Source organism: Talpa europaea (assembly GCF_964194135.1).
Source record: "Talpa europaea genome assembly, chromosome: 3".
In the NCBI taxonomy this organism is placed as follows: Eukaryota; Metazoa; Chordata; class Mammalia; order Eulipotyphla; family Talpidae; genus Talpa; species Talpa europaea.
In genome coordinates, this window is record NC_140069.1 from 112657465 (window position 1) to 112801643 (window position 144179).

General features: G+C 33.6%; 1 protein-coding gene across 1 annotated transcript; it reads left to right on the plus strand.

Annotated features, from left to right (window-relative positions):
- Positions 1–12252: 12252 nt before the first annotated feature.
- On the plus strand, positions 12253–89125 carry LOC311168907 (cadherin-related family member 4-like; the record flags this gene model as incomplete). Its single annotated transcript, XM_084230611.1, has 18 exons — positions 12253–12409; positions 17764–17934; positions 24259–24339; positions 25981–26018; positions 28712–28815; positions 30569–30714; positions 32217–32399; positions 34720–34811; positions 43464–43576; positions 45414–45559; positions 51214–51394; positions 53707–53863; positions 57118–57223; positions 58076–58297; positions 58769–58914; positions 75562–75703; positions 75891–76144; positions 88991–89125. The coding sequence occupies 18 exons, from the start codon at positions 12253–12255 to the stop codon at positions 89123–89125; spliced, it is 2574 nt and encodes an 857-aa protein (XP_084086737.1).
- Positions 89126–144179: the final 55054 nt, after the last annotated feature.

A 144179-nucleotide genomic window follows, 5' to 3' on the forward strand; every position in this document is an offset into this window, starting at 1 on the left:
TTCATTCACTCTTTCAGTTATACATTCATTCATTCTTTCTTTCAGTTAATTAATAATTCACTCCTTATTTCAATATTTAATTAATGACACACTATGTGTGTGTGTGTGTGTGTGTGTGTATATATATATATATATATATATATATATATATATCTCCAAGGATGTTATTTAATGACGAATGGGAGCTTGTAATAGAGGAAAAAATAAAACATGGAAAGCATAACAAATAGAAAATCTAGGTGGTTTATAGTTAAGAAAACCTAAAATTTCCAAATGCCTTGAGCAGAAGATGCTGTTGAGAGTAGTAGAAACTAAAAGGTAATAGGTTTGTGTGAATAAACAACACCAGATAGGTCACTTAATACTGCTTAATATGAACACTTTATATTATCATATCTATAGATAGCATAACCATCCTGTACACTGACAACTGTCACAGTGCCACCTGTATATACACATTTTATTCACTATTTATTGAATGAATGAGTCAGTGAATGAATTGCATGACTGCTTCTCTGAAAATGTTGGCACTAAAATAAATATGATTTTTTACTCATTTTTTGGAATAAAATACACAGGGAGCAGAAATAAAAATAAATGTATGTTTGAAAGACAAGGGAGACAATTAGCTGTGAAATTATATATGTGCTTATCTAGAGGATGGGTTGCTAAAAACATCATGTTTGTACAGTTTTTGATAGCATATTAATATGCTATAAAAACTTTAAGTAGATCATTATTTCTACTAAGATGGATGGTAATTTATCCTCAAAAATGGTAATGTTTTGAGAGTGAAAGGACATTTAGTAAAATTATACCAGGATAGCAGGTATGAACCTGGACTATACTGCGCCAACAGGTGGATGATTGTCCCATCAATAAGTAGTAACTAGGAGGCATGGTTTAGACTTCTATTTGGTTCCATAAATAAATATTTAAAAGTGAAAAATAAACAACAACAACATTACCATTGGTTGCACTGAGCTTACATCTAGGATATTTTAAAAGTGTTTTTCTTGAAAGAAACAAAGGTGAAGGATTTTTATTAATAAAGTTATGGTATGCATGTTTATATAAAGCTATAGGTGGTGGGGATAACTTCTGGTAAAGACTTAAGAAGAAGGGCCTCCCTGGTGGCACAAGGAGTTAAGCACAGGACTATGAAGTTATCTGCAGCCTCTGCAGTACGAGTTCGATCCCCGGCCGTCCAGAGAGCTACCCACATGGTGTAGCAGACCTCTCCTGCCTCACCCACTGCTCCCCTCAGCAGTGCATTTCAGTCAGTCTGCCTGTTCTGTTCCCCACTCTGTCTCTGGTGAATCCTCTCATCCCCCACACCTCCGGCCTATACTCCAGTTCTTGTATGCATAAATAAATAAATCTTAAAAGACTTAAGAAGGACTAAAGGAGTATATTATAGGCTCCCTGGCATTAAATTAATGTGTTGATCATTTCAAACATAGAGTAAGAACAATTGAAGAGTGAGAGAACAACTAAATGTATAATGGTTATTAAATGTCACATCACAATGTGACTAAGATCACAAAGTTCATGTATCACAAGAACTGTTTGTGATACATGAACCCAATAATCCAGAAAGCAAATGTAATTTTTACTTTTTGAGCTGAACACTCATATTTTATTCTGTTTAAGGGACTATTTCTTCTCTCAAGTATGTAAAGAAAGTGACTAGTAGAGGTGTTATTTTTGATTTAAGTCTGAAAGAACAAGGAGAAAGTATCATTAATGCTATTTGGGGAAACAGGTCCATGCCACTTTAATACACAGCAGTGGCCAAAGCTAAATAAATAAATAAATAAATAAATAATCAGAGTGATCAATGATAATCTCTTATACATTAGAAGTAATTAGAAATATGGGCCGCCCCAACTTCAGAAAAAGACTTCACATCTGAAAATTCTCATGGCTAAGGAGGGAATATTTTGAAACGGTAATTGCAAGCTTTGTTCCTTTCAAGTAGGAAAGGGCAAATTTGCATAAAGATGTAGTTATTTAGAATGCCCTCACATTTTGATGAAAATGAAAGTATGACATAATTTCCTATTCCTATCATTATTAAGTAATGTTGTTCCATGTGCCAAATGCCACACTCAACATGACCTATATTATGGGTACGATTATACTTATTTTACTAAAGAGACTATTGAGGCTTATACAAAGTCAGGGTATCCCAAAACAATATAATAGACATAATGGGAACTATTGTAGGCTTTGTGGCTATGCAGTTAGTATTCATACCTAAGTTTCTCAGAATGTAATTAGTAACAGCTATTTTGTTCTCAAAAATAGCAGAAAATAAACAGGAGTTAGTAAAGAATAAAATGTCATTAAAATGTTACCAAGTACAATGTACACTGCAAGATAATTGTACTCTGTTTGGAACCAAGCATCCTTCTCTTGCACATGTTGATTCAGGACATCACAGCTCAGAAATCTGAAGGTGTGCTTTTGAAAAGAAGCAACTATATTTTGGAGGACTCTTGATATTATGTCACCTAGAGAATAGGATGATGGAATGCTTAAGAAAAACTATAATGTTTCTTTCAAATTCATGAAAATAAAAATTGCAATGAAATTTGTTTAATGTAGCTTCCAAGAACAAATTTGGGATGATGAAGAGGAAGATAAAGATAAAATTTTCATCACTGGGTATACAAAGAAAAGTGGTTGAGTTAAGCATATCTAGTATCCTTATGAGCCAAGAAATGTTATATATGTCATGAATATGTCATTATGTACTGATTAATTTTAAAACTTTAAGGAAATTTTTATTTTAATTTTAAAGAGAAGAAAAATGAGGAGATTTAAGAAACTGAAAATGACAAGAGCTATTAAGATATTAGGTGGCCTTCAGGTCTCTCTCCCATCAAACCAGGTATATAAGTACAATCTCCAAAAATGAAATGGAATGTCCAATATATCCATTCATGATCTTGGATTTCTTATGTGCAAAAGAGAATCCTAGAAGTAATTAATATGTTATCTCAAGCTTCAAAGAACACCTCATCATGTTCTTGCATCATGTTCTTCTGTAGATTCATCACCTGTTTATATGAAAACAAATTAACTAAAGTTGCACACATTTGTTCATTCCATATACTTAAATATATGAATAAATTCTTTTGTCATCACAATCTCAGGAAGTTGAAGGGTTAGTGCAGTAAGCTTTGACTCTTTAAGACTTCCTATTTAAATCTCAGCAAAATCTTTTTCAATATGTCTTTTGTGACAGACTGATTCTACATTGACCCAAATACTGCTTGCTAATTTTAAGAATTCAAGACTTCTACTTGTATAAACAATGAAAATTTCCAAAGAATATTTTAGAAGAGCAATAAGTACAAAAAAGTCCTTGCCCTTGATCTTTTACTTCATTGCTTGTCAATATAAACACTCTATTCAGAAGAAACAAAGCCAAAATTAGAGTGCTTTTTAACTGTAATGTTTTTTTATCAGAGGTAAATTAGCAGAAAAAAATTCTTTAACTTAGTCTCTTTAAAGCGTTTTATAAGAATAAAATGTAAGTGAAAACCTATCAACTAACCAAATAAGAAACAAATACTCAAATGAATTTTCAATTCTGATAAATTAAAATTGTGTAGTACTGAATAAACATATAAACTAAGGAAAACAGATTGATACCTTGTAAGTTTATAACTCTATCTGTTAATTTAATATGTTGCATGAGGAATTTCATGTATCGATGGGTTTTTCCCAGTTATAAAATATAGTAATAATTCAGAAACCAATTACAAACTCCCATTTCCTCTACGGGTTACTTAAACCTTTGGTTCAAAAGAGCTTGAATTACTCACAAAAGATCTGTATTTTTCAGACATGCAACCAGTGACTCACAGGATGAGTAACAAACAGAGCCAGCCTTCTTTCCTTCCCCCCACTCCCCTCTGTTCTTTTTGCTTAGCCAGAACACAAATTAATTAACTGTTTTCAGCATACCCTTCTGTTGCTTTTCTTAGTTCTTGACTTTCAAAGAGGTTTTAAAAAACTATAGTTATTTCATACATTAAGTTTACTCTAGAGGGATATGACTAACAGATAATCATTGAGAGAAAAAAGAAATTACCTAAGTATAGCTTAATCTCTTCCATTTTGCAACAAAAACTCCCCTGGACTAAAAATTAGGAATAAACAGAATTAAACTCGCTCCATCCTTTGTTCTCTCTTTCCTTTACCCCTACTTGTGATTAACTATTAACTTGTTCCTGGAGATTTGGAGAATTGGTTGTGTTACATCTCTAATAAAAATTCTCTGCGTCCTCTGAGGTTGATACTGACATCAGAAACAAACATCTACTGGTTGCTGAGAACACACTGTGCTGGGAAAGTTAAATACCTTGGTTTATGTCACCTAGACTGCCAAGCACCTCCTTGTACTTGGAATTGCGAAATCTCACACTGCAGAGTTACCTCCTTTTATATAATTTTATCTTCCACTTTTATATCATAAACCAAATCCTTACATTTTTCTCAGAATCAGTTTTCATAGACTGCTGAAATTAGAAATAATTCATTGTGAAAATATTTTCTATAGAAATGTTTCAATAATCATTGAACCTGATATTCCTCCAGTTACTGGAGATTTCTCCTTGGGAAAAAAGATAAATACCTTAATGTCCTCATGTGGTATATATCAAAGTAAGTGGGGATCATCAATAGCTATTATAAACAATTTTGTAGTATTTTAAAGAGTGATAAATGCCATGAAAAAAAATAAAACAGGGAAAGGGGAAAATAAGAAATTTCTATTTAAATCATATTGCAGAAGTAAACCTCAATGAGAATGCCATAATTGAGCAAAAACTTCAAGGAGATGATGGATCAAGATATGTAAACATGTCTGAAGAATGTTCCGGGCTAACTAACGAGAGGATGGTTACTTCAAAAGGACTGTGGCACCAGTTTGTTTGATAGGATAAGCCTGCAGATAGGACTTTAATATAAGATTCTATGAAACTATAGAGCTTATAAATAAATAAAAATGAGTAATAAATCATCCAAAGAACTAAATTCTCATAGATTTTAATTTTAATCCATAATGTCATGGTAGGTGCAGAGACTTGTTTATTCATTCAAAAACAAGACAGGGAATGAGTCTTTAATTGTCCTAAGCAGTGGTAACACAAACACAAGTTAAATAATAGGGAAATACTCATGTAAACAAATCTTTATATGCCACATCTTAACTGCCATAATACAGTGTGTAAAGACATCTTTTGGTGATAGTAGTATAGATGGCTGATTATCCTGGGGAAGGGGGAAGTGATGAATGGTTTCACTGAGGAATGATACTTGATCTGGTTCCTGAAAAATAAATAAGATTTCAGAAGGAACAAATAGAGAGAGACATTTCTGGGCATGGAACCATATCTGTAAAAACGGAGGTATTGAAGAGAATATTAAATAAACCTTGATTTACAGGACATGTGGTGCATGGGAGGGGAAAAGGTAAAATGAGCAAAATGTGAAATACTGCATACTAGGTTGTTTGGACTCTCTTCTGTGAGGAGAATGTTTTAGTAAAAAAGTGAATAATCGGGTTTATAAACTAGGACTATTTGATGGTGGGTGTGGAGGATGGATTGTACCACTCAGGCAACCTTCTACAGTTACCAGCTGTTCATAAGAAATCCCTGTAGATACATGAATAAAGATGCTTTAATTCCTTAGGGAAAGCTTTGTAACATTACATAGGAATCTTACTCTAGTGTTGATGTAGAACAGAACTCAAAGTAGGATAGGTTACTTCCGGAAATATTCATATCACAATCCCATGGGGTATACTATATGAGGGTCTACAAGATTCTGTCCTAGACTTTGAGTTATGTAATGAGGTATGCTAAGTAACTCTAACACAATATAAAATATTTGTTGAGTGCTTTTTATATATCCTGTACTGTGTTCATTCCTTTTATGCATTACTTCATATAGTCTTCATAATAGCTCTGAAGCAGTTACTATAACTATATTATAAATGAGGGAAATGATGTATAGGGAGGTTTAATAACATCTAGAGATGAACCAACTTTTGTTAGAACAAGGTACCTTTGATTGCAAGTGCTTTGCTACACTAATTCCCTGAAAATTTGACAAGTATTTGTGAATCTAGTATTTTTCCATTAAGGCACAGAATACATAAGGGATATTTTCTCTCCTATGGATTTTGGATTTGTTTTGGATTATGCACTTTGGATTTGTTTTGGATCTGTTTGAATGAATACAAAGAAATAATGGCATTTCTCATGGTGAGAACTTCTGAAAGGTCTGAAATTTTGTATTGCTACACGCAAGAAAATAGGTTTGCTTCCCATAGGTAGTTTCATGGTTTTTGGTAGAAGACTATGAACCTTTTTAATCAAAGACAGGAAATTACTACTCAAGAGAACTGCAGAAGGCAAGTGTCAGCATCCACACTGGTTTCTTATGTAGGAAATACCAAAAAGTGATGTAAACTGAGACCTTTAGAGCCTGCATATGCAGTGGGTTAACTTAGGGAAGAGAATCTTTGAATTTAGTAAATTCTAATTAAGAATATCTGGTCTTTGCCTTAAAGGGAAACTTTATATTGGATAGTCTAGATCTTGGTCTAGAAAGAGACATCTCTAACTTTTGAGACTGTTTCCTTGAAAACAGGCTAGGCTTATTGCAAATAGACTTAATTTATAAACAAATTTTACTATAAATATTTGGTACAATTGGAGTGAAGTTAGAGAGGAACACATGGGTGAGAGACACGTAGGAAGGCAGAAAATGGTAACCATCCTTTTAATGTGCTATCTCCTTTTCTCCCAGATCTTTCAGACCTGCCTAACTCCTTTCTTTGCTGAGCCCCACCAGAAGATGACTTAGGCTTGTGTGCAAGCTTTTTGATCCTCAGTGGCCCTGCTCTGGGTATTTGCCCGCTAAGGAATAGTGAGTGATATTCATGCAGAGTGGCATAAACATTTACAGCCTGTGAAAATAAGATTGCAGAATTCCATTCAAACATAAATGGAGTTAACAAAAGAAATAGCTGATTGTGGCAATTTTGACAGTGACACCATTTGAGGAACTCTAGACCTGCTGTCAGTGAAACATAGTGAAGGTGACTTATCAACATAAATGAAGAAAGTGGTTGTGACAAAAAAAGAGTAGAAAGATCTACCAGTAAATTTAATATCATCAAAAAACATAACATTAAAGGAAATCTTCAAAAAAATTCACAACACCAAAGGCGCAAAAGATAAAACATGGGAAGCTGATTCAAACCCAGAGAAGAATAGGACAATTTGCCAACATACAGAATAGTCCTTATTCCACACTTCAATTTATGTGAAAAGAAGTAGGCAAGCAATGTTCAATCATCTCTTGAGAAGTGATTTTTATAAAGAAATAAAACACCTTTATTCTCACTTAAATTGCAGCAAATAGATATTAGCTTACAATTTTTTAATTCCCTCTTCATTTATAACCTATAGTAAATTTTAACTATTTTTAAGGTATTTTTAAGATTTATTTTATTTGTACAAGAACTGGGGTACAGTCAGAGGTGTGGGAGGGTGAGAGGATTCAGCAGAGACAGAGTGGGGAGCAGAACAGGCAGACGGACCGAAGACACTGCTGAGGTGAGCAGCGGGTGAGCCAGGAGAGGTCTGCAGCGCCATGTGGGTATCTTCCTGGCTGGCCAGGAATCAAACCTGCACTGCAGAGGCTGCGAACAGCTTCACAATGCTGTGCTCAACCTGGTGTGCCACCAGGGAGGCCCAATTTTTACTATTTTGATGAACATTTTTATAGTGCTAGAATAATCATATTTTTTCTTACCGATTAATATTTTTAAAGATTTATATATTTATGCATACAAGAACTGGGGTACAGGTCAGAGGTATGGAGGGTTAGAGGATTCACCAGAGACAGAGTGAGGAACAGAACAGGCAGGTTGACTGAAATATACTGCTGAGGGGAGCAGTGGGCAAGTCAGGAGAGGTCTGCTGCGCCATGTGGGTTAGCTCCCTGGCTGGGGATCAAGCTCATGATGAAGTGGCTGTGGACAGCTTCATAGGTTGTCTCTTAACCCCTTGTACAACCAGGGAGGCCCCTTACTGATTTTGATTTGCATGATTTCAATTTTCAGGGAGCATATTTACAATCTTACAATACCATGTAAAGCAAGGGACAACTTATTTTTGATATATATATATGTATATATATACACACATACACACACATATATGCATACATATGCATGATTGTTTGCAATATGAACATATATTCCTGACAGACATTGTTTCATAAAATTACTTACAAGTGTCTCTCTATGTTCCTCATAACATCATATTTGGGGTATTCATTATTGCTCTTATAGATCATTATAAAGGATCTTGGCTTTGCTTTGCTTTATCATTCTATCCTTTACTTTCTAATCTTGTTAGTCAAGCATTAGTGTCCCTTCAAGAGAAACTTTCTGAGAAGCATTTGTGGACATGCCATAGTCTTATTCAAAACTGAATAATGGGAAACTGCTTTATTTCATTAAACAAAAATATATTTTCTCTGTCCAACTTGCTCTCTCCACCAATGTCACATGCTCCCATTTTCTTCTACCCTTTATTACATGAATGTATAAATTAATGGATAAAGGAATAAATATTAGTGGAATATTTCATATAAATTAAAGTAACATTCTCTAAAGTGTGAATCTCATGCACAAGCTAATATGGAAAATAATCTACCATTGGACAAGAAAGAAATGTTAGTATTTCTACTTATACTTACTTTTTAAATTTAAAATCCAGAAGAGAAATTAAGCTTTTAACATCCTTGTAGAAGGAAACACAGTGGTCTATGTTGGGGGGGATATGGGGGAAATGGTGGTGGGTGCACTGAAGTGGTAATACCAAAAACACCTCACATTAAAATTAATTAATTAATTAAAAAAGAATAAAAAGTAAAAAAAAAAAGAAAGAATTGCCAACTTTAAGGATGTTCTTTCTTTCTTTTCTTTTTTTTGGGACCCTCGCCAGTGGCCGGGGATCGAACGGGCATTGCAGAGGCTGCAGGCAGCCTCACAACCCAGTGCTCAACCACTGCACCACCAGGGAAGGCCCAAGGATGTTATTTCTTTTTCCCTTGCAAAAAACAAGTCTTCCAAAGTTGTTTACTATTTCTGTACTATGTAAATCTTCAAGGAAGATAATATTAATAATGTTATCCTATCAGTCCCTTAAAGATTAATATAGCATTTAACAATGAGAGAGAAAGCAAGTGCTTTCTGAAAAACTACCATTATGGAAAGAGAAATTTAGAAATGTTGGCATAATTTTATGATCCAAACCATTACAAATGTGTTACCTACAAATCCCCAAGTCAGCCCTCCTGTACTGAGAAACAGAATTTCCTATTCAGTACTTAAATCTTCCACATGAAAATTCTCAGAAACTTCAAAAATAGCTGACAAAGATGGGAAATGTAACACCTTTCAATTATTTTGAAATAAATATATATTGAAAAAAATATGCCTGAAATGAAAGATTTGGGCCTCCCTGGTGGCGCAAGGGATTAAGCACGGCACTATGAAGAAATACATAGTCTCTGCAGCACCAGTTCAATCCCTGGCCGGCCAAGGAGAAATCCACATGGTGAAGCAGACCTCTCCTATCTTGCCCACTGCTTCCCTCAGCAGCGTACTTCAGTTAGTCTGCCTGTTCTGTTCCCATTCTGTCTCTGGTGGATCCCCTCACCCCCAGCATCTCTGGCCTGTGCCCCAGCTCTTGTGTGCTTGGATAAATAAATCTTAAAAAAAAAAGAAAGATTAAATATGTCTTATAGCTGTCAGTACTAATTATTTAGCATATTGGGAAATAAAACTGAAAGATCAACTCATGGCTTATTTAGTTGAAATTGATGTACTTCTTCCATTTAGTTATACAGTTACTTCAGAGGGATGTTTGTGGTCTTTATCATCTCTAACAATCACCAAGTATGTACATAAGAAAAAACCTTACACTATGGCTATGAACTTAGTCACACAATATAAAATTCAGATTATTTTAAATGAGCATATTCATTTGTTTTGCTCTATGTATTATTAAGTAATATGAAAATATTGATATACCACATTATATAAAATATAATATGTAAAAAAATGCTTCTTGTATGTAAAATGGGTAAAATGGGTTCTTAAATACTGCTTGATTGATCTTCAGCTGATATTCATCTCATTATGAATTATTAAGTAATAAATAATAAACCATATTACTTATAATATTTTAAAGACATAAAACATTTAATGTGGTATGTTCATATAATATAGCAATATAATAATATTTATAATTATAATACATAATATGCATAACATGACATATTTTCCAAACTTATATCATTTTTTTAAATTCATTCTAATTTTGTTTACATATAAGCATAATATATTATACTGTTACATATGGATATTTTATAGATTAAAAAAATGAACATATATTTGGAGACACTCACTAAAAATCATTTTCCTAATATGGATTCTGTTATCAAAATATTTTGGTGTTTTAAAATCTTTTTTTATAAAAGCTGCATATTCTTTGAAAGTTTCTATTCCTCTTCTTACGAGTATTACTTATTCTGAACTTATATGTTGTTTTATTGCAAGATATGACCCACTTTTTTGATATAGCTAGTTTTACCATCCAATATCTTTGCAAGTTTGCAAACTCCCTTATGGTTCTAGCTCCCCTTTGGAGTCCTTAGTCATCAAAAGAGTCGGGAAGTGTAATTAGTAGCATTCAGTTATGTGTGTTGATTGAACTGTATTAGAGTGTGATATATATATGGAGTCATATTAAAAATAACTCTCCTATTACAGAACACATTCTATTATGTCAATAAGGATTAAAGTGCAAATTACCTACACTGCTTGCCAAAAAATCGCCATAGGATACCACCTACTAAATACTTATACTTTAAATTGACGTTATATAAAGATACCAGCTTTGCTGATAATCTTCTCACCAATATGTATGGAAAACAGACACAGAAGCCGAAATATGATATGTGCACAATCATTCATTAAACAGAATAAAATGATTGGCTTCAAGGTTGAGTAATAATTTATTGACCTGTTGGCTTAATTTTAATAAAGACTGAATTCGTATAAATAGCTAAAGCCACACATCTGTTGGTAGGCAATGCTTTGGAATTAGAGAAGCTGGTCTAGAGATGAACATCTTTAAGATTTTATTAACATGCACAGGTTTGTTTAACCTCTGATGTTTCCTTTACTATTAAGAAACTTTACTTTAAATGTTAGTTAAGGAACTTGAATCCCTGATGGCATCCTTTTCATTTAATGAATATTATTCTCTGTTACTCGTTCTTACACTCACTAGGTGTGTATGTTTCTCTGTGTGTGTGCATATGTGTGCATGCATGTGTATATGTTTAAAATTCAACACTTAATCTTGAATTATTTCAAACAGCACTCTACTTTTCTTCTTTTAGGGCCTTAGAGCAACTTTCTATATAAAATATGTCTCTCTTGTATAACAAAATTCCATATGAAATATTATTTATTGATCTGACTATTTAAAAATATAGGGCAAGTTTTATATTATTTCTATTGTCTCTTAGTAATACTGCCTACTCTGGTACTGAATTGTAGCGTATGTCTATTTCTACCTTTCACTCTAGAGGTGTAGTATAATATAATATACAATGACTCACAACTTAACCAAAAATAGTCCCGATTCTTTATAACAAAAAGAAAAGCAATGAAATAATTAATTTAATTATGCAGAAAGGATATCTCATTTAGCTTATGTGTACATGTGAAATGATTTGTCTGAAAAGAACAGTAACATAGAAAATTAATGAAACTGGCCTTTGACTAACTATTCTATATAGTAGTTGTTAAAGGGGTAAAATAAAGATTTAGTAAAGCTGGGGCTTTAACTTGTTCTTTCTTTCATCGGTTCTGCACAAACAAAGCAAAAACAATATTGAAGTGTGAGTCAAATTTTAAAGTTATTTTTAAAATAATAATAATTTTGACATCTCATAAAAAACAATGAAAGTATTTTACTCAATTTTAGATGAAACTCTTTTTATCAATTTTACTTACAGATGTAATTTAGAGGGACAAATGCATGGAATATATGAAGTAATTATTGATAAAGATTTTCATTTTTATATTTTAACTTGGGTTTACTAAAAACGGTCTCCGTTCTCTCTTCAGTGTTTTCACTCATGGCAGCAGAACTTCAGATATTAATTGAACCAGTGAATTTGCTTGAAAATTCTGTGCCTGGGACACAATTAAGTCGAGCTTATGATAAGGACGTAGCTGGAAAAGCGAATGTCTACCACTTTCTGAATAAAACAAAGGATTTCATCATCGATGCAAGTAAATATTTCTAGCATTTACATTTTATTTACTTTATATCTATCAATTTTAAGATTCATACTATGAAAAAAATTATTTAACTAAACCCAAGTCTGATGCTGGATTTCTTGAACAAAACCTGTTGTAGGTATTGATATAAACATTTAATTTTTAAAGAAGTAGCCTATTCCTTCCTGGTCCATATCTGTAATACTCCAATACTGCCATAAATGTTTTCTAACAAACAAAAACACGTTTGTTCATTGATTAGTATGTGATTGAATCCAGTCATTTTAGAGAAAAATGATCTTTGAATGATAAGGCTGGTGATTCAGAACATATCTGTCTGTACTACTAAAGAAAAATTAAAATAAATTCTGATTAAATTTTCCAAAAAAAAGTAAGAATTAAAAAATTAGTTAAAGCAGGAAAAATGTACTATGCTTAGCACTCCCCACAGCACCCACTCTGCTTTGCATGGTGAATTCTCAGTAGTTTTAAAGAAAAAGTAGAATAGTTTTTTCACCTAAAACCCAAACTGAAAAAACTTGTTTTCAGTAATCCAATCAAGGCTAGTTAAAAATACAAATGATATTTTTGAATTCCTCTGAAATAAAGTTTACCAATTTTCTCACTAGGATGCATTGTACTTGGGTTATAATTTCTATAGTTATGCACAATTAACGAGGCATTGATTCTAAACTGAGACCTCAAAGAGGAGAGCCGTTACCTACATTTCCAATACCTGTCATAATGTATATGTATTTGGTTATGTATTTTGATCACAAAATATCAAAATATTGCCTGACCTGATTTTTATACTTTTAAGAAAATGGTTTTGAAAATAGGAATAGACAAGTTTATGTCTCATGCATCCCAGTGCTACTTTTCTTGAAACATAGTACAGTGTTACTTTTTACTTTTCTTGAAAGCTTGGCTTGTGGCTCAGCACAGTTCCACACTGAGAGCAAGTCCAACCCTTTTTTCTTCAGAAGTAGATTCTAAGCTTTGTTGACTTACTAGCTTCCCTCCCTCCTAGTCATTAGGACTGTGCTCTAAACCTACAGATTCCCAGTAATATTTGAACAATAAAGAGCCTCTGTTTCCTCTGTTAATGTAAACATTAAAAAAAAAGAAATGAGAGGTGATCAAGTACCTTGGGATTAAATAATTGTAATTAAGAGTACACAGTTACAGGGGCCTCCCTGATGGTGCAAGGGGTTAAGACACAACCTATGAAGCTGTTCACAGCCACAAGTTCAATTCCTTGGCTGGCCAGGGAGCAACTCACATGGCACAGCAGACCTCTCCTGACTCGCCCGCTGCTCTCCTCAGCAGTGTACTTCAGTCAGTCTGCCTGTTCTGTTCCCCACTCTGTCTCCAGTGAATCCTCTCACTTTCCACACCTCTGGCCTGTACCCCAGCTCTTTTTGTATAAATTAATAAATCTTTTTTTTTAAAAAAAAGAGTACACAGGTAAAGGCAGAAACCTAAAATATTTGCTGAGAAGGTTTGTAAGTTAGAGACATATAACGAAAGCAAAGAAGATGAGTACCTGGTTAAAGAAAAGTGTTAACAAGGTTAAACTATTCTTGACTCTGTTTTCTGACAAACGTTCATAGTCACCAATCTTTGTGATCAGGAAGTCTGTTCAGCTAGGTTCTCACACAGAGGTTCATGAAACAATTGCTACTTGACCAGTCTAGAGGTTTTTTGACCCAGTACAAACAATAAGCAGTTTTTCCACCATGACAACTCTGACCCTTTTTCAGAGTGGTTCCACTTTTGTCTGCCTTTCATTCCTCTCAGTGAAGATCAAGATACTAGAAGCCTTTCATTGATGAGAGTTTCTAATTCTCTGTTATAATGTATGCTTAATGTCTACTTCCTCAGGCTCCCTGATTGTCAACCATTTGGACCTAAGCATTATTTTTTTCTTTTTGTCCTCTGTAGGTAGTGATAACACAGACATTGGCCAAAAGCCCAGAAGATTGTCCCATTCTCTTGTACAATGCCTCCTTAATAATATGGAAATGACTGATTCAAATTATATAGTGGATGTATGCCCACATAAACTCCCTGTGTCTCATACTCTTGGTAATCCTTGGTAATTGCCTACAATGAAAACTCCTGCAAATATGTGGGAGTTCTTATCTTGGGACTTCTCCAAACTTCCTGTCCCCAACCTAACTTCACACTCATCTTGCATTAACATATACTTTGAATAGGGCTGTGAAATCTCCATTATGTGGCAGATAAACAAATAAACTAATTGATTCTCACTTTTTTACCACCTATTGTATCATTTCTATACTTCTTGCTTTAACTGAAACTTGCTGTTCTATGGCACAACCACAACATGCCTCCAGCTGATGTTATTCATTCACCCACACATCTCTTTATCTTTGGGTCAGGAAGTGGGAAGTCAGCATACTTCTTACTTCCGAGGCAGACTTCTGACCATTACTCTGATCTTCTTTGGAATTCCCCATGCCTATTTGGAACTCGGGATATTTGGCTCCTTACCAAAAACAATAATCACTCCCCCTCAAGCCCTGGAGACTTGAACACCACACTCACAGTGTTTCTGTCTATCTCGAGTGCTGCCAACATCTGTTAGGTTTCTTCAATATACATATTATGGCCAATCCAGCATCTCACATTTTCACTATCTTTACCTTGTCTGTTGTAAATCTGTTCCTAAATCCCTGTCACTTAAAATTATCTTCCATCCACACACTCCCATGGCCATAGCCAAAACTTTTCCACTTCTGTACTCTTATTCTCCAACATCTTACGCCTCTGATCTTTAAGCTCTTCAGTTATCCCTACTACATTGTTTTGTCACTATCAAGAATGCCGCATATCCATTGATTTATTTTTTTCTAGATCCATATTTTAAACCCTCCTTGACAATATCCTCAGATAACCTATTCATTGTTCTATAAATTTTTACCCAGGAACACTTTAATACCACATAAATCCAACTGTTTTCTTTCTTTTATGCCCGGGCTGATGAGTATTTTTAGAGAAAATCAACTGAGTCAAAATATTAACTCTAAATTTTACTTGACCTAATATACTCTCTGGTAATTCTTCAACATAACTCTAGTCAAAACTTTTCCATTTGCTAACTTTGCCATTTTAATTTTTCCAACCATGAATTCTCCTACTCGCCTAAGTCTCTTCTCTTATCAGATGTACTCAACTAAAAGTATAAACAATCAGGAGATAATTTACTTCTGTTGCTATCTGTAGACATTCTGCTCTTTTTAACCTATTATCTTCCTTGTTCTCTTGACAAAAAAGTTTTACTCTCTCTTTCATTTACTTTCATCCTTTCATCTTTGTTTGGAATTCCAATTTTCCCTTCTTCAGAGATCTTCCTGACTGATTATAATCCTGTTCTTATTTTCCTGTTTTTTTTTTTCTTTTCTGCTGGTTCCCTTATAGTATTACGTTTTAAGTTGTCTTGTAAGCCTCTTCTACCTTAAAATGCACTCTAGACCATTATCTCTCTCCTTTTTCTGTCTTTCTTTTGACCTTTTATAAAATATTTTACTTCTCTAACTGACCAATCATTTTAAAGAAGTCTGTACACCATTTTTTCCCATCCTGCACCTTCCATTTATTCTTGAATAAAGTACAGTATGAATACTGATAACACTACCACTAAGATGTCACCGTACATAGCCATCTTCTTTTTTTTTAATATATATATTTTTTAAGATTTATTTATTTATCCATACAAGGACTGGGTACAGTCAGAAGCGCAGGAGGGTGAGAGAATTCACCAGAACCAGAGCAGGGAGCAGAGCAGGCAGAAGGACCGAGGTACACTGCTGAGGGGAGCAGCGGGCGGCAGGAGAGGTCTGCGCGCCATATGGGACCCTCCTCTGGTGGCCGGGGAGCAGCCGGGGATCGAACCGGCTCAGCAGAGGCTGCGGGAAGCTTCGCAACCTGACGCTCAACCGCTGCGCCACTGGGGAGGCCCCCATAGCCATCTTCTTTATTATTGAATGCAGTATCATATTCTGGCACTCATGCAATATCTCTTTAGGATTTAGAACATTTATTGGGGGCCTCCCTAGTGGCGCAAGTGATTAAGAAGCAACCTATGAAGTGGCCCTCAGCCTCTGCAGCACAGAGTTCAAACCCCCACCTGGCCAGGGAGCAACATACATGGCACAGCGGACCTCTCCTGTATTGTCCATTGCTTCCTTCAGCAATGTATTTCAGTAGACCTGCCTTTTCTGTTCCCTACTCTGTCTCTGGTGGATACTCTAAACTCCCCCCCACACACACACCTCTGGCCTGTACCCCAGCTCTTTGTATGCATAAATAAATCTTAAAAAAATTAGAACATTTAGTAACACCCACTTCATGCTTTCTGAAATACTCTCATCCTTTGATTTGTGTGACACTATATTCTGCTGATTTCCCCATCTTTTGTCTTTATATAGGTCCTCCTGTGTTCTTTTTTTCATGTACATTCTTCCTTTGCTTATTGTGTATATGTTTGTGTTATCTGGACTATTTAGAGCTTCTTCTTTTCACAATATATATGAATTATCTGAGCAATTTCATCTCTCCCTTGATTACAGTTACAACCTATGTTCTAATATATATGTATAATCTCAAACATTGAGGCTAACTTCAAAACCAATGTATGTACCTTAAAGAAACATTCACATTTATCTTAAATTTAATTATTCAAATCTGGGCTGATTAACCTCTGCCAAGATCTAATTTCATTTTAAACCTTGTATGATTTTTATAAAGGAGGTATCTTAGGGGCACAGGCAAGCAAACACTGATGTATATAATCAATTTTCAAGTATGGCAGACATGCACTACTGACTCCTTTTATTGCAACTTTTACTTCTGATCAATCACAAAATCCTATGGATTCTAACTTCTCAAGTTATTTATTGCATCTCCTTTATCACCATATCAGGTTTTTTTTCCTATTATCTTTATCAGATTTTGCTCCTACCACTTTTTTCACTTGTCTCCTGTAAATTATTTTCCAATCTGAAGTTGTACATAAGAAATATGAATGCAAAACATTTTAAAGGAATTAGCAAAATATTTTGCTAATAAACCAACTATTAGCATTTGCTATTTATTTTCATGTTTTTCCTTATGAGTTAGCTAAAAATATAATTGAAACTACTTTCATTCCTCATTTTATTCCTTTCAGTTAAAGATTCATATGATGTTTTTGTATAACTTTGAGCAGATCATGTCTTGTCTTGCTTAGGTTCTTTATAAAATAAAATAGCAAAATTATGAAATTCTAAAATTTCAAGGCTTAACACTTATGCATTTATATATTTATTATAATTATAATTTATGGGTTATTTTCCAACTAGGTTCTGGTATAATCACATCTACCAAAGTTTTTAATTATGAAACTGATCCAAGAAAGTTTCTGCTGATCATTGATTCTGGAGGAATCTACAGACGTGTTTTGACCATTAATATCATTGATGTCCCGGAACCCCCAAACTGTACTGCTGATGCCCAGTTTACTAAGGGCACAGGTATCTTTTGTCATTTTCCTATGGTTAATTTTCAACAGCTATCTAAACTGAATGAGGCAGGTATATTTCTCTACTTGGAGATCTTCAGTTATTTTTTTAAAATATATGTGTTTATATAAGTATACAAAAAATATGTACAGAGATTCATCTATATGAAAAGCATATAACCTCTATATAGAATAGTTTGGAAAAAATATTTACCGTGTAGAAATTATCATTCTACAATTAAAAAATTAGAAAATCATGTAATTACAAAAACCCAACAGAGATTCTTCAAGCAACATATTATAAGAAATAGAGGAAAAAGAGAAAATATTAAATAGGCTTTTACAACTTAATACATAAATTTAAACTTCTACTTGTTAAATACTCACAAAAAGCAATTTATTTTTAATAACCCAGGTTTCACAAAATATTTTCATATTATGACAACTAACAATGTGTGTTTGTGTGTGGAGTTTAACCAAGTCAGAAAAGTTTTCTATAAAGAATTGAGAATTTACTTAAAAAAATTATTGAAGTAACATTAGTTAGATCCAAAATCTGATATGAGTAAATAGCAATAGAGAAAGCAATGTTTCATGTACAAGGAATTGCATGTACAAAGCTTGGGGACAGGAGAGAGATGATGAGTAAGAGGAATTGAAAGGCTACTGTGATTAATAGAGAACATTAAATAATATATAAAAAGATTATTAAAAGACAATATGTGAATTTTACAATGCCATTCATTGAATTAGAGATATTGGAAATATTTTAAGTAGATAAATGTTTTAAATAGAACCATTCAATTGAATGTGGAGAAAGATTGTAAGTAAACCTAAGTTAAAGAGATGTCCACAGATACAGTAGTTTTGAGTTTTGAAGAACAGACATGAAAATCAAGGATAGTGTTAATGTAGTACCTACATAACAGTGAATAAAACAACTTTTTATTAAGAAATTTAAATATAATAATAATAATAGAAGCAACTGGTTAAATTTTGTAATATAGGTCTATTAATGGGAAGGTGAATGGTTTTCCTTCATTGACTAATAAATGAATCACTCAGAATCTTATTTTGGTTGCAGCTTCATTTTGATTTATTTTTGTGAATGGAATCTATCATGATGGGATATGTTTAAATTTTCCATTTCTTCTGATCATTGTTTTATCATCAAGTTGGAATCTGATAAGTGTTTTTTATGTACTTAATGTACATAGTAGCACAGCTATAGTGATGTGTATAGTAAACACAATATTTTACCTCATAATTCAGTAACAAAATATTCACACTTCATCATGCCTTAAAAGCACATCATTCAAGTCTATTCTTCATTTATTTTTTAGCCACGATGCATAGGTCTGATAATGAAAATTAACATAGAACTTAGGAAGTTGTTATAACATAGTTATCGCATTGATTTTATATAAAGTAATGAGGATACCATATACGATCTCTTATTCAACTCTGCCAGTGTAACACAAGGTTGCAACAATAGCAAATATATAAATAAGTATATATTTTGTGACATATATTTTGTGAAGAATTGGTTTTGCTTTACATGCGCCAAACTTCAAATTGGAAATTTTAATTTAATTTAATTTAATAAATTCCATGTGTCACAAAATACACAAAATACTATTCTTTTGTTTGATTGTTTTAGCTATTTTTTTTTTAAGATTTATTTATTTATTTATTTATACAAGCACTGGGTACAGTCAGAAGCGCAGGAGGGTGGGAGAATTCACCAGAGCCAGAGCGGGGAGCAGAGCAGGCAGAGGGACCGAAGTACACTGCTGAGGGGAGCAGCGGGCGGCAGGAGAGGTCTGCGCGCCCTGTGGGACCCTCCTCGGGTGGCCGGGGAGCAGCCAGGGATCGAACCGGCGCTGCAGAGGCTGCGGGCAGCTTCGCAACCCAGCACTCAACCGCTGCGCCACCGGGGAGGCCCTGTTTTAGCTATTAAAAAATATAAAGCCACTCAGTTCACAAGTCATACAAAAAACAGGCAGCAGTCTAGATTTGGTTCATTTACAGTAACTTGAAGATCACAGATAGAGGAAGACCAATTATCAGGTTACTTCAGTCATCCAGGCATGGAATGGTATAGTTTGGCCTAGAAAGGTGATGAAGATAAAGATAAAAAAAAAATTGTCTTGAGATATATAAGCAGTAAATTAATCTGGTACTTAAATATAAAAGAGGAGTGGAAGACAACACCAGGATTTTTGATTTACTTAACAGGTTTGGAGATCCTTAGCTAAGATAGGAAAATGTAGAAATAGACTAAATTTGGAGAGAAAAATTATGAGTTCACTTTTGAACATGTCGTGTTTGATATGCCTTTGTTATATCAAAGGAGAGATTTAAGTAAGCAGTTGAGCTCGGAGGTCTTGCCCAGAGCTATAAATGTTTTTTAATTGAAACCATGGACTTGGATGAGATTACTCAGGCAGAGAGTAGAGCATTAGAAGAAAGGAGGGCATAGGTCCAAAGCTTGAAGAACTCCTACTCTTAACGACCTGGAGAAGTTCAGCTGCCAAGGAGACTATGGAACAACTAAAGTGGTAGTAGAAAAGGGAGGTATTTATGCCCTGAGTAACAAAGGAAGAGAATATTATTGAGAACAGTGTAGCACACATGTATTCCCAAATCAAATAATATTAGTATCAAAATGTCCATTAATTTAATTAGTTGCCAATGAGTACATGTACTCATTGGCAACTAATGAGCCTACTGAAAACTCTTTTACTGGTGATATAGGGATGGAAGCCAGAACAGAGAAGTCTGAGGAATGAATTGTGAAAAGATAAAGGAGAGCAGTTCTGTACTGGATTCCGTGTTGTCTGTTGCATTTGTTTTTAAAGAGATATTCTTGGAAAACTTACAAACAAATGGCAGATCCATTTGACTAGATGCCTGAAAATTCATGAAAGAGAAAGTAAGGGATGGGATCAAAGCTCAGGTGCAATCAACCAAGCAATCAATTATTTATTAATGCACTCACATACCATAAATATTGATATGTCCATATTTAAACTTTCTATTTGTTTTTAGATTTATGAAACTCAAAATGCCTTAAAACTTCAAGGTTTCCCCTTTTGGACTGTACCTGTAACTAAAAAAGTAGCAGTATATCAAGGGTTCCAGTTTATTTCAGGAGTGACTGAAAGAAATTTTCTCTATGCTTATAATTAAAACATGGTGTTCTGAAAACATGGGTTATTATTCCTTGTTTCAAAAATCATAACTATAAACTATATATATCTTTTGAAAACATAAAATTTAAAATTTCCAGTTTGAAGTTTGGCACATGTAAAGCAAAACCAATTCTTCAAATACCATAGTCAATGCCTTTTAATTTTATTATTAAAAAATAGGATTTTTCTATGCATATCGATACTATTTGAGGCTCAAATATCACAGACATTCTCTTAAAAACTGTATAAGGAACATAGTTACATTCAGGAATGGCATGTTTATTATTTTGATACAAAAATATTGTTTTTCCTGTCTCACTATTAAATGTAATGCTTTCTCTTAGCCATGTACAGTAACTTTTCATTGCCAACAGGCACACACGTACACATTCAATAATGATATTAGCTATGGATATAATTAGAAACTTTCATTGTTTTTATTTATATTTTTCCTCTCTCAATCAAGACTTCAGATCATCTCTCCCAAGCTCTCGTAGGCTCTCAGAACCCCTTCCTATTTTTCCATTCCCAGTGCTGGCTCTGTTAAGGATGTGAAGTGGTAAAAGGTATGTGCTCAAGCCCAACAGAATAAGGTAGTAACTAATGGAGACCACAAATAATTAAGAAGTTGTAGGTTAAGATTTGAAAAGCTGTAAGAAAGATTTTTTGTGATCTGAGAAATAAATGGCTATTTAAGAAACTTACCAAGTTTGATCCATGGCAATTTTTCTAGCAATAGTCAAAAGTTTTAGAGTAAATCCTATAAAGTGCCATTATCATTTTATGCCAAGAGAAAGAATAAAAGTCAACTGTGTAAATGTTGAAGAGAAGACAAATAAGATGGACACTGAGTGTCAGTTGGGTCTGGCACCATAGAGGCTCTTAATTACCCTTGGGAGAAGTTTCAACATTTGTAGGGAGGCAGAACTAGCAGAGTTGACAAAAAAACTGAACAAGAGGTAAAATACACAAAAGTCTGGTCTTGAAGGGTAGGAGAGAAATATGGCTATAGATTAAGTGTGTTTGGGGTCAAGGTATGTGTGTATGTGTGTTTTAATGGAAAGAATTGGTCATGTTTAAATGCTAATGGAAAGTAGATGGTAGTAAGGGAGTGTCTGGCAATCAGAGATAAAGCTAAAGACAAGTTCCTGAGAAAATAAGAGAAAGAGGCACCTCTCAGTAGAGATTATCTTTAATGACAAGCAGTTCCTTCTTTTTAAGAGAGAAGATGTAAGTAGGGTGTAGATCTAATGGGAAAAGGTGAGCTATCACTAGTTTAATGTTTTCTATTTATTTTGTAGTTAAGAGGAAAGAGCCTGTAAGAGAAGTGAGAAAGAAGTTTGAGTAAGAAGTTCAGAGAGAAGGGCAAAGTTTGAAATAAGGTAGAAAGGTGAAGAATAAATAGAATAATGACTTACTGGGACCACTGAGGGTCCATTACAGTTATTCCTCTATTGATTTTCTTTGTAATTAATATTTTATGCTTACACTTAGTGTCATAAAATCTAACATTTTATCTGATGTTGAAAAGTTTAAAACATGTTTTAATCTCAATTTTCTGATTGAGTAAAAAAAATTCTAGATGCCAGTATATCTTTAACACATATTTTCTTTCATTCATTGTTCTGTTTAAAAATATTATATTAAAATCAGTTTTCTTTTTACATGTATTTGCTTTTAAGAAAAATTGGGAGGTGTGAAACTTGCTTTATATCACTTATGATTCTCCCTATAGTACTATGGTAATTATAATACATTTTTTTCTTTCTCTATAAGACAAGGAAAAATATTATTGACAGTTTTTCTGCATCACTCTTTGATTGATACAAAGTCTCATGGTGGAATGGAACCCTGGGCCATTATTTGTCAGGATTTGGTGAACTTGTTTCTTTAAAAAAATACTTAGTTATTACTAAGTTTGGTCATGTTCTAGCTTCAAGTTATGCTGAGGGAAGCCTTTTTTGTAACGTTTCTTTTCCTATGTTGTTTTAAGAGAAACTACTGGAAGCCTGAGGTAGCTATCGTTATCATTTATCTTCACCTACTCAAAAATCTCCTGGTCCCTCACTTTAAATATAACCAATTAGAAACAATTAAATTAAACTTAGCTGGGCAATATGTTAAATTTAAATTTATTATAGCACAGGGCCTCCCCAGTTTGCGCAGCTGTTGAGCGCTGGGTTGTGAAGCTGCTCGCAGCCTCTGCAGTTCCAATTCGATCCCCGGCCACCAGGTGAGGGTCCCACATAGTGTGCAGACCTCTCCTGCCGCACCTGCTGCTCCCCTCAGCAGTGTACTTTGTCAGTCTGCCTGCTCTGCTCCCTGTTCTCGCTCTGGTGAATTCTCTCACCCTCCCACGTTTCTGACTGTACCCAGTGCTTGTATAAATAAATAAATCTTAAAATAAATAAAAAACACATTTATTTATTTATTTATTTATTTATTTATTTATTTATTTATTTATTTATTTATTTATTTATTATAGCACATACAAATCTTTTCCAGAAATGTATGTGTGTGAACTGGAAAAATTTAAAATTTTAAATGTCATATTATATGAACTTGAGCTACTCTATTTCACACTCATACTCCTTAGTGTGTACTGTAATCACACACACACACACACACCAAACACCAGGGAGAAAAAAGTTAACCTGAGATTTTTCTGAGGTCACTTCATACATGATGTGTTGTAGCTTGGGTTTTTTACTCAAGGTACAAGGTTTCTGGGAGATGTTAGAAGGTATGAGTTGGTGGTCAATCACTAATGTATTTCTCCATGCATGACCTCATCATGTCTAGAAATTGGAGTACAGGAATCTTTTGTGAGGCTACCTTTTGTGAGACTCTGAAGCAGTCTGTCAGCAAACTCTTTTTCTATAAGTTGTAGTTGCCACAAACAGTGTCAGGATGTAAGGAAAGATACTCCTTAGAGGCAAGACAGAGGAGAGGAAGCCAAAGATAAAAATTAGATAGCTGTCTTAAAATATTCTTCCAATTCCTCAATTCAATCTCAAATTACCATTGATCTAACTTTGAGAATTGTGCATGTAAATATGTATTTGGAGAGAGAAAGAAAGGATGTGAATGTATTCAACATATACTTTAATTTTTGATACGATGTGTTATTTTTTGTTTCACAGCTTCCTTAGAAATTGATGAGGACTATCCATTATTTAAGTCCATTTATAGAGTGATGGCCACAGATGAGGACTTTTCAAATGGTGATAGACTGATGGTAGGTGATGATTATTGTGTGAGATGCATATAGATTTCTTGGGCATACAAGCACTAAGCTTTGGAGATTAAGTATTTAATATATTTAGTTTGTAAATTAGAGTATAATGAAGTTGACAATCATTCTAATGCAATATTGGTGTTAGTTTTGGAAAATAGCATTTTTAGACAAAGATTATTTTTCTTGATGTATACAAGAAAATTATATGATGTTTAATAGAGATGGGCAGCTGGGAGAAATATGTCAATGCTGAGCCAAAACTGAGGCTTTGTCTTTTGGATTCTATTCAGACATGTTCAACTTTTCTAGCATTTCAATGACACATGTGAATATGATTATGTATTTTTTGATGTTTCAGTGTCCTAATTACTAGATCTAATTGTGAAAGACTTGCTTTTCTCATAATTGATTCATGATTGTAAAGTATCTTAGTGATTTGGCAAAATAAAAAGAACTTATAAAGCTCTATCTGGAGAATTTAGTGGTACATTGGACTACAAAAGTCAGCATACTTGCTCTGCAGCTGTTCTTTTTAAACATGTATTGGAATAGTTTACTATATCTAATTTAGTAACTCACCATATGAAGTAATAGAGCACTGAGTGGGTATGAAGTAATGGAGGTGTCAGATGGATTGGTTTAAGCCATGGCTTTACCTCCACTCGTAGTGTAATCCTGGGGAAGTCATTTAATCTCTCTCTTGTCCTTGATTTCTATTTAACCTTCAATGATATATGTGGTGTTGCAAGTGAAAGTACTCAAAATTCCTGCTCAAAATATTTTGTTATGTTAGCCAATATGAAATTATTGAGGAATATGCAACCATTCTTACTTGATTATAAGTCTTTTTAGATTTTAAAAATATCTACTATCCAGTTGAAAATAGTCCTTTTATTCATTCTGTCACTTGCAGGAATGATAGGGATATAACAGGTGAGTTTTAAAATTTAATATTTTGGGAACTTGTTACATATCAGATTTTAAATAATCTGCAGGTGTAATTGAAGTCTTTAAATCAAATCTATTTCAAATTTAATCAAATTAAATTTTCTTCATTACTTTTGAGAATAAATTTATTTACTCAGCTCTTCTTGAAGGTAGTGACCAAGTGATTAAGCATAATAAAAATTTAAGATAAATTACAAATTGCACATTCAACTTAATATATGAAATTGACCTGTATCATTGTAATTCTTGTTTTGCATCTTAAAATTCAAAGTTAATGACTGAGTTTATTATGCACAATCTTTAAGAATTATATTAATTTGTAGAATCAGATTCAGGTATTTTTTTAAATCTTAGAAAAATATATAGTGTTTTACACTAAAAAGAATAGCCTATCTGTTAATTGAGTTAATAGGGTAAACAACTCTTATTTTTCCTGTATTCTATATCAGGGTATGCCAGTGATTTTAACATAAACTAGTTCTTAAAGAAAGAATGAAATTAACAGTGGAGAGTTGTCTACATATTTGCTCCATTATTGTATCATAATGATTTTTCTCTTAATTTTGTGTACCTAATGTATCTTTTCTTTTTCTAGTATTCCATTGAGACACAGTTATCTGGACCAAAAACAGGAGCAAATTCTTTTGAAGTAGATTCTGTAAGTGGCATTGCTGCTTAGGAGGCGGAGATCCCTTGGATTTTGATGCTGGATATCATGTAATTAATACTTTATTTAATATTTTCACTAAGTGACAGTGAATTTTATAATTTTCAACTATGTAAGAAATTAAATACAATACTGTTTTTCACATTATATTTATTGAGGTAAAGTTATTTTTCTATCATTGTATTTGCTTTAGGGGTTATAAGTTTATACCTCTACAAATGTATGTCTTCAAGCCATACCCACCACCAGTGCCCCAATTATCCTCCACCATATTCCACAGAGCCCTTTCCCTCTCCCACTACCCACCAGCCACTCTACCCTTCTGGTTGTCTTTGTTTTGCGGTCAGATCAAGAGATTTTCAATGGTTCATTTTTGAGTGACTCTATTTTTGCAACCTATGGTATTTGTCTTTCTCCTTCTGATTTCATTCATCCAGTATTACCCTCTCGAGTAATACTGGCAAAAGTATTGTTACCAATGGCAAAAGTTCATCTTTTTTTAATAGCTGAGTAGTATTCCATTGTTTGGGTACACACACACACACACACACACACACACACCCCTTTTCACTAATCCACTCACTGTCCTAGGGCATTTAGGCTGCTTCTATAACTTAGCTATTAAATAGAGCTAATGTGAACATAGGGGTGCATATATTGTTTTGAATTAGTGTTTTTATATTCTTTGGGTAGATAGCTAGGAGAAAAATCGCTGGTTTATATGGTATATCTATTTTTAGTATTTGTAAAATCTTCACACTCTTTTCTGTTTCAATGATCATGATTTTTATCTTTCCTTCTAATGATCTGGTGAATTACATTGATTATCAGATTTGAAACTTCCCTATGTCTCTGGAATAAATCCCACTTGCTCATGATGTATGATTCTTTCATGTATTGTTAAATTTGTTTCACTGAGGATTTTCTCTTCTATGTTCAACAGAGAAATTGTGCTATAACTATCTTTATTTGTGGAGTCTCTGTCAGGTTTTGGTATTAGAGTGAAATGAAACACATTACAATGAAAAATATTATATTTTAAAGGTGGAATGATATTTTGTGTGATTTTTGTGAAAGACTGGAATGGCTTAGATCCATTTTTGTGTGGTTACTTAAAACCTAGAAATCACATCTGAATTTTTTAGATCTATCTAAAGAGGTTTGGGGGAGGGAGGACTTCAAATGTCTCCCCATCAGTTAACAAGTAAATCATTAAAATTAAAATTTTTCTGAACATCAAAGAAATGGAAGAAACTTAAAGTTCAATTTTACATTGATACTCATTGAACATTCGTGCCTCACTGCACTTAAGATGGCAAAAAAAAAATCATTTGTCAAAGTAAGATCAATAAACTTTACAGATGATTTTGAAACTAATGTGGTAGGAAAGAAGAACAAATTGCGATATTTCTATGAGAAAGGTAAGTTAAGGAAAGCATTTCAGGGGAGTATCATTTCTGATTGGAAAATGAAGAATACTTAAGAACAACTGACTGGTAAGAAAGCAGCTATAGGGCTACTGAGATAGTCTGTCTGCAGAGAAATGGGGGTACAATTTGAGAAATAAAATAATTATGATTATTTTATTATTGTAATATTTCCATTTTTAGAAATATTTTATATGTATAATTACAACAAAATGTTTTAGAAAATAGAAAAAAGGAGGAAAATGCATGAGTTTATAGAAAAACATAGAGAATTTCCTGCTGAATAGATATTTAGGAGAAAGAACTTCAGTAACTGAAAGTGGTCTTAACTTTCTAGCCTAAGAGAACATAAATTATTGAAGAACTATAGTGAATTCTATTTCAATTTCAATAGGATGATGGAAAAACCAATGGCATAGCTCTTTTAAGCAATTGATTGTGAGGACTACAATACAAGGTTAAAATTAGGTGGAATAAAAGGAGATTATGCACATGAGTTACATATTAAGCGGTTACACATCATATTTCTGACCCTTGATTTATACATTCAACCAACTTCTGCTAAGACCTACTTGCTTTTCAACTACATGACTAATCAATTCATTATGATGTTTGATATGTTGAGACCCACTCAAGAGTTTCAAATTTGATATCATCATTTTCAACTCTTCACTCAGCTTGGATGCTTTTACATTATAAACGCAGAATATTTACTTAAGAAAAATTTAGAGTAGGTATCTTACTGCCTCGAGAGTATTTTCTTTTTTTTTTTATTAGTGTTTTCTTTTCCACAAAGACACTTGCTGATATGTATGAATAAAGGGTGAGATATGTGACAGACTGTTGAGGAAGATATTTGAGATCTGATGACATTCTTAATTATTCAGCAGTTACTTCCTCTCTTTTATCCCAAAGAGTAATCCAACACCGTGTTTTGTAGGGTTGCCTCAAAACCCTACAAATTCACAGCCTTCTTTGTGAATTGTTTCAGTGCAATGCTTTTTGGTTTATGATCAAATCTGAAATTTACTTTTTTTATTTTTTGCTCACATCATCTATAAGTAAGCATACAGTCAAACAACAAAGTCATTTTAGTAAAATGTAATGGCTTATAAAATGAAGCTATTTTGAAAATTATAACTAATCCTGTTAATTAATAAAGCACTAATATTTATGTTTTATGTATAGAAGGAAAATAAAAAGTTATGGCTAATTGGAGGAAACAAGCAAAAATAAACTGAACCGGAGACATATTTTAGAAATACCTATGTATTACCAAAATTACAACTTGTAAAGTTCTTAAAACTCTTTTCCAGGTTTTTCAACTTGCACTGAGAGCAACAGATACAAAAGGCCTGTTCTGTCAAGGGACACTCATTATCACAATTAGAAACATAAATGATGAGAAGCCTCAATTTGAGTAAGCATATGTATTTAAGTTATAACCATGGGAAAATGACAAACTGAACTGTTTTCATATATATAATAATTTACCAGTAAAGATTATTTTGCTACATAGGAAATATTGTATGGTATTATATTAAAAATGTGATCTATATCTATAATTAATACATATAATGATAAAAAGTAAAATATTTATTACAAAATACTGGGAAGCAAAAATAGACAGGACCAACTTGTTAGGTGCATTTTGATGTGTCATTTTTCCTTTTGTTTTATTTCTCAAAAGTTTTGGTAAAGTTATTGTTATAGTAAATACAAAATAGTTATATAAGTGTACATTTTAAAACACAGTTTGAAGTATTTTAACTTTCATCTCTGAGGTATAATTGTAACTTTCAAAAACCATTTGCACATTATGAATGTCTGTTAAATGTTTTCCCATACTTCAAAATATAGTAATCAAATATATTACCATCAATAAAGAAAAGCAAATACATCTTAGATTGGTGAAGAGAAAAATAGGAAAATAGTAGTTTTCATATTACTTTCCTATTATTGCTATCATAGTTATCACCTGCAAATGACTAAAGAGAGTAAATCATTGTTTGAGTTCCCAGATTCTCTCTAATTTAAGTTATCCGAACAACAAACCAAATTTGGAGATCAGTTAATCTCTTTTTTGTGGGGGAGGGGGTAATTACTCTAACGGTCCACCTTCATTTGAAATAGAAGTATCACCAACTCTTTGGAACAATTTCCTGTTGCATTCAATATATATTAACTCATTGGTTTTATTTGGTAGAATATTAAATACTGTAGACAATATCAAATAACTTTTTTTTCATCTCTTGAGAAATAGTATGTTAAATTACAATTAGTGAAACAGACATTAGCGTATAAAGGAAAAAATCACACTGTAAAAGAGAAACTACTTTGGATGGTTGTGGTCAAGAGGTTGCTCACAGGAATGGTATCACTTTCTCACCTCCCTTTCCTTTGATTGTATTCCTTTGAGACATCCTTGACACTCTCTGCCAGTTTTAGGTTTAGCCTTTCCTTCTCTTTAAACCTGTAGTAAAGTTATAGTATTTATCACATAACTTTATAGTTATTTATATCTGTGTTCTACACAGCAGTGAGTTCCTAAAGAACAGGAGCAGGCTTATTCATGTGTGCATAAAGTGGAATGACACACTACAGGTTATCAATAAATGTCTCATGTTTGAATGGAAAGCTGAATAAGAAATACATAAGAAATAGAAAATTAGTTGGACATTATTATGATTTAAATAGGTAAGCAATAAATTTACATAAAAAAATCCTGACAGCTTTCTTGAATACATTATGACTCTGGACAGCATTTCATCATACCAGATAACAAGACAACAGATAACAGGATGAAAATGAACATATTTAGCTTTTTATATTCGACTGCCAACTATTCTATGCATTTAATATTTGGAATAACAGAAGTATGCTATTTCATTTTGTTTTTCAGTTTTTACTTCTTTGATGTCATGATTTCTTTGATGTCTGGCATGATGCCAGAGGCTAAATGATTAAAAATTTATGTTTGTACAAAAAATTAAGGAACTTTATGCCAAAAAATTATTTTCTCAACATTGAATTCTTTGGAACTCAAATTCTTGACAAGAGGGGTGATAGCAAAAATCTAAAAGTTTCTTTGCAGGTTTTCATAACTTAGCAGATATGTGCACACAAATTTGCATTTGCAACATACTTTCACCACCATTTTTTTTTAAATCTAGGCCATTTCCCCTGAATTCTATTAATGTGACTGATAAAAAGCCTGTTGGAGAAATTATAACAAGAGTAAAGGCAACAGACCAAGATGAAAATGACAGCATCACTTATTCCTTTAAGACTCAGCAGGAAATGTTTGGCTTAGATTCTTGTAAGTTTTAAATAAGCAGTTGTAGTCTACTCTGGTTAAATATTCACTACTTTATTCACTGTATTTCCTTTAGAACTTGGGCTAGTCAAACTACCATCCACTATGGTGGAGGACTATGGTTGTGTTGTGGTAATACACATATGGAGAGGCATGAATTCCTAAATCACAATAGTGCTGTAAACCAATGTTACTTCAATTAAAGTAAAATACTTAAAAATTAAATTAAACATGGAGAACAAAACATAGCTAAATTATGTGGCATTTTGCTATTGCTATTTTTCTTTTTTGTTAAAATCACATTTTTATGAATAATAGGTATTACAGTACCTTATTTCTATAAATATTATCTTTCACAGGAATCAATACAAATTCTTTTGTAAAATTTTTGGAGACTATAGGCCCATTAAGTTATATTTATTCCTTAATTTCACTTGTGGCAACTGAAAATTACCCTGATTGATTAGACTTTGAATATTTTATTATGGATAGATTTCTGCCTTCTGCCCATGTGGACAGGATTACTCCTCTGAAATACTGTTTGGTCTTTCATGGTATTTCATTTAATTGGTCATTGTTCAAACAGAGAAACATAATGATTAAAAACATAACTGTGAGAGCAAGATACACAGTTTTTGTAAGGGTATTTTCTCTGAATTTGAGGCTGGACCTTGGCATCCTTAAGGCAGGAACCCAGAAAGGCAGATAGATATAAAGAAGAAGCACTTAAGAATGGATCACAACAAGCAGGTGCTGAACTGATGAAGACAGACTTAAAACTCATGTTAGTTCTTGATGTTACTGAAAATCCATGAAAGTCTCTGACTTTGAAAGTGTAGGTGTCTTGTAGAATCTGAGGCTTTTCATAACAAGACTGAACACACACACCTATTCTAGGAGTCAGAGAAGTTGAAAGAGGATCTAGAGATGGGGAGAGCAGTTTCAGGTCCAGTTGCTACTAAGAAATAAAATGGTTGCACCCTCCCAGTTGACTAAGAATCTCCCTTGACATCAGGGATGAACAGTAATCTCCATCTTCTTAATTTTTGCTGTTGGACTCTTGAGCTCATAGCCCATCTTTCTACACAAGTAGATTAATTTAAGCTGGTTGTCAGAAGCAATACATAATTAGGATTTCAATAAGATTTGGCTAGTGTTTTCAGGCTCAAATGCATTAATAATTTTACCATTGCAATGAAAATCAAATAGAATGGTATGTGTCTGGTAATTTTTAAAATAAGTATGCTCATATGCTTGGTAAATTATAAATGGATTACAGACTTGGAAGAATTTATGATGAAATCATTTTTGATATTTAATAATATTTTAAATGTAGGCATAAAGCAAGTAGAAATTTTTAAAGAAATATTTCAGAGAATCTAGAATTTGCAAATATCACTTTCATTCACTAAAAACAAGTGATTTAAAACATCATTAATATGAATTATGATATGTTTAATTATTTGAGTTTGGTAATTTTACTTCATTTTATTTATTTTCATTAGTCACAGGCATAATCACGCTTCTTCAACCCTTGAATCTCAACGACCCAAACAATCTTAAAACATACTCTTTGGAAGTTGAGGCCAGAGATAATGGAAATAACACAAGCACATACATGTTTACAGTTTTTGTGGAGAATGTAGATGATCCTATTGTCTGTGACTCGAGTTTTTCAACAGGAGCAGGTATATTAAATGTCAATTTTTATTGGTAACATTCATGAAACAATGTTAGAGTAAAATACTTTTAATATAAAACTTGGAATTATAGATCACAGGTTTTTTTTTTTAGTATCATAAAAGAGATGCAGATAAAAAAACTGGATAAAGTGAGGGATATATTCCTCAAAAGAAAAAAATAGTAGAGTTGGTATAATTTAAATTTCAAATGATCATTTCTTTGTATGGCAAATTAGGGACAGGGATAACTACAAAATTATTTTATCATAACATACAAGTTAAGAGAGATATATGAAATAAGAGAGTCCTGTAAAACTGTCAAATATATGAAAATTTAAGCAACAAAATATAAATTCACCTACTAAATTGACCAAGTCTTAAAATTTATGGGGAAAAAAAAAAGTGTTGTTTAATATATAAATAAATTGACATTTATAAAATCAAATTTTGAATAACCAACCAATTTTTTTATTGGTCTTATAATATTTGTTCTTATAACTGGACTGCTTAAGCTGATTATTTCATTCTGATTCAGTCTTGGAGAGTTATATATATATGTATCTATAATTTGTCCATTTCTTCTAGGGTGTTCAATGTGTTTGCATGGAGACATTCACAGCTGGTTCTCATATTCCTCTGTGTTTCTGTAACCGCTGTTGCAATTTTATCTCTCATTTCTGATTACTTTTGTTTGGGTTTTCTCTCAGTGAATCTAACCATAGGTTTGTCAATTTTGTTCATTTTTTTTTCAAAGAATCAACTTTTGGTTTCGCTAATCTTTTGGATTGTGTTTTTATTTTTTTGAACATTTCATTTTTACTTTTATATTCTATTTCATTTATTTCTACTTTAATTTTTATTATTTCCTTCCTTCTATTTAGTTTTGGGTTATTTGTTCTTTTTCTAGTTCCTTCAGATTGCAGTATTAAATTTTCTTGAGATTTTTCCACTTTTTGAGGTGCGCTTGAATGTACTTCTCTCCTACTATCACTTTTATAGCACTCCAAAGAATTTGGTCACCTTAATTCTATTAAGACTAATTGTCCAGTAACTTAGAGATAATGAAGAGGAAAATAAAGTGAGGACAAATTGAATAAGGAAAATGTCGTTAAATTATTTTTTTCTTAATTCTTTTCCATTATTGTTCTCTATTTGCTTCTACCAGTACTATCTCCTCTCTATTTTTAAGTAACATCATTCTTTTGGAAACACAAAAATTCCAAAACACACACACACACACACACACTTCTTAATTCGAACCAAAGCATACCTTCTGGTATAAGTAACATAAATTTATGTGAATTAACAATTTACATTAAAGGGATCTGTTCAATTATGTTAAAGGGATCATGTTCAAACTAAGAAAGAAAAGTCTCATTGCAAATGTAGGCATTTGCAAGGGATTAGCTTAAAGAATTGATGTTGGGCCTCCCTGGTGGCGCAGCGGTTGAGTGCTGGGTTGAAGCTGCCCGCAGCCTCTGCAGGGCCCGTTCGATCACCGGCTGCTCCCCCGCCACCAGAGGAGGGTCCCACATGGCGTGAAGACCTCGCCTGCCGCCCGCTGCTCCCCTCAGCAGTGTACTTTGGTCCTTCTGCCTGCTCTGCTCCCTGCTCTGGCTCTGGTGAATTCTCTCACCCTCCTGCGCTTCTGACTGTACCCAGTGCTTGTATGTATGTATAAGTCAATCAATCAATCAATAAATAAATCTTTAAAAAAAAAAGAATTGATGTTCATGACATTATCTCTTGCATCATTTTGTGACAATTTAACTGATGTTCTTTGTAATATCCTTTTGGCCTCCCTCAGTTATAGAACGGTTTATAAAGAAAAACATGGATCACAAAGAGGTCATTCTGACCTGATTTCTCTTGCAGACTTGACTGAACCAGCATAAACTGCAAGGGCAGCATCAAGATCAAGATGCCCTCTTTTCCATCACGTGGATTTATAGTCCTTGAGACAGGGTTGGCAGAAAGAAACTATCATTTTCTAATAAAAATAGAAAAATAATTTTGTCGGTGTCTGTTAGGTTCCTCAAAACTGAGTACTGACATAAATTTCAGGTGACAATGACACATATATATTCAATTCACTTATTGCATTAACTATCTAGTTGTGTTAATTAACTAAGGCAAAACACTAAAGTTGGGAATTTGCTTACCCACGTTCATTTTGAAAGAAAACGTTCAAAATAAACAAGGTCCTTTCACACAAAAATTGGACCATATATTTCTAAGACTAGTCAAATCAAAGCTTTTGAAGGACTACATTGTCTACATTATGATACAATATTTCCTGTTTTTCATGGTTTATAAAATTGTTTAGGCATTTCAATATCTGTTCCTGAAAATGTTCCTGCATCTGCTTTTATATATATGATTCTTGCAAGAGATCCAGATCCAGCTCAAGAAGTTGAAGTAAGTGTTTTATCAACTATTTTTTCCCAAAATGATAGTGCTCAAATTTTTGATGAACAAAAATTATTTCATCAGGCTTTGAATTAAAGTACTCTTCATATCTGATGGTAGTTATCGAAGTGAGAGAAATAACTCAAATCTTTGAAAACGGTAACAAATTAAAAATGATTGTAACTTGAAAATAAAAGGAATGGACCTTCTGAAATGTTCTGAAACCACTTTAAAAAACCAGAGCTTATACTTACTTACATTTAGCTGATGAAATATATAGGGAACAGAATACCCTTTCATGTTTCATTAGTTGTTATTCACCCCAGTTCAGCCATGTTTTATTTTTTATGCACATAATTTAAAAAAGACATATCTTTTCCAAATATTGACCAATAATAATTAATAAAGAATAGAGAATTAATAACTGACAAAAATGGCTACAGATTAAGAGGCAAAAGAAATACAAGATAATTCATCAGTTTGCATTTTCTCAGAAATTATAAATGGTTCATATTGTAAATGGTTCATATGGCCTACATACTGAGTATATTTGTAAGAAAAATTTGATTTCTTTATTATATAATAATACATTGTAAAGCATAATAATACATTGGGAAGTTCTGCCTTAGATATTATGGCTTCATTCTAAATCTCCAGAGAAAAATTAAGTTGGTTTTTTCCCCCCATTTGTTAATCTGTATTCTAACAGGCTCATAAACATAATTTGAGACATGAGTGAAACTAAAGTTTAGAGGATCAGCTCACTGGAGAATTTAGTCTGTCTATAATTTTTCCTGTTGATCTGATTATAGTGAGGCATTGATTGGCACTCTAAACTTCATTTTTCCTTGCACATGTGAATTTTAAACTGAAAATGGAAGAAAACACAAAAAATGTATTTTCTGATTTATCAGAAATTCTGTGTGTGGAAAGGTAGGATTAAATGATAGTGTGGTGAGTGTTACATGTGTGTAGGGTGTGTATTAGGACAAGATATGTGCAATATGTGGAAGAATGGCATCTATGTAATAATAATGAGAGAAACAAAGAAAAGTATGTTTTTCCATTAGAATATTTACTGGATTTTAGTTTAACATAAGCCAAATAGGCAAGAAACAAAATCAGTTATTATGCCCATGAAAATGGTTGTGAACTCTTTTTGGAAATAGCATTTGATATCATGTCTCCCTTGTTTTTACTGTTTCTTATGACCAGAAACTGAATGTAAAGTTTTAAAAATACAATATTATCATTAAATCTGTTTAAAAAATCTTTAATAATCACCTTGAAACTGAGCCTAATTATAAGTATGTGGGGAAAACAATGGACAATAACACACTAATGCTCATAAAAATATTTTTGTCTAAAGCAGTGTTCTGTTGTGCCATACAGAAAATAAATATAAAGATGAAATAAAATGGCTCCTCAAATAATTCTCTTCATGTGCCTGCTTTAGATACACTTCCTGAATATATGAGAGGGAAGCGAATCACTTTTTTTTATATAGAAGAATCTGTAAATGCAACACTAAAAGTTAATTATGAATCCAATAATAGCTATTTATCAAAAGTGTTAGAATATTTAATTATTAAAACATTTGGAAAAATTACATTTGAAAATGTGAAAAAATGAAATTTCAGATTTTTTTGTAGTCTGAAACTGAAAGAATTTATAACTTTTGTTTTCTGGGACCTGTCTTCACAAAATTAATTTTAGCTTAGATTTTGATTAACAATTATTTTAAAAATCACATTTTCAATAATATATTAACCTTGTGTTTTTTTTTTAAGTTTTTGATTTTAAATTCTTCAGCTAATGCCACTACCTACTTTGCTTTGGATTCACATAAAGGTGTCATTTCTAAAACCAATGAACCACTTTTGGACTATGAAATGAATCCTAAGGTGAGAATAACATTAAAACCACAACACTAAAACAATAAATGTCCTTAAATAAGAAAGAAGTCAGTATTTTTAATAAGAATATTTGAAACTTTGCCTAAACCGAAATGACAATGAGTTTGTCCAGGAATTTTCTCACTCAGTAAGACTGAGTGAAAAAATAAAAAGCAACAACTGTTGCTCCAGATAACTGATTTCTGACTTACAATATTAATTTTCATTCTGATATTATTTAGCACCATCTCTTATATACCCAACTTTTTTGTTTACCATTAATTTTGAAACAAAGTAGCTCTATTTTTTGTTTTTGTATTACTTTACTCTTTCACATAACACTCAGAATTAATTTCATGTAAAAAGTGTCATTAACATTTTGATTTTAATTGCATTGAATTTATAATTTGTTCTAAAGAGTATTAGCATCTTTATTATCCACAGATCTGGATAATAATAATAAATCTGGAGGATTAATTTAGAAAATTTTAAGTACTTCAGTAACAATTTTTTCTCTGTACATTTTGTATTTTCACATCATATGTATTTTATATATCATATGTATGATACTCCTAGATTTACTTAACTTTGTTGCTAAATACTTATTTCCTTTTTTTCATCACCATTTATTGATAAGATTGCTCTTACCCCATTGTATATTCTTGGCCCTTTTGCCATAAATTTGTTGACTATCTATAAGTGGGTTTATTTCTAGGTATTTGATTGGTGTTTATGTCTGATTGTTTTTGTCACTACCATAACATTTTGATTACTATAACTTTATAATTTAATTTGAAATCAGGAAATGCAAAGTAGTCTAAATTTTTCTTCTTTCTCCAAATTGCTTTGGCTATTTGGGATCTTTTGTGGTTCTTTATAAATTTTAGCTTTATATTTTCTACTTGTGTAAAAAAAGTCCATTGAAAGTTGATAGGGATTACATTCAATCTCTAGATGACTTTATGTGGTACAAACATTTTAACAATATTAATTTTTCCAATCCATTTGCATGGCCTATTGTTCCTTATATTCAGGTTTCATTGAATTTCTTTTATCAGTGTTTTATAGCTTTCCGTATACAGACATTTCACTTTCTTGATTAAATAGATTTGTAGGTATTTTCTTCTTTTTGATTAAATTATAAATGGGACTTTTAAAAAAATTTCTCTTTTGGATAACTTTTTATTAGTGTATAGAAACATATTGGGCCTCCCTGGTGGCACAAGAGGTTAAGACACAATCTATGAAGCTATCCACAGCCACTGCAGCACAAGTTCAATCCCTGGCCAGGGAGCTACCCACATGGTGCAGCAGACCTCTCCTGACTCACCACTGCTCCCATCAGAAGTGTATTTCAGTCAGTCTTCCTGTTCTGTTCCCCACTCTGTCTCTGGTGAATGCTCTCACCCCCTGCACCTCTGGCCTATACCCCAGTTCTTTTGTGCATGAATAAATAAATCTTTTAAAAAAGAAACACAATTGATTTTTTGTATAATGAATAGTTCAAGTTTTGGAGTCTTTATAGTTGTTTATATATAATATGCCACCTGCTAATAATAATCTTTTTGCCCCCTCTTTTCCAATTTGGATATCTTTTATTTCTTTTTTTAATTCTACGTTTTTTTTATTTTATATATTTCTTACATCATTTTTCATTTTTGCACAATATATCCATTTTCATCTTGGTTATAGTCTCCGTACAATTTCCACCACCCTTGTTTTGATCCTACTCCCTTCTATCTCCCCTGTAGTGTATCCCTGGTTTATAGTTTCTTGTTGTTTTTGATTTTTACTTTATTATGATTAGTCTTTTTCCTGGTCCCTTATTTAGGTTTTCTAAATTCCTGCTATGAGTGAGATCATCCAGTATTTTTCTTTTTCTTTCTGGCATTTGCTGAGCATGATCCCTTCTAGCTCTATCTATGTGGCTGCAAATTGCATGAGTTTATCTATTTTGATTGCTGAGTAATATTCCGTTGTGTATATGTACCACATCTTCTTGATCCAGTCATCTATTTTTGGAATTTTGGTTGTTTTCATAGTTTACCTATTGTAAATAGTGCTGCAATAAACACAGGGGTGCAAGTGCCCTTTTGAATTAATGTTTCTGAGTCCTTTGGGTAAATACCTAGGAGTGGAATTGCTGGATCATATGGAAGCTCCATCTTTAGTAGATTAAGGAACCTCCACACAGCTCTCCATAGTGATTGGACCAGTTTGCACTCCCTCCAGCAATGCAGGAGAGTTCCTTTTCCTCCACATCCTCGCCAACATTTGTTGTTGCTAGTTTTTTTAATATGTGCCATTCTCACTGGTGTAAGATGGTATCCCATTGTAGTTTTGATTTGCATTTCCCTGATTCCAAGTGATGTTGAACATTTTTTTCATATGCCTGTTGGCTATTTGCATTTCCCCTTTCTGAATGTTTGGTAGAATTCATTTGTAAATCCCTCTGGTCTTTTGGGGAGGGTTTTGATTACCATTTCAATTTTACTCCTTGTAATTTGGCTGTTTAGGTGTTCTATTTCTTCTTTATCTAGTTTGAGTGATTGTGAAGTTGTAGGAATTTGTCCACATCTTCTGGATTGTTGAACTTGTTTGCATATAACTGTTCATAGTTTCTGATTATTCTTTTGATTTCTGCTGTGTCTGTTGTGATTTCTCCTTTTTCATTTGTGATCCTATTTACTTGTGTTTTCTCCCATTTTTTCCTTTGTGAGTCTGGCTAGGGGTTTGTCTATTTTATTTATTTTTTCAAAGAACCAACTTTTGGTTTCATTGATCTTTTGGATTTTTTTTTTTTTTTTAGTTTCTATTTCATTTATTTCTGCTTTTTGTTTTTTTTTATTATTTCCTGTATTTTACTGGTTTTAGGGTTTTTTTTGTTATTTTTCTAGTTCTTTGAGATGTGAGATTGGGTTTCTTTGAGTTCTTTCTTGTTTCTTGATGTGAGCCTGTACTGATATATATTTTTCCCTTATTACTTATTTTGCTGCATCCCATACATTTAGGAAATTGGTGTTTTCCTTCTTGTTCAGCTCAAAGTATTTTTTAAATTCTTCTTTGATCTCCTTGTTAGTCCAGTGGTCTTCCAGTAGTATGGATTTCAATCTCCATGAGGTCGGAGGGTTCCTTGCCTTCTTTTTATGGTTTATTTCTAGTTTGATGCCTTCATGGTCAGAGAAGATGGTTGCTATGATTTCAGTCTTAGTGTATCTGTTGATGTTTGTCTTGTGTCCCAGTATGTGATCAATCCTGGATAATGATCTGTGTGAACTTGAGAAAAATGTGAACTCAGATTTTTTGGGATGTAGTGTTCTATAGATGTCTGTTAAGCCCAAGACGTCTAGATCTTTATTTAGAGCTTTAGTGTCCTTACTTATTTTTTGTCTCATTGATTTATCCATTGTTGATAGTGGTATGTTGATGTCTCCTACTACACATATGCATTTTCTATGATGTCTGTTTTCAGAGATGATAATAGTTGTCTGATATATTTTGGTGCTCCCTCATTTGGTGAGTATATGTTAATGAGTGTTATGTCTTCTTGATGTATTGTCCCCTTGATCATAATGTAGTGACCATCTGGGTCTTTTTGAGATTGAAATCTGTTTTATCTGATATAAGTATAGCTGTTCTTGCTTTCTTTTTAGGTTCATTTGCTTGTAAGATTGTTTTCCATCCTTTTACTTTCAGTCTATTTTTATCTTTTGTGGTTAAATGTGTTTCTTGGAGACAGCAAAAGTTTGGGTTTTGTTTCTTGATCCAGCTTGTGACTCTGTGTCTTTTTATTGCGGAGTTTAGACCATTTACATGTAGAGTTAATATTGATACGTTGGCTTCTGTATTTTCCATTTTGTTTGTCTTTTCTGTGGTTTTATTTTTTGTTTTATTTTGTTCTTATTCATCTTTCTGTTGGTTCTGGTTTTAGGACTCCTTGTAGTATTTTTTGGAGTGGGGGTTTATTTGTAATGAAATTCTGGAGTTTCTGTTTGTTTGGGAAGGTCCTCATTCTTTCTTCATAGAGGAAGGAAAGCTTTGTGGGGTAAAGTATTCTTGGTTGGCATTTGTTGTCTTGGAGTTTGTAGACTACATCCCTCCACTCTCTCCTTGCCCATAGTGTTTCTTCGGAGAAGTCTGATGTCAGCCTGATTGTTTTTCCTTTGTACGTTATCTGTCAGTTTCATTATTTTTCCTCATCGTGGATTCTTGGAAGCTTTACTATTATGTGTTTTGCTGTATTTTTCCTTTTATCGTGGAAGTTTGGTGTTTTCCTTGCTTCTGGTATGTCTATTTTCAGCTCCTTCTTCATGTTTGGGGAGTTCTCTTCAATTATCTCCTTGAATATTTTCTCTGTTCCTATGTCTCTCTCCTTTCCTTCTGGGATTCCTATGACTTTTATATTTCCTTTCCTCATGGAATCAGATAGTTCCCGAAGTCTTTCTTTTTTTTTTTTTTTCCTTTGTACTTCTGTTTTGGTTCTTTTTATTTCTGTGTCTTTGAGAGTACTTACGTGTTCTTCTATTTCATCTATTCTGCTTTCATGCTTTTCCCAGAGTTCTTCAGCTCCTCCATTAATCCTTTGATCTCCTGTATTTCTTTCACTTCCCTCTTTAGGGACTCAATTTCATTCTTCTGATCATTGATTATTTTTCCCATATCATTTTTGACTTCTTCCAGTTTTTTAATCATGGAAATTTTAAATTGTCTTGTGGGAAAGCTCAGAATTTCTCCCAAGTCACTGTTATTGCAGTCTGGTGGTTGATTTTCTTTTGGTGGTGTGTCCTTTCCCTGAGGACTTGCTTGGTTGCTTGTAGTTTTTCTTCTCCCTGCTGCTTGTTTTCTGATTTGTCCTATGCATTGGGAAACTGTGTCACTGGTACTGGACAGCATCTCTTTGGTGAGCTCCTTCTGGGATGTTGGAAGCTCTGACTGTGGGGACAGCCCTTCCTCAGTTCCACATAGTTTTGGCGAGGTCTGGACTCAAAACTCCCTGTCTTAAAGGTGGTGCATCTGGGAGACACTCCCCTGCACCCTATGTCTGCCCCAGTGGTGGCTGGATCACCTTCTGGGTTCCAACTCCTGGGGAGTTGAGGGGCCTTGCTTATGAGGGGTTTCCGCTCACCTCTGACTGTGGGGACAGCCTTTTCTCAGTTCCACACAGTTTTGGTGAGGTCTGAATGCGAAGTTCCCTATTTTGAATGTGGCATGTCTGGGACCATGCTCCCCTGCACCCTCAGTCTGTGCTGGCGGTGGCTGGATCTCCCTCTGGGCTCCAACTCCTGGCGAGTGAGCTTTTATTTCTTGTACTTACTTAACTGAACTTGGATCACCAATGAAGTGTGATGTGGGCATCCTTACCTTCTTTCTCATCATACATGAAAAATTTTCAATTTTATACTGTCCATTATGTTACCTATGGGCTTGTCATAACATAGCCTTTATTATACTGAGGAATGTTCCCTCTAAACCTACTTTAATGATTTTTTTTTTCATCATCAATATATGTTGGATTTTGTCAAATGCTTTTTCTGCATCTGCTGAGAGATCATGATTTTTATCTTCCATTTTGTTAATGTGGTGTATCACATTTATTGAGGTTAAACTATGCTTGCATCCCTAGAATAAGTCTCACTTGATCATGGTGTATTATTCTTTCAATATATAGTTGAACTGAGTTTGCTAAAATTTTGTTGAGGATTTTATATTATGGATATTAGGCTAGCTATGGTCATAGGGGGCTGTTTTTAATGAGAATTTTATGGAGTTATGATAAATGGTTTTTATTACATAATAACTTTAGTATGACTTCCTCACTTCTATACTGCTACCATCAATGACTTGTCTCTTCTGAAAAACTATTGCTATTATCCCTGGTGCTTACTATATACTCTGCTATAAGCAATGGATAGGCAAAAACCATGCTGCTCATTTAAATATTAGTATTTGGTACCAAAGGTATGTATTGAGAATGAATAAATAAATGAATTGCTTGTTTGTTCAGAATAGCTAAATAGTCATGGGGTATCAATTTTTTAAAAAAAGCTGTCAAAAGGGAAATTTGACAACTTTGAAGATAATTTTTTCATTTTAAATAACTCCCCCTTGCCTTTTTTTTTTCTGAGTAATAATATACTGAGTAATAATTCACTGATAACCTGTCATTGGCTAAGCCACATTTTAATTCCTTGTGATCTTCAGTATATATGGTCTACTTATCAATTAAAAAGGAAATAAAGCAAAAATGAAATTATTTTTTCCTTCACCAAACTTTATTATTTAACTGACCAGATTTTTTAACTGGTTGAGACATTGGAATATCATCTTTGCATGTCAATTTTAATAACTCTTTTTGAGATTTCTATAATACTCATGATTTTTCAAATTTTTCCAAAAGTAAGATAATTTTTAGTGGCATTTTTTTCCTTAAATGGCGAAATTTAAGTTACTCTTTTAATTTGGTATTTCAATACATTTAATATGCTTTGTTGTCTTAAACATAGCATTCAAAACCAATGTTTAAAAATATGCTCAAAGTTTCATAACAATTGCTAGGTAGCATTAACTGCAGAAATCTGTATTAGAATACAAAAAATATTCCTCTCAACAAATGACTTCAAGGTATTTTGGGAATGGTTCTATATTCTTATGCTTGCAAACTATGAAAGTTCTTTTCAATTTTATTTTTAAAACTTTTTTTATGTAAAGGGAAATTGTATTAAACTTTCAAAGAAACCCATAATCTGTCTTTTCTTATTTATTTTAGCATTTCCAGATAGTGGTTGCTGTAAGAAACAGACAGAACCTGTCTCTGGAGTCATGTGTTGGCACCATCACTATAAACATCCAAAATGTTAATGATGAGAGTCCTGCTTTTACGTAAGTAGTGGATAATCTAAATATTTAAATGTTAAGATTTTATCTTTGAAATCTTTTTTGTGTATAACTGGGTAAATATCAGTGTTTTGCTATTATATCCATTGTCAATTTTCTAACAATTATTCCAAGTGACTTTGAAGGCAACCTTCTATGATTTCTATATTACTGCTATTTTCAGAGTGTGGATGTTGACCTTACTGTGTTTTATGCTTGAAACCATAGCAAAGACTTTTTTGATAGAATAAGAATTCAGAGCTTCCTATTCTCTTGTTTTTTGTTTTTAATAAGTATATACTTATTAAAATGTCAATTGAGGATTAAAGAACTAGACATAAGACCTGAAACCATAAAATACATAGAAGAAAATATAGGCGAAACACTACGTGATATTCACATCAAAGACATCTTTACAGACACATCACCCAAAGCAGTGATAGTGAAGGCAAAGATAAACAGCTAGGACTACATCAAATTAAAGAGCTTCTGCACAGCAAAAGAGACAATAACAAAAACAAAGAGAAACCCCACCAACTGGAAGAACATTTTTGCACACAACACTAATGACAAAGGACTGATCACAAAAATCTGCAAAGAGCTGATGAGACTCAACAACAGCAAAGAAAATAATCCAGTCAAAAAATGGGCAGAAGAGCTAAAAAGAAACTTCTCTGAAGAGGAAATGCAAATGACCAACAGGCATATGAAAAAATGTTCAACATCACTTGGAATCAGGGAAATGCAAATCAAAACTACCATGAGATACCATCTTACACCAGTGAGAATGGCACATATTAAAAAAACTAGCAACAACAAATGTTGGCGAGGGTGTGGAGAAAAAGGAACTCTTCTGCACTGTTGGTGGGAGTGCAAACTGGTCCAACCACTATGGAGAGCTGTGTGGAGATTTCTGGACCTACTAAACATAGAGCTTCCATATGATCCAGCAATTCCACTCCTAGGTATTTACCCAAAGGACACAGAAACATCAATTCCAAAGAGCACCTGCACCCCTATGTTTATAGCAGCACTATTTACAATAGTTAAGCTTTGGAAACAACCCAAATGCCAAAAATAGATGACTGGATCAAGAAGATGTGGTACATATATACCATTGAATATTACTCAGCATTCAAAAAAGATAAACACATGCAATTTGCAGCAACATGGATGGCGCTGGAAGGGATCATGCTCAGCGAAATAAGCCAGAAACAAAAAGAAAAATACCGGATGGTCTCACTCATAGCAGGAATCTAGAAAACTTAAATAAAGGACCAGGAAAATGAATAACTATAAGAAAGTGAAAATCAAAATCAACAAAAAACTATGAACCAGAGACACTCTATGGGAGGGTACGGGGCGGGAGGGGAGGGATTGGGGTCAAAATAAGGGGGTTGCAATTGTATGGGGAATATAAAAATAAAATTTATTATAAAAAAATAAAATGTCAATTGATACATTCAATTGAAAAGTCAATATGAATATGACTTTGAGTAATAAGTACTTGATGATTTCAAATATTTCCAAATATATATGAAATGATAAAGTGACAACAGCAGTGTAATATTTTGTTGTTTGGAATAAAGTATAATTTATCAGTCTGTTAAAGGACTGGAGAAAAACTACAGGCAGGAATAAACTTTTAACTACATTTTATAATAGATAAATATACTTATATATATGTATACATAATATGTAAAGAAAAAAATTAAGTCAGGGGCTGGCTTGAAAATGTTACAAAATGTGTATCACATGATTTTTAAAATATTTACTATGTGACATAGATGAAATGAGACATTTGTTTACACTAAGTGATAAAAGAATCTCTTTTGTCCCACAGATATATACCAGATGCACCTATAAATATTTATGAAAATCTGCCTGTTGGAACAAAGCTAGTCGAGTTGAAAGCAAGTGATAGAGACATAGGAGACTCAGTACATTATGAATTTATCAGTATACAAAAAGAATTTTCAATAAATAAAGGTAAATAATTTTTATTGCTAATCATTTTATAAAGTATAATTCAATGTGTTTTTTAAACTGGTTAAAAATAAACTTGATTAGCACTATTTTATTAAGGTAAAATGATCTTTATGCTATTCAATAGCATACTAAGCATATTTTATGAGATAAAAAAGTGACCATTCCTTTTGTTTCAAAAGTATGTATATTCTGTCCAATCTGTCTGCTCAAGGGACTCCTGAGAAATTCAGACCCACAGCAATGTTCCCTGGGATTTTATTCTATGATTTTTCCATGAACAGTGGATTTTCCCATGAAAACCAAAATACTGGTCACAGAAATTGAATCCTTTTTCTATCCATACATTCTCACAAGACAATCACATATATAGTATCTTCTTTGGGTTTTTGCTGTGCTAATCCACATCTAATATATGATATCAAAAAAGAAATCTTAATTTACTCAAATTCACACAACTAATTTGTGTGCCAGAAACTGCACTTGAATTCAGTCAGCTTAATTATAGTACTTGTAATTGTAAGTACCTCATACATGACCAAAAGAAAAGGAGTTTATGACTAATAACCTTGCCATAAAACCAGAGGCAAGAAACAAATGTCTGTCCTCTTATTAAGAGATGGTGTGCAATTTCATGGCAGAATTAAACACACACTACATATCCTATTAGTATAAAGAGCCTATGTAGGGAGTAAAATTTGATAAAAAAGAGGAGAGGAACTCGTGGAGAGGAACTTACAGCAAGTCAGAGCTTAAGCAGAGAGAGAAGGTAGCCCAAGTACATTGTGAGAAGAGAGATACAGCAAAAACAAGAGATGAGTTATATACAGGAGAATTTATAAAATAAATATATTAAAGATAATTGAAGGCTGATTTCTTCAGTTTCACATGTGAATTACAGATATAGAAAATAGGAAAACTAGAATGAAACTAATGAAGATGAAATGAAATCAAAGGTGTCAGAATAAATTTAGGTTTTTCAATATATGTATTTATATGTATATACATGTATATAAATATGTGTATGTAGTTATATAAATAAATACAGATGTAATTGCAAGCAAACACACACCTATACATAAATACATTTCTGTAGCTAGGTCTACAGAAATCCTGAAGAAGGATGATACCAGAATATCAATGTATACACCTACCATCCACATATGGACTTCTAAATGCAATTTGCAGCAACATGGATGGAGCTGGAAGGGATCATGCTCAGTGAAATAAGCCATGAAGAAAAAGAAAAATACTGGATGGTCTCATTCATAGCAGGAATTTAGAAAACCTAAATAAGGGACCAGGAAAAAGACTAATTATAATACAGTAAAAATCAAAATCAACAAACAACTATAAACCAGAGACACACTGCTGCAAGGGAGGAGAGGAATTAGGGTCAAAATAAGAGGGGAGAGGGATTAGGGTCAAAATAAGGGGTTTGGAATTGTATGGGGAATATAACCAAGATGAAAATGCATACATTGTGCTAAAATGAAAAAATGATGTAAAATATATAAAATAAAATTTAAAAAATAAAGAATTCTTAAGAGAAATGGTTCCCTTTGAAGCTGTAACAGCTAAAATATAATATGAGCCTGCAATATTTTATAGTGACAGAGGCAAGAACATGCTTAAATATTGACAAAGATACGTAAGAAAGTCACAGAGAACAACTAGAATCTGTTCTTCTAGTCAATTGCAAGAGCAATTTAGTCAATTACAAGAGAAATTTAGACATTAAACTGAATAAAAATAGTTTTAGATTATAACCCATTATACAGTATGGGATACCACTAGTCCATAGAGATGGAAATTCATAAATATACAGTTTGATGGGGAACAGAATGTTCACATAGTTTAAAAAAAAATCTCACCACAAAATATTTATTATATGCAAAGTAAAACAGCAACTTTGGAGTGGAGAAAATTGGCAGGCACTATTGTAGTCAAATAATTAATTAAAATGGGAATCATTAGCAATATTACAAACTTATAGTATGGAATAAGAATGCAACATAACTTCTGTGATACTTAATCCATAGCTACATAACCCAAATCTAATCATGAGAAGATATCAGAAAAATCCTCTCCAAAGTTATGAGTATTTGATTTTCAAAATGTACTGGACCGTGAAAACTCAAGGGGAGATTGAAGGACTTCTCAGATTGAAGACTAAAAAGAATAATGATGTGTGATTCTTTACTGGCTCTTTTTTTACCCAAGAGGATAACATTGAGATAATTGGTGAAACTTGAATGGGGGTTCTTGGTATAAGATGTATTGATGATTGCCTCAGGTTTCTATTGATTATACTGGGTTATGTTGGAGAATGCTTTTAGGAAATATACATTAAATGATTTAGGGATGATGATATGTCAGGTCAGCAACTTACATTCAAATGGTTCATGTTAAAACTCCTTTCTAATTATAGGCTATGAATAATATTACAGACTATAAATAAAAATGAAGAAAGAAAAAAATATGACAGTGAGAGTAGGGGTAATACATTAAATCATCATTCAGAAAATATTCCTTAATAAAAAGGATTTGAGGCTATATGTTGCATATTTTAAAAGGCAAGCTAGGTTGCTAGAAAACTAATCAGAGTGACTGAATCTGAGATATTTTCTATTAATTATTAGATATTAACAAAAAGAGGTGACAATTAAACTGTAAAGACTTTTCTAAAATACTTTTTCCACAGTTAATGGTATAATATATTTAGGCAACTAAAGAACACAAAATATGACTTTGGAAATTTATACACAGGAAAATGACTTAATAAATAAAGAAAGATAAAATTTTAGGACCATGGAAGAACTCAGAAAATGTTCCTGTATGTCTTTCCTGTGGAATTCACTAGAGAATACACTCCAGACAACCCAAATAACTGGGGATATATCGGATGAGAAATTATGGCAAGAAATCACATACACATTTACCTATAGAACTAAAAATAATGTACATAAAGACAAAAGTGTATTACACATAAGGATTACATGCTCTGCAAATAAAGATACAATGAAAGTATTTGAAAAGGAAGTCAATTAAAATATAACCAGATTATTGTTGTTTTTCTCTGTATACAGAACCCCATCCCAATACCACTATACCTGGAACTAGAAAAAAAAAAAGCAAGTATAGCAGAAAAGAAATTAACAGCAGAGCAAAGAGGGGCACTAACCTTAACAGATGTTGAAAAATATTACAGTGCCTCTGAATTGCAAACTGTGTGATACTGACAAGGATTATGCAGATGGAAAAACAGAACAAATATCACATCTTGATTAAAGGTCCAAGTAATTACATAAATAATTTTAATAAGGTGATAAGTAGATGGCATTAGGAAAAATATTTTATACTGTCTACCAGAAATACAAGATAAATTAGATGGAATTAAAATTGAAATTATAAACTATAAGCATTTATAGAAAATATGAATTTTTTATAATCTGGGAACAGGAAAAAATTTTTAACTATGATTTAAAAGCCAGAAACCATGGAGAAATAAATTGATGAAAGTAACTTCAGTATATCAACATAATTATCACCACCGCACCACAAAAAAAAAAAATATGGCAAATAAAATCACTATAAGCAAAGTAAAAATACAACTATACATCATATTAGAAGAAATAAGTTATAATCAAATATGAAAATGGACTAATGAATTAATTAAATGAACAGTTTAGAGGAATTGTAAATGACTGTGAACCATCTGAAAAGATGCTTAATCTTGTTCATAATGAAGTGAAAATTCAAATGATATATGTTAATATATTTAATTTATAAGATTAGCAAAAAATCATGTTTGACAATATCCTTTATTGGTAAGCCTTGTGGTAAAATAGATTTCAAATATTGCTGGTGATGGTGATAATGAAAAATACTACGACCCTTGATAGAATCTAGGGAAATTTCATATGCATTTGTATTTTTTGATTTTGCAATCCTGACTCTAGAAACTTTCTTAAAATATACTGACAAAAATATAAAAAGATCTATACACATACTATTTACTGCAGTATTATTATTATTATTATCATTATTTTTATTTATACAAGAACAGGGGTACAGGCCAGATGTGCGGGAGGGTGAGAGGATTCACCAGACACAGAGCGGAGAACAGAACAGGCAGACTGAGGAAACACATTACTGAGGGAGCAGCAGGTGAGACAGGAGAGGTCTGCTCGCTATGTGGGTTGCTCCGAGGCCGGCGGGGATCGAACCAGTGCTGCAGAGGCTGCGGGTAGCTTCACAGCACTGCGCTCAACTGCCTGTGCCACCAGGGAGGCCCTATCGCAGTATTATTTTAATAAGATTGAAAAGATTCATATTATAAACTGTGACAACCCAGACAATGAAATATGCTCCTAGAAAAAGAAATGAACTTCTCTCTATATTACTATCTCCAAGATATAGTAAGAGGGAAAAGGTTGAGAAGTGTGCATGGTGTTATCTTCGTTCATATTAATAAAATAATACATAATTTTATATTATAGCAATTATTTTTAAGTTGGAGAGCCTTATAGATTAAAGAAACATTATCAACCAATTATAAAGCATGAACTTTAGTTATACAATGATCTGAAAAAATTGCAAACTTTATAAGACAATCCAAAAATTTGATGATTACAGGATATATGCTGACTAAGGAATTAATGTGATGATTTTAGGTATGCTAATTATATTGGTTATATTTTCAAACAATAGTTCTTTGCCTCTAAGAATAAATAAGAAAATATTTACAAACAGAATGCCATGTTGTTTGGGATTTCCTTCAAAATAACCCAGGTAGTGGATAAAGTAGGCATACTACATATGAAATAAAATTGGTCATGTATTGCAACTGTTGAAGCTAGCTATATGCACACGGGGATTTACTGTATCATTCTTTTGGAGTTGATATATGTAATATTTTAAAAATTATTTACTATATGTCCTGTCATAACAAGTATGTAATTGATATTATCAATTGCAATAAATATATACTTAAACACATAATTTGAAAAGTGTTTGGCATACACTAAAGATATTAATAATTTTCTCATTGCTTGTACTCCTTTTCTGTTGCCCAACTCCCCCACCTGATGTACATGTGCAATCCACCACAATATATGTTTGTCAATTTGACTTGCTGAAAATGAATTAAAATCCTTTCTTTCCATCATATTTGAAATCCATGTACTCTGATCATTCAGCAGTGCAATGAAAATTTTTCAACATCTTGTGTAGAATTTTGCCCTCCTGTGCTAATACACCTGCCCGGAGTGGCTGCTCTATGACTTCCTCTTCTTTGGTTACCCTTTAATAATTCTCTCCTTGGCATCTCTACTCCATTGCAATTATCTCTGTCTAGATTTCCTATGCTCATTTTTCAACACTCAGCCTAGGCTCACTGTGCACATCTCATATCCACTGCCATGATCCGCCCATAGAATATTTTCTGCTCTGTGCAGTTTCAGAGGTGTCTCTTTCCCATTCATCAACAAGCCCCCACAAATGCTCAGTGATGACTAGTCTATGAGCTTCTTCCAGTTTGCAATTGTTATTTGTCTTTTAATTGATCCCTAGAACTATTATTTTCCCAGATCATTGTTTTAATTCATAACTTATTCACCTTTTGAATGCTGACCAATTTGGCATCTATCTATTAGATTCTGGAGAGGTGACAATTGCCTATCCTTTGGATTATGAAGACACAGCAACTCTGCATTCTTGGGTATTATATTTTAGAGCTTATGACAACGAACGGCTACATTCTACTACTGGAACACTCACAGTGATTCTACAAGATGTTAATGACAATCCACCTCAGTGCACACAGGATATTTACACGTAAGTTTTCAGAGTAAACTTGGCCTTTAGATTTTGCCATAGGGAGAAATGAATGGGTGGGTATGGGCAAATAATATTCCATTCCTAGAATGAAAAAGAAGCCTTTCCTTACTTCCTTACTATATTTTCAAACAATACGCAAATCTTTTTCTCTCTTTTAAAACTGGTCCTGTTTTATTGCCTCAAAATTTATAAAAATCAAAGCTAGAAAAGACCTTAAAAAATGATTCTTATCTACTCTCTTGCTTTCAGGAAATGAAAACAACTCATATATTTACAAATAGCTTATATATACACATACACTAATATCTATATATTTATATTCTTTTTTAAAATTTATATTCACATTAACTTGTACATAATTCTAAAGTCACAAGCAAGCAATTTTTTGGTCAGGCTTTTTAATTGCATAAGATTTAAAAGTTTGTAATTAAGTTTAATTACATAAGATTTAAATGTTATTCTCTTTATATAAATGGAATACCAAGTTTGTTAGATTTCATTTGCTCACAAAGTTCACGCAGTTCACTAGCAGTGGTTTAGACCCTGAAATCCAGATTTCCTGTTTCTCAGTAAGTATATCTCTACAGAATATCTGATTGCTCATAAAATTCTTAGCTTAGTTTGGGAGCATTCTGGTAACTTACTCTTTTGTATTATAGTAACATACCCTACTTTAAGTGTGCACATAGTAATCCACCCCTGAGAAAAATCATGAGCATGTGTTTTTCATATAGTCAAATAACTGACAATAATCAACTTAATGGAGAAGGACTTTGATAGTCATGCAAGTTGAGCCATGGGAACCCCTGCTTAATTGGAGTTTTAAATTACATAGCAGAAATGATATTTTATACATTTCTGAAATGTACTTTTGAAATTTATTTAAACAATATTTTATGAATATTATTTCAGGAATATTATTTTATCACTTAGTAGTAACAAAATTCTAAAATCTAAATATAGAAATACTGCCATGCTGTTGTATACAAAAAGTTAAATTGACTGTAAAATTTTTGCAAGAGATGAATTCAACAAAAAGACAAGCAGAAATAATCAATTCTCCCGAAGCCAGTCCAATTGTAATGTACTTTTACTTTTCCAGGTAGTAGCCTACAGATTCTTAATGGGGGATTATTAGAAACTTTGGTCCTAGAATCTTTTGTGCTTAGCAAGTTAGACAACTCAATTTTATTCTGGTATAGTTTAAAACCTAAGATATTTTAAGTAACTAAAATTAGAACAATCTTAGATTTTAAACTATGCCAGAATAAAATGTGAGTTGACACAAAATCATAATTATGAATGTCTGATTGGTCAGGATCTTATAACTAATTTCTGTAACAAAAATTCAAGACAAAACAATGATCATCTGTTCGCTCCTTATGCAAAGGACAATGAAGCTTGGTTTGCTCTACTGAGTGTTACTCCTCCAAACTGTGATTCAGGCACCTGGTTTACTAGATCTCTGGCTTGGTGATGTTGTTGTCTTTTGCTTCCATGTACATGGAGTGAGGAAAGGAAAATGTGAAAAGTATCCCCAATATTTAATCACATAGTCTAGACAGATACATAGTCTTTCAGCTTACATTTCAATTGCTAATACACCTCTCCCTCTAACCCCCTGAGAAACTGGAAGTTGCAGGGAAACTAGGATATTTAGAGTGACATATGAAAATTGGTAAAAGATAACAGTCTCTGCTAAATGTTAAGTAGCTTTAATAGACAGTCACTTATAGGACTAGTGTAGATCAATGCATTATTTCAAGTTATTATTAATTTAAGGAACTTCCTAACAAGACAGTTTTAATTACCAAGAAAATTATACCACATAAGGATATAAGAGGTCAAGAGTTTATTCTTTTCTTCTGTATGTTTTTAAATAACCGTTTATATTCTCTAGTTTTCAGTTTTCTTATATTTTTTTAAACAGGATCAATAATTTATGTGCCTAAATGTGAAAGTATGGAGCAAGCAATTTCAGATTATTTTCAACTTTAGGAGCAAAAATTTAAAAATGATCAATTTGAGGTACTAACTGCCATTTTTCCAATGATAATATGTGTATCATACTACATTTGATGTTAATTAATCCAACATAATAGCAGCTTATTTTCCTAGGCCTTAGCAAAGATGCCAAATAACTTCTTATCTTTTGCAGTTTTTCACCAACTCTATGATTTTATTATTGTCAGAAGTGTTTATTCAAAATATGAGTGCATTTTAAAATATTTTGAATTAAATATTATAATCAGTATAAATCAAGATTAATATGCTACACCACATTTTTTCTCATATTTTACTCATTACAGAATTGAACTTCCTGAAAACATCCCTGCTGAAACTCTGTTAGTCTCTCTAACTTGTGTAGATAAGGATGGAACTGGCCCCAATAACAATATCAGTTATCATTTCATTATGGATAATTTTTCAAATGAATCCTTTACCCTCACAAACAATGAACTTAAAGTAAGTATTTTAAGTTTTTCTTGATTGTGGCCCTGTGACTAACCTTAGACAGAAAAACATTTTACTTTTTTTTATTACAAAATTCTTAATGAACTACAGTAGTTCAAATAGCTGATGGCAGAATTTGTTCCTGTATTTCCAACTGAACCTTAAATTGCCAACAAAATATTTTACTTTGGGATGAATGCTGGAATGAAATTTTAACCTTGGGAACTGAACTAGGAAGGTTATAAATGTCCTAGAACAAATGGTTCTGTGATAAAGTACAGGTTATTCCTTTGGAAAGTGTTGAAATGACCATAATTGTCATTAATTAGTATATTTAATAACTATTAACCACTGCATGAATAAAATAAATGTGGGTACTTGGTTACTACATCTATGAAATATAGAACAGCTTAAACATTTTTCCAATTTATTAAATCTAAATTTTATTAATAATTTTTGAGACCAAAGCTAGGCTATATTCACATATTTTAAAATAGAATTGGCATGATTGGATTAGGCAACATATTCAATCAAGTGCATAGGTAATATCTGAATATAATTTTGATTAAAAATTGCTCATATGGGCCTCCCCTGGTGGCACAGAGATTGAACGCTGGGCTGCGAAGCTGCCCTACAGCCTCTGTAGCACCAGTTTGATCCCGGGCAGCTGGCAAGGGTCCCACATGGTGTGTAGACCTCTCCTGTCGCACCTGCTGCTCCCCTTAGCAGTGTATTTCCTCAGTCTGCCTGTTCTGTTCCCTGCTCTGGCTCTGGTGAATTCTCTCACCCTTCCGCACCTCTGACTGTACCCAGTACTTGTATAAATAAATCTTTTTTAAAAAAAAAAATTGCTCATATGACCAATTGGTAAAGACACTGGACATATTCTGGGGTAATTATTATAGATAATAGCTGTTTTTTTTGGCTTTGATTTGACACAATCTTATGCAACTGGACTCCTTCCCAATCCTCATATTGCATTTTATCAATCCCCTAACATCCTCATGTTCTGTAATGGAAGTACAATGGGTCATTCTCAGCACTTTAAAATGCCAGTCTGTCTTTTATCTCTTTTTAGTCCTGCTGTTCACAACATTCATATAACTAGAAAACGCTCCTCGGCTATTTTGTGTCCTCATCAAGCATACACACTTGCACAGCCTTCATAATTGACTTAGACATCACTTCTTTTCTTCTAGGAAGCTATTCCTAATATTTCTTCTCCCTTTTGTCTGGGTCAGATGCTTCTGCTTGTGTCCTCAAGAGAATTTAATATCTCTCCCACCATACTACTTACCACATATTTCATTATGTCTTTCCATTTAGAAAGCTAAAACAAAAAAACAAAACAAAATAAAAAAGTCTAAAAATCTGTTATTAAACCTGCACTCAGTACATATTCAGTACTCATTAGATGTATGTTTATATATGGCTGAATTAATGAGTAACAAATGAACAAAATTAAAGTGTGAAACGGTATTGTAAGACATTGATTTGATTTAGTAACAAATCACTTCCAAATTGTGCCAAATTTTCACAATCCTTTTGCAATTGGAAGATATTGTTAATGTGATCAAAATGTTAAAACAGAGATTCATAAGCGCTATATATATATATATATATATATATATATATATATTTGTGTCTTGATAATGACGGATACTAATACAGTTCCCAAAATAAATGCACACACTATATGTGTGTGTGTATAAAGAAAAAATCAACAATGTGTTATTGTACTAAAGCTCCTCTACCTTTGACAAAAAGCAAAATCAGCCACACAAAGTTTCTAGTTTCATAGCCAAAAGCTGGTTTTGACTATTTGTTGAGAAAAATAGTTAATGTGAGGGTATCTAATGTACAAAAGGGACCCAGAAAAATGAGACAGTGTATGGAATCACATTCCTTCCAATCCTGCTTGAATGGCCTCAGGCCTACTCTAGGCTATGAGTACCTTGAAGAGTGTGTGATTATGCATGAACTGTGAAGGGGAGGCTAAAATCACCCCCTTTATTTCACATTATGAAAGATCCTGACTGAATCATGCTTGCCCTGCACATTCTTCCCAGGAGAGAAAAGTGAAAAAGCAAAAACATGAGATGCTTGACCTCTCTTACAAAGTGGGTTTCAAGTTCTGTGTTTGCATGATTCCAAAGCTTACAATTTAAAGCTTGCATCTGAGATATTATTCTTGCTAAAACTAGCTAATACCTTACTCATTTTTTTACACATGCAAAATTCAAGGCAACTAAATTTTACAAATCTTAAGTGCACACCATAACAACTGTTTATAAGCAAAACACATGAACAGAAAAAAGACACTCCATGGCTAATGAATCAAGGTGAACAAATGAACATCAAATCTGTACTCCTTGTTTTGTTATTAGTATACTCTTACAATATAATGCAATAATTACAAAGTGCCAGGATATATGGTAACAGTATTGAAGCTTTTTCAATCAATTTACAGTTCATATAAAACTTTCTTTTCCCATATGGAAGCTACTATCTGCATGTGGGTCCCAGAACTTGCAATGTGGCTTGTCTGAATTGAGATATGCTGCAAGCATGAAATAAGCAAGGGCTGTCACAGATTTAGCATGAATAAATGAATGCAATCATTTAAATATATTTAAATGATTTAAATATCTAAATACTTTTTGGTGCTAATTGCATGTTGATGATATGTTAGAGTGCATGAATACTTTGCTAAATTATTTTTACCTGTTTCTTTTAAATTTGAGAAATGAAGTGCTAGAACTTTAAGTGTACCTAGAGTTGTACCAGATCATAGTGGGGAAGATTTGAATTTCTCACCATGAAGTGTGATCCTAGCCAGAGGATATTTGTAGATCTTTTATCAAACTGAGGAAGTTAGCCTCTAATCCTAGATTACTGAGAGGTTGTTTTTTATTTTTTTCCCATGAATGGTTGTTGGATTTTGTCAAATGATTTTTCTGCATTATTGACATGATCATGTCACTTTTCAATTTAGCCCACTGATAAGATAATGTGACTACTGGAAATGTTAAAATGACATGTAGCAGAACACCTGTGAATTGCATTTCTGGCTCATATTCCTTTTGAATATATTCTTATTGACTAGCAGAGTAATAAAATAACACTTTTATTTACCTTTTTCACTAAAATTTTTGCAAGTCTTAGTTTTAGATTAATTGCATTTAAGCTTATCACTTAGATTAAAAACATTTAAGCTTATCATTTAAAAGTGACCTCTTGATCAATGTAATATCTTTCATCTGCAGACTGGACCTAAACATCTAGATTACGATAATGCTATTTTGGCAGAAATGCACTTCAAATATATATTGTTTGTGAGAGTATCTGATGAAGGAAATCCTGTTCTGTCCAGTAAGTTACTAACTTGAAATAGCAAATATTTTGATTTATACAAAAATAAGAATTTTTAAATTATTAGAAATATATCCTATTCATATATATCTTCTCATTGTATAATGATGTATATAAATTATCATCCATGACTTATTTAGTACACATTAAAATTTTTATCTTAAATTTTTAAAAACTTTTTTAAATTATTTTTTATTTTAAAAAGAAAAAAAAAAGTCCAGAACATGAGTGGGAAAATGATGTTTAAATCCTATTATAAGAAAGTATAGCTATTTAAAGGCAATGTTAAAAATGAAATTCTCTGAAATCTTTGTTGCCCAAAAATTTCTCCACAGCTCATTTTGCATTAAAGAATATACCAGCATTTGGGTTCCCATCATAAATAGCACTTCCTACTTATTTCTTTGTTATATTGTCATGTTAAAATATTTTAATCAGGGCCTCCCCTGGTGGCACAGCAGTTGAGCACTGGGCTGCTAAGCTGCCCTCAGCCTCTGCAGCCCGTCCCACAAGTTGCAACAGACCTCTCCTGCCATGCCTGCTGCTCCCCTCAGCAGTGTGCTTAGTTGGTCTGCCTGCTCTGCTCCCCGCTCTGGCTCTGGTGAATTCTCTCACCCTCCCGCGCTTCTGACTGTACCCAATGCTTGTATAAATAAATAAATATTTTTTTTAAAAAAGAAAATATAATGTTTTAATAACAGAACCACAGAAATGTAATTGTATCATTTACACACTTACAATTTGATATGTAGTACAGGATGCTAATTTAGAAGGATAGGAAAAAGAATTATAGAAGAAGGCACATTGTCACCTTAACTATATATTGATATTTATGTACTTTTTTCTCCATAGCAATAATTACAATCATCATAAGAGTAACTCGCATAAATGAATTGAATCCAATTGGATCAATGCCATCATTTACTTTCAGTATATTTGAAAACAGTCCAGTTGATACCTTAGTTGGAAAAATTACATATACAGATGCAGACTGGCCATTTAATAATGTAAAATATACCATAGTTGGAGGAAATTTTGGATCACGTTCCCAATTTTACATTGAACCAGACACAGGTATTATAAAAATGTTCATATCAATTAATGAAAATTTAAAGCTTATATTTACTCACTTGGAATTTATTTTATTGACAAACTCATAGTTTCAAAGATTATAAAACTTTTAGCATAAATTATATGTTTACCTTATTTGCTTTCTGTATCCATAAATTCTTAGTTATTGCAGGAAAGCATTGAAGCCTTGATATTTGCTATAGTGATCTGCAGAAATCTGTACTTATGTATGTTTTTCCATATATCTAAGAATGTATAAGCGGTAACCAATTTGGAGTTCAGATCAACATCTGTCATGATTTTGTTGATGAATTATATTCTGGGAATATTAATATATAACCAAAATTGCATTGCATTTGTTCATTTCCGTTTGTTATTGTAACGATTATTTCATTTACGTGACTTAAAAGTTAGCATAAATTTAAGATATTTAGTGATCCCAGGATAACAATTCTTCCTTTATTCTTGTGCCAGGAATGATAAAGCTTTTGGATTCACTAGACAGGGAAGTTGAATCACAGTATAAAATCATTGTGAAAATAACAGACTTGGACAATGATGTTGTCCCCAACCCCATCAAACAGAGAAGTGGTACTGCTCAGGTGACTGTCAATGTTCTGGTAAGAATGAATCTCTGCCCGTAATAATGTCCATTAGGAAGTATATTCTTGGGAAAGAGAAACAAGGAATACTGTGAATTATTAAAGTTCAGTGCCTCAACCTGTACTTAAGTTCAGAGAGTGACATGTGGGTTCAAAGAAATTATAATGTTAACATAAGTGATAAAATTGTTACTCTGTGTGACTTCTGAATCTGATTATCTCATAAACATGAATTCAGACTAAGAATGACTGATATCTCAAGTTGTATTTAAGAAATTGTTGGAAAAATTTTTATTTTACACAGTGCTGTAAGCAAACATGTGTAGGTTTCAGAAAGATACTTTGATACTTTCGAAGAAGAATCTATTTCTCTATTCCTCTGGCTGTTTTCCCCAAGAAATCAGCCACAGAGGTTCACAATCATGAAATTTAGTGGCTAAAATCTGGGCTTATAAAGTTTATATATTCATAGCAAAATATATTTCACTTGTCTTGTTCTAGACTTATATCAATACAATTCTGTGCATTCCATTTATTGGCAGAACTCTACAAAAGGAGCACAATCTCCTGTATAAATAGTACCAATTTTTCTTTCTCTTATGACTTTGTGCTCTTTCTTGCTACTGGAGAGCAGTAAGAATTCCAACAGTGGATCCTATCAGGCAGCCAATAACTTCTAATAAAAATGATTTAATACCACAAACATTGTTCAGAGTACATGTACACTCCAACATGGTGAACACTTTCATATGTGTTCTTGGTGAAATAAAATACTTAAGTGGTGCCCACAGCCCAGTATTACAATCTTCACTATAGCCTCATTATGTCTGGATAACACAATAAACCATGGCAATAATCTTTGTGGAAAGAAATTTAATCAAGTGACTTCAGTGGTTTCTAACATGACTTAGACAATGCCATAAACTAATGAATCTTCTGACCTTGTGCTAACTTTCTACATATCCCAAGCACATTCTAAGTTGCATTCTAAGTTTCAGTAGAAGTGAAATTCAAAATACAACTCTTTTTCACCCTGCAGGGAATTACCTGTTTCATAGAAAAAAATATTTTGTAATCATCATGATTCCCAAGGAAATTAGAAAGTCTCCATTGGTTACTGTAATTGCATAATGATATCTATTCATTTACTATTGTTGTCTATGCACCCTAATATGTGCTTTCAGGCTTCTGGGTTTTATTATTTAATGTATCCATCATGTCTACATCTATTAGTGTTTTATATATTCAAGTTTCCAATGTTTTCCTTCTATGTAAGGTATTATTTTTGAAATACAATGTAAGTATTGCGTGAAACTGTATGGTAGGAGTTATGTTCATTATGTGAACTGATTTTTCTGTTCTTCAGAAGTTTTCACCTGGTGTCGTTACTCTTCTTATCTAGGTTGCATTTCACTACTAAGGTACTAATGTGAGAGAAGCTACTTATTGTGAGACCTACACAATTGTACAAAATGTAAATTGCAAAAAAAAAACACACACACAAATCAAGGCATGAAAGAACAAAGCAATGCTGCCTCCTCTTGCTTCTCAGTTGAGGAATTTTCAAATCAACAGGATCATAATTTAAATCATTTACAATTTGTTTATTTTCAATTTATAAGATAAAATAAATACCCGAAAGAATCGTCTGTCACAAAATATCTTTAAATGTGTTGTAAATGTAAAATGTAACAATCATCAAAGTAGAAAAAATAACTCTAAAGAAATTAAGGGAAATAGCTGGAAGCCAAAAATAGAAATTACTTAATATTGTCAATTGTTCTAGAACAAAGTTCTTTTTGTTCTCTGTAAAGAAGGTGCTCACAATTTTACAGCAATATGGCAAAAGAAATTAAAATTAATGAACAAGAAAGGTAGGCAAGGAGGGAAAAGAAGATGGTATTAGAGGAAATTCCCTGCCACACTTCTGGGAAAATAACCTAGAGTATTCTAGAAAGGCACTAAACTAAGAAGATTGCATGACATGGGGTGAAACTGGAGCACCTCCTGAAAATCAGAGATCAATGTTGACCACATGACAGAAGAAACACTGAGGAAAATCATTAGGCAACAAAAGTCTTTTGTTGGCTCCACACACTTGTGGAATGCAAACTCTTTTCTGTGGATTTAAAGATGGGGAAATATGTGTGAAAGTGCTTGGGTAATGCAGGTGAATAGGACTCCCCGTGAGGAAGATAAAGTTCAGAAAGGTCCAATTCCACCCCCCCCCCAAACTGTGTTGCTCAGGATTGAGCAGACACAAGATCAAGCAGATACAGTGAAAATGATCTGGAATCTTCAGGGAAAGTAAATGGAAAGCTCAGTCTGCAGACATGGATCTGAAGCCCAGAGAGTAGGGCTATCACCAGCATAAGCCATAGGCACCATATTCACGAGATACAGACCTGTCCAAGTCCCTCCTCCACCCCCAGCAAAGCCAGCTACAGATGAGTTCTCCCTGATATACAATGTTGTGGACTGGAAAAGTGGAAGCTTAACACTTAATACTTAGAAAGATAATAATGAGAAGATGAAAATTAAAATAAATTGTAACTTGCGTCCTTAAGAGGATACTATACCACACAGAGAGCAAATCTCTGAAATTAAAAACAAATATTTTGAGTTTGAATAATATATACAGCAAAATACGAGAAAATTCAAGCCAACATTAGGAACATGTAGTCCCATGTGTTTATTTTGAAGAATTCATCCAGTAACAAAATCAAAACTCTCTGGAAAGGTTTAACCTCCACCTAAATTGTAGAGGATTCTAATAGAGAACACCTGGTTGAATATGAGCTTAGAATGTTGATAAACAAAAGAAGAAAAACAAACAGGGAACCATCCTGAGTCTGGATAATAACGATTGCCTAGAGCTAGTGAAGGTCAGGTTTCAGGCCCATGAAGGTAACCAGGTATGTTGAGGCATACACAGACTATTACACATCTGAGAAGAAAATAAAAAAAAACTACACTGGTAAGTCACACTCAGGATTAAAATTTGACCAATTATCACTTGATAAACTTATGACCAATCAAAACTACACTGACAAAAAGAAAACCTCATTGGCATAAAGTGGATCTAGCTCTGTCCTTTTTGCCTATATAAGTCCCTCCCCTCAGAGCTCCTTCATCATTCAGTTCAATTAGTCCTTAGGTTTATATCCCTTGGACTACAGTCCTGAAGCCCCAATAATCATCTGCTCTGATAAGTAAAAAGACACACTTCTGTAATACTAGAGCTGTAAAATAAAAGCTGTAACACTACTGCTAAAACAGGAGGGCTGCAATGTTTCTACTGTGACACATGATTTATAAAACTCCAATTGCAACTGCTGCTCTGCTGTAACTAGGTTGCTCTAACTTGACCGGAACTTGGTATCATGGTCAACAATGTAAATTGACAAGCTGTTAGAAAAAGGCTTCAAAATGAATTGCTGACTTTGCCAATGCATTATTGTTATTTCACATCCAGTTCACTGACCGTAATCTGAAATGACTGGAGCAAGATGGTTTGGGGTTGGGTACAATGCCAAGGCTAGTCCACCTCTTTGTGAGGTGACTTCATGATTAGGGATGATTTGCTTCCTTGTATTATGGAGTCTTTCCAGGGCAGGTACAGATGCTAATTGACAATTCTCTGGATTTGTTTTATGTCAGTTGGCTGTTAAGTGTTATTTAAGTGTTATATATCATATAATAATTACTTCATATTAAATCTGAATCATTTCTTTAGGCAGTGCTGGCATATTTGAGAGTGTCTTTGTAGAAAAAAAAACATATACAGCAAAATAACTATAATGCTGCTAGATCATTTGTATAATGAATTTAGTAACTACAATGTTTGCATGCCCCCTGGTCTCAAATCATTACTGCATGCCACACATTTTAACAAAGAGCACAGTAGTGAAAATTAGATGTGGTTGGATTAGCAGTGTCTTGGATGAGAAATGCTTTGGATGAAAACCAAGTTGCATTTTCATGTGACAAGGCACTTCATGCACCACCTGAAAAGCTAGATAAACAATTGAATGGAAAACTGGAAAATGGTGCCGAGATTAGATGAACCAAGAAGTTCACAGGTGTTGTTATCAAATGGTTTATATGAGTTGGATCATGATATCTGAAATAATTTTTAAAAATAGAAAAACTTTTCCTTTCAAGTGACTATGACCTCAGTGGCATCAATCAGTTGTTAGTTTATTGTGGCTTATGTGAGTTAGAAAGTAAGCATGGACGGATGATAGAAAGTGAGCAGTCCTATAACAAAGGACATAGCTATTCTTCTATCTAGTTAGAGACAAAAGTTTTATACCCAGAACTCTCAAGATAAGTAAATCAATATTCACAAATAATGTTCATGCCTAGATCTGAAGAAAAACAAACTAGGAATTTCTTTACTGTTTAAAAAAAGTTCTAGTATAATGATGTCTCTTACACCATCTAGAACTTGTTGACAAGAATTTGCATACAAAATTTAAGGCTGTTTAGTCTCCTGCAAAGAGCATGATAAATTTCCTCAGAGGATAGTTTCTAAATCATCACTGTCTCTTAGTGATTCTTTTGAAGAAATCATTATCAAACACATTCCCTTTGTTTCTAAACCAGATTATGGTGGCTCTTCCGTAGCCAGATGCTTAGTTCATTTCTTGAACATATAAAAGTATGAGCCATTTTCTTTACCTCTAAAATATTAATAGAGTCAATGACTTATAAATTAGTAAATTAATGGTTGACCTTCCCTGAGGGTGATTCTAAGAGTAGTGAAACTCTTAGACCTCATTGTTTGTAGGAGCATCGTTAATAGTCATACTAAATTTATCTACTTTTAGAAGTAAACTCCTATTGGTAGGTAAATTTTACTAACTTGGCTTTCTAGAGGAGAGGTGTTAGGAAGCACAGAAATAACCATCTGAAATAATGAGGCATTACTAAAATTTGAGTGTCAGAGCTTTTTATCCATTTTAAATAAATGGATACTGGATCGATCTCTCTGTCTACCTATTTTAATCTGACTGGTAACCATACAAGGCAGTGATACTAACATATGTCAGAGATGATGGTGTTGCCAAATGTTTTTTATGCCATTGCATGGTGTTTAAGAGCAAAGACTCTTTAGCCAGATGGCCTGGATATGAACCTCAGTTTTACTAAATAATATGTCTGTGACCTTGGGCAAGTGTTTGAACCTCTTTTATATTTTTCTACCTTTATAAAATGGCAGTAATAATAGTGTCTACTCCAGAAGGTAGAGATGAGTTTTTCAAAAGTGAATATTTATAAAGTACTAATTGGCTCACAGTAAGCACCTTGATGTTTCTAGTAAATGAACAAATTACAATCATTTTCACATGGAGAAGAAAGTGATGGAAATTGTTACTCTATTGATTCTGCATATTTGATTAAGATTGGATTTCCATCTTTTACTCATCAAAACAAAGGCCAGTAACCACTTAAATGTGACTGATAAGCACTTTGAACATTCTTATTTTTTGCAGATTATGAACTAAAGCTGCAGCAAAAAGTCACTACATTTGCATATTTTAAAATGCATGTTTTCTTGAATTGTTTATATATTATAAAACTGAAACTGTAAATCAATTTCTTTCATGTACCAAATATGGACTAGCTTAAAGAATTTTAAAATATAGCATAAAGAACTAACCTACTACACATTTTATTTATAAAATGTGTGAAATCACACTCTAAAAAAATTTAAAAGAATGTAAACTGAAAGAAACAAAAGAAAAAGAATCCCACTGCATTAGTCAGAGTTCTCCAAAGAATATATATATATATATATATATATATATATATATATATACACACACACATATATATACACATATATATACACACACATATATATATCTACCTATATATATATATATCTACCTATCTTTAGTAACTATCTCTCTACCTATCTTTTGTTCTAAAGATAGTTACTATTATTTCACATGATTATGGAGAATGAAGTCCCATGGTTTGCCCTTTGCAAGTTGGACACTCAGGAAAGCTGGAGGTTTAGTCCCACTCTGAGTCTGAATATCTGGGCAGAAGTATCCTTCGTATTAGTCCTAGTCTAACTGTAGGAAAAGACCAATGTCCCAGCTCAGCAGTCAGGCAAAGAAAGCAAATTCTCTCTTCCTTCTCTTTTGTTCTACTCTGGAACTCTGCGCATTGGATGAAGGCCACCCATATTGCAGAGGGAATTTGTTTCACTCAGATTACTTATTCAAATACCAGTATCATCCAGAAATGTCCTGTCAATCCCACCCAAAAATAAAGTTTAACCAAGTATCTGGGTTTTCCATGATCCAGTTAAGCTGACACTTAAAATTACCCATCTCACCCACCACAATTCTAGTAGATATCTGAAATGGAAATTAACTGTTCTTTTCTTAATGTTCCAATGGTTTTAATATGTACATTTTATCACTTAGATCTTTCTGGTTTACATTATATTTTTTTTATTTTATTATGTCTTAAGTCCTTGAGGGTAGCATTTTTTATTATATATCTTTTTTTAAAAAAACATATTTAACTTTTTTTTTTTAAGATTTCTTTATTTATTTATACAAGCACTGGGTACAGTCAGCACAGGAGGGTGAGAGAATTCACCAGAGCAAGAGAGGGGAACAGAACAGGCAAACTGATGAAAAAATACACTGCTGAGGGGAGCAGCGGGCGGCAGGAGAAGTCTGTGCACCATGTGGGACCCTAGCTGGTGGCCGGGGATCGAACCAGTGCTGCAGAGGCTGCAGGCAGCTTCTCAGCCCAGCGCTCAACTGCTGCGCCACCAGGAGAGGCCCTATTATGTATCTTTTATTTCTGTTTACTAAGCTTAGGATATATCTAAATGATATGTCTATGTCTGTATCTATAGAGAGAATTTGATAATGCATATAAACAAAAATAATAAAAGACATAAAAATAAGCATCAAATGGGATTCCCTACCTTGAAAATTTTAAATAATTTAAATAAATTAGTTGTCAAATAAGGGTAAATAAATCACAGCATTTACTTCATACAATATGATATTAACTAGAAATGCAAAATATTTTGTCAATTTAGAGTAAAATTGATAGCAAATAAACATATACAACACATTTTTAGTGAACACATGTACATTTACTCCCTGAATAGGAATTAATGTTTTATTATTTTATATACATTAACTTGAAAATAGTTTTAAATTATATTGTAATTTAGAGATCTATATTTTTTATCAATCATTTCCTAATAATCCATAAACACATCTGCAAATATGAGAAATATGTGAATCTATTTAACTTCAATACAGAATTTAATTATTTATTAGTTTTCTACAACTGCAAAGTACTGCAAACTGAGTGTTTAAAACAACAGAAATATGTTGTCTCATAGTTTCAACTAGAAGTTTAAAATCAAGGTGCTGGCAGAACTATGTTCTCTCTGAATACTCTGGTGGGTAATGTATCTATCACTTTCTCTTATCTTCTGCTATTAAAATCAGTTCTTAGCCTTAATTTGTGGCTGCAATCACCAGCATTTCTGTCCTTGTCATCATACAGTATCTTTTTGTCTCTTCTTTCCTTAGAAGAACCCCTTATTGTATTAAGAACCCACTCTACTCCAAAATGACTTCATTTACCTGAATTAGATCTGTAAAGACTCTATTGCCAAAAAATATCAGATTCACAGATATTGAGGTATAACACTAGAACATATCTTTTGCAGCACAATCAATTCATAACAATCACATATATGGTCTTAGTCAGTTTCTATTTTTGGAAAAAAGCATTTAATTAGAAATTGGCACAAACATTCTGAAACCTGGCAAAAGTCCACCATTTATGGACTATATGGCTGAAGAGAAATATTTAACTCTGGGTCTCAGGTTCCTCACAAATAACTTGTACTGATAATACTACTCTCAGCAAAGGTTTTAGTGAAGTTTTAATGAAAAATATATCCAGCAGAGTGTTAGGGACATAGTAAATACAAAGTAAAATTTAGATTCATCATTGCTTTGGCTATTGATATAACTGCTTTGAGTTTTACCCAACTTTCATCGAATAGTTTTATACAGTGTCTAATACAATATTACATGAATTTACATAGATAATATGATACACTTTTGGTCAAGCTAGTTGGAAAATTTGATCAGAATTCAGTAACACATTTAGAACTAAACGAAAATCTATGCTAGATAGATAGATGACGGGTAGGTAGAAAATAGATAGATAGGTATACATATAATATGGAATCAATAATATAAGTTATTTTATTTTATCCTCTGCTGAAATTCTTAGAATCATCAGTAGACTAAAATATTATGAAACTTTGAAATGTTGAGAAGTAATAGTACATAGTAGGTCTCAAATTAATCTTTCATGGACCAAATTATTTTTTCATAACTTGGGAAAGTTATGTTTCTTAGAACATAAATCACTAATGTACATAAAAAATAAATGATATTAAAAATAAAACAAGAAATTTAAGTACAGTGATGTGCCAAATTACATAGATATTAGTGAACAACTTAACCTATTAGATACACACTTTCAGTGTTAATAGATTTTTTAAATTTATCTATCATAGTATTCAGGATGACAATTATGACAATTTAGAAATTACTTTTAGGGATTTTTCTGGTGAAATTATTTGCCTTTTCTTTCTTTTTTAATTTGAGGTAATGTTGGTTTACATCATCGTTTGTATTTTTGGAAAAGAGGGTACCCCTTTCATGTGTTATTACCATAGTTTACCCTTTACCAAAGGACTAGTAGTCTACCACTTTATTTGAATTAAAATACACAAACAAAATGCTTTGGTTAGAAGACTAATATTCTCAAGATATCAGTTCTTCCCAACTTGATCTACAAATTCAACTAATCTTAAGTAAAATACCAGCATGACATTTTATTGATATTGACAAAGTGATTCTAAATCACTAATTTATGTGGAGAAGTAAAAGACTTAGAGTAGTAAACACAAAGAACAGCAAAGACCAAAGATGGAGAAGAGACTACCCAACTTCAAGACTTAGTATAAAGCTAAATTTTCTTAGCTATACTAACTGTATAGTTATATACTCACTATAAATTAAATAAGAGAGTGTGCTATTGGTGAAAAATTAAAGAGGTCAACAGAACGGAATAAAGAGCTCAGAAATATACCCACCTCAATATCAATAGTATGAACTGATCTGTGATAAAGGATTAAAAGGCAATTCAACAAAGAGATCCTTTTCAACAAATGTTGGTAGAATAACTGGACACTTAGATAGAAAAATAAATGTAGACACACACCTTTCATGAAAATTAACTCAAACTGGATCATAGATCTTAATGTAAAACTCTAAAATGTAAAATTCCTAGTAGAAAACATGGAAGAAAATCTAGGTAACATAGAACATAAATACAATATAAAACACAAAATTCAAGTGCAAAATAATTGATAATAGTAGAGAAACTAGACTCTATCAAAGTTCAGTACATTTTCTCTGTAAAGAATATTGAAGATTGGGGAAAATTTTTTTACAAAAGACAGCTAATAAAGTTATGCTCTCCACTATGTACAAATGACTCCTAAAATTAAAAAAATGAGAAGACATGTCATTTCCAGCTAGAAAGGTAAATGATTTGTGTTCTATGGAAAGAACTGGTGTGTGGGAGGGAGTGAAAAAGATGATCCTTCAGAGATTAACCACAATCATTTTCTCTTATATAACAGAGTCCTGACCAAGTTGACAGTACAAAGGATAAAAATTTAGGGACTTAATCTTGAATGTCCTTGATTACTTCATTAATATAGAGAGAATGGTGTACTGAAAATGAAGGGACAAATAGTATTTGAAGTCTAAGAAGAGTGGAAAAATTTGGACAAGTTAATATTGGATAATCCCCAGTAGTACTACTATTTTTACTCTAGTTCGATAATGGGAAATTTGCCAGACTGTAACAAAGGAAATTCCAGATTATGATTTAGTAGATACTCTTTATGTTGGCTTCAGTGCCACTTTGCTTTCTGTATAGACTGTCAACATTCATACCATCTTATATTAGTGCAGTGTGTCAGACATACAATTGCACTCACTATGGAAACCAAGATTTCTCATGAGAATGAACATTAGGATGACAACAATGTTGGATACATATACCCACACAAGAGCTTTTTTTCTGACTTTTCTCTTTTTCTTCTTTGGCTAAAACAAGAAATAAAGCCTAAGGGGTTTTGGTTTTTATTTTCATTATTTGTTTGAACCTGAATATAAGTTTGCTTCTATTTTTAATGCTGTTGTTATTTAATACAACTATTTTTCTTGTTATAGTGTAACAAATCTTAACATGATGAAAGCATGGGTGGGAAGCAATATTTTTACTTTTTAATGTTATTTTGGCTTAAAGGATATGTGTGGAAAAAAACACAAAGGAAAAATTATGCCTATGCCCACACACAACTAAAAAGTTCTCCTAAGTTATAGTAACTAAAGTCTAGACTCTGGTTGGAGGCTGTGTGTGTGTGTGTGTAAACCCCAGAGATAATATAAAAACAGTCTTTTGGGCATCCTCTGAGACAGAGGATGTTCAATCAGATTCCAAGAACTCAAGAACATGTGTTTTACAAGAGAGAAAGCCAAAAATACAAACTTTCCTGTAAGAACTACAAATACCATATGGAAAATTGATCCCATAAACAATGAAGAAAAACATTATAAAGGAATGACTTTTAAATCCCACTATACCAGTTAATGGATAGAGTCCAGTCTTTTATCGTAATTTCAAAAAAAAAAATATGACTGAATTAAAGAGGAAAGTTTGATTTCAAGTACCATTTCTCATTCTCTTAGCAAACCTCATCTTATTATTTGCAAAAAAAGAAAAAATAGTTAGAGAGAGAGATCGTTACTTTTACTGGTTTCTGTCTCATTTGGGTGTTTCTATTTTCTTTCAAATAAAGCTGTAGGATGGTGGCAAATTTATGCTGTTTAAGTTGTAAGGAGTCCCGCATCTATAGAGAGACCAGAGACACCATAGTTTCTGTATTGGGGAAATTATTTATTTAATTTGTAAAATCAGTAAGGTGGAACAGAATTCAATAGTAAGATAAATTATAATTAGCATAAATTTCATGTTTAAATATAATGATATATATATATTTTTACTATTATTTCCAAATGATTAAGCAAACCCTGTCTTATATAGTCTCAAGCCTATTCTAACCATCCACCCTGTGCATATATTAATACCAAGCTTCTTACTCTTTGGGTCCTGTGCAAATATGATGATCCCCCAGTGTATTGGTGGTGTTACATCACAGCTACATACAATGCTTAAGAACAACAATGGAGAAAAATAAGTTATTTAAATACAGACTTCACATAAACAAAATGCAATGTTGTTAGTTGTTATGTAACTTCCTTGACATATTCTTTTTTGTACTAACAATGTAAACTCAAGGTAACTTTGACTCAGCACTAATAATTTGCACTCTGCTATTTTTCTCTGAAAATAATACAGTCAAATATGCAGCATTGACTTAGTGAACTGATTTATTTTGCTGCATTTATAAAAGTAAATTTTGCTATGTCAGCAGTGATTTCTAATGGTCTGGTCATTTCTAATTTCATTCCTCTCTGGGGTCAGGACAGAGAAGAGGGCCTCTGACTTAGGCAAGGATGTAAAATTCTGCTTCTTGGTTATCTGGGAATATGGTAGTTATAATTGGTTGCATTTGTTTCTAGACAGCTTCAAAATAAAATTTATACACATTGGGTTTGTAGCTCCTGAGCTAAAATGCTTTTCCAGGTTTCTTTTGTGCTTTCCCAAGGCAACAATTTTCATCATTCCTCAACATTCTGTACCAACTGCAACAGATTAAAACTGTACAATGCTGAAGCTACCACTTGTCTTATAACACCCCTAGGTGGCCTCACACCATCTCAGTCAAATGTCACACACAAACATCCAAACGCCTCTAGGATCATATTAAAATCTTAAAGGAAAAGACCACCAAATAAGAAAGATAAAAATAATTAAGAAGAAGAACAATTAAATAAAATAAAAATGAGATGTCAGATTAGGAAGACCTTACCATTGAAAATGATTCATGAATATTGAATCTGGCTTTTCTATTCAAAGGTGATGCATTCCCAAGAATAGTAACAAAACTACGGTTTGCCATCCTTAAACACTTGAAGTTCCCTTTTTTTGGTGTCACTTTTACTTAAATGAAATCTTCCAGTGATATGAAATAAAACCTAAAATTCACATAAGACTTCTCCTTTTCCTTTGGTACCTATTAAACAACTCTTGTGTGGTCTTTTTGCTCAGCTTGCATAATAAACAGGAGTCTCAGAATGATGCACTGAGCTATGTCAAGATGCCATCTATAGGGCCTCCCTGTGGCGCAAGGGGTTAAGCACAGCTCTGTGAAGCTGTCCTTAGCCTCTGTAGCACCAGTTCGATCCCCGCCAGCCAGGGAGCTACCCACGTGGGGCAGCAGACCTCTTCTGTCTCACCTGCTTCTCCCCTCAGCAATGTTTTCAATCTGCCTGTTCTGCTTCCCATTCTGTCTCTGGTAAATCCTCTCACCCTCCCACACCTCTAGCCTGTACCCCAGTTCTTGTATGCATAAATAAATCTTTAAAAAAAGATGCCATCTGTAGAAGTTGTAGAAATATAGAAGAAAAAGCTAAAGGTTCCAAGTTTATATTGAATTCTTAAGCACAGCCCATTTATGCCATATCAGTTATACATCTGCATTATATTTTCCACTAAAATGGAAAAAGATAGAAAAAATGAAAATTTAGGTAGAGTACTGGCAATGAACTTTATTTTCATAGAGGAATGTAACCGTATTTCTATTTAAAGCATATTGCGTTTTATAGCAAATATTTCATTTAAAATGTTCAAAATATGTTTGGATAATTAAAAGTAACATTTTATTAGCAAGGGAAACCTATTGGAAATTTTGTTTAAAATTTCAGGCAAATATGAAGAAGTTATAAAACAGACAAAGACATAGCTTCTTAGAACTGGCATGTTTTAATATTTGTATAAATGAGCCATCATTTAAAACATGAATGTGTCCTCCTGTTTACTCCTGATTCATCCTCAGAAGGCTGCATATGTCTAAGGATTTGCCTACTACTTCTTGGTTACTCAAATTACTAGCATACAAATGTTTTTAGTAATCTCTTCTGATCCTCCATATTTCTGAGTCAACTGATGTAACTTCTCTTTTATTTCTTATTTTTTTATTTCTTATTCTGTTTATAGGAATTGTCTCCCCTTTTTTTGTGAGTCTAGGTAGAGATTTTTTTTTTCTTTTTAACTTTTCAAATAACCAGCTTATTGTTTCATTTACATTTGCAAATATAGATTTCAATTTCATTTATTTCTGCTCTAATTTTTTTTCCTTACTTCTATTCTCCTTGGTTTTATTTGTTCTTGTTTTTCAAGTTCCTTAAAGTGAGTGGTTAGCATATGTGAGCTCTTTCCTGTTCTTGATGAGGGCCTATATTACTAATACAGCTTTTGCTATGACCCACAGATCTCAGTAGTGTCTTCATTTTTGTTTTCAACAGATATTTTTTAAATTTCTTCCTTGATTTTCTCCATTAGCCCAATAATTGTTCAGTAGTGTGCTGTTCAGTCTCCACATATTAGAGTTTTCCCTAATTTCTTATGTGTTTGAGTCTAGGTTCAATAACATTGTGCTCAGTGAAGATACTTGATAAAATTTCTGTTCCCTTCTGATCTTCCCCTTCCAGAATACCCATATAGCTTGTATTTCCTTTTCTAATGGGATTGGATAATTCTTGAAGTGTTTCTTAATTTTTTCTTCATATTTCATTTTTCTTCTTCCATCTGGTTTATTTGTACATTATCATTTTTGAGGTCACTAGTTGAATCTTCCACTTGCTCTATTCTTCTTCCATATAATTCTCCCAAATTTTTATCTCCTCTATTGATCCTTTTATGCCCTACATTCTATTGCTTTTTTATTTGAAGTCTTCAATTTCTATCTTCTGTTCATTGATTCTATTTTTCAAAATTCATTTATTTTCTGTGTTTTCTTTCATATCTTTGAAGTGCTTTTCTGTGCTGTCTTCCATTTCTTTTAAATTATTACTGTTATTTTGAATTCTGTATCTGATAGGAAGAAAGGATCTTCCATGTCTTTGTGTTAGGATTCTGGAAAGATTTTCTCTCCTTATAGTAACATATTCCCTTGAGAATTCAAGGTGCCATGTGTTATATTTTTCCATCTGCCCATTTTATTCCTCTTGAGTTTGCTATGTTTTTTAAGTGCCCTTATCAGAAAATTGGATTTCTGCAGAAATTCTACTTTTCCAGCAGGTCACATTTTTTTTTTCAATTTTTCTACACTTTATATTATTTTAGATGCTGGGTTTTCTAGGATTACTTATATTGTACTTCAGGGATCTGTGATATTCAGCTGCTGAGTCAGGAGGTATGGAGGGGCGTGTAGGAGTACAGTTACTGATGAGAGGGCTGACTCATATTTGTGGCACGATCAGCTGACCACCTCTCTGGGGTTCCATACCCAAGTCTCTGCAGTCTTTACAGTGGGGAGAAAGAGGGGAGGAGAGGAGGGATTGCAATCCTACGTACTATCCTTGTTCTTTTAACTGAAGACCTGGACTGATGTTCACACCCCAGACCCTCTGCACATATCTCCCCTTAGTCAAGCGTGTGCTCCCCCCCCCCACACTGCACTATCTCACTTCCAGGGATACCAACAATATGGCAGCAGCTCTGATGTTTGCACCTTAGTCTTCTGCTCTGGACTACAGCTTCCAGGTATCTCTCTCCACCTACCATTTGGTGAATTGGAGTTGAATCTCTTCAGTGTCCCTTCTGATGCAAACTGTGTTGGTTTCTGACATCGGGGGTGTTTTTTGTACATTTTAAAAGGACAGATTTACTAGGAAAAGGAGAAAGAAAAAAGAGAGGCACTTGCATAGTCACATGCAGGAAGGTGTGATGCCTCCTAGTCTCTGATATGTTACAGTGTTACACTTTATACCCAAGTCATGGGACCCTATGGGTTCATCTTTCTTGTGTAATTTTCATATTATCTTCCCACAAGCAAAACAGATAATCTCTTCTGAGTCCATTTTAGTCCAACCTAGGGATATTAGACTATACTAGCATATACTGTGCATTCAACGAATATTAGTTGTAGTGATTATTTATTGCTAAAGTAGTTGTCAAAAACTGTGGAAGTATGGGCCTCCCCTGGTGGCCCAGCGGTTGAGCCCTGGGCTGTGAAGCTGCCACAGCCTCTGCAGCACGGGTTCCATCCCCGGCCTCCAGTGAGGATCCCACATGGCGCGACAGACCTCTCCTGCCGTGCCTGCTGCTCCCCTCAGCAGTGTACTTCAGTTGATCTGCCTGTTCTGTTCCCCGCTCTGGCTCTGATAAATTCTCTCACCCTCCCGTGCTTCTGACTGTACCCAGTGCTTGTATAAATAAATAAATAAATCTTAAAAAAAATTGTGGAAGTATATATACTGCTATCTCCTTTTTTTGTATTATGCTTGCAGGGAAATAGGGAGACTAATGATGATTTATTTTTATGGAAATATAGTATCAGATCTTAAATTTTAAATGTATCAGTACTTAACCAGTTTAATAGGACTTGCATATTAAAAAGTACCCTTTTATGGTCTCACGGCATAACCCAACAAACCAAGATGCACTGCATTGGACTGGAAGAAAAAAAAAAAGACTAGAATTCCTCTGATTCTCAGGTGGCTTCTAAGGAAATGAGTATTCAAAGTGAAGGACTCCAGGATGTTCAAGAAATATTACTAAGAGGAAGGAAAGCGTGAGTGGAACAGGCATTTCATTTTACTAAATGAAGGACATAATTTGGTTTCATTTCACTTTATATTTTGATAAATTGATAGTTTCTTCACCGAGTACTACTTTGATAATATATCTGAGACTATGTTTATAATCTTCAGGAGAGTGAATAGATTAGCAACATCTGTTACAGATGAGAAAGAGAAGGGGGTGGTGTCAAGTAGCTGATCAAACACTTTCTAGCCTTGAATAGGATAGAACACTTTAGAATTCAAACATTCCCAGAGAAAATATAGCTCCTTTTCCAATCTAACTGCTGGAATCTACTACATGTCTTATGTACCAAAAGAATTTGAGTTTCTTAAGAATAAAAACTAGGAAGTACAGACTGAATTTGAGGGCAAAAATACTTGCAATCAATAAAACTGAATATATTTAGCAATAAAGCTGTCCTATAATGAGTACCACCTCTGAGGAATTGTTCAAGGGGAGACTTAATCTCATATATCTTCTTGATAAAAGGGGCATGATTAGAGAAGTTTCCAATCTTGTTTTAAAATTGAATAAACTCCTGAATATTTTAAGTACCTGTCCTAGTGAGATTTCATAGAAAATAGGCATATATTAAATGAAAATTAATTATTTGTTCATAAAGTTTTAATGATGAAATCAAAATTAATATTCTTCCAATGCTATAGCAATATAATTAAAATTAATTATAGAAGTATGTTTAAGCAATATTGTGAAGGTAAAAATGAGTAATAGAAATTAAACAAGAAAGTGATTAGATCTGATAAGATTCTTAGGATATAATCTAAAATAGGTATTATTCTTGGATTATAGAATGTGAATGATGAACCTCCTGTATGCAATCCAGCACATTTGGAAACTCAGATTTATTCGACTATTAAGATTCCTTTTATTCAGCTCAACTGTTCAGACAAAGATTCTCCACAGGAACAACTAAGCTATTCAATTGTAGGAGGTAAGATGTCCGATTTCAAATAAGTCAATTCTTTGCTATTTTACAAGATACCCATGTGAGATATTTTATAACTGTTGGAAGCATATAATCATGAAACATTTTTAAGGAAGAGCCTGAAAAAAGATGATAGAAATAATATAATATACAACATAGTTTTATTTCTGTTTTATTACCTCATCATTCTCAGGAAATACAAATAATCAATTCACGCTTTGGAGACTAAGTGTTGATCCTCCTTCTTTGGCCATCACTCAGAATATCCAACTTAATGTATTTCAAGGGATTCAAGATCCCATGACTTTCCAGCTACTTATTGAAGTTACTGATGAATTAGGTGGGAATAAAGCTAGTCAGCTGTCAGCCACTACAACAGTCATAATTCATGTGTTTCCTTGGCCTACAACGCTGCCAACTTCTTCCATAAAAACAACTACAAGTACAGTAAGTACTTAGTGATGAAATATAATTCTAAAGTACTTTGAATTAGTTATAAACATAGAAAGTATTTGGGAACTCTCACAGGATTTATCCTTATATTTTGGCAATGAAAGTTACTTTAATACATTAGAATTTCCATCATCAAAATAAGGGAAATTTATTGTAGCTGTTAGTCATTAATTTTTATTCAAGGTAACTATATCAATGTGAATCATTTTCATAGGCATTTTCAATATCATCTGATTTAGACTCTTAGTTATTCTGTTGATTCTCCTCATAGCATAATTATTTCTATTTAAGTGAATGCTCAGGGAGATTTTGTTATGTATAGTGTACCATATAAGACCTACAAAAATATATGACAAGCTTATTTCCTTGAAAAATCATACTGTCTTACTGGAAGATATTATATACACTTATAGCAATTTAAATAAGTACAAGACAAATGATAGTGCAATTGTTACATAAGTTTGAGGTTGAAAAAGTTTATCTGGATTGAGACAGGCAAATAAGGAAAACAATGATGTAGTTCTTAAAGAACACAAACTACTCTATTTTTTTTTTAATGAAAGAGATGAAAGTTTTGCAGTGTTAAGGTTTAGAATTATCCTGGGAAGAATACAATATATTCTGGGAAATGTTGAGAAGACAGTGAAGTTGGAGGCTACACTTGGGTCATAAAAAAGGAATCTTATGGTAGATATATAAAATTTTTGGTCGTGGGAGATGTTGAATAGGAAATTTGGATGATTACTGAAGATAGAAAGTTAAAACAATTTCATAACAAAATATAGACTACAATGACTTATAAACTTTGCTAACATGGAAATAAACAGAAAATCCATGATACAATAGAATTAGCACATATGGAATGCACCTTCTGATTTCAAATAGGTAGAGTTTAAATAGTCATCTAGGTATTCATATTTGTATACTCATTAATGTTATTATGATATTCTCTAACTGAGCTAACCAAATGAGAGATATTTGAATTAAAATAACTACTGTTGACAAGTTATAGAAGATTCTTCCCATTGCTTGTCTTCATAGTCAAGAAGTTTTCCATTAACTATACAAAATCATCATGATACAAATGTCAATATTTTTGATTCAAAGAAAACAAAAAAATGGATTAAGATTGTGTAGTTTTGATAATGCTCCCAAGTGCCTAGTAAAAGGATGTTAGCATTTTCGCTGTCGAAAGGTAGCAGTCTGCTAGGCCGCCAACTGCTTCTAACGGTTTTCAATCCAGTAAGCCCCACATGATTAAATACAACTAGACATACAATATATAAAGTTACCAAGAAGCAACAAAACCACTAAAAACCAGAAACTAAACAACTACAGAAATCATCAAAAACAATTCTAAAATCATTTTGCCTATCAAGTTCAATAGATATAAATCAAATTTGTAATTTGGTCAGGATATTAGGAATTATAAAAGTATCATAGAATATTTGAAATTATTAAATATAATTGTTAATTAAAAGTATGGTAACTGAAATTAAGATGACCATTTTGATGTATGGACCATGTAAACAATCACTAAATAAATGTTTTGCTTTTTTTTTAACACAAGAGAACATTACAAAATTAGATGACATGTGAAGAAACAAAGAAAGTCTATATAGATTCCAGCTGATGGAAATTATGCAGAATATTATCATTGATCAAAATTATGCTAGAAATCAAAACAAGTAGGTAATTAGGTAATTAGAATATTCCTTTTCTTTAAACTTGGATGGCATGTACCATCCAAGTTCCTGATTAATAAAACAAAATCTAGCAAGGCAGAATATTTATAATAAGTCATAATAGACAGATAAGCAAATTCTGTAGGAAGATGTGAAATAATTTTTAGATTTGAAGTTCAGTGGTATTATAATCCATATAATTCCCTTGGCAAACTGTATTAGGCTTGCTAAAAGAGGCAACACAATTAATGCTGTCTTGAAATGATTACCAACCTGTGATTTATGACCTTACTCCCAAAGACTGTAGAAAACGGTCTTTGCTATTTTCCATAAGCCATATTAGCTTTATGTTTATATGTGTACTTATAAAATACACACATCTCTACAGGGATATATATATGTAACTCTCTACAAGAAACATTACCAAACCGGAAGTAACCTTAGAATTTCTATAGTCCCTCACTTTGCTTATTACACAAATGGGAAATTTGGGAAATGATACCCAAACAGGTTATAACTTCCATTTGCTTGCGAGTGAGCAAACAGATATATAAACACATCTGCAAGTTTTAAGACAGCCTTAAAAGATTTCTGGAGGTTTATTAAATGTATTACAGACTAGCTATCATTTACATATTTAAGCATATTATAAAACTACCCAGTAAATATCATGCGTCCTCCATATATTGTCTTTATAGTAAATTCATGGCCAACCCTTCTGCTAGTTGAGAACAAATTTGCCTAAGTCAAAGATAAACGATCCAGTAATAAGTAAGAAATACCTAACTAGAAGTAGCTTACATAATAAAAACCTCAGGTTCAGAAAAGTATTGGACTATTAGGGCAAAAGTATATCTTTCTAAGAAATGAGGACATTTCTCATTGAAGAGTTTCTAAAGAAAGGTTACAAGAGAAGAGTGATAGGATCAGATATGTCTGGTAAGTCTGAGTGATTGTTGAATAGTCATGGAGAAAACTTGAAGGAAAGACCAGTGAAAGAGAAATTAGCACCCACAAAACCAGTTAGACTCTATTCTAATAATCCAGCTGAGTTGCACCCTAAAATAAGGAAGTAGAGGAGAAATACTAAATCAGAAACGTATATAAGCAATAAAATTCATAATTTCATTATGTTGAAATTTGTACACCTCAATATATCATTGGAAGATAATTTATCTTAAGATTTAACCATTATTGGGCCTCCCCGATGGCGCAGCGGTTGAGTACTGGGTTGCGAAGCTGCCCGCAGCCTCTGCAGAGCCAGTTCGATCCCCAGCTGCTCCCTAGCCACCGGAGGAGGGTCCCACATGGCGCGCAGACCTCTCCTGCCGCCCGCTGCTCCCCTCAGCAGTGTGTTTCGGTCCCTCTGCCTGCTGTGCTCCCCGCTCTGGCTCTGGTGAATTCTCTCACCCTCCCGCGCTTCTGACGGTACCCAGTGCTTGTATAAATAATTAAATAAATAAATCTTTAAAAAAAGTCAATTATTAAAAAAAGATTTAACCATTATTAAACTGTGCTTTTTAAAAAATTAGCAGTTCTTTTACTTTTGAATGTTAAATATGATTTGAAAGGCTTTCTAAATGGTTAGGATACACTGCCAAAATTTTATCTACTTCTAAAATGTAACTCTAAAATCCCATTATAAAATAGAACATTCTTAAAGTCAGATTGCTAAAAATATGTGTTTATGAGTGATAGAGAAATTAAGGCTTGAGAAAAAAATGTAAGTAATTAAAATTAATTCAATTCACAGTAAACATATGGGAAATATCTTCAGCATGAAATGCAATTTATTTTCCAAAAAACTCTTCTAGAGTCTTGAAAAAATATATAGGTCATCTCAAAAATTGTAATCTAGTGAAGACATCTATAAAGGACTCTTCATTTTTTGTGATGCCTAGCATAGTAACTTATAAGTAAAAGGACCAGTGCCATACATTATATATAAGATATGTAATAGTTCTTAATTGGGGGAGGCTTACAGGTGCAATTCATCAACTAGTGCAGAATCTAGTAAAAAGCCATGATAGGGGTTAAGCACCACGCTGTGGGGCAATCTGCAGCTTCTGCAGCATGGAGTTTGATCCCTGGCTGGCCAGGGAGCAACCCACATGGCACAGAAGACCTCTCCTGGTTTGCCCACTGCTCCCAGCGGCAGTGTATTTCAGTTGGTCCGCCTGTGCCTGGTCTGTTCCCCACTCTGTCTCTGTTGAGTCCTCTCACCTCCCATATCTCTGGCCTGTACCCCAGCTCTTGTATGCATAACAAAATAGCCATGATGTCTTTTTCTAGAACAATTTGCAATGTATATGTGCATATGCTTTTATATTCAACGTTAGTGGTAAGAAAACCTGACTAAACATAAGGTTTTATTACTGATTCTGAATTTGTTGAAAAAATTTCCATGAGCAACATCTATTTATATTAATATAAAGTAAACAAAGAAATATAAACCATTAAAATAACTACAGAGAAACTTCATATAACATATCCCATAAATGTGTCAATGCTAGGCATGCTTTATAGATATTACAATAAGTGAAATGATACTTAGAAACTTGGCAAGGAAAATAGGAAGAAATCTCTTTATCTTAAATGTAGATTTAATCAAATATGTGAATAATAAATAAGCTCAACCCAAGAATAGTAAAATAAGCTTAACTGATATATGTAGATTGCTTCCTGATTAACCTTCATCTTTGAACCCGTACTTGCTTATTCAAAAGTTCCTCTTAGGGCAGGTAAAGAAGCTAAGTCATGTTTCATAAACTGAGTTAAACTCAAGCAATTAAGTCCAGATTGGCTGGAGACAATGAGGTAACTGGCTAGACACCATTTCCTGCAAAAATAATCCCCAAAGTATTATGAATCAAAATTCTTAAAACTATCTGCTTACAGCAAATTGAGTCTACAATAAAAAGTTCATAATTAATATCTATTTTCAAAATATGCCTGATGGTAGGAAACTTAAATTCTTCTAATTTATATTTATTTTATTTTTTTACTTTGACTTCAACTTAAACAATTCTTGAGTAAATGAGTAGAAGGAAGAAAGTTTCTATAAATTACTCTGTCCAGTCTTTCTATCAAAAAGTCCTGGTAATCCATCCATATTTCATGAAATGATGAAAAATTTTTTAACCCATCAAAGAAATTAAAAAAAAAGATAGTAGATATGTATAATGAGAATATCAGAATTGTTCATTGTCTTTCACTTAACTTCGAGACTAATTGTAAGGATGTTAGTCAGATAGATAGATAGATAGATAGATAGATAGATAGATAGATAGATAGATAGATAGATAGATAGCAATGAGTTCTGTTTTTACCCTTACAGGTTTTTTACACTGTTGTGTTTACTATAGAGACAAACTACTTTCCCAAGGCTGATTTGACTCCTTAAACATTAATCCTTTTTGGAATATACAACAGAAGATAATGTGTAATCAAATAAGCCTGGAACTTTGTTTTCTGCTGATAATTTAGAACAGTGGCATGCTGGAGTTGAATCACTAAAATGGTTAAATATTCAGAAAGTTTGTAGACTGGTTATTGAGTCTTTGGTAGCTTGAATTTGTTTATAGTGGAAATATTAACACCATGGCAACTGGTAAATACTACATACCAGCACACTACACGAGCACATCTGATTTTTTAGAGTTAGGAAAGTGGATGAAATTTAAAGTGGGATCAAGATGTGAGAATTTAGCAAATACTTATGTATGATAAAGGTTTAGCCATAAAAACCCCAAAAAATCATTTACTTTCTCACCCTTAATTTCAAAGAAAAATGTAACACTATAGTAATATTTTTGACAGACCAGAGTTCCATGGAAGCCACCAGCACTTTCTAATAAACTGAATCTAACTTTCACTGTTTATATCTATTCAAAATTACATAACAAATGAGGGAAATATTTTACTTGCTGTGATCTGTGCTTTAAAACATACTATGCCACCTATTCTACCTTATGATCTTTCAATGTAGACCTCATTGTATTTCTATGATCTCCCAGCTTCTCCTGCTTTGAACTCAGTTGCTCTTGTATTTTGTCTTAATCTAATATGAAAAAAATAATGACACAATGTTAATGGTAATAGTGATCATTAATTGTCTGTTGGATAGCTTATAAAAGGTATTTTTATTTTTCATAGCAACCCTAATTACTAGGCAGCTTTGTTCCAAAGAAAATTCACTTGCCCAAATTAAAAGACTGTCATAATTTCAAACCAGATCTATCTATCTATAGAGGAAATATTTGTTTCACTACTCTACTATTTCAGTATTTCTTAAAATTGATTAATTGAAGAAACCCTCTTAAAGAAAAAACAAAACTCCAAACTTCCAGCACTGATCAACAATTTCATAAGACATACTAAATGATAACTTGTCAAGTGTAGTATCATAATTGTAACAATTTGTCTCTTATTTATAAGAATATATTATATTATTTATAAGAATATATCAATACAGAAGCAAGGTATAATGGGTTGATGATAAATGTCATATCTTTAGTAGGCCAGATGTTGGAGAAAATGTTTAGAAACATATAAAGGGAAGCATGTCCATTTTATCTCACAGAGCATCCAGCACAGGTGTGATTATGAGATATGATATATGTATTTAGCTCTGTGTGAAACAGCAATAAATATTTTGTTGGACCTAAAGGGGAAGATGGAAATTTCTGCTGTTACTTAAGTCATTGGGCTGCTCAATCTATATCTGTATGCCAGGCAAGTTTTCTTTTTAAGTTGTATACATGGGAATTTAGTGATTAAGTCACTCTTTTTTGAGGTGTGTATGGGAGTAGAGTCTCCTGGTGACCCTGCAAACATTGCTCATTCTACTAGGGTTAGAAGTGACACAAATTATGCAGCTGCTTGGGGACAAATTTCCATATTTTGCATTTATATACATATAAAAATAGTTACATGAAAAATAATAAGAATAAAATCTGACTTTTTTTATTTTTGGTCTTTGTATTCAAAGATCATACTTGACTCCCAGTATGAAACAGACACATAGTAACATGAGCCATTTCAAAAGTTGTGGGCATCAGTAAGGAAAACCAACATGGCATCCCCCTACCTATGACTTCAGAAGCAGATTACAGTCTAGATAACTGATACATAATTTCCTTTTCTGGTACTACTTGACTACTCTATTGCATAAAAAGTATAAGACTAAGTCAAGGCTTCTCAATAGAATAACTAGAGTTTAATTTTAAAGGATATAGTATCTTATCAAATTAAAAAAATCATATACATTACTCTCTTGACTGAGGTTATGTTTTAGGAAATAATGTTCTTATAAATAAGCACCTCCCCCTTCTCCCACTGGAAAAAACAGTCACAGATTTCATTAGGTCATATTTACTGAATTTCCTTTATCAAACTCCTCAAATTTGTTGAATCTTCTCTAAAGTAAAATTTTTATAATTGTCTGCTATGTTTGCGTTTCCATATGCAAGAAGAGATGATTTAAAATACAAAAAAAAAGGCTAGTCAAAAATACAAGTTTAAAACTATGCTCTGTTTCATGATATTGGTTATGAAATTTCATCATAACTTGTCACATATGTGCACATTTAGCTTCGATAGTGAATGTAATAGTACTACTTTAATATAGAATATAATTTTCTTTGCAATTTATTTGGAGTTGATTTTTTTAAAGTTACTTATAAATTGGAAACAATAGCATATATTAATATTTTACAAAACAAAGAAAAATACATGGATTTCAAAGGTTATATGGGTGATCAAATTGAGACACATAAATAGAGATAGTAAATTTTTAAATTTATCTTGCTTTCCTAAATAATATATTCTTGCTAATGATTCTATCTTTCATTCTAGGAAAATCAGCTATATGATTAATTATATTCATATTTTAAAATACTTTTTAATTTTTGCGGTCAGTTTCATGTTTATACCACATGTTAAATAGTACTTAGGAATATGAGAATAGATAAACTGTAGGAGTAATATCACAGTAAAATATGAGTTAAATGTTTAATAATTAAAGCTTGGAAAACATTTTGACAACTTTACACTATAAATTCTCACCTTACATGTTCATTCATAACATAACTAGGTATTTAATCAAAGGAATGTAATGTTTGAAATGAAAGAAACAATATTAATGTAGTTTTACATAAATTCTGTCAGAACAGTTTTTACATAGATGCTGAGCCATCTTAAGGCCCAAGTGGTATAAGAGAAAGAGTGTAGACTTGGGAATAAGACAGAGGTTGGTTTAAACCCTACATCTCTCACTAAAAAAAACTGTGAATCTGGGCTGAATTATTTACCACCTCTGAGTCTCATCGTCTAATCGTTCAATGGGAATTATTAAAACCTACTTTAGAAATCTCCCTACTGCAATGCCCAGAACATAGGAGATGATTAATATGTAATAGTATATTAGTTATTTTATAAAGATTATTAATTGAGTAAAACACAGGAACAGATTGTTTGACAATATTAAGAATATGTGATAACCAGTATAGTTATTAAATTTCTACTTTTCAGTTGCAGTGCCCACTATAGAGAAAAAAGTTTTCATGTTTACTTTATACTGTTAATATATTTAAAATGTATTTTGACAATATTTAGTAATTTTTATAGCAATTTTAAGCAAATGGGGAAAATAGCACATTTGCTTATACTAGCAGTATTTATTTAGCATTAATAATTATTTTAGATATAATATGGTCTGTTTTGACTTGAAGTATTTGAGACAGTATGGAATTAATTATTATATAAACTTGAATCAGAAATTCTTATTGACAAACTTTAAAATCATCTTCAATTAGAGTTAAATGAAATAATTTCAAAATTAGTAGAAATACAAATTGCACTCTGCGAGGTTATAGTTTTACACATCTGCTGTGACTCTAACGTCTATGGATGAAAGATTTTATGACAGGCAAGAATATTATTGTCTTTTCTGTAAAATATAGCAAGTTAAGTAATTAAGGCTATGAATCAAATCAAATTAATTGCACACAGCTGTAAGAAGCTTAGTGTAGGACCACAGAGCAGATGGGAAATTCTTTTGTTTTCACTGGTGATTTACCTAATGGAGAGATAAATGTCTGATGACATACACAGTCCAGTGTTCTGTCAATCCCTAGCCATTTATTTCATCAGTCTTCATGTTCATGACAGAGAGGAGTAACTGCTCCAGTGTTCAACCATGAGTATCTTCATGGTTTCTGCTTAAGCAAGCCTGACAGCAATAGTCTCAACCTATATTTCAAATGTAAATATATAAGGATAATACTCTGCAGAGTAATAGAGACATAACCAAAAGTGATTACCTGAAATTTTAGATTGTAATAAATTAATTCTTAATAATTTTCTTATGAAAAATAATTGCATTCATAATTAAACTTCCTACCCAGTCATGAAATTTATATTAATAAATTTATCTGTACATAAAATTTCTACCTTAAATAAAACCATCACTTGCCTTACTCAAATTCAAAGTTTTTCATCTATTATCATTCACATTATAAAGGAGAAACTGACAAACCAGGAGTCTTGAGTTAACGTTGCTAAGTTCATAGGCTTAGATAGGTATTAGAACTAGAAAGACTGGCAAAAGGAAAAATAATTGTTGTTTAAAGACTCTTCTGACATGTATGGTGAATGTTTTGGAGAAAAGAGTAAAATTAGGTGAACAGATTGGCAGGACTCATATGATACAAAGGCTTTATAAGCTATGGTAAGTATATAGATTTATTTCCAACTAGTAAATTTATAAACCATATAACAAACATGGTTAGGAAGGGTGAACAAATGCAATGTTGGAGAGACAATATCACAAATTGTGGTTTGGAGAATATAAGTTCCAAGAAGAGATACTTGAAAGATAAGTAACTCGTTGTTGGGTAGAAAAAGAAGAAAAGACATTTAAAAATGGTGGAAATTGGGAGATTTGGGTGTGAGAGTACATGTCCATTTTGAAAGGAAATAAATTAAGTGTGTCTAGAGCATGTCAGAACTGACCAGAGGTAAACCCATAAAGGAAGATGTCAGGTAGACTGAGATAAGGCTAGAGTCAGTGCTGTGAACTTTGGATTTTGTTGTATAGGAAATATAAAGGCAATTTAGATTGCTGGGAAGTATAAATAGTTTCAGAACTAAAACTAGACCAGCAGAGTGGAGGATAAAAGTGGAAGGGAAGAATAGGGACCTCCAGACTAGTTAGGTTGCTATTACAAGAAGAAGGCAAAGTGAATATACTTTTCTCATGATTATTATTTCCCGGGGACAAATTAAAACATAAGGTGATAATGTAGTAAACTCTGGAAGCACTGATAGCGTCAAACGCTAACCATTCAATATATTTTTAATTGTTTAAAACAGCAATTGAAAGAATATATAATAGAGATAGCTAAGCCTGCACATAGTACATGTTTAAATATTTACTTTGTGTATATGGATTAGTAAAGAGATTAGAATAGCTCTGTGCATTATACAAAGGATTTTGGAAGGATCAAATGAAACAAGAGACATAAAAGCTCTTGTAATACATGTGCTATGTAAATTCAAGTCATTAATACTATATTTAATACCTGTAGAGAGATTTTGCTCTCTTAATATAATTTCTGGGGAAAAAAAACAGTAACGTGCATACTTATGTTAGACTTGCAATTAAAAAAAACAACAACACATGTGGCTTTCATTTTTATTAAAATTTTAGCGATGTCTGGTGTGTGAGTATGCATGGAAAAGGGGGGAAAAGACAGAATGAAGAATCATTAAAGTCCACCATTATTTGTCAGGCAAATAAAGCACAAGAAGGGAGCCGGATTCTTTCACATTACCTTTAAGCAATTTTCAAATACCTTGAATTAGCTCAATATAGTTGAATTTTCAAGGAAAGAAACATTTATAATTTTATATGAAATCTACAGTGACTTACAAACAATGATGTCACCCTGTTTTGATAAAGGAGCTGGAATTTTTTTTTTTAAAGATTTATTTATTTATTTATACAAGCACTGGGTACAGTCAGAAGCGTGGGAGGGTGAGAGAATTCACCAGAGCCAGAGCGGGGAGCAGAGCAGGCAGAAGGACCAAAGTACACTGCTGAGGGGAGCAGCAGGCGGCAGGAGAGGTTTGCGCGCCATGTGGGACCCTCCTCATGTGGCCGGGGAGCAGCCGGGGATTGACCCTACACTGCAGAGGCTGCGGGCAGCTTTGCAACCCAGCGCTCAATGGCTGCGCCACTGGGGAGGCCCAGGAGTTGGATTTTTTTTTTTCCCTCAAAACATTCATAATATTCTCATTTTCTTGGGAGGGAGCATTTTTACTAGAAAGAGCATGCTCTTTTTTTTTTTTATTTTTTAATTCATAGAAGAACTGGGGTGTAGGCCAGAGGTGGGGAGGTGAGAGAATTGACCAGAGACAGAGAGGGGAGAAGAAGAGGTGATTTACTGAAATATATTGCTAAGGGGAGCAGCAGGCCAGATGGGAGAGGTCTGCTGTGCCATCTGGGTTAGTTTCCTTGCCAGGGACTGAACTCAGGCCATATGAGTGACAGCATCATAGCACTAACACTTAACCCCTAGGCCACCAAGGAGACCTGAAAGTACATGTTCTTTAGATACACACAAATATAGATGAACACTGCTTCTGCAACTTAATGGTTATGGAATTTTAGGTAACTTACAGAAGTTTCTCTGGGCTCAGTCCTCTTTGTCATTTGAATGTCATTTACTTGTCATTTGAAAATACAGCACATTGTTTATTTAAGAAGCCAAGGACATAGCACTTCAGCCGACACTTGTGGAATCAGATCTGATGTCCTGGTCTCCCTTTGTACAGACATGCCCATAGTGTTTACCGTAAGATGTTTAATCATGTAATACTTAATGTCAATAACTACCAAAGTTCAACAAAGCAATCAGGATTTCTCTCATTGAATTACATAAGTGTGCTATTTTGGTTGATTGACTCTGTCTCTTTGCTTCCTTTTTCATTTTTGTGTAACCAGCTCCATGACATAGATTGCCTTAAGAAAAGGCACACCAAATGCCCTTATCTACCAATCTTATCCTATCCTATGCTGCCATCTTCTGGGGATATAATTCTACTTAGCCACGGAAATAGGATTAAAATCTAGATTCAATATGTTATTAACTTCTTAAGTGTTTACATTTTAAATGGTCATGGGAAATTTATCTGGGAAAAATGCTTTTGTGAATTTATTATAAAGAGTAAAAAATGGCTACAGCCCATTTTTGAAACAATATGTTCCCCTATATCCCATTCACTGATCATTCAAACTGCTATTTTGCCAATACTCATTAATATCTTCTGTATGTCAAGAACTTTACTGAATTCAAACAAAGAAAAAAGTAATGGTCCTTTTTTAATAGGAGTATATTTTCTAGTAGAAGACTCCCAGAGGAAATAAATATGGGAAATTACTCCAGATAAGAAAGTGGAAATATGAAGAAAGTGATGTAGTAATTTCTACACAGAAGTTAGGCTTCTTGTAAAAGCAATGATGGAGCATAACCTTGAGATATGAACAGGTGTTCACCAGGAGCTTACTATGCCAGGAGAGACAATTGTGACAAAGATAATATTATGAAAATAGACATTTGTTTCTAAAGAAATAAATTTCAAATTTATTTTTGGTGGCAGAAAAAGTGTTAGTGCATAATGTTTAGTAATGTGTTCTGCTTTTTTCATTTTTCAAATAAATATAATTAGATAATTTTATTTTTTAAATTGAGATTTTTTTGACTGTGCTTTTGGTGTCTAGAATAGTCAAAACATTTAAGGTGTACAGCAGCTTGATTTAATACATTTGCATTGGGATATGATTGCCAGTGTGGTGTTAGGTAACACCTATAGCGAGTCATGTAATTATCGGTTCTTCTAGTATTGGAAACAATTAAGATATCATGTCTCAGCAAGTATAATGCTTATAACATAGTTTTGTGGTCTATAATCACTGTACATTGTGTTAGATCTCCAGGTCATTTTGGATCTGCCAATTTCAAATATGTACCTTTAAAAATAAAAGAACAAAGTGAAATGTGCAAAAAATTCCAAACTCTCTGTATACTAATCTTCATATTTGTGTCTATTGCATCACTATTAACATTTGATAAATGTTTATTATATTTCTCAGATTACTACTTCCATCTTAATGAAGATTTCATATTACTGGAGCCCTGATAACTGGCTTTCCTCAGTGTTAACTCTAACGGGAATTCTTTTTGTGATGTGTCTCTATGCTGTTGCGTGGTGTCTCTTCAAAGAGTAAGATGTGAACAGCATCTTCTATTTGAATGTACTGTTGTTCATAAAGTACATCAAGAGTGCCTCTAAAAGGTCATGATGGATGTGGAGAGTAGATGGATGAAAATGTTATGAGTATGATGGAAGTATTGACTATTACTTTTTTTTAAAAGATTTATTTATTTATTTATACAAGCACTGGGTACAGTCAGAAGCGCGGGAGGGTGAGAGAATTCACCAGAGCCAGAGCGGGGAGCAGAGCAGGCAGAAGGACCGAAGTACACTGCTGAGGGAGCAGCGGGCGGCAGGAGAGGTCTGCACACCATGTGGGACCCTCCTCCGGTGGCCGGGGAGCAGCCGGGGAACGAACCGGAACTGCAGAGGCTGTGGGCCACTTTGCAACCCAGCGCTCAACCGCGGCGCCACCGGGGAGGCCCTTGACTATTACTTTTAAGATGTTATGCTGATGTTACCTTTACTCATTATCATGAAGGGTTGAGAGATAGGTAACAGCATCACTCTTTTATATTTGGATACAGGATGGCAAGCAAGACCTTCTGGTTGCAAAATGAATATTCTCTCCCTAAATAATCAATCAAATGAGTGAAGCTAAAAACCATTTGTGTGAAAATATAGCAAGCTAGCAAAGTATTATAAATGTTAAAAGTCTGTGTTGCACCCATTTCCCATTCTTCCATATAATTTCTGATCTAAAATCAAGTATCATGGAAGTGATTAGGTGACTCTGTTATAACCAAGAGCAACATGATAGAACCCATGTTGCTACAATACAGTATCTATTAAGCTTAGAAACTTTCCCCAGGTATTCCGGTACCATCCATCATACTCATAATATTTTTTTTTTCTGAATGTGGAAATGTCAGCGTAATCTGAAATAGCTCTAGCATTTAAGGAGCTGTTACTTTTATGACAATTTCATTAAAGCAGTCTAAGAACATTATTTCTACATTCATATGCAAAAGAAATATATATTAATTAGCATTTAATTTAGGTTAAGTTTTTTTTTTTATATGGAGAGTGTTATCTGGGATGGTTGATACTATTTGACTAATAGCAAGAGAGGGAATTAATTATGATAATTTTGAAAATTTTAATAAAAGCTATAACTCAGTTTCTTTTTTAAAACTCTCCACCCACTTTGTTGTTCCTTTACCAAAAGTGCTCCTGCCTGTTCAAGATTCTTTCCCCAATGTCACAAATATCAGCAGAGTCAACCAAGTCTCACTACCACGGAATCTGAGCAGGTACCAAGGTAAAAGTCAATGATGCTTTAAATAAAAATATTTAAATGTTAAGATCTAATTAAATTTCAATTTAGAGACATACAATATTGATGGGCTTTTATAAAGGCTTAATTTTATTGCTAAATATAAAAATAATTTTAAAGTAGCCTTATATTTATTCAATAATATTTACTGACTAACTAATACTATTTCATGCGTGAGGACACAGCAGAGAGCAAAGTAAAATTTATAGATGAACATTATGATCTACTACTGGTATTTTATTGCCAATTGTATAAAGTTATTACTATTTTCAAGTCAACTTGTTTATTTAAAAAATGAAGTATCATAAATGCCACAGGAATAAGTATTTAAGACAAGTATATAATAATTTAAAATGAAATATATAATTTTTTTGACTTAGAGTAACATCAAGATTCATTGTTCTATGTAGAATAGATGCTGAGATTATTATTAATAATTAAAATAAGTTTATTAATCTGACTTAAGAACATAAAATACTTATGATTTACTATATATAGTGGACTACTGAGAGCTAATTTAAGGATTACTTAAATATAACATTATATCGTGTTTAACCTATTTACTTATAAATTTATAAAAGTAAACTATTAAAAATAATTTATTATTGGTGCATGTACACACTAAAATGTTTTGTATTAAGAGTTAAAATAAATAGCTTGATTATTTTTTTTTTAGTAGGCATGCAAATTTATTGAATAGTGTCCAAAAGCCAAACTTGTTACCTGGAAATCATCAGGTAAGGACAAAGTGGAAAAAAAAATATTACAGGCATTACAATAGTCATTCTTTCATTTTTCATAACATCCAGGGAATAAGTAGTACTTGCAAATAAATCATTGTGAATGATAACTCAGAAAGAGAAATGAGAGAATTTATGCATATCAGTAGAAAGTGGACATGGAAATTGGGGAAAAGAGCTAATATTCAATTTTAAGTGATTAACATTAATGGCATTTCAGTGATGAAGATAATAATAGTCTGAGTTTGACATATCTAAAGACATAAATTTATGGGGTATATTAGGGAAGTAGCATTTAAATTTGATTTCTGCAAAAATAGATGAAGTTAAATTACACAGATAGTCTAGTGGAGATGTGGTTAAATGTGTGCAACAAAAATATATTACAAGACAAAATGTCATATAATGGTTCTTCATTGTGATTTTTAGTTAGCATATATTTTATTTCAAGTTGGAGTTAAAACATTAAGACAAAAGCATATTGTTTTACTCAATTACAGTACTGATTTTTATGTAAAAATACATTTGTCTCAATGTTTAAGGATGGCTAATATATTCTCCAGTCAATACCAAAGTAATTAGCAGTTAATTTAGTTTAACCAATAAGATTCATTCAACTGGTATTTATGTGACACTAAATTGTAGAATTCACTCTGTAGATTATTTGAAAGAATTCAAAGAAGGATGAATCATTGTCTTTACTCATCAAAAAACCCATATTCCAGCAGGAAAGAAATGCTAGTAAAACATTACAGGGAATTATATTTAATATTCATTCCTTCCAACACAGTGCATATAATAAACAATAAACTCCATAGGAGTTCCAAGAACAGAAGATTCTTTTAACTTATTTCAATCAGAGGAAATTTTGCAGAAGAATTACTACTGAAGATCACATGAAGAATATGTGCCTTTTTATAAAGAATAGTGGGGAAAAGGCTGCACAGTCTTGGCATTAAGTATAGTCTTAGTGTGCAAACTGCAGCTCTTCAAGCTTTCCTTAAGCGGGCCAAGGTGTCTTTTCCTCTTTGCTTTTCTCTTTTTTACTTCTGAGCTGGACTCATGCCATTATGTTTTTGCATTGAATTTTGTTGTATGTATTTTGTTCATGCCACCTTTCTATTTTATACCCTTTCAGACTCCTTCACTCTGCTCCCATCTAAGACAATTTCCTCCAGTTAAGTTCTGGGTACTTATCTTTCTGGAACTCTCATGGGCTAAAGTTCTCTCTTCCTTCCATCCCATCCTCTATCTGCCTCTCTTCACCACCTCAATTTCCCTTTTTTTGCCTCTGACATCAATCATATTACTAAATTGCCAAGCATGACCTAAAAGAATCTAATTTTTAAAGTGTCTCTCTTGACTATTTCTCCTTTCAGTAACCACTCCATTTCTATTATTTTTGTGATAATACCTTTTAAAAGAGTTATCTAATCTAGGTATATACATTTTCTTGCTTCCAAAAATCTACTTATTCCAAGGGAGAGTTTTTCACCAACATTCTATTGAAACAGACCTTATCCATATCTCTAGTGATCTACAATTTAAGTGCAACATGGCCCAATTTTGATTTCTCTAAATCTATTAAAAAGAACTCAGTAGCAAGGTATTAGTGTACATATTTTCCAACTGCCCTGGAGATGTAGTAGAACAGTGACTAGTGTCTTGGATATACTCAAGTACAGCTTTAGTATCAACAATAAAAAAACTATAAGGAAATTTTCAATATAAATATTTATGATTTTAATCATGTGTCATATCTCTTGTATAAATTAATTTAATATAGTGGGCTTATGAATTCTAAAGTAGTCATCCTTCAGGAATATAAAGTCATTGATATTGTCAACATCTATATATTTGTACAGAATACAAATTTAGAATAATCATTGTAAATTACTTTCTTCTAGCCATCAATAGTTTATGATGGACGTGCAGTGTATCCTGGTAAGAAGTAGAATACAATATAAATGTTACTATATTTAAAAGTGTTCTAAAAACAAGGAAAATATTTCAGCATATCCAGGGAGAAGTATTATGATGTGATTAACTGGGGTATTGTTAAGTTTTAATTATGCTAACTACACTTAAAGGGAATTATAAAAGCTTGTCTTCTTGCTTAAAGATTCAAGTACATTATGATAATAAATGGTCCAACTATTCAAAAATTCATTATTTAATTTTTCTTAATCACAATGATTCATGAATTCTTGAGATAGTTTTGCTTGAAAACTATATTCTGAAAATTGATAAAATGTTTCACAATTAGATTCAAATACCTTCTGTTATCCCCCATTAATCTCTATTACTACCTGAATAGCCTTCATTAATCACATTTTGTCTGCCAAGACAATCAACTCCTAATTGGTCTCACTCTTTCTATGTGTGCTTTCTTCAACGACTTCAAATATTGTTTCTGCTGTTACTAAATAATGACACAAATATTTACTGATAACACTTTGTGACCAGGCCTGGTATGCAAAAAAAAATTCTAATTTGCAACTATCATAAAACCATTGAGAAGAAAGTGGTATTATTATTCTAATATTTACCTAGAAAGAAGCAGTGTCTCAGGGGCAATTTCACATAGCTAAAATTTCAAATCTTTAGCTGATGAACACAATCATGTTCTTCACTACCCTTATACATACATACAATCCTACATATATACCATTAATTCTGGGAACATAGCATACATTGCAGCTACTGACTAAGTATGTCACAGAGTCTCATGCCATTATGTTTTTGCATTGAAATTTGTTGTATGTATTTTGTTCATGCCACCTTTCTATTTTATGCCCTTTCAGACTTCTCTCTTCTTCAACAGCTAAGTACTGCTTGCAAATAAGACCACTCAGATATCACATTCCCTGAATACCCTCCCTTGAATGGGTGTACGTCTACTGTGTGATTATCACTTTAAATACTGTCATAAGTCTCTTTGTCTTTCTTACTGTAAATGTCCTGGAAGACAGTTAGAAATATTACATGAATGTTTATCCCCACTGCCAACCAAATACTAGTTACTCAATTCATGTTTGCTTAAGAGGATATTTAGTCCTGGTAACCTTTAAGAAGGTAAATATCACATTACAAGAGATTAATGACTTAATGGAAATGAGTAATCCAGAGTAAATGGTTCTTTTCAGAGATTTCCTAGCAGAAGGGAAGAAAGGCATGTGATAGTAGCAGGCCATTAATAATTTCAGGTGGTAGTTATAAAATACTTTCGTTCTAGAAGAGTCCCTTTCTCTCTCTCTCTCTCTCTCTCTCTCTCTCTCTCTCTCTCTCGTGTGTGTATGTGTGTGTGTATGTGTGTATAATGATAAACTAAACAGAATTCTAATGTAGTGGATGGAGGAAAGAACAGACAATAAGACAATATTTGATGCAGGTATTAAGGACATAGAAGAATTCAGGTTAGAGTATGAAAGCTAAATTGGACTCATATTTCCATTTCATTTCCATATAACAATTTGTTCTGTCTAACCTATCCTTCCTCATATGCAAATCATATGCATAATTTTTATAGAAAAGTGCTGATGCCTATGTCCTCATAAAAGTTCTTCTTGACTAGGACTGAAATACATTAAAGACTATTTGACTTTCAGGTGATTCTAATGTGCAACCAATATTGCTGCACTATGGTAATGCACAGATTGATATCTTAATATATTTCTCATTTAAGTACTGATGAATGTTACAATTGTACTAGATGAATACCATCAGAAGGTACATGTGAGGGGAACTTTTAAAGGTTAACGTAAAATAAGTGAAACAGATAAGGATGAGAATAAAAGAGCCAAAAGTAAGAGAGAGTTGTTTGTTCCTTGGATAGTAATTGTATTTGAAATGAGGCATCAAAAAGTTGATTCACAGGGAGAACATTATGCTAGCTGAGTTAGAGGAATAAAACAAAAGATAAAACACATGCAGATACCTACTACTTATTATTCACAGTATACTTTGAAAACGATCTACATTATTAAAAACATCATGTATGCTGTCAAGCAATCTAGATGTCAATCTAGATAGGCATCGTATATACCACAGTAAATTTGTTAAAATGACAATTACATGTCTACATTAAACATGATTGTGTTCAGGAGAAATATCTTCCAAAGTTTCTTAATCATAATAATTATCTAGATATTTAGGAATTTAGAGATTTCAGATCCCAAATTTGCATAAACAAGTATTTTCATGAGGAGCAATTTGAAAATATGTATTAACAAATGTTTCAGATTATTGTAATGTCTGGAGTAGCTGGAACATGATAATCTATATTACTGTCTAGTTTTTGATAAATGCACATTATTAATAAGATACATGTCACTATCAGAAAACAGAAGTTAACCTTAAGTCAAATTGAGAAAAGCAATGTTTTTGAAGTACCAAATTATATGCACACAGTATAACTAAAAAATGGATTATAATGAGAGATTATAACAAAACAAAGATTATAATGAAAGCAACTGTCTTCTACCTCATCCCTTGGCACCCCACCGCTCACCAGATTCTCCGTCTCCTGTGACAACCACAATTAGATTCCAATAATTTGATTCCAAATGTTAATAAATTACAAGCCATGTTGTACTGTGAGCAGGATGTCATTTTATTGCCCACATTATTGCTCTCTAACCTTTTTCTTATTACACAACCCTATTAGAAAATAAATACTGAACACCAACGATAAGAAATGTGGAGTATTTTTTACATATTATGCAGTGTCTTTGTGTGATCTACTATGCTATTATACACATTTAAAAAGCACAGGCAAAATAGGGTCTCCCTTGTGGCACAAGGGGTTAAGTCATAGCCCTATAAAGCTATCTGCAGCACGATTCCAGACAGGGAGGTGACCAACATGGTGCAGCAAACCTCTCCTGTCTCACCCCCTGCTTCTCTTAGCAGTGTATTTCAGTCAGTTAGCCTGTTCTGTTCCCCACTCTGCCTCTGGTGGATCCTCTCACCCCCCACACCTCTGGCTTGTACTCCACTTCTTGTATGCATAAATAAATAAATCTTAAAAAATAGGCAAAGTAATTATAAAAGTTATAATTATAAATGTTAAGAAGAATAAAAAATAAATAAAACTCATCACATTCTTCCAAATGTCATTGATCATACATGTGTCCCTGCCTTAGAGACCATTGCTCTACACACGCAGTTGAATTACATGAATTCCATGTTGAGGAAGGGGGACATTGTTATCACGAAGGTCAAATAATTCTTTTTTATACTTTTACTGCTGTAATTAAGACATATTTTAGTGTGTTTCATTTTTGTAATATGGCTCTATGAAATATTTTTTAGGTTTTCTATGGATTTAAGTTTTGATTTTATATTTTACTGATCAAAAAATAACATGCTTTACCAATTTCTGAAATTAATTGTATTTCTAGTTGTACCTGTGGTACAGAATTTAACCTTGATACCACTACGTTTTTTACCCCTAAAGACTTCCCTTCCAGAACACTTCATCTGGATATTCCCCTATGCTGTCTGGAATAATTGCTATAATAATACTCCTTTCATCCTGATTGATGCTTTCCTTCACTTACATTCAACTGGAATAGTGCTACTCAATTAAGGACAATGATCATTTCACACGCGTGTGTGTGTGTGTGTGTGTGTGTTTTAGTACCAAGAGGAGGAATTTCTGCATAGTTTCATCGTAGTCAGGAAGAGTAGAGTGATTGCTCTCAGTATTGAGTGCCAACTCTTCATATTGTATCTTTGCTAAAAAACAATTCACTCAACTCTACATCTGTGTTCTACAAAGAAACTGGACAATCCAGCTCCACTGAAAGAGTGAGCGCCACCAATTCTAGCAATGCATCTCCATATTAAATTTTAAAATCACTGCTTTCTCTATCTTAGTCTGGTTCTTTTTTGATCCACCCTCTCCATCCATTTTGCTGCTTAATTCATTTCTTCATTAAGGGTACATAAGAGTTAAACCTTTCAAGTCTTATAGGTCAGTATCTATATGTGACAATAAGCACACAAGAGGAGAGAACATCCCTTCTGTCAGCAGGAGGCAAAAATTCCTAGATAATTGAGAGCTAAATTTTATGTGCTAGCCAGATATCTAGAACTTATTTAATGTTTGCATCCATTCCAGCAGGTAGGTACTATATTTACCAGTCACATTTTGAATATAAGGAAATGAAGCAGAAGAAGGTCAACTAATTTGGATAATGTTATATGACTGATAAAGAGTGATACATAGTATACAAATCCTAGTTGCTTAGTTTCAGAGTCTGAAATCCCAATCTGACTGAGATGATAATAAGCATTTATTGAATGAGTGAATGGAGATTCAACTAATTTGGATAATGTTATATGACTGATAAAGAGTGATACATAGGATACAAATACTAGTTGCTTAGTTTCAGAGTCTGAAATCCCAATCTGACTGAGATGATAATAAGCATTTATTGAATGAGTGAATGGAGATTAGGGTACATTAAATGGTTCACAAGATTGTGCATACGTGTGTGTACTTACTATGTGTATATTTTCATCATGTTAAAGAGTTCACTTCTTTGCTACTTTTTCCATGAGAACTTTTTTCATAGTCTTGGGAGATGAGTCATTAGATGCCATTGACAGTTGAAAGAATTCCTCAGAAAGATAAGCTAAGCAGTTACAAACTCTGTCATTTTTACTGGGTGAGAGTTAAGAAAATTTATTAGTAGAATGAAGCAATAAGTGCTACTCAATAATATATTTACTGTGGTATTTAAAAGGGAGAAAAATTTATTAATCCAAACCCTCAGCTTCTATCCTTGTTCATATGTTATAAAATGTTTGAGATATTATAAGTTATTGGTGAGCTTGATGCCAAGAGATTAATTCTGATTTCCACAAGAATTACAGTAAAATCCAGAATCAAACAGATTTGTTTGAAAAGTGTATACAGCTATTGAACCAATGATTATTTACAAGAGTTATCTTCCCAAAACATTACCATTAAAATATTTCTATCTTTCTTGCTTTTGTCAAATTTACACATCCATGAAAATCTGAATAACTTTTTAAATACTTATACTTCAAGTTTTATAACTATTTTTAACAAAGAATATTTCCCTTTTTCTTCAGTGACAGGAATGCAATATCTATTCAACAGTCAGACAGGTGAAGTCAAGATGCTCAACAATTAAGATAAGAAAGTAATTCCAGTGGAAGACATTTGACTTTAACCAGAGTAAAGGTCACCATAGCTTCATATCATTGCTGTATTTGAAAAGGTCTTTTAAAAGTCATCTTTTAACAATAAAACTGTATCTATTTTTCCAATATAGCTAAATAATTTTGTGTAACCTGTCACAGATTTTCATATGTCTGATTTTTATTGCAAATATTTTAAAGTTTGTATTTTATAGATTGTTTTAAGATTGATTTATTTATGCATACAAGAGCTGGGGTACAGGCCAGAAGTGTGTGGGGGGGGTGATAGGATTCACCAGAGATAGAGTGGGGAGCAGAACAGGCAGATTGACCAAAGTACACTGCTGAGGGAAGCAGCAGGTGAATCAGGAGAGGTCTGCTGTGCCATGTGGGTTGCTCCCTGGCCATCCAGGGATCAAACTTATGCTGGGAGGCTGCAGATAGCTTCATAGGTTGTGTCTTAACACCTTGAGCCACCAGGGAGGCCCTTATAGATTTGTTAATTAAAAATTTTACAAGGATAGACTAGTAACCAATAGAAAATAAAGGATTCCAATTATGTGCAGATTATGACTGTATTTTACCAGTTAACATTAAGATCATTGCATATGCTAACTTAATTCCAATATCCTAACATATGTCAAAGTCTTTAGAATTGTAGCACAAAAATTATTGTTATTGACAATAGTAGAAATACTAAAGAAAAAAGGAAGTGATTTTGCACTTGCTAAGTTTCTAAGTTTATGTTCTAAGTTAGACATGGTCTTAGATAATATTGTGTCTTATTGTAGTTACTTTCATTCAAGTTCCCTAAAAAAGCATTTTACAGGCAGAGATTTGCTTGTGGGAGGCCAGCTACAGTAGTGCTTGGGATACAATAGCTAATACAGTGTAAGAAGGATTGGCAGCAGTAGACCTGAGATAGAGTTGCTATGGAGTACTAATCAGAGGTTCTGGTCTAGAGAAAAAGGAATTGAAAATAGCTGGTAAGGGAGGGAGATGTGCAATAGCAATTGAGGCATTAAGTCCAGCTGCAGCCAGAGAAGCCCCTTGTCTTCTTGCATCCATGAGGAGCTAGCTCACCAGTGAAACCTTTTTCTTCCTCCAACCCAGTGTTTCTTTGGATGTGAGCTGAGAGAGAAGTGTCACTGCAACAGCAGTAAAAGACAGTGGGGTCTGGGCCAGCAGATTTTACAGCTAACATGTGCCCTCTCGTGGCGATGGATTTCTGTTTCACCCTGAATTGTTGGCACTCCCAGCTTTTGAATTGGTTGGTCTGACAGAACTCAGCTCATGGTGGGCAACAATAGCCACATGGTGACTTTTTTTTTTTTTTCATGACAGATTTCTTTAGCATTTCTGCTAGGACACAGGACAGCTTATCCTTCAGCCTTGACCTACTGAAGAGCATATTCCTGCTCTTAGCCCCACTCAAAATTGTTAGCTTTTAACGTCACCTAGTAAATAGATTAGTATACTATTGCCAGGTGTTTTGTTTCCATCTTAGTGGTGTTAAGTACAAAGTAAAACAGTTTTCCTTCACTTTAAAGGGAATGTCCTAGGTACCCCCAAACAACAGGAAATCTAAAAAAAAATAATGACCTACAAATTGAATTGTTAGGAACTATCTTGAATTGTTAGGAACTATCTTTAAACCAATGGGGAGTTCATTTGTCTCAAACGGGGAGGGATGGGACATTTCATTTTGAGTAAGGAATCCTATTTGCATTCTATTTCTTAAAACTTCATCCAAATTAATTAAAATATTTCATATCGAGAATACTTAGTACATTTTTTTTCTAAGCAAAAAATCAAAAGGCAATACATAAAATACAACCCTCCTTTATTTTAACCTGACATTGGAATACTAGTGGTTGTTTCAATAAATAATTGCACCTGATTTTAACAAAGATTATTCTATTCTTTTCTACTGATAGCAATGATTCAAACATCTTTGAAGAAATATAAAATGTTTGTTAGTCTTAGAACAATACAAACTTGTGAAGAGTGTGAGAGGAGAAAATGTATTGATATTCTAGGGAAATAGTCATATTAAAGCTCCGTATTATACTTTGTTCACCAAGTGAGATGCACAGCCAATATATGCCATCTAGTGGGAGAGAAGCTTCACTTACAAATTCCTGATAACATATTGTCTCTTTCTCAGGGTTCTACTCTTTATTTTTGTGAATCTTATGGCACCCTGTAGGAAAAATTCTATTGAACTGAAGCTCCTCAGTTTCCTTTTCCTTAAATATCTCATGAAACTTTTTTTTTTAAAGATTTATTTATTTTTATACAAGATCTGGGGTACAGGTCAAAGGCACTGAAGGGTGAGAGGATTTGCCAGAGACAGAGTGAGGAGCAGAACAGGCAGACAGATGAAAACACTGCTGAGGGGAGCAGTGGGCGAGACAGGAGAGGTCTGCCACACCATGTGGGAATCTCCCTGGCCGTCCAGGAGTTGAACCCGCATTGCAGAGGCTGTGGACAGCTTCACAGAGACGCGCTCAACCCACTGTGCCACCTGGGAGGCCCTCTCATGAAACAATTTAAGAAAATAAAAATTGTGTTGTCATTAATTCATAATGTAATCTACTTAAGCTGAATCTCAATTATATCCATATAACTTAGCTACAACATTATCAAACCAGATGCCTTTTTCTCCTATGACGCTAATATAAATATACATTTAGGGTTATATATATACTACAAAAATTATTTAAAATGTTATATTGGAAGAAAATCTATAAAATAGCACAGTTTTTACTCTACTTATTCTATTTTAAAAAATAGAAAATTTAAAATGTCTCAATTTATTTTTATGGAATTTGTTGCCATGCCCCTCTTTCAATCCATGCAGATATCTTAATTGTTAAACATCTATCACACCTTTGAACTACAACACTGATCATCCAGATGATTATGTGAGAGAATAGAAAGAGAAGCCTTCAGAAACATGTCCTGTGCTCTGACACAAAGGCTACCAGGGAACATGAGAATTCTGGGCAAGTGGTCTAAAACAATGATTAACTCTACAACAAGAAAATCACCTCTAAAGAGAAATAAAAGTTTTGAAGAGTTACAGCCCCAAAATAAAGCTAAAGGAAGTTTCTAAAGAGTAGTACTGGACCTCCCCGGTGGCGCAGCGGTTGAGCGCTGGGTTAGGAAGCTGCCCGCAACCTCCGCAGCGCCAGTTCGATCCCCGGCTGCTCCCCGGCCACTGGAAAAGGGTCCCACATAGTGCGCAGACCTCTGCTGCCGCCCGCTGCTCTCCTCAGCAGTGTACTTCGGTTCTTCTGCCTGCTCTGCTCTCCGCTCTGGCTCTGGTGAATTCTCTCACCCTCCCGTGCTTCTGACTGTACCCAGTGTTTGTGTAAATAAATAAATAAATAATAAATAAATAAACACAGAACTTATTTTTTTTAAAAAAAGAGTAGTACTAAAGAAATTGTGAATAATATTTTAACAAGTTAATAAAGCATGCCAATTTTGTTCTACTCACTTTATATTGGAATTGATTCTGCTGTGCTTTTTGCCCTGCATACATAACATGTAACTGCAGTCTAAAGATATGTTTTTCAGGTAGCAGGCATTCAGACATTTACTGACTATAATCAGATGCAAATGACAGTGTTAGAGAAGACAGCATTTGGGAAAATGCAGAGCAGAATTTTCCCAAATTAAAATGGAATTGGGAAAAATAAGGTAACAACAATAAAAAATTACAGAATACCCCCCACATTCTGATTTGATTGAATTACTCTTTTATTCTCACTGAATTTGAAAACAAAGAGCATAATAAATAGAAAAAAATTTCCTACTTTATTATATTTATTCTTTACATATGGTCAGTGCCCAATATAGGAGATTTCACTGAAATGTAAAATCACAATTTTTAATATTTATGTTACATGCATTTTAATTTATATAAATATACCAATCATAATAATTATTATCAAATGTCCTTAAAATTGTGGTCTGGGATGTTTTGTTATGGTTTTATGGTTGATCTTAAAATTTCAAGAAAAATAATCTCAGATGTGCTTTAGATATTTAATAAAACCTAACAATCTGAACTTCTAACTCAATGCCGGTGACCTTTTTAAATGTTGTATAGCTATTATTTAATTCAGCAATGTTGGGAAATAGGTGATAGCACAGTCTTTATAAGGAAAAACTAAAGCTTTGAGAGGTAAAGAGTAGCATTACCAATTTCACACATCTGGATTGAAAGTCAGAGAAGTTGCATCACCACATTCCATGCTATCAATAATTTTGCTCTGATAGCTCTTTGGTCCAATTTGTGAACTCAATCTATTCAAATGACTCATTCCCAATGGAAGAACAAAAGTCTCAATCTCTTATATTGTTAATATTCAACCTAAGAGCCATCTCTTGTGCTTCACAGTATTTTGACTGCCTAAGAGTTTTACTTCTGGTATTGCTTTCCTTCCCAGGACTCAGCTTCTCAACTGAGCCAAGTTCTCCAGCTATACACTGTTTCTCTTTCCTATCTTCATTTTTTTGCTAGATATAGTCGTTCATAAATTATTCATCAATTGCTTCAGTAAGAATTGTGTGCCAACATTATGTCACAATTATCAATTTCTTTAAGTCAGAGTTATTAACCCTCAGCTACTCTAGTCTAATATTCAGTATATCAATTAAGCAAAAATAATTGAACTTTGATATAATCAGTTTCCCTTATATTTACCTTAAAGAATACAGCATGCAATGTAAAATTATTCTCCACTAAATCTACCTTTAGGCCTACAGTTATTGAATGTTCCATTACATGTCATAAATATATTTTACCGGTTTGAACGAGAATGATGCATAAGTGTTATTTTTATTGGATTTAATTTCTAATGATATTTAAAACTTGTTTTCATTATATAATGTTGGCAAATGACCAAGAAATATGACAAAAAGCTAGAAGAAGCACTAATTTTGCTCCCATTCCAAATAAAATTAAAGACTACTATTCTGCCTACTTTGGTAATGTATCTGTGAACATTTAATAGACCAATGACACATAAAACTAACTTTTCATTTACATAGATTGAAAACATTAAAATAAATGTGCAACATGCCACATGGGAATAACAAAGCATTACCGAGTTTTTGAGGAGGCACCATCACACCCTTGTGAGATGATTTGTGGTTTTACAAGGTTAATTTGAGTCAGTTGCATAGTCTTGCATATTTTGGAGTTCTGTTTTGACTTTTTTTATTTCAATCTATAAAACAATGCTTCTCCAAGAGAATGGGCCACCTCCCAGACCTCCAAATGTGAGAACACAATTGACCAAAAGCTCAGGCTCAGTACTCTGAAATTTGTCATTGAATATGTATCTACATGGTGCATTTTTCCCAACCAAGGACTGAAGGCAGGTGGGATCTTAAGAGAGACCCAATCCTGGGCCTTCCCTGGTGGCCCAGGTGGTTGAGCGCAGTGCTGTGAAGCTGCCTGCAGCCTCTACAGCGCTGGTTCCATCCCACCCGGCTAGAGAGGGTCCCATATCGTGCGGCAGACCTCTCCTGTCTCACCCACTGCTCTCCAGAGCAGTGTATTTCTTCAGTCTGCCTGTTCTGTCCCCTGCTCTGTCTCTGGTGAATCCTCTCACCCTCCCACGCAATCTGTACCCTGGTTCTTGTATATATAAATCTTTAAAAATAAATTAAAAAAAATAAAATCTTGAAAAGAAAAGAGAGATCCATTCCTGGTAAATAAGTGTCTCTTAACCAGTGACTTAGAAAATGGGCTCCCATAAGACCTAGCTGAAATTTCTTTTGACTGCATAGTGCTGTACTTTATGATTCTGTGAAACTATATTTCCTAAACATTGTGATTTTTGCTGCTCAAAATTTACTGATATGATATGATATGATAATCACAATTGGCTTTGGTTCTCGCATCATATTTTATGTAATGTTTTCCTTTTTCTACTTCCCCCTCAAATTTTACATGATATATTCCTTGTATGAATACATTTTTTGATAATTGAAGGGTCTGTATATTCATTTTAGAGGTTACATTTATAGTTGTAAGATTATGATGCACTTACATTTCTATTTTTTGTGTACTAGTGATTGAATCCCTAGTATGAACAATGATGAAATAAGGTCAGCCCCACAATTATCACAGTCCTTGCTCTGGAATTTCAGTCCACTGTGCAGAACAGCAAAACCCAAACAAAGCTTTGTGACCTTGGTGATCTGAGTTTAAGGAGTGAGGATTGTGTGATTTCAACCTGGTTAGAATTTACATGACAGAGAACCAGAAAGGAGAGAAAAGCAAGACACAGGCAGAACTGAGCACCATTTTCTGAACATCCCACTCAGAAATCATGCTCATTTGAATCCTTCCAGCTCATTAAAATATTGCCAACTTTATTGGAATGTAATGCAATTTTAAAAGAAAATTCCAGAGCATTTTAATCAGATTGAAAATTTAATTTCCTTTCTCTTCTTTATGTTTTATTAATGGGCTCTAATAGGACAACTGTAACCATTAAAAGAGATTTTTTTTCAATGAGAATATAAAGATATAAGCAACCAATTAGTGTAGTTCTGACAGCTGAGGGTAGAAAGAGGTAATAGTTTGAACACTTGATGGCCAGATGTAGCTGCATTGTTTATAAAGTGTTTCATCATTATTAATAACCTTATTTTCTAGAGCAGAAGATTGAGGTTGGATAGATCATGAAAGGGAATTTGTTCAAAGCTATGAAGCTAATGAAAAACTGCTCACATATCACAAGTCCACTAGCTGTACACAGTTGGATATCTTTGTTTTGACAGAAGAAAGGATTTAACAGAAGGGAGGGTTCAGGTAGATATAACCCAAGCAGACTTCTTTTACAAAGCCTGTGTTAGATTATTTTTTTAAAATGAATGCTTGAGCTCTTATTCATACTTAGTCTTTTGCACATCATTCCAAGATTCTTAAAATGTTATAATTGATTAAATAAAGATGTTCTCAATATAGTTTAAAAACTATGTAATAACAAAATAAATCTTCTAAGATAAATAATCTTTTGTGTTTCTTATCTCAGGTTGGAATTGCAAGTGATTCAAAGTATTTTTACTCATTTTTCAAACTCACATTTGGCTTGGGATGTTTTGCTTAATTATTCTCTAAACCTGATGTAGGCAATGGAAAAAAAATGTTTCTTTTCATTAAGCATGCTAGTAGATATTTCATGCATGCTGCCATTTACTTTTCTCATTAACTATAATGATAGGTATCACTATATCGATTTTTATACAAAAATACTGAATTCTAAGTGGATCAAGGCATCTACTTGACTAAAGTTTCAGAATTAACAAATGTCAGAGCAAGATATAAACATAGATTTGAAATGTAGGATGAGAAACAGGAGTGACAAAGTGCAGATAAGTCAAAGATTTGAGAGTTTCAAAGGATGAGGGCTCAGCCATTCCAAAACCAACAGAGAGATCCAGAAAGGTAACCCAATGCCTGCTGGATTAGCATATGGAAGTGGATGATGACATGACAAAATAGTTCTTAGAGAGTCAAGGACAGAAGCAGAAGTGGAGGTAGAAGTGCATGTCTCTGATTTATAGTTGTCTATTTATTTTTGTTTTGTTTTGCTGTGTTTTTCATTTTTATTTTTTCCCTGATCCCTTATTTGGTTCCCCTATATTCCTCCTATAAAGTGAAACCATTCAGTATTTTTCTTTTTCCTTCTGGCTTATTTCATTGAGCATAATCCCTTTTAGCTCCATCCATGTTGCTGCGAATGACATTAGTTTATCTGTTTTGATTGCTGAGTAGTACTCCATTGTATATATATACCACATCTTCTTGATCTAGTCACAGAGGAGGAGGAGGGAGAGGGATCAAAACGAGGGTGGGAAGAGCACAAGGGACTATGGTGATGGTGTACTGGTGAATTGGTGGTGGAAATTACATACAAATAAATATTTTAAAAAAGAAAAATTGTTTTTTTAAAAAAGAGGTAGAAGTAGAGAGTGAAAAAAATGAAAAACTGTAAACAGCTCTTTACAAAGCTGTGTTGAAAAACCAGGAAAGCTCTACTTTAGAAACAAAAGATGGATAACGTCTTCTCTGAACAAGCATCAACTGAGGTATCAGGGGAAAAAAGGTATCAGAAGTGGAAAGAAGGTAGTAAAATTGACTCTATTTGCATTGGCAGCTTTTACATATAAAAAATTTTAATGACTCACCAAAAAATTGTTAGATCTATTTAATGAGTTCAATAAAATTGCAGGATATCAATAGCAGTAGCATTTCTATACTCTAGCAATATCACAGTCTTCTATCGTATACCATAATGTATTCATGTATGAGTTTCCAAAAAGGAAAGAATACCTACTATACCTTATATTTAACACTTTCATATATGTAATATAATCCAAATATTTCCTTCTCCCCTCCCTCCCTTCCTTTTCTTCATTTTTTTTTTTGTCCTTTTCTTCTTTCTATCTTCCTCTGTCACGGGCCATAGTAGAAAATATTTTTAAATACTTCCACACAATTTTGCTTCTATTCTTTCCATGCTGTACCTAGAATATTTATTATTGATGATAAGGTGTTAATTTCAATTAGCGTGTCAGTCCTACACTTTCTGTCAAAATTTAAAATTATAATTTCAGGTATGTTTCCTATTAGTCTAGTTTTCAAAGGTATAGATAGCTTTTCTCCTCAAAACAAAGTTTTCTTATATTCATTTATATCTTTGATGAGTGCTGAATAAATTTGACTTATGTCTTCTGATAAATTTCAACTCAAGTATATTATCAATTGTGAATCTCCCTAAGTTTTTTCCAACACCTTTCCACTCTCTATTTTTTTTCTGACCATTACCACCCCATCCCCATGCAGATCTTGTAATTTCATCATTTATACCTTCATTAAGCTATGAATTGGGCTTACTGTCTTCAGCAATACTCCTCTGAATATATAATATATACAATCCAGTGTCCCACCTGAAAACATTGATGAGTAACATTTTCACATATAAATGAACTAAGTTCTTGGTTAGATACTTAGGAACCATCAGATGTACACTGTACTTTCTTTTCAGCTATTTTTCCTCTCTGATTTTTAGCACTAACACTGTGCTTTAATGGCTCTGAATTACTTGCTGAAATCATATTGCGTATACCTGCATGTTAATATTCTGCTTGATTACTTTTCTTTGCATGGCATATTTTATCCTGTTTTTGCATCTTTTAATTAATCAATCAATCAATCAATTTATTTATTTATTTATGCATATAAGGACTGGGGTACAGACTAAAGGAGTAGAGGGAGGGGGGTGAAAGGATTCACCAGAGACATACTGGGGAACAGAACAGGCAGATCGACTGAAATACACTGCTGAGGGGAGCAGCGGGAGAGACAGGAGAGGTCTGCTGTGCCATGTGGTTTTCTCCCTGGCAGGCCGGGTATCGAACTCATGCTGCAGAGGGTGTGGATTGCTTCAAAGTGCAGTGCTTAACCCCTCGCACCACCAGGGAGGCCCAGAGGCCCCTGTTTTTGCATCTTAAACTGTTATTTTTGGTTCTCAAAGAAGTTATAAAGCATCTAATATTAGTATTTCTTGCCATTCTTTGAACTATATTCTTATTTGGAGATTATTAAAATGATCATGAAGGATTTATTGAAACTCTGATACTTCCCTTCAATTTGAAATCTTATTAAACTTATAGTATTTATAAGAAGAAATATACAGTAATAAGTGATAGCAATAGATGAAGCTCTAGAATGTATTAGCACTTTTACTCTTTTTTCTGTAATCATTTTCTACTGCTGCATCTGAAGTAATCAGAGATTCCATATTCCAAACACACTTTTGTTATTTCTGGATACTTCTGTTTTTATTAAGTATATGATGCATTCATTACAGGATTATAAAATTTCCAAAATTATTGGATAGGTCATATTTATACTATATTTTTGAGATTATTAACAATTGTATTTCAACAACACACATTTATGCACTGAAGTGCTAAGTTTTATATATATATATGTATTTATATATATATAATATCCATTGAAAGTACACCCACTGGCTGTCTTACCTTTAAATTTTATTTTTTAGAAGCTACACCTAATAGTTACTTGATTAAGTATCACTTAAGGAAATCAAATGACATAGAATGAATATCATACCTAGGTTGCACTTTTTGGTTGTCTTTGTTTGGGAGGAATATTATCCCCCATTTTATTATTTTTCAGGAAAATCTAACCTGTTTTTAAGTATTTCTTTCTCCAGACTTATATGACCACATATTTGCAAAATACATATTTGCTTTGATAGACTCTGAATGAAAATAATTTAAAATTAACATTTTTTACCATGTTTTAATATATTCTTTTGCATCAATAGTTCCTAACCATTTAAATCTCATGATTTTTTTGAAGGAGACATTACATTGTTATTATAAATATTATACAAATAAAATAAAAATATTGAGTCTCAGTATAGTTAAGTATATTGCCTAAGTTGTACAGCAAATGGGCATTAGGGCTAAGATCTGAAGTCAAACTCAAAGGCTTTAATAGTCCAAACCTATACTGCCTCCTACTGGACTTTGGCATTATATACATTGCATTTTTACTTCAGTTCAGAGGGAATTAAGGCCTTTATATCTTACAGCTTCCCAATCACTAATTTTCTATTTATGTGTCTTTCCTTGTGTTCAAATAAAGACATTTGATAATAATAATGTAATATATGTCATTTAGGTATTTTAATTAAAATATGCATATAAATTTATTTTTCATTTATATTTTTGTATCACCTACCACATCACTTCAGGTTTCTTTTCATCATTACATTATTTTTTTATACTCAAATACAGATTAAAGAAATAAAGCATTTGAAATAAATGGCAGTGAGTTTAGGCTGTGTAAAAGTAAGGCTAAATTTGATTCCAGAAAATAATAAAAATAAAGATATGTTTAAAATGTAAGTAGGCAAAAATAGAGAAATGAGTACAATTTAAAAAGTATTTCTGAATATCCATTTTTAAATTCGTTGCTTTGATTTAAAAATTTCTCTAAATGGGGGTACAAGTAGAATCTTTCAAACAACTCAACCTTCATTAGAAATGATTTTCATTCATCCTGGGTTCTCATGCCCGTTTCCTTCCCACCACCACTAAATAGCAAGTGCAAGGATATAAGAATTCCAGAGATAACAAGCTTTTTTTTTTTTTTTTTTTAAATCATGGTAACCACTAGGGGGCATGTTTTGCTTTCTTATTAGAGAAATACTTCATTCCTTTTTTCAACTGTAAGCAGCTCTGATTGTCAGGTGAAAATTTCTGAAATCAATAGCAATTACAGAAGATAATTGTTATACATGCTTTCTATATATGCTGTACATGCTTTCTATATATGCTTGCTATACATGCTTTCTATGAAAATTATATAGAAAAGATAAAGAAATAGCATACTAATTTATTTTATTTAATGCTAGGTGAATAAACAACTTTATTAATGAATATAAAATCAAGCTTATATTGCACCTATATTTTTGCAATATGATATTTTTGACTTTGTTTTCACACACTTATTTTACATTCAAAGAATTTTCATGGTTTTAAGATATTTAACTAAATTCAAGGTTTTTCTTTCTTATAGTCCATCTTGTATCTAGAGTTCTGTGGTTTTTAAACTTTCCATTATCATTGACATTTAGGCTGCCTTTGATTTTCCATTAATATAAACCATACTCTGAAAAGTGCATTAGTGAAAACCTGGATGCAGGCAGACCTGGATTCAAGTCTCAACTGTGTCATCTACTATTTAAATGTGGAGTTAGTTATTAATGCATTTTAGTCTCAAGTTTTCTTTCTTTCTTAAAATGGTGGCAAATAAATAGAACCTGCATGGCAATTTCTGTTAGGCCAAAGTTATTAAAATCCATCAAAAAGAATGAAATTGGCATATAAGAAGTACTAACTATATGTTAGCTGTTATTTTAATGTATTTTCTTATAATTGTTTTCACACACATTCACACTTCAGATTTTTTTCCTAAAACAAATTTCTGGAAGCAGATTTGTTCATTCAAATGTCAGTGAGTCTTCCAAATTGCTTTCCAAAATAGTTAATACAAATTATATATATTTTAAAGTTATTTTAGAATGTAAACTCTTTGTCAATTCAGAATTACTCTCAGTTTATTATCTGAAAATAACTTTTTCAGAGAATAGCATGGTTTTGAGAGTCATTAGAGCCCAAATTGTGTTTAGATGTAAAAATGGTACATGTGCATTAGAAAGTACTATGTTTATCTGACTTTGATTTTGTCTTTGCCCAAAACCAGGTAACTCGATTTTCACAAGGTCTGTCAAGCATCTTATGTGTATATACATATTCTATTTTCTCGAGTAAGGGAACAATAAGTCCTTGTAAATCTCAGGAAGCACTGCGTCTCAAGAAAAGTAAAGAGTCACAAGTCTAACCACGGTTTTTTTGAAATACAGAACCTGCTGATGTGTTTGAAGAATTTTAAACAGTCTTATATTTCTGGGCCAGGTTAATCAGGGTAAACTTAAAATGTCTTAACTCTCTTCCTATTTCCTCTGGCTTATATTGTGCATACCTTTTCTAAAACCTAAAAGAGTAAAATTGTCTACTAGTAAGTTGTATAATGACTAAATAAATTTGAGGTTCACTTTAACTTATTGACTTACTTTAAAGTAAGTTCTAGCTGCCAATTTTTGCTGCAAATGCATTCAATTATTAGATATATTACAAACATTTTATTCATTCAGTTTGGAGACATACCTGAATTATTTTTGCCTTTTGACTGATTACATCTAATAAGAAGATATATTGAAATAGAGCACATCACAATTTATCTCCACTTCTTAGAGAAATGACAACTATATATATTTGCAAAGCCAAATAAGAACAAATTATCTTTTAGGTGCAAATATATTTACTGCTCTATTTCTCTACACATTCCTAGGTTGAAAAGCAGAAAATCTTGGAAGTTTAATATATGTTGGGCACTTAGAAAAGTAAAGGTAAATCAGTAAATAAAAAAAAAAAAAAGGAAAGTAATCCTACCTTTGGGCCTGGAGAGTAAAAAAAAAAAAAACAAAAACAAAAAACACAAATACAGCAGCTTTTGATAGTTATTTATATAAAACTATCTAGATGTTTGACTACTTTCAAGAGAAAGATGTGACTTCCTTAGAATGGTTTCTTAAACTTGACTCTCCCTGGGATCTTCTGGATTTTAGATAAGAATGTCACCTATGCTAATCTGAAAGCTGATTATGAAAGGATCAGATTAAAGGTCTGAAATTCAACCAGCTATTGAAAAGTAAGTTGCTGGTCACTTACCCTCTTATCTGTTTCAACTTTGAGTGGGACACCTATATCAATCGACCCTTATCTATTTAATTTAGAGTTCTTGCTGAATTTGATAACTTGTTTCCAATCATATTTAGTTCATATTATAAGGATACAGTCTAAGGAAAATGCATTTGGAAAGTAGAGTATGCAAATCAGGTACCTTATGAAAAGCTAGAAAAAGGTGGACACCAACCACTGGTTATCAAAGTTTTAAAAAATCATGAAATATTAGAACCAAAGACATTTCCATAAAATCAGCAGTAATTTTTTTTTTTTTTTTTTTTTTTTTAGATCTCTTCTACCAAGGCAAGAATTTGGTACAAACATTGTACTTCTTAGGCATTGACTCAGCAACTGAGCAGTGAACGCTTTTTTTTTTTTTGGCTTAAAACAGCACACATTTATTATCTCATAGTTCTGAATATTAGAAGTTCAAAATAGGGGTGAAAAAGCTAAAATTGAAGTGTCAGTAGGCTGATACTCCACTGGAGCCATGGGTAGGAAATCCATTTCCAAGGATTTTCCACTTTCTAGAAGATACCTTTATACCTTGGCTCCTGGACTCTTCTCCATCTTTAAAGCTAGTCACACACCTTCACATCTCTTATCTATGCATGCTTCCAACCTCATATCTCCTCTTTGAATGAAACTTTCCTAAGTCCCACTTAACAGGACTTTGTGATTATATTAAGCCTACCCAGAAAACCCAGGGAATTTGTTTCTTCTTATTATCCTTACTCATGTTAAGTAAGTTCCTTTGTCAAGTAAGGTGACACATCTATAGGATCCAGGGATTAGGCTGGACATCTTTGGTGCCATTACTCAGTCTATTTTACTAGCTTTGCCATTAACTTGGGGCAAGTAATCTTTAGTTTCCTAGTCTTCCTAATAGAAATATTTGTATCACCAAGCCCTAAACACTGAAACTAGATTTTCATTCAGATATAAAGTAGAAAACCACATTAAAGAAGAAAAAAAAATTTTTTTAGATTTTTTTTATTTTTATTTATAAAATAGCTGGTGTAGAGGCCAGAGGCGCGGAAGGATGAGAGGATTCACCAGAGACAGAGCGGGGAGCAGAACAGGTAGACGGAGGACTGAAAGCACTGTTGAGGGGAGCAAAGAGCAAGACAGGAGAGGTTTGCTGCACCATGGGGGAATCTCCCTGGCCAGCCGGGAATCAAACCCGCACTGCAGAGGCTGCGGACAGCTTCCCAACGCTGTGCTCAAACTGCTGCACCACCTGGGAGGTCTGAAAAATTTTTCTTTTAAGGCTATCATCTTGACCCTATTATTTACTTCTTGCTAAACCTCCTTCATTCTTTTTGTTAGTCATTTTTCTCCCAGGGTATCTTGACAACATTCTTGTTCACGCAAATTATTCAAGCCATTTAGTTTTAGACATTCTGACTGAGAGTTTTTATTTGTACCTGGACTACATTAGGTAACTACTCCCATATATAATACATATATCTGCATCACCTGTGAAATCATACCTAACACATTTCCATAATAATCAATTTCCTAACTCTGGTTTCTTCTATATTTCAATCCACTGAGTTCTTTTTTCCAAACTTTCATTTACTTTTCTTTTTTACTACATTTTCCATTTTACTGCATATATTTTTCTCTTTTTTATTATATTATTATTTTTATTTTCCAACTGTACAACTTTCTAAGGTATAATTAATAGGCTATAAAGTAGACCAATTGTTTTATGATTATTTTTTATTGAAAATGAATTTTATTTGTTATGACTTCTTATAAACAAACGTGATGTGCCAATGCAGGTGTGGATTAACAGCCACAAGGAGCTGATCCATGCTACTTATGCCTGATTTGACTAACTCATTAAATATAATTGCTGGTTCCCAATCATAGACACAGATGTCAGTTAATATAATATGCTAATTTTCATTAAAGTTTGATCTTTGAAATAAATAAATTTTCTTTCACCACCACCATCCCTTATATTGTAACAGTGTAATCTATAAAAGGGAGGTTCCATGTTCCCTGCCCCACCTATTGAAGGGTAGAGCTGAGCAGTTGGTTGCAGCTAGTATGGACTGGGGAGAGAAGACTTGGAGGAGGCACTTGGAACACAGAGACTTATGTGTTCCACACTTGCTTTGACTTGCACCAGGGACTTGGGGGACATGAAAGAGATGTGAGTGAAAGACATTTGGGGAGACTGACAATGGCAGCCTTCATTTTGACTTGTACTTAAATTTCGCTCCTTTCCTTCTACATGTGACTCGGCCCTTCTGCCCCTGTCCTATGATTTCCCACCATATGTTCTTAGACTTGTGGCAAACTTTTGGGTCTTAGCAGCCCTGCTTTAGGTCAACCCTGTTTAGCTGGGCATTTACCCACAAGGGGATGAATACCTTTAGGTATTTTATTAGGAAATTATTATTCTTTCACTCTTCTTTCTTTTTTGCATACTAATTCTATAAAAGTTCTTTTCTATTGATGTTCTTACACACAAAGAGTATGTTTTGTCTTTACATACAGATGACAGAACATATTTAGTATACAAAGTTTGGAGGTACCTGGGTACCACTTTGTCTGCCTGCTAACAACATCTCCTTGACACTTTCTTCCTCTTTCTCAGAAACCTTAGTTTGCTTAATAATGTCTGGAGCTTTTCTATTTCACTCTGTCAAACCATCCACTATGTAAATGTTCCTATTTGTCATTCCTACTTGTTTCATTACACATAATTTCCTCAAAAGAAGTGAACTTCTTTCTGAATAGACATTTAATATAATTTGGAATGTTAAAGAACTACTTTTTTTTTACCCTAACTATATCTTAGGATAGACTTAATTCAAATGAAAATGGGCTACCATAATACTAATGAATCCCAAAGAACCTCACCAGTATATCAGATCCCTCCTACTTCCTCCTATTTTTTAACTAAGGAAAGTATCTTAGGAATGGAGCTCCTTCCATTTTAATATAGCAGGATGTCTCCTTACAAAAGATCTTGCCACTCAGGATTTTTCCATAAATTCTTCTATTTTAAAATAAGATTTTTTTCTGAGCTGTTCCTTTATTAATGAACAGAAAATACAACAGGGGCTTACAATGACTCACCTAAATCCCTAAGACAAAGCAGTAATTTGCTCAAAATGATAGTATCAACTAGCCTTACATAGACCTAGACTCTAAGCTCATTATGCAAAAAAAAATCACAACTGTATTGTTTGTTTACTCAGTGCTAGTGATATAAGCAACAATGCTAAATAAATGTTCACAAATATAAAATATAAAGACCCTGCCCAAGTTGAATAATCACAATTGTCACTTAATTGTTTAAAAAATAGTGAGCCCATGTTCTTATGAAATTATTCCTATCAAGTTTGCATACTTCCATAGCTTCATATCTTTATATAATCACAATTCTAGTAACATAAATTTGCACCCTCTCATGTATACTGGAGAACGTTTATATATTTTTAAGTTTTCACTGTTCTAGGAATAGAGAGTGATTATAGAATATACCTTTTTAACAGAATTCAATGTTTATTCTCTCTTCCTTAGAATGAAGTCTTAAAACCCCTCATAGAGATACACACAAATGCACAACATAGTTTTAGAAGAAATATGCCTCTTAACTGGAGAAAATTTTAAAATTCAGCTTATCCTTCCTTCGAGCAAAGAGAAAGCAAGTGTTAGCACACTAGCACATACATTGACCTAGGTTTTCTAATTAATCTGAACTTAAAATACCTCCAGCAATCAAAAAAGGTGAAGGTATCAAACATGACTAAAGGAAGGACCAGTGATGAGAAGAGCAAGAACTGTTCTCTGAAGAAGAAACAAAAAGAAAGACTACAGATCTCACACTGAAAGGTCTCTGAGGAAGGGTCAATATAAATACTCAGACAATTCTTACCTTCTGAGTTTTATGGGAGGTGAAGCATGAATAAATAGGATTAGTATACATTACAGCACCTAGTAGTGTGTAAGATTACCGGGATGAAATAGGACAAGACTTGGAATATGAATTCTAAGTCACATTTACTTAAAGAATGTAAAATAATATCTGTGATGATTGTGCTAATTATAATTTAAATAATTTTCAGTCTTTCATAGTAGAGAAGAACTAAGTATAAAGTAAAAGCTTTGAATTGCTAAGAGAATTATAGGGCCCTTCAGAATGAATACTCAGTTTATAATTATGGTAGATCAATTAAATTTGATTAAAATAATAATAAGTGAAGGAAAAGAGAAAGAAAAGAGGGAGCGTGACTTTGTGAATAATCTAAAATTCAAAGAGCTATGAAATTAACCAGAGGAAAAGATTTTCAAACCAATGTCAGTCATAATATAATTTTTCAAGAGAAAGAAATGTCAAATATATTCCACATTATTATAATATTGTCTCATATTAAAAAATAAAAAAATATATAGCAAAGTATAAACATAGAATACAAAAAATAAAAGCCCTTTATTTTAACATGTAAGTGTTTATGGGGCATTTCAATTCTAATACTTATTTCAGATATTCCAAAATATTTTCCATATCTGCTAAGAAATAACATGACAGCAGTTTATCAGTCATTGCTGTATGTCAGGGACCAATTCAATGTCAAAAAAATTAAAAAAAAAATTTCTAACTTTGTAGTTCTGTTGGAGACATTTATTTTCCATACAGAGGCCAGATTTACCATGTGTTTTATTGGAATTATCTTGAGTTTCATTTGATTCTCCCATTGTTATTGTCACAAAATCACCATGAAGTCCTCATAATATACTCCCACACATTCCAACAAGAATTAGCCCCAGTAGAGAGGTTTCTTTTCTTTGGGGATTCAATCATTGTGTAGGTTGAGAAAAATGCATGTCCTTGTAGATAACATTACAAGAAATTTTAAATTAAGATTTCCCCTGCATTGCTTTTTTAAAACCAGTAATTTATATTCATGCAAAGACTATATAAATTTTTTATATTGTATAAATCTCTTAAAGACATTTTTGTTTCTTTTTTTAAAAGACTATGGTTATACGAGATTAAGGTTTATAGCAAAATTAAAATGAAGGTACAGAGATTTTCTATTAACCCGTGCTCACACTATAGCTTCCCCATTGTAAACATCTCCACCAGAGTAGGACATTTGTGTATGGGTTTGAACAAATGCATAACAACATGTACTCCCCATTACAGTATCATTTGGGTTTGTTTCATTGTCCTAAAGATCCTGTGTGTTCTGATCATTCATTCTTCCCTCCAACTCCCCACAAGTGGCAACCTCTAGCAACTACTGGTTGCTTCTCACTCTCCCATAATTTTGCTTTCCTAGAATGTCCTATAGTTGGAATTACACAGCCCTAAGTAAAGTTTCCAGATTGTTTTCCTTCACTTAGTGATTGGTATTTAAATTTTCTCCAGGTCTTTTCATGGCTTGATAGACAATTATATTTAGCACTTAATAATATTACACTATCGTTATGAAAGTTTATTTGATCAATTCACCTGCCTAGTTTTGGTAATTAACAAATTAAGCTTCTATAAACATCTTTTTGCAGTTTGCATTTCTTTCTATGTATTTTTTTAATTATGTTTATTGAGGTAACATTGATTTACAGTGTATATATGTCAGAGGTATAGGTTTGCACCTCTGCACATGTATGCAGCAGCCAGTTGAGCCAAGGAATAATAGATCTAAGCAATGTCTGGTCAGGGTTGATCAAACCAGCTGTTTTCTCCCAAGAGCCCTAAACTTTAACTGACCCTTCTGCTATAGCATAGCTCTATAGGTCTTGCTGACAGCATGTTTTCTCAGAGGCGCTCATCCAAGCAGAGTAGCCAAGAAGCTTTGAGCTTAGGTACGAGTGCATGCTGCAAGAAGTTGGGAGAAGTTGCAGATTGCATAGTAATTTTGCTGTCTAAATGACTTTGAAATCCAGCTGGGGGGTGGGGCTGGTGCTTCTTGGGTCACCATGTTAATCAGCAGCAGCCTCTGTCCCCCACACTAGGCAGTGAAAATTGACAGGGATTCCAAATCTGACCATAGCCTCCATCTTTAATGATGGGGGGCATAGTTTTAGAAACATGTACCCCCAAAATACAAATCCATCTAAGCTCTGGAATGGCCACTGTGGGGAGTGAAGACATAGAGGCTGTAGTGCACTCTGTCAGCATCAATGTTTGCGGCTCCTCCCTCCCTTCTCTTGACTCTGTAATTCTTAGACACAACAGTGGACTTCTTGGCCTCCCACCTTCTTTATGCAGGTGTTTAGTTACTGAGGTCTCCTCAGGTGGTTGATGAGAGATGTTTTGGATAGAAAACTCTTTCCTAAATCAAAAGACATTTCTCCAAAGAGGAAATGCAAATGGCCAACAGGCATATGACAAAATATTCAACATCCCTGATAATTAGGGAAATGCAAATCAAAACCACACTGAGATACTACCTTACACCAGTAAGAATGGCACATATCAAAAAAACAAGCAACAACAAATGTTGGCCAGGATGCAGCAAAAAAGGAACTCTCCTACATTGCTGGTGGAGTGCAAACTGATCCAACTACTGTGGAAAGCTATCTGGAGGTTCCTCAATCTACTAAAAATGGAGCTACCATATGATCTGGCAATTCCACTACTAGGGATCTACCCAAAGGACACAAAAACAGTGATTCAAAAGAGCACCTGTACCCCTATGTTTATTGCAGCACTATTTACAATAGGTAAAACCTGGAAACAACCCAAATGCCCAAAAATAGATGACTGGATCAAGAAGATGTGGTATATATACACAATGGAATATTATTCAGCAATCAAAAAAGATAAATTCATGCCATTCACAGCAACGTGGATGGAGCTAGAAGGAATTATGCTCAGTGAAATAAGCCAGAAGGAAAAAGAAAAATATCAGATGGTTTCACTTATAACAGGAATATAGGGGAACCAAATAGGACATTGGTATAAAAAATAATAATTATGGTACAAACCACAACAAAGCAAAAACAGAGAATTATAAACCAGAGACATACTGCAGGGGAGGAGGAGGGAGAGGGGTGACAGGGAGGGAGGGAGGAGCACAGGGGACTGTGGTGATGGTGCATGGGCGCCTTAGGGAAGGAAATTCTATGGGGACTCAATCTGGGGGAGTGGGGGAAGCAAATATTGTCTAAAAATGTAAAAATTGATAAATATTAAAAGAAAAAGAAGAAGAAAAAAGAAAACTCTTTCCTGGGTGTCCTTTAAGAGATATTTTCCTGACTTGGCTTAGTCTGTCATGCTTCAGGGGCATGCTTTATTTCTTTATATTGTATAGCAAAGATTTTTTCCAGTTCTTTTTTAAAAAATAATAAATCAATATGTGTACAATAAATTAAATCAATCCTAAAGCATAAAGGGTACATTGTCTGTTACCCTACCCTCCAAATGCCCTGACAGAGTGCACTGTAGCCTCTATGTCTTTACTCACCATAGTGGCCATTCCAGAGCTTAGGAGGATTTGTACTTGTATTTGGGGGCACTAGAATTAACTACTCTTTAATGTTTGCATCATATATGGGTCAAACAAAAGTAGCGGGACAAGGGAATTCAAAAACAAATGAAAGAAATACATTGAGATTTTAATAATTTCCTTCAAAGTGGAAAAATGCACATAAACTGTGTGAAATAAAGATTGATATATGAGATGTCCAGGTATATTGGGTAGATCTATCTAGTTATATAGATGTATCTTAGACAAATGTATGAGATATATCTTATCACAGACAAATGTATGAACTATTGTCTAGATGTATTGCATGTATACTCTAGTTTTTAAGATATGTTCTGGAAAAATACTTAATGAGAAAATAAAACTAGAAAACTTTCATAAATCATTATTTCTTAGTAAAAATAGAAGGTATGAGCTTTTTAAGAACTAAATTAATGACATAAAATATCTAGACACAACATAAATTTTCTAATGTCTCATTCTTCTTTTCCCTTCTTAATAGCAGAAAGTAATTTTATAACCCAAGATATTGATTCTAGGAAATAAAATATCATCCATTTTTTAGTAGTATGATCACATACATCTTATAATTTAATAATATTGAAGATTAAAGCTCATTTTAAACATTAATTTTAAAAGATTTAATGTTGTATTTTATTTTGAAACAAGAAATAAAAAGCCATTTGTGTTTTTATTAAATGATTATATAAATTCATAATTTTCTTTTCTCTTTGAATCTATTTTGTATTAACTGAAACATTCCCTTCTTGACTTTCCAGTTCATAGGTTCTTAACTTCAATAAAATCCCAGGCCTGAAGAGAATTCTAAGTTCTTTTCTACATTTCACCTCATCATTTGCTAACCAGATTTCAATAAGCTACTGTATTAAATTTTCATCTCCTATTTCAAAATTTTCTGTGGTTTCCTTTCTTTCCTTGTAAAGTCTTACAAATATATCTTCAGGGTATTAGAGCATAATGTCTTCTTCTGAAGCCTCAGAAAAATAGTAACATACAATAAAGGACTGACTTTCTTAGCACACTGAGTAGAAAACATTAAATAAATAACAACATTATAGCCAGAGGGAAGTAATTTTAACTTAAAAATACTTAAAAATATAGAAAATCTAATTTCAGAAGTTAAGAAAACATTAAAAATAAGTCAAATAAGAAAACATTAACTATATCTGCTTCATAATGACTGCAAGTATGCTATTAAACATATATGGCTGTCTAAATGAAGTCATTTAAACTGTTTTTCTCCATAATACAAAACATGATTATACACAACTAATTAGATGTCTGCAGTCATCTCTATAACACAACTGTGCCTTTGTCCTGACCCCATACAGGTTCCTCACTCTTACCACAGACATTCTCATTGTATCTCAACAGGCTAGCTACTCTCCAGACCTTTGCATATTGCTAGCTCTTCCTCCTATGACTCCTTTCCCCTAGGTACTATATCAGTGACACCTTCTCATCATTCAGATTTTTCTCAATTTTATTTTCACACCATAATATTTAGCTGATTTTATGCTCTCATCTTACTCTATTTCACATAACTTTTGTGCAGCATTTATATTACCCTGAAATTGTCATACTTGTTGAATTGTCTATTCCCTATCACCACCCCCCTAAATTGAACCTTTATGTGATATCTTTTTGTTTTGTTCCCTTTCTAAAACCCAATTCCAGAAAAAACTTAATGTCACAAAAGAGCTATTGAATAAATATTATTTATAATTAATTATATTAATACTTTTAGCATCTTTAACAACATCAACTCTGCTTAATTATGCATGGAGGATCATAATATTTTACAAACAAAAAGGCTTTACATTCATAGAGCCCAATTATCTTTTCAAATTTTGGATCACCAGTGAGTAGAAATCCAATTTGAATAACCTGTCCAGTTTGAATATACTGTTATGAGAATCCAATACTTCATAATGAAGCTCTTTTTCAGCATCACTCCAAAGTTATTTCACAGAGTAAATCCAAATTAATTTATTAATTCAACAAACATTTATCTAAGATATACATATTACAGAATGCATTAGGGGCTTGGAAAATATCACTGAACAGAACAACAATAAAATGTTTTTCCCATAGATCTGATATGCAGAAGAAGAGGTAGTTAAATAAACATATAAATCTATATATAAAATATAAATGTCAGAGTGCATGAAAATGTGACAGACAAGAATGATTGTTATCAGTAGCTACATGGTTAGGTTCAAATTTTAAAGACGTAAAAAGAGGCCTTAAGAAGAGAAGGAAAATATCAGGGTGTCATACCAGACACTGGAAGTCAGCAAAAAGGCCTTAAGGTAAGGAAAAGGCCTGCGTCTGTGGAGGAACGAGGTGGTTAGTAGGACTAAAGATGCATCAAGGAGGTGGAGAGAAGAAATGGGAACAAGTTGTGTTTGGGAGGGATGCAAGGTGGGAAGGTGATTAGGGTGTTATAGAAAATTATTGGCTATTGTAAGAACTTATGCTTTTACGCTGAACAAAATGAGAATTTTTTTTCATTATGCAAAGTAATGATATATTATCTCACTTATGATTGAGAAAGGTCACTGTGGAGATACTGTGGAGATCAAGGATTGAGGCAGAGAGGCCAATTACAAACTTGTCACAGTCATTCTAGAGGAAGGTGATGACAGCTCAGAGAGTGGTGGTTGTGGTTCAGTTGGTAAGAGATAGCCTAACCCCTAATATTTTTTGGGAGTAGAGTCAGAAAAAGTTTTGCTATAAATGCTGTGTAGTGGGAAAGAAAAAGAGAAGTTAAAGATAACACACATGTCTTCATCTTAGACTCTGGTGTGAAAGATAGATTGAAAGGTCATGCATTAGCACTAAGAAATTGGTAGGAATGCTAGTGTACCAGTCATTCCAAAAGGTGGCAAGAACCTAAAGTCTAACTAGTAGACATAGAAAAGAAGATAGATTTAAGCTTTATTTTTGAGGTAGAACAATGATTAAAACACTTATACTGTTAACAAAATAATAGACATTTGTTGAGCAATTACTATATGCCAGACCATGCTGAAAACATTCATATACTACTATTGAATCCTAGCGTAATTAACATAAATGAGGTACTAGTTAAGGTAGTTCACAGAAGAAATGCCAAGAATTGGTAATTAATTTGGGGTGTGTACACATGAATATCAGTAGATGGGGTTGTGATATTGACTGAGTCAGAGCATTCCTGTGCTATGTAGAAGTATGTTGAAGTTAAAAAAGAAAAGAGGGTAGGAAGGGAGGAAGAGAGGGAGGGAGGGAAACAAGGGAGAGTGGGAGGAAAAAGAAATTACTTCTATTTATCATTGTGAGATACATTTTCCTCAACTGCAACTCTGATCATGCCTAGTCTCTTCTCAAGAAATACACAGAACATGTACCTTTCTTAAATTAATACTCATTGCTTTGAATTACATTTTCCTAACTTTTCCTTTTATCTCCTGACTCAGAAAAAGCAATAATCTCTTTTCTTTCACAAGCCCCTACATTCCCTATTTCAGCATATCTTTGTCTCACTAGAAAGTCCTTTTCATGTGATCTTTGTCCTCAGTATCTACTCTCTCCCTTCAGGCCCAGATTAAACAGTATTTTCTTGAAACTTTTCTGACCCCCTCAGGCATTTGAACTACCACAGCATTTAGATAGTTACTTGATGAATCCTCATTATTTTTCATATTGTATTTATAAGCATTCACTCAACATGCCTACCTTTACTATATGTGGGAACTTTCATAAGTGAAAGGGGGCCAATGCATATTCTAACCAGAAGAAATTTATTAAAGTTAAATAAGCATAAAACAGTGAAATATCATGAAATTCAACCAAAATAACATGGGTTAAATACTTAAGGTTATGTTGCTAGACTGTGATGGAGCAGGGATTTTATTTCACTATACTGTATTATAGTATCTCACTACACCATATTCATTTCTAATCTGAAAATAACCCTCATGGCTGAAATCTTCTTAGTATGTGGGAATAGCAGGGGATGAGGCCAGAGGCCAAACCATCAAGTAAATGTTTAAATGTCATAAATTGTTTGACTTTTACCCTGATGTTGAATGGGGAGAAATGGGAGGGTAACACAAAAATGCCCTTTCTATAGGTGTTTGGGTTGTGCCCTACACAAGGGCACCACAACCTTGGATGTTAGGCATATCCTATGTGAGAACTGAGATTACTCATGGGTAGTTTCTGGCACTCATAACTGGATCATTAAGGGAGAACCCTGCACTATGTAGTCTCATGCTGTACAACTGGCCCTGGGCACACTCAGGAGAACATGGGTACACAGATTTTCGGCAGAATCAAGTGAGCTGAGCTGTCCCTTTTCTGGATCATGCTTTGACTGTCCCCAAGCTCATTTTTATTCTTTCCTGTTGCAAACAGGCCACAGTAGGATGCAGAGTAAGGTTACACATACTACTGACAGTATGTGTACCCCTGCAGGGAAGGTGAATTGCGAGAGGGTAAATCTGGGCATTTGTGTGCCAATGCATGCTGGGAAGCTCACCAGCATCAAAATGTCAGGTTGCACAATAATATTCTCAATTGAAATATTTATTTAAAAAATTGTATGATAGAGGATTACTGAGGCTTTGGTGGTGGGTATGTTATGATAAAACGGTGTGAATCTAAGTACATCAGTGTTGCAAATCAACATTACCTTGATAAACATATTTTAAAATAAAAATAATGCTAAACATACAATAAAAACATCATAATATCTGGCAAATCAATGGTAAATAACATAAATGCTATTTAAGGAAAGAGACAGATGGAAGACAGTCTAGGTAGACTTCTCAGAATATAATGTATATGAAAGCTCAGCTTTTTATATACCTGGTCATACTGAGACTGCATTTCAAATTGAGGAAAACACTACATTAGCAGTATGACAAATACTCAAATGAGATATGAATAGAAAAAGTAGATTTTTTTTAATTAAAATTGCCAGTCTGGTAGGCATTAGTTGGACATAAAATGTTAAGTGTGTTTGGAGGGGAACAATAAGTAGCTTTGTCTTTCATCATTAAGAGATTGGATTCTATCCTGTCAACAGGGAGGAAACACATAAAGTTTTAGAAAGGGAATGACAAGTTGATGCAGTGTTTTAGTAATCTGCCAAGAATGCAGAGGGTTATGGGAAAAGAAGGAGAGCTGCTAAGATCAGGTAGAAAGCCATTATAATGACAAAAGGATTTTATTGATTATGGCTATAATATGAATATGGTATAAAATAATTGCACAATGACATGCAGGGCATTGGGAAGAATCATCAGTGAGTTTGGTGACCCTGGATGGGGTTGAAAGAATGGAAATAGATTCAAAGTGAGACAAAGGAGAAAAGAAAGGCTGGAAATCCTGAAGAATTAAATGCTGATAGAAAGAGTAGAGAAAAATAGAAATTATTTGATGATTTTTGAAAAAAAAATAATGAAAAGACATCTGAGGAGATATGTCTAACTCAAGCCTCTCATCTCATCTCATCAATTACTCATCTCATTCTCAGCAAATGAACATATGCTATTTACTCAGAGTTAAAAATATTGGAGAGGAAATCTCAATATCCTGACACCATCTAAGCTCCAGATACATCTACATCCACGGAGATAAAGTGTTGGGTTGTTTTATAGGTACCACATTCTAACCAATCAACCAAATCAGAAATATTGCAAACCAATATGAATGATTACCTTCCTCCTCCTTTTCTTCTCCTCTGGAAGAGTCTTCCCTTCTTACCTCAGTTCTACTTCCTGGATTCCATTTTCCCCAGAAACTTTATTCCACATATTTTCTTTTCTCGGGATTTTTTTCCATCTCACTCATTCCTTTGGCTATATCTGATTGGTATTTCAATAAGCAAAAACTCCTTCCAGGTAGAATGGAAAGCATAAAAATCTCTATATTGATGAACCTGATATTATTTTCCCTGTTCCACACTTCTCATCTAAGCTCCAGAGCCATCTGTAACCAGTTATTTCATGGAAATAACTTGGGTTGTTTTTACAGGTACCACATTCTAAACAGTCGACCAAATCAGAAACATTTTACCCCTACCACACTATAACTCACATCCAACTATGCATCATCTTTCTTTAAAAATACTTCCTTTCCATAACTTGGAATCTAAATAATTGTTTTGAAGCTTTAAAGTATAATTTAAAAAGAACTAGCAATTTATTTCCCTAGGGATGAGTAAAGCAATTAAATCCTGGAATGAAGCATTTTTGGGGGCAAAATCCCTATAATTATCCTTTATATTATGAAAAATTTAAAGCATTTTTTTACCCTTTGTTTTTGAGGAAAAACTGAAGTGCCTGTAACCTCATACTTGAATAATGACTGTGAAAGGGACTAACACCTATTGAAATAGTGGTTATTTTCAAACATTGGATATTTATCAGAACTGCTTCCTTGTAGCATGAGAGATTTACTACTTTCAAATTACAGAGATATTTTTCTTCTTAGTCTCTTAAAGTCATTATTCACAGCTGAAGTGAGGGGAAAATTATTTAAGGAAGAAGTATGTGAGTTTGTGTGCATGTGTGGCTGTTTCTACATGCAGATATGACTACATATGTGTAGTATGTGTATATGTGCATATCACAGCTAAGAGTTCTTTAGAGGAGATAGGATGAAGAGCTGTAATGGCAAGTTGTGAGGTAGAGAAATATCTACCAATATAAAAGTTATGCTCTCTTATGAGAAAACTGTATCCTCTTGGGCCTCCCTAGTTGCCAAGGTGTTAAGTCTCAACACTACCACCACTATGTCCTGAAGTTTGATCCCCAGGCAGGGAGCTAACCCACACGACGCAGTAGACCCCTCCTGTCTTGCCCACTGCTCCCCTCAAGCAGTGTATTTCAGTAGGTCCACCTGTTCTGTTCCCCACTCTGTCTCCGGTGAATCCTCTCACTTCCTCCCCCACATCTCTTGTCTATATCCAGTTCTTTTATGCAAAAATAAATAAGTTAGAAAAAAAATTAAAAAAGAAATCTACATTGTCTTTTACATAGAAATCTGTCATGTTTATTTATTCCACATGGTTTCTTTATTCCACATGGTTCTTTGCTTAAGAGGCCCCATACACTTAAGATTTTATCAACAAATATTTTCTTCTACTGTCTTGGTTAGTTCAGACTTCTACAAAATAAATACCAAAGTCTGAGTGGTTTAAACAATATATATTTATTTTTCCCACTTTTGAAGGCTAGAAGTTCGAGATCAAAGTGCTAGCATGGTCAGATTCTTGGCAAGAGCCCTCCTTCAAATTCACAAGTGACAACCCTCTCTTTGTAGGTCTGCAGGTGGAGCAAAATAGCTCTGCTTACTTCATCTCCTTCTACCAGCACTAATCTCACCATGGAGGCTGGGCTCCTCCCTCATGGCCTAATAAAACTCTAATCTTCTTCCAAAGTCCCCACCTCCAAATACCACTTCATTGGGGATTAAGGTTTCAACGTATGAATTTTGGTGGGGAAGGGGTAACAACATTCAGTCCCTAACACCTACCTTTTTAATGGTTATACTCTTCTGGGGGGAATCTTTTTTTTTTTTAAATTTATTTATTTATTTACACAAGCATTGGTACAGTCAGAAGCACAGGAGGGTGAGAGAATTCACCAGAGCCAGAGTAGGGAGCAGAACAGGCAGAAGGATTGAAGTACACTGCTGAAGGAAGCAGCGGGCGGGCGGCAGGAGAAGTCTGTGCGCCATGTGGGACCCTCCTCTGGTGGCCAGGGAGCAACCAGGGATTGAACCGGTGCTGCAGAGGCTGCAGGCAGCTTCGCAACCCAGCGCTCAACTGCTGTACCACCTGGGAGGCCCTTCTGGGGGAATCTTTAATTAGACTATCTTTTCTTACATATTTTTATTGCTGGTAAAGTTATATTCAAATTTTTATTCAATTGGGAAATTCAATCAATATTCTTTGCAGTTATATACAGGAAATCTCAATTCCAGTGCAGGTTCTGTCTTAAGTAGATATGAGCGACAGAGAATAAGTCATTTAGTTTTTTGATGCTCTACTTTCTTCCTCCATAAAATGAGGATATCTAGCCAGATACTATCAAGAAATCCATCCTTTATAGGGTTATTATTCCATGATTCAAATATATGATACACACCACCCCATAGTTAGTAAAATATTTTGCTTTACTGGTGCAGTTATTTCACTTTAAAGTTCTATAGAAATAAGACAGTTTTAACAATTAGTATGTTAAATTTTTTTCAGAGAACAATAATTTTAGAGGCATGCTCTAAAAGAGAACTTCAAAAGTAGAGCTAGAAACAACATTTTTACTTATTCTAAATACTTTTCAAAATATTGTAAACTCCCCTTATGCAGAGAAGCCAGGTGTCCTGCAGGGTATAATATTAGACCTCATAAACACAGAACTAGTAGGGGTTTGTATGTTTCTTTGTATTGTGGCTCTGGAAATCTTAAAAGACTCTAAATTGAGAAACAATTCCCTTTTAATGCCAGTGCAGTCTTTGGCAGGATTGCCAAGTAGAGGAAATAAAATAGCACATGGCAATTTAATAAAGATGAACATCCTCTCAGACAGGGGCATTTCACTGAGCTTTCCTCCTTCTCAGATGACTTCCAGCCAGAACACCAAACTTTCTCTAAATATTATTGAATGCTGGTAAGTAACAATTCAGACTCATACCATAAATACATGAAATCCAAGTCAATATAATAAAAAATCTTTTACTCGATGTGTTCTAAACTGTGTCTCAGAGGAAAATAATGGCTTTTTAATTAATCGTGTGTTATAGGCAGGCATGCAGTCCATAAATTTAAGAGCAAGCCAATTTACACACTTCCTGCTCACAAAGCCACTCCCCTCCACCCCAAGAAACCCGAGCCATGCTATCAAAAGCAACTTTACAAACATTTCACAATGAAAATTGATAAAGATATTACTGCATTTGCTAAAGGCTTTTACATGAATAAGTAGACTACACAAAAATCAAAGAAATCTGATGTTAGCATTAATCTAAACTGTTCACTTCATCAGTAAATGTCTAATGTGATTTGTGGTTTGGTTTAGCAGTCCACAAGAGACAAGAAACATGTTTTAAAAGTGTACAAATTTCATGATTGCAGAGGCAAAATGGAAACAAATACTGATGTTTTTAAATTAGAAAATCCTTGAGGATATGCAAAGTACACAAGTAAAGAAAGTCTTTAATATAAGTATGCAGGATTGTGACTAGGGTAAGGGTGAGGAGACAATTTCTTTGAATGAAAAATATGTTTTAATGCAATTTTTCAAAAAAAAGTATTACCAAAATTACATGATAAAACCTAAAATAATTAAAAAAAGAAAGAAAGAATAAGTATCACTGACATTTCCTTTTGCTTCAGTGTGCAGATGCTTCATTTAGAATTTGTAAACTACCTTCTCAAGTTTAAATTTTTTGTTACAGTCTTCTATTTCACATCACCTAGATTTACTACACAGCGACTGTTATGGTTTAAACTGTGTCCCTCCCCATGTCCTCAAACAATTGGTATATTGAAATCTCACATCTCTGGTAGCTCGGAATGCAGCCTCATTTGGGAATAAGGTCTCTATAGAGGTGACTTGTCAAAATGATGTCATCAGTGTTGACTCTAATCCAATACAACTAGAGTCCTAATAAAAAGGGGAAGAATGGGAACAGACACACACAGGGAGACAATCATGTGAAGATGACAGGGTAATTCTTCTGTAAACCAAGAAACATCAAAGATATGAGCAAGCCACCGGAAGCTAGAGAAGAGCCATGGAACAGATTTTCTCTCATAGCCCTCAAGAAGCAAGCTATGGAAAAGGGCAGATCAACATGGCTGCGAGGAAACGCTGCGAGTAAGATCTCCCATTAAAAAAAAAGTTAGTGGGCCTCCCCGGTGGCGCAGTAGTTGAGCGCTGGTTTGTGAAGCTGCCCGAAGCCAAAGCCTCCGTAGCGCCGGTTTGATCCCCGGCTGCTCCCCGGCCACTGGAGGAGGGTCCCACATGGCATGCAGGCCTCTCCTGCTGCCGCTGCTCCCCTCAGCAGTGTACTTCAGTCCTTCTGCCTGCTCTGCTCCCCGCTCTGGCTCTGGTGAATTCTCTCACCCTCCCGCACTTCTGACTGTACCCAGTGCTTGTATAAATAAATAAATAAATAAATAAATCTTTAAAAAAAAAAAAAAGTAGGGAGGAAAAGCAGCAGGTCCCAGTGAGAACTGGGACATGGAAGATAAACGGGCAACTCCAGCAAACTACCCGAAGAAGAAAGTTGCCATAAAAGAGGACTAGAAGGGAGGAAAGCTCAGAACCCTGCTACCCTCCCCCACACACAAAGTTGACACTTTCCGACCAACAGAAAGGAAGAAAAAAAAAAAAACAAAAAACTAAAACAACCAACAAGAGCAAACTATGCATCACGTGGTACTGTGAGTGGAAAGGAACTATTTCAGCCACCACACCCGTGAACTGGAGCTGTGGAGAACCCTGCAGGATTCGCTGCGGAGGTGACCGAACTGCTCCAGGCACCATTAGAGAAAAACAAAGACTCCCAGAGACCTACACACATGCCCAGGCCAGCCGGGAAGCTTGTGCGGAAAGCAGTGCATTTGAAAAGGATACATGGATTGCGGCTGCCCAGGTCCCCACTCCTGCGACGTAGGCTTGCGGGGAGATGCGCAGGGGCCCTCAATGAGGTGAATGTCCCTCACTGAGTAATCAGAAACCAGGCGCCTGGACACGGGAGTGGGGTGCAAAAGGCGCCATTTCTGTGGACAATGAACTGGGCTACAGCCCATGTCCTGGACCTGAGGGCTTTGGAACTGAGACCTGGGGCACGAAATTCTGGGCATGGGATCCCCATGATGGTGGGACACAAGGCAAACACAGCACCCCAAAGCCGTTGAGGCTTTCCCCACAAATACCACTCTGTTCCCCTGTCCCATGGAATAAAAATAAACAGCTCCCCAAGGACACCAAAAGAAATCTCTGGGGCCACCTAGCGACCAGGAAAAAAAAATCATCAACACCCCATAGAATAGGGACCTTTCTTTAGTAAAGACTGCTTGAAACCAGCAGAAGGCTCCCAGAGGAGCCAAAGGTGAGCTGGGAAGTTCGCCCATGCCAGGCCCCTTCAGGTCAGCAGTCCAAACCCACAGAGGGAGTGGGCACCCACGGCCAGGCAGACGGGGCACGCGGAGGAGTGTGCCTGTCTCCAAAGCACCATTTTAGAACAGGGACCTTTCTTCAATAAAGACTGCTTGAATCTGGCAGAAGGCTCCCCGTGGAGCCAGGGGGAGAAGGTTCCCTATGAAGTCAGAGGTGAGCTGAAGGCCCCCACAAGTCCAGTCCCACCTGGCAGGAAGTCGGAGCCCAGAGGAGGATCCAGAGATTTGGAACCCAGAGTGCAATCCAGCTGCCCCACCTCCAGGGAAGTCTGTGGGACTTCAAGATGTATCTTTGTAACTAAACACAGAAGGAGGAGAGATTCTGTGACAGTGACCATTAACATACTCAAAGTACCATTGCCTCACTAGACTTCTGGCATAACAGTTTTTGACTCGTTTGGATTGCCAGTTTCTGAATCTCCCGAAAGAACACACCAAAAAGATGCCAGCCAGTACCAGCAGCACAGTGTCCCAATGCATAAGGCAAATTAGAAGACAGGCAGCAGGGAAAAGAAAAACTACAAGCAAAGTAGCAACGCCTCAGAAAAAAGACACTACAAAAACAAAACAAACAAACAAAAAAAAACAACCACCAGTTTGCAACTACAGTGACTTTGAAGAACTTCTGAGCCTTCCAGAAAAAGAATTTAAAATTGCCATGATGAAAAAACTGATGGAAGTCATTAAGGAAAACAACACTCAGAAGAATGAAATTGAGTCCCTAAAGAGGGAAATGAAGGAAATGCAGGAGATCAAAAGACTAACAGAAGAGCTAAAGAATGTTGGGAAAAGCAGTGATAACAGAATAGAGGAAAAGGAAGAACGAATAAACTCTCTCGAAGACACAGAAATAAAAAGAACCAAAACAGAAAAGGAAATAGAAGTATGAATGAAAAAGACTGAAGAAAGACTTCGGGAGCTATCTGACTCCATGAGGAAAGGAAATATAAGAGTTATAGGAATCCCAGAGGAGAGGAGAGAGACCTAGGAACAGAGAAAATATTCAAGGAAATAATTGAAGAGAACTTCCCAAACATGAAGAAAGAGCTGAAAATTGATATACAAGAAGAAAGAAGAACACCAAACTTCCATGATGAAAGGAAAAATATAGCAAGACACATAATAGTAAAGCTCCCAAGAATCCAAGATAAGGGAAAAATAATAAAGCTGACAAGAGAGAAGAAACAGATAAAATACAAAGAAAACCAATCAGGCTGAGATCAGACTTCTCCGAAGAAACACTATGGACAAGGAGAGAGTGGAGGTACATAGTCAACAGACTTCAAGACAACAGATGCCAACCAAGAATACTCTATCCTGCAGAGCTTTCCATCCTATATGAAGAAAGAATAAGGACCTTCCCAGACAAACAGAAACTCTGGAATTTCATTACGACTAAACCCCCACTCCAAAAAATACTACAAGGAGTCCTAAAGCCAGAACCTCAGAGGGACGAATAACAACAAAAGAAGGCCAAAAAAAAATATTAAAAGAATAAATAAATAAAATCAAAGGAAAGACAACACAATGGCAAATAGAGATGCTAACATATGAATATTAACTCTAAATGTAAATGGACTAAACTCTTCAGTAAAAAGACACAGAGTTGCAGGCTGGGTTAAGAAACAAAACCCAAACTTTTGCTGTCTCCAGGAAACACATTTAGCTACAAAAGATAAAAATAGACTCAAAGTTAAAAGATGGAAAATAATCCTACAAGCAAATGGACCAAAAAAGAAAGCAGGAACAGCTATACTTATATCAGATAAAACAGATTTCAAACTCAAAAAGGTAAAAATAGACCCCAACGGTCACTACATTATGATCAAGGGGACAATACATCAAGAAGAAATAACACTCATTAACATATACTCACCAAAAGAAGGAGCACCAAAATATATTAGACAACTATTGTCATCTTTGAAAACAGACATCAGAGAAAACACATACGTAGTAGGAGACTTCAACACACCACTATCAACAAATGGATAGATCAACGAGATAAAAAATAAGTAAAGACACTAAAGCTCTAAATAAGGATCTAGAGCACTTGGGTTTAACAGACATCTATAGAACACTAAACCCCAAAAAATTCTGAGTACACATTTTTCTCAAGCGCACAGGATCATTCTCCAGGATTGATCACATACTGGGACACAAGACAAACATCAACAGATACACCAAGACTGAAATCATACCAACCATCTTTTCTGACCACGAAGGTATCAAACTAGAAATAAACCATAAAAAGAAGGCAAGGAACTCTCCTACCTCATGGAGATTGAAACCCACACTACTGGAAGACCAGTGGACTAATGAGGAGATCAAAGAAGAAATTAAAAAATTCTTTGAATTGAATGACAAAGAGGACACCAATTTCCGAAATGTATGGGATGCAGCAAAAATAGTAATAAGAGGAAAATATATAGCAATAGAGGCTCACATCAAGAAACAAGAAAGAACTCAAAGAAACAACATAATCTTGAAGCTCAAAGAACTAGAAAAAGAACAACAAAAAAACCCCAAAACCAGTAGAAGAAAAGAAATAATAAAAACCAAAGCTGAAATAAATGAAATCGAAACTAAAAAAACAATCCAAAAGATCAATGAAACCAAGAGCTGGTTCTTTGAAAAAATAAATAAAGTAGACAAACCCCTAGCCAGGCTCACAAAGGAAAAAATGGAGAAAGCACAAATAAACAGGATCACAAATGAAAGAGGAGAAATCACAACGGACACAGCAGAAATCAAAAGAATAATCAGAAACTACTATGAACAGTTATATGGAAACAAGTTCAACAATCTAGAGGAGATGGACAAGTTCCTACAACTCTACAATCACCCAAAGCTAGATAAAGAAGATATAGAACACCTAAACAGACCAATTACAAGCAGCAAAATTGAAATGATAATCAAAAACCTTCCCAAAAACAAAAGCCCAGGACCTGATGGATTTAAAAATGAATTTTACCAAACGTTCAGAACCGAATTAGTGCCTATCCTTCACAAACTCTTCCAAAAAATTGAGAAGGAAGGGATAATACCAAACACATTCTATGAAGCCAACATTACACTAATACCAAAACCAAAAAAGGACAACACACAAAAATAAAACTACAGGCCAATCTCGCTAATGAACACTGTTGCAAAAATCCTCAATAAAATTTTAGCCATCAGAATCCAACAATGTATCCATAAGATAATTCACCACGACCAAGAAGGATTCATTCCAGGGACACAAGGATGGTTCAACATCTGAAAATCAATCAATGTTATTCAACACATCAACAAAAAGAAATATAAAAACCATATGACAATATCAATAGGTGCTGAGAAAACTTTTGACAAAGTGCAAAACCCATTCATGATAAAAGCCCTTGAAATTCTTGGGATACAAGGAACATACCTCAACATCATAAAGGCCATATATGGCAAGCCAACAGCCAGTATCATTCTCAGTGGTGAAAAGCTGAAAGCATTTCCATTAAGATCTGGAACAAGACAAGGATGTCCACTCTCACCACTGCTTTTCAATATAATACTGGAAATCCTAGTCAGAGCAATAAGACAAGAGAAAGACATACAAGGAATCCAAATAGGAAAAGAAGAAGTCAAACTATCACTATTTGCAGATGATATGATAATATACATAGAGAACCCCAAAAACTCCACAGTAAAACTAATTCAACTCATCAATCAGTTCAGCAATGTGGCAGGATACAAAATCAACACGCAAAAGTCAGTAGCCTTCCTATACACAAACAATAAATCTGAAGAAAAAAGAAATTAAAAAAAATCCCTTTTATTATAAAAAAAAACAAATACTTGGTAATAAATCTAACAAAAGTGGTAAAGGACCTATACAAAGAAAACTATAAAGCACTGTTAAAAGAAATAGAAGAAGACACAAAGAAATGGAAAGATATCCCCTTCTCATGGATTGGAAGAATAAACATTATTAAAATGGCTATCCTACCAAAAGCAATTTACAGATTCAATGCTATTCCAATAAAAATTTCAATGTCATTCTTCAAAGAAATAGAACAATTATTGATGAAATTCATATGGAATTATCAAAAACCCCGAATAGCCAAAACTCTCCTGAAAAAAAAAAAAAAAAAAAGAAGGGGATGGAGGCATCACACTCCCAGACTTCAAACTATACTACAAAGCCATAATTATCAAAACTGCATGATAATGGAACAAGAACAGACACACAGACCAATGGAATCGAATAGAAAATCCAGAAATAAACCCACAGATTTATGATTAACTAATCTTTGACAGAGGAGCAAAGGAAATGCATTGGAGCAAAGAAAGTTTGTTCAATAAATGGTGCTGGGAAAACTGGATCGCTACATGCAAAAGAATGAAGCTTGACCAGTACCTCACACCATGCACAAAAATCAACTAAAAATGGATTAAAGAACTAGACATAAGACCTGAAACCATAAAATGCATAGAAGGAAATATAGCCGAAACACTTCATGATATGCACATCAAAGACATCTTTACAGACACATCACCCAAAGCAGTGATAGTGAAGGCAAAGATAAACAGCTGGGACTACAGCAAAAATACGAGCTTCTGCACAGCAAAAGAGACAATAAGAAAAACAAAGAGAAACCCCACCAACTGGGAGAACATTTTTGCACACAACACTAATGATAAAAGACTGATCACAAAAATCTACAAAGAGCTGATGAGACTCAACAAAAACAAAGAAAATAATCCAGTCAAAAAATGGGCAGAAGAGCTAAAAAGAAACTTCTCTGAAGAGGAAATGCAAATGGCCAACAGGCATATGAAGAAATGTTCAACATCACTTGTCATCAGGGAAATGCAAATCAAAACTACCATAAGATACCATCTTACACCAGTGAGAATGGCACATATTAAAAAAACTAGCAACAACAAATGTTGGTGAGGGTGTGGAGAAAAAGGAACTCTCCTGCACTGTTGGTGGGAGTGCAAACTGGCCCAAACACTATGGAGAGCTGTGTGGAGATTTCTGGACCTACTAAACATAGAGCTTCCATATGATCCAGCAATTCCACTCCTAGGTATTTACCCAAAGGACACAGAAACATCAATTCCAAAGAGCACCTCACCCCTATGTTTATAGCAGCACTATTTACAATGGCTAAACTTTGGAAACAACCCAAATGCCCAAAAATAGATGACTGGATCAAGAAGATGTGGTACATACACACAATGGAATATTACTCAGCATTCAAAAAAGATAAACACATGCAATTTGCAGCAACATGGATGGAGCTGGAAGGGATCTGCTCAGTGAAATAAGCCAGAAAGAAAAAGAAAAATACCAGATGGTCTCACTCATAGCAGGAATCTAGAAAACTTAAATAAGGGACCAGGAAAAATAATAACTATAAGAAAGAAAATATCAAAATCAACAAAAAACTATGAACCAGAGACACTCTATGGGGATTGAGGGGCGGGGAAAGGAGAGATTGGGATCAAAATAAGGGGGTTGTAATTGTATGGGAAATATAAAAATAAAATTTAAATAACAACAAAACAAAACAAAACAAAAAAAGCAAGCTATACTGACACCTTGATCTTGGACTTCTAGTCTCCAGAATAGTGAGATGATAAATATTTGTTGTTTAAGCCACCCAGATTTTGGTACTTTATTATAGCAACAAATTCAAAGACCAAATCAATTTTTATTTTATATTTTCAAAAGTTGAAATTCAATTGGTTCAGTGAATTTCATAATTTTTGAAAAAAAATACTTCATATGATGGCTTTATCGCTTATCTTTTAGCACAAACAGATACACATCTATGTCACTAATTTCATAGGCAGGTAGGGGGGATGATTCCAGAAGCAATGAACTATGCCAAGATAGGTTTATTTGCATTCGAACAGATTTCTCTTAACCTTGAAACAGATACTATGAGGCAACATAAAACGCAACAGTATAGATTTACAATAAACTCATCAATAGAACCATATTATACTAAGATTTTATACATGATTTATTTCCATAAAATATGGTATGTACTATAGGTGACATAAAGTGATGAAGAATTCATCTACAGATGAAATGTATAGGCTTTGCATTCAAGAAAACAATGATATTATAAGAGAAATTACTGGATTCAACATGATTTCAATACAGGATAGTGGATGTACTAGTGAAAGTATGTTCAAGCAGCAGATTAAGCACAGAGAAATGAATGATTGATTTTATTTAGTGTGCGATCAGGAAAAGTAAAAGTTTTAATGACAACAGAAACTAAGTTTTGATAGATGAATTATATTCTTTGCGCTGGCGAGAGAGCAATTGGCACTTCAAACAGAGTAACATAGACTATAAATACAAGAACATGTTTAGAGACCTCAAAGTGATTTGAAAAGGACATAAGATAAAATGTGTTCTGTGGATGGGAATGGTTAATCAACAGGTGGTGAAGAGAATGATCTGGTATACAGAGTCACTGAGAGATATGTAGTGGGGGTATTACAATTTCTCACATAAAAATAAACTAATGGAGGATTAGAGGACAGTTGGAGAACAGATCGCAGCAAAGGCACCAGTGATTACCGCTATCATTCTTATCATTGCCTAATGAATGTTGCCCACATTGTGCCCCATATAGCTCTATAGGCCTCATTCTCAGGGACTTCAAAGTACACTACGGCAGTTCTGTGGACTATTATTTATGGTGAGAGATACTAAAGCCCTAAACTGATACTAAGGGTATGCTGAGAAATTAGAATAGAGGAGTCTAAATGTTTCCTTTTTTTGTACTTTGTTTTTAATTGATATGTCTTTAATTACCATGACATCTTAAGATGTCAGGAAACACAACAGAAAAAGTAGTTTTGGTTGTAATATGAAGACTTAAATTTCATTTGTTTTAGTCTCTTTTTTCTTTAATACTGAAGTTAATATTTGAATGACTATGTGAAAAAAAACGTGTCAAACTGATTTGAATCTAAATACTGTTCCATTTGTAAAAGATTCCTGGCATATGGCATGCGACTGTCAGCTCCAAAATGTTTCTACCATGGGCCCTTGTCTCTTCCCAAAATTTTGAACTGTTTCACTCTTGAGAACAAAGGAAAGTGGAGTTTAGTAGTTGAGTTAACACATTTCTGGTTTGAAATATTGCTAAAATCAAAGTCCATACATTTTACTATCATTCCTTTCATAGCTAAGTGATCATGAATATTGGTGAAATTCAGTTGCTCACATGGCTTTTTGATTTAATATTTTATTCAGTTAATCTATTCTCTAGAACTATTAAGAAAACAAATAAAAGACATAGTTGGATATATGGCAGCACTATAGTTATAAATAAATGTTGATGCAATAGCTAAGAGCTTTTGAAATAAAGTTTATCTACACACTAATGTCTAGTCACATTTTCATAAATTCATTGCTAAATAGTGTATTCAGATTAAAATTAAGCTTTGTGTGTATAAAGTGTTTAAATGACTTTATTGAAGGAAAAAAGAGAACAGCATGCATAGAAGATTAACACAAAACCAAAGGTTATATGTAGATATAATTAAGAACATGGAGTTGTTCTGATGACAAATGCATCGACAAAATGTCTGGTTCTCCTCTCATTCACAAGAATCTATTTAGAACGTGGTTTCTGAAAAGTTTGTGGGCCAGCAGGATTGAGTGCTACTCTTGGAAGAGTTTTCTGACCATAGTGCCAGATGAGAACATGGCAGGGTTTCAGTAACCTATCCAGTTGGGTGGTAATATTTTCCAAATTTAACAAGAAATACTTTACTCAGACTTGTTTTTATTGGATCAGATCTGAATGAGTTTACTTTGTTGTATCATTCAGTTGGTTTGAGCCTTGTTATATGGCACATAAGCAAAATATTTCTTTTCCTTGAATAGGAAAGAGATGAAAAGCATAGAACTTTAATTTGAAAAACAGCCCCATTACTGTGCCCTTCTTTCCTTCACTTCTGTGACAAGTTTCATTGTACAAGTACACATACCTTTTTCCAGGATTTGAATTTAGTCCAACATTATCATTATTTACATGGAAATAACATCCATAAATGTCCTCTGGACTCATTTTGAATATGCTTTTAGTTTACAGAATCAAGGAAAACTCATGTAGGTCCATATTAGCTTTTTACATTTAAGTTGCAGTTGACATCAAAGAAAACGTCAGATCTTGAGTTATTACAGTAAGGATTTAATTTTAACATAACACTTTTGTAATTCTAAATCTCTTTAAGGATAATCTTCTTTGATATTTTTGTCATTTGGCATATTTTCAGAGCTGTTTGACCAACAAAAGAATGAGGATTTTAAAATATTGACAAAAGTATTATTTTCAGCCTACATTAATGAAACACAATATTAATCACAACTGAAGGTTGATACCTTTAATCTTGCTTCTTATTAAAAGATTATTTTAAGCTTATATGAGTGTAACCTAATTTAATTAACTAAAAACTATCTGTTTTGCCCTTCTCACATGAAAAAGTGGGGTTTGACAGCCTATTCTTTCAAATTTGTTAACGACTCATGACAAATCAAATGAAAGAAGACACCCCACACCTCCTTTTAATATTTTATCACAGTGTTGACTCCAATAAGACATTTCAATTATGTAAGACTCATTATTTAATCAAAAATATTTGGTCAGTAATTTCATTTTAATTGATGAATGTGAAGTTTCCTTTTTTATTATCAGATCAACAAATCAACTATAAATACTAAATTTGAAGTTTTATACATATTATATCAGCTGTACTACTCTGTGGCCTAAAGACATATTGCAACTCCAAGAGCATGTGGCTGACAATGTTGTAGAGCAGCTGGTACAGAAGAAAGCTGGCAGAGCACATCTCTGAATGAGAATAAAATAAGTCTTTGCCAAATGCCACTGTAAGCTTTCTTGTCTTGAATATAAATTGTTACTAGAGCTCTCTTATTAGCAACTGTCTGTATTATAATATTAAGAATGTCTATATTTTTGAATTTAAAAAGCAAGGTTTCTGTAAATATTTACACATCTCCATTATGTTTGAATAAATGGTTCCTCCATTTGACAGTCTCCCATCTAGCCATATAAACCTTATTGGAAGTACTACCAAACTACTTTAGGCACTGTATGAAGCTTCTGAAAAAAGGAGATTAATTAAAATCATAGAATTTATTTAATATCAGTCATCCAGTGCCTAACCTAATGCTGACAGATTTTAATCTTTGAATCTTTTATATTTAAATTGACATAAATTTAGTTATTCAGAGATCTCTTAGTTTGCACACTGATGTAAACATATATTTCAGTTGAAAATTCAGATATTTAGAATAATACTTTTGAAATGAAGATTTAACTAATATTAATATGCTCTTTCTACTTATTTTTCAGAATGTACTACTGCATTATTGAAATCAAAGAAAAAAGAGTTATTTTATATATTTAAATAGCTTTATCTTATGTTGAAGAGTCTCTATTTTTAATCTAATTTCCTATTAATTTTATAAAATTTTGTTATTATTGGTTAATCTGCATAGGTAACACTGTATCACAAATTTTTAAGGCTGTTCACCGATTGCCCAGCTTTGCTGAAGGGTTATATCCAATGCAATCTTCTTTTCTTGAATTATAGGTTGTGTTATATTATATTTTGTTACATGTATACACTCAAGAAAAGTTAGACCACACTTAAAAAAAAATTCACAGCACTTAGCATAGTAGACAATAATTGAGCAATTACTCCAAAATGTAGAGCAGTCATTTATTGAAACACCACTTGCTTCCAAAAACCTCATCCCTTCCTTTCACCGAACTTCTAGTACCATTTAGTATCAACAGGAATTACTCGGTCTGTGAAATCAGAAATTCACACTTATCAGATTTCATCACTTACTCTTACCATATCATTCATTCTAAATGTTTATTATCTAACTTTAAAAGTACTCTATTAACCCTAAAACTCCTTATTTCTTTTATGGATAACTTCTGCTTTTGTATTTCTACCTATCTAGATGGGACACTTGTTAATTAGCTTGCTATTGCAGTTTCCACAATATCTTTCACAACCTGGCATTCAGATTTTCCCACATTGATCACAATTACATTTTCAATTCTATGTTTCAATTTTCCTAAGTCTTATACCAACCAATCATCTGGCATCGCCTCTTACAGAGAAAATTAAAGCTAACAAGGGAATTCTATAACTTCCTGCCTCTAAACTTCAAATCTTACCCATATCCGCTCCTAACTATTACAATATAAAGGTAGACTATTCTATAGCTAATGATAAAATAGATATTATTGTACACAACCTATATCTTTAGGCCCATCTTCTCAGATACCACATAAACTCTCTCTTATATATTGACCTCTTGATCAAAAATTTAGAATTTCTTTTTACTCTGAAATGCTTACATTATATGGTAGGTAACAGATGTTAAATATATAATTGCAATGTAACTGTTATTCAAGTCAGGAATATTTACTGAGTTCATATTACTTGTCAAATAACGTTTTCTTATAAGAATACAATAGTCAAAGCAGATCTTTTCTTCTTGGAAATTGCATTCTTGTGAGAGGAGAGTAGAATGCTTATCATGCCAGAAAGTGGTAAGTTATAAGCAGAAAAACAGAAAGGTAGAAATGTTATTAGGCATTTCAGAAATAAAGCTAGTGCACTTTTTAATGCAGTTGTATCTGAAAGTTCACCAAAGATGGTGAAAATTGAATCAAATTCTGAAGGTGATAAAAGAGTTAGTGAAAATATTTGGAAGGACTGCTTTTTAGACAGATGGAAAGGCAAATAAAAAACCTTGAACTAGGAGAGAACTTCGTATTTCAAGCCAAAAACACAGAGAAAAACAGAACTGCTCTTCTCGTACTTGATATATTAGACTTTCAGTCAAAAAAGGTAATTTCAGTGACAAAGATGGGCACTATATAATCATCAACGGGCCGACTCATCACTATTTACACATTCATCTGGCTGCACCAAAGCACCAATTATATAATAAAATGTACTTTTAACATAATTGCTGAACAAGAATACTTTCTGAAAATTCCCTAAATTGTTTCATCTTATGATACCAAATTAACTTTCAATATCAATGTAAAACCTTATAATAATAATATTTTGAATAATTAATGTAATTATGAAAGTACTCTCTGAGGTATTCTAGCATTAAAAATTGTGGATTAATACATAGGGATGTATCATGCAGATGTACAGATTAAAAAAAAACAAAAAGCATAATTAGTTCAGATTTAAAAAAAATTTAATAATAAAAAGATTATTTACACAGATGAGGGCAGGGCTAAGGGACCCAAAGACCAGTAAGAGTGAGAAGCAATTCCCTGCCTGAGCCTGAAGGAGTACCAGAAAGGCAATGGAACTCCTGGCCCAGGGTGGCCTGGAGCCAATAAAAAAAAATAAAAATAAAAATAAAAATTGTTATGTTGGACCTCCCTGGTGGCACAGTGGGTTGAGCGCAGTGCTGTGAAGCTGTCCGCAGTCTCTGCAGCGCGGGTTCAATTTTCGGCTAGCCAAGAAGATAACCACAAGGCGCAGCAGACCTCCCCTGTCTCTCTCGCTGCTCCCCTCAGCATTGCTCTTCAGTCTATCTGCCTGTTCTGTTCCCTGCTCTGACTCTGGTGAATCCTCTCACCATCCCGTGCCTCTGGCCTGTACCCCAGCTATTGTATAAGTAAAATAAATCTTTTAAAAACTGTTATGTATATTTTCTATTTGTAAAATACAACCTTTATAGTAATTAAATAATTTGTGGTATTACACATTAACAAATGTTAGACACTACTTAAAAGAATTTTATCTTAAGAATGTCCTTGTTAAATTAATAAAACTTTCAAAAAGCAACTTCAAAAATATATTGAATCACCTGGAGATAATAAGGGGAAAATAAGTAGATCTGTTATTTTTGTAAACCTACATGCCTTTTAGATGTTGAATCATCTATTTTCAAATGTTTCAATGAAAGTTATATTCATTTGTTCACAAAACAGATTTTCTCCATAATAACTGTATATCCATGTCTTTTGAAAATAAGATGTATTACTACATGGCAATTAAGCTGAAATATAAGTGAAAACCTATTGAAAACAAAATGCTCACTGCAGCATGCAAAATTTTTACTTGTAGAACAAATGTAGTATCCATTTATGTTTTTTTCACAATTTACCCAAATTTTTATTTGTTTAAACATTAAAAGTAGTAAATTCAATTATATGTTAAAGAGTTTAATTAGTTTTAAATTTTATAACCCAAAGTTAGTCATTACAAGAACCAATATTGGCAATTTATAAGAACACATATTTTCATGATTTTGTTTGTTCCCACAAATAAAATTCCAACCATTTAAGTGAAGTGCTGTTAGTAAAAATCTGAATGAAAACAGTCAATAACTTTTTATATATATATCTACTTCATTTATGAAATTAAAATTATAAAATATGTATTTTGGTAATTTTTCATATATTACAACATGCATTCAGCATTCAACAAGTAGTCATTTAAACACAATGTTTTTCAAAAGCTGTGGAAAGAACCAGGGACATATTGAAGAACAATCTATTGTCTGTTTCCTGACAGAATTTAAAGTCTGAGACTGGTGGCAATGATGGCTAATCATTTAAAATACAATGTAAAGTGCCTCCCTAGTAGTGCAAATGGTTAAGCACAGCATTGTGAAGCTATCTGCAGCCTCTGCAGCAAGAGTATGATCCCCTGCTGGCCAGGGAGCCACCCACACAGCGCAACAGACCTCTCCTGTCTGCTTGATGCTCCCCTCAGCAGTGCATTTCAGTCAGTCTGCCTGTTTTGCTCCCCCCACTGTCTCTGGTGAATCCTCTCACCCGCATCTCTGGCCTACACCCCAGTTCTTGTTTGTATAAATAAATCTTAAAATATATATATATATATATATATATATATATATGAGAAAAAGCCATGAGAGCAGATATGGTTGACACTTTTTTTAATTTAAAAGATTTATTTATTTATGCATACAAGAGCTGGGGTACAGGCCAGAGATTTGGGGGGTGAGAGGATCCACCAGGGAACAGAACAGGCAAACTGACTGAAATACACTGCTCAGGGGAGTAGCAGCAAGACAGGAGAGGTCTGCTGCGCCATGGGGGATGCTTCATGGCTTGCTGGGATTGAACTCGTACTGCAGAGGCTGAGGATTGCTTCATGGTGTACTGCTTAACCCCTTGAGCCACCAGGGAGGCCCCAGAAATGGATTACAGTTTGGGGATAAATGGAAATATAATAAAGGGAGAATAAGGAAAAGTACATTATTACTGACTAAGATTAGACCTGAAATCTCTGGGACATTTCCACTGAAAAAATGAATTGTTGGAAGAGAGAACAGTCTGAACAAAATCTGTACTAAGAGCACAGAACAATCATAAAAATTAAAGTAATTCTCTATCTATTTTTAAATGAGGTGAATAAAGTTTTGGAAATCCTAACTTCATTTCTCATCAAGAATTTCTTTTGAGGGGGGTATTAGACAAGGTATAATATTAGTGATATCACATTTTTATAATAACTGTATCAATAATACCAGATATAGAGCTAGAATAATTTCAAGAACATGATATAACTATGAAGGACAAAATATGGTTTATTAGACCCTTTCCAATTAACCTAAAATGACTACATTCAGTTTCAATTGTTCAATAAACTCAGGTAAAGACACTGGACCATAGTAAGACCAGGGGGTAGAGTAAGAGGCAGGTTTTACCAAATTATGTTCATAATATAGGAGAATTAAAGCACAACACAGTTCAACAAATGGGCATAGAAAGCAGAGAAGAAAGAGTAGAGCCTGAGTAAGG